Source organism: Lemur catta, chromosome 13, assembly GCF_020740605.2.
Source record: "Lemur catta isolate mLemCat1 chromosome 13, mLemCat1.pri, whole genome shotgun sequence".
In the NCBI taxonomy this organism is placed as follows: Eukaryota; Metazoa; Chordata; class Mammalia; order Primates; family Lemuridae; genus Lemur; species Lemur catta.
In genome coordinates, this window is record NC_059140.1 from 77,137,165 (window position 1) to 77,281,343 (window position 144,179).

The 144,179-nt window shown below is 42.1% G+C and overlaps 1 protein-coding gene across 3 annotated transcripts; it reads left to right on the forward strand.

The window, feature by feature from the left end:
• Positions 1 to 10,960: 10,960 nt before the first annotated feature.
• Positions 10,961 to 95,070, forward strand: USP12 (ubiquitin specific peptidase 12). Of its 3 annotated transcripts, XM_045566752.1 has the most exons (9): positions 10,961 to 11,255; positions 58,025 to 58,105; positions 66,255 to 66,468; positions 75,552 to 75,781; positions 76,420 to 76,496; positions 76,614 to 76,697; positions 86,428 to 86,625; positions 90,681 to 90,759; positions 91,842 to 95,070. In XM_045566752.1, the coding sequence occupies exons 1-9, from the start codon at positions 11,208 to 11,210 to the stop codon at positions 91,941 to 91,943; spliced, it is 1,113 nt and encodes a 370-aa protein (XP_045422708.1). In that variant the 5' UTR covers positions 10,961 to 11,207; the 3' UTR covers positions 91,944 to 95,070. The 3 variants fall into 3 exon arrangements, with proteins under 3 accessions (XP_045422708.1, XP_045422710.1, XP_045422709.1); XM_045566753.1 differs by lacking the exons at positions 10,961 to 11,255; positions 58,025 to 58,105 and adding an exon at positions 70,153 to 70,235 and having other exon boundaries at positions 66,390 to 66,468; XM_045566754.1 differs by lacking the exons at positions 10,961 to 11,255; positions 66,255 to 66,468 and having other exon boundaries at positions 58,037 to 58,105.
• The last annotated feature ends 49,109 nt before the right edge of the window (positions 95,071 to 144,179 follow it).

The following is a 144,179-nucleotide window of genomic DNA, read 5'->3' on the forward strand; positions in this document are numbered from 1 at the left end:
ATGTTCTCCAGGTTCATCTATGTCGTAACGTGTATCGGAATTTTATTTCTCTTTATGGCTGAAGAATATTCCATGGTGGTATATACCATGTGTTGTTTGTCCATTCATCCGTCAATGGACACTTGGGTTGCTTCCACCTTTTGATTATTGTGAATAACGCTGCTGTAAGCATGGGTATACAAATATCTGTTCGATTCCCTGCATTCAAGCATTTTGAATATATACCCAGAAACAGAATTACCGGATCATATGGTAATTTCATGTTCAAGTTTTTGAGGAACTGTCACACTTTTTCCACAGTGCTGCACTGTATTACATTCTCACCAGCCATGCGCAAGGGTTCCAATTTCTCTACATCTTTGCTGGTACTTGCTATTTTCTGTTTTTTTTTTTTTTTTTTTTTTAAATGTAGCCATCTTACTAGGTTCTTGTGAGTTAAGAGTAAGATCGTCTCCCTCACACCAAACATAATCTTTGATGAAGAAAATTGAGTTTCAGGTCTGATGACTGAGGACTGGACTTCGGGCTCCATGACCCACTCTGTGAGGTCTTGTCTGAGCTGACCTCTCTCTAAGGCTATGAGTACACACACCAGCAAAGAAATTTATGTGGGTTTTTTTTTCTTTTTTTTTTTAGCCCCCCCCTCCCCCCCACCCGATGTGGGAGTTTTTATCAATGAGTCTTACAAAACTTTTTACACGTTATATGTTGGAAAATTTTTCAGTAGGGCACTAGTGATATTAAGTGGGAGAACTGAGAATAGACCCCCAAAGAGACACTTTAGGTAGACCATATTTCATCATTTTGCAAGGTGGCTCATAGCAGTGTTATGAATGGACCTAAGACAGGTGGCAGCATGGTTTCCAAAGGCCTGGGTGTGCCTGTCACATGATATATAGCTTAAGGAGCAAAGACAGAGCCTCACAATGCTTCCATGTCATCCAGTCCTAGCCAGATCCACAGCTACTGTACCAATGTGAAAACACAACAAGAAGCCACTAGGCTTGTAACCGTTGAACACTATTTTAATTTTATTTTTATTATAAAAGTAATGTCTCTCTCTTTTTCTCTCTTTCTCTCTTCCTTCCTTTCTTTCTTTCTTTCTTTCTTCTTTCTTTCTTTCTTTCGACAGAGTCTTGCTCTGTTTCCCTGGCTAGAGAGTAGTGGCATTTTCATAGCTCACTGCAACCTCAAATTCCTGGGCTCAAGCAATCCTCCTGTCTCAGCCTCCCAAATAGCTGGCACTACAGGTGTGGGCCACCACACGTGGCTATTTTTTCTATTTTTAGTGGAGACAGGGTCTTGCTCTTGCTCAGGCTGGTCTTGAACCCTTGACCTCAAATGATCCTCCCACCTTGCTCTCCCAGAGTGCTAGGATTACAGGTGCGAGCCACCATTCCCAACCAGTAATATATTTTCAGTGAGAAATGTTAAAAATGAAATACAAAGAAGAAAAGGAAAGCCTCTGTAACTATTCCCCAGAGATACTCATCATTAAGCGTTTAATTTATAACCTTCCTAATTTTAGGTTTAAAATTATACCTATTATCTTACATGTTACCTTGAAATGTGCTTTTCTTTTTTTTTTTTTTTAACTTAACAATAGATTAAGGATACCTTTCTGGGTCAGGACATATACACCTGTCTTAATCTTTTAGGGGCTTGGGTAATACTGGGCTTGGGTTGTGTGGACGCATCACATTTATTTAACCATTCGCTATGACAATCAGTGCTTCCAGGGAACATCCTTGAACATATTATTTTCATGTTCTTATGTGATAAGCTTAGATTTTAAAAGAATAACAAGACTTAGCAGTGTGATTTAGGAAATGATCTGTGAAAAATCTATTAAAGATACCTACCACTTCTACGCTTTGGTGTTTCTGCGACATGGTAATGAGACACTGACCTCTAGTTTAAGAAGTAACTGACACGCTGAAAGCATGAGGGTCTCTCCAGGTCTGGCTCTCCAACCCCTGTACCAAACTGCCTCTCACCTTCCACTGAGGACTCATTTCATAGGTCTTCTTCTTCTTCTTCTTCTTCTTATTTTTGAGACAGAGTCTCACTCTGTTGCCCGGGCTAGAGTGAGTGCCGTGGTGTCAGCCTAGCTCACAGCAACCTCAAACTCCTGGGCTCAAGCGATCCTCCTGCCTCAGCCTCCCAAGTAGTTGGGACTACAGGCATGCGCCACCATGCCCGGCTAATTTTTTTTTTCTATTTATTTTTAGTTGTCCAGCTAATTTCTTTCTATTTTTAGTAGAGATGGGGTCTCACTCTTGCTCAGGCTGGTCTCAAACTCCTGACCTCCAGCCATCCTCCCGCCTCGGCCTCCCAGAGTGCTAGGATTACAGGCATGAGCCACTGCACCCGGCCTATTATTTAACCATTTTTAAGTGACATTGAGTACATTTCACATTTTTGTGCAACTATTACCACTTTCCACCTCCAGAACTGTTTTCATCTTGCAAAATTGAAACTCTGTACTCATTAAACAATAATTCCTCATTCCCCTCTCCCCCCAGCCCTGACAACCACCATTCTAATTTCTGTCTCTATGAATTTGACTATTCTAGGTACCTCATGTAAATGGAATCATATAGTATTTTTCATTTTATGACTGGCTTGTTTCATTTAGCATAATGTCCTCAAGGTTCATTCATGTGTAGGTTGGGTGATAATTTTGTTTCTTTTTAAAGCTGAATAATATACCATTGTATGTTTATACTACATTTTGTTTATCCATTCATCTGTCTATGGACACACGGGTTGTTTTTCCACCTTTTGGTTATTGGTCTGGTGCCCAGACTAGAGTGTAGGGATGTGATCATAGCTCATTGCAACCTCCAACGCCGGGGGTCAAGCGATCCTCCCGCCTCAGCCTCCCCAAGTGCCAAGATTACAGGCCTGAGCCCCCACATCAAGCCCACAAGCTATTTTGACTGAATTGTCTTGCTAAGAAGAGGAGAGGGAAAAGATTACGGGTGAACAGCCATGCATTCTTTTTATCTCCTTCGTCCTGTGGGCCTGGCCTGGTGCTGAGAGCTTACGTGCAATATCCTATTTAATCCTTCAACAGCCTGACGAGGTGGGGGTTTTCACCAGTGCACAATGAGGAAACTGGAGCTGAGAGGGTTAAGCGCTTGTTCAGAATCACAAACTGAACATCTTGAGTTATGGGGAGAGTTGGGGGCACTGGGAGATTCAGTCAAGCCTTCTGACACCCTAAGCCTTACCCTGGAACCCTCTAGTAATTCAGGGTCAACCACTACTACTCTAGAGCTTTATAAACGTTTACTTTCCCATATTCGTTTTTTTGTCGTCTGTTTCCTACTTCCCAGGAATGATTAACCACAGAATCCTTAAAATGAAGAAGTCTTTGCTGTTTACAGGCAGCAGAAGAGAGGAGGAGGTGGCTCTGCGGACATCGTGCACCAGTCTGCCACAGGCTGGACAGAGAAGCAGCCCCGGCTTGAGCTGTGAGAGATAGGTATGCATTTCCCTGTTACCTGAAAGACCTACTTGAAGAAATTCTAGTAAATCTGTCATTTGTGTAAACTCAAGGTTTGTGCCAGGAGGCAGATATATCTCTGCTCCCGTGTGCAATTTTTGTTTAAAAAAAAAAAAAGTAAATTTCAGTGCACAACATTCCTGGCACAATTGACAAGAAGGAATTGGGGAAGGCTAAAGCAAATTCCCCTAAAAAAAATAGCCAAACAAACTGGAGAAGGTTGAGATGGAGAGGAGCTCAGAAGGGCAAGTGTTCTTCCCCTGCCGAGGAAAAGGTGGCCCCTGCTCTGTGGGCAGGTGATGGGCAGGTGATCACCGCATCTCTTTTCTGTTTGAGTCTTGAGGATGGAGCGCCAGAAACGTGAGAATAGAGAGAAATTTCTCAGTTCACTTCCCTTCCTCCCACAAAACTTCTTCCTTTTAATGGCTGCGCTGGAAAGACAACCCAAGGCTAGCCCTCCTAAAGCAGGCAAAGGAATGCTCGCCCTTTTGTTCACGGGGAAAGAGACTGTTGTCTTTCTTTACTAGGAGAGTCAGAGCCAATGAAGGCAGAAAATAAGAGCCCTGAGAGAGTCCTAAGGAAGGAGTGTTGGAGTTGGAGTGTGGATTCTACTTAGGCAGAGAGGAATCATATTTAAACTAGGCTCATGATAAGTTACTTTTAAAAAGTAAAAGTTGGCCGGACACGGTGGCTCATGCCTGTAATCCTAGCACTCTGGGATGCTGAGGTGGAAGGATTGCTTGAGACCAGCATGAGCAAGAGTGAGACCCCCTGCCTCTACTAAAAATGGAAAAACTTAGCTGGGCGTGGTGGTACACACCTGTAGTACCAGCTACTTGGGGGACTGAGGCAGTAGGCTCGCTGGAGCCCGGGAGTTTGAGGTTGCAGTGAGCTAGATTGTGCCATTACATTCTAGCCCAGGCAACAGAGTGAGACTCTATCTCAAAATAAATAAACACATAAAAAAGAAAACAAAAAATTATAAATTATGCCTAGTAATTTTAGAATAATGTCACATAAATTTGTCTTTTAAGTTTTAGAAACACTCAAATTTACTTAGTTTTTGAAATAGTTATACATTCATATGGGTCAAAACTCAAAAAGTATACAGTAAAAATTCCCTCTTGCACCTTGTCCTCCCCGGCTCACCCATTTCTACTTCCTCAATTTCAGGAAACCACCAGTAACAGTTTTGTGTATCTGACAGGAGTTTCTTTATGCTAAATTTATTTTGGAAGTTTTGCTTTTGCTTCACATTGCAATGCTTAGCTATTTCAATAGAGTATTATTTCAAAAAGAAGAAGTGGAAGCCACGTCTACTTCTTTCAACTGAGGCAGCAGCTGGAGCATTACAGGAAACCCCCGGGTGGCACACTACCCCTTGCTGGGTGCCCTAGGTGGGCTGATGAAGCTCAAATGGCAGAGAGGCCCTGTTGGGTGCTAAGATGCAAATTTGAATGTGAAAGTGACAGTAAAATCACAAGTTAAAGCCAAACTTTTACAATGCAAACTTCAAACATAACCTCTGGTAAAGCATATAGAAAAACTACTCTCAGAAATTTGAGAAATAGGAAGTAAAGAGAGCGCAGACACTATATTCATAGAAAAGACTTCAAAGCACAAGTAAAGAAAATCAGAGTTAGGATGGAGGATGTTAGACAAAGGTGCTGGAGGCTTTTTGGAGTCTAGAGGATGTTGCATTTTCTTGTGCTATTTTTTTTTTTCTGATGAACTTTCTCATTAGAGTTGAGCAAATGCTAAGGAGAAAATGGCAAACTGCAGCCTGAAGATGAGAGTCCGAGAAGCAGGTAGAATATTGTGTAGTGCTTGAGGAGCCTTCACATTTATTATATTGGTTACAGAAGATAAGACGCCTCCATGTATCAGAATTATTTTTATTTGCTTTGGAGTTGGACGCACTTAAAGTGTAGGTATTTATCAGGTGCAGTTCACTCAGTAACAAGTATTTATCGAGCACTAACTGTTCTTTCCCAGGCATTGGGAGCAGAGCTACGCAAATGGACATGCTCCTGGTTCTCATGAGTTCACACTGAGAAGAGGGGATCTGGTGTTAGCCCAGGTCTCCTTGAGAAGGTGACATGCGAGTTGAGGTCTGATGCTGAAAGGCTACCGTGCAAAAAAGAAAGGAGAGAGTGTTCCAGGGAGAGGGAACGGCCAATGCAAAGGCTCAGAGGTGCCACGGACTTGTTGGTGTTTTAGGAACAAAATGGAGGAACACAGTGGATGAGGGGAGAGAGGTGTGAGATAAAGCTGGAAAGATAGGGAGAGAAGGAGAAGGAGGAGGAGGAGAGAAGAAAAAAGGAGGAAGAGCAGGAGGGAAGACTCTAGTATTGTGGTAGCATTTTTGATGACCTACAGAAGAAACAATCACTGTCTTCTCTAAACCCTTGTAATAATATAAATTCCACCCTTGGCTCTTGTCTAATTTAAAGTTGTTTGTGTACATATCCTCTTTCTTCAGTTAGACGGCAAACGTCTTGAGGGCAAGACTCTTGTTCCTTAAGTTTCTGCCAGAAAGCCTTCATAAGTCAGAGGTACTCAGCTGATATTTACTGACTAAATAAATGGAATCCAGATATACTGTATCTTGCTGAATAGCTGAGTGACCCGAAGGCATCACGCTTGTGTCCAAGGTTGTCAATGTGTTTTACACTTTATGGTGCGTTCTTTCTCTCTCTTTCTCTCTTTCTCTGCCTCCCTCTTTCCACAGAAGAAAAGAGTGGCTAATGAAAGCATTTGAAAAGGCATCCCTTTCTCAAGTTAAGCTCAGCAGCTTTTGAACTTGTTCTAAACAGCTGAACTGATTGCCTTATCCTCACCAGCATCTTGTCCGTCTCCTCTAGTCAGACACTGCTTAATGAGGACGTAAGTAGACAAAGAAAATACTCTGGTCTGCATCTGTGTCCACCAAAAGAAAAGGTTTCCTTGTTAGCGATGAATCTATTGGTTTGACGTCTCCTTGAAATTCTCTACCATGTTGAGTCTCAACAACAAATTGCAAGACTGGGATTCCAAACTGATATTATGAAGAAAAGGGAACAAGTTTTATTTATTTATTTATTTTTTTAAGAGACAGGGTCTCGCTTTGTTGCCAGGCTGGAGTGCAGTGGTGTCATCATAGCTCACTGCAGCCTCAAACTCCTGGGCTCCAGTGATTCTTCCACCTCAGCCTCCCGAGTAACTGGGACTATAGGCACAGGACATCACGCTTAGCTAATTTTTAAAATCTTGTTTTGTCTTGCTATGCTGCCCAGGCTGGTCTTGAACTCTTGGCCTCAAGTGATCCTCTCACCTCAGCCTCCCAAAGTGGTAGGATTATAGGCATGAGCCACCGTACCTGGCCTAGGAATAGGTTTTAAGGTAGGCAAATTCCACCACTTATTACTGGTGGACAGGACAGTGGAGATGCTAGAGACCATAACATTTGCTGGGTCACTGTAGGTCGATTTGTCTTCTTGATATTCCACACTCAACTCCACAAACTCCCTGCAACACCCCCCAAGCTGCAGCTGTGGGCACATCCCACTCACCTTCCAGTTTGTGCTCCTGCAGACAGCTTTCCCTCTCCTGGGAGACCACATCCCCCTCCCCTCCATCCTACTCGACCAGAGTGTGAAGCTGTCCTCAGCTTGTCCCCCCTGTAGGCAGAGCCGGTTCCACCCTCCTCAGAGCTAACAGCACTTGGTTCTTCATTCTCTCAGCTCATTTTCCATAAAAATCACTTGACTAACCCAGTGGAGTGTGTCCTTCCTGAGGGCACAGATTTCTCTTATTCATCAGTAGATGATCAATAGATACTTGTTTTAATGAATGAACCCACATTTCACTTTTAAATAGAGTATAACAGGGTTGTGCATTCAGCCCTCTTCTTTTAAACTTCTATTTAAATAATGACTAAGTTTTAGATATATTGGCTATGTGCTATCCTGCCCAGCGTCTATCAGGCATGTGTCCATTGTGTAGATAATGCAGATTTACTTGTCTGAATGAGAAGTCAGCCTTGAAAAGTAAGTCACTGATTTGTTGATTCAAACTAATAAAAGAACATTATTGGTTTGATTGACATCTACTGCTGGACCGCTGGGTGATATTAATTAATGCCACCAAGAAGGCTGATTCATTCAACTGTCAACAGGCTGGGTAGAGAAGGGGAGAGCCTCTGGGAGTGGATCCCAGCCCTGCTCTGGTGAGTAGTGCAATGATGAATGTCATACTCCCTCGTGTATAAAATAATCATAAAATGATGGATCTGCAAGGTCAGTGTAAGGGTTACATTGGAAAATGTATCTAAAGTACTAATTAGGTGACTGGCACATAGCAGGGGCTCATTAAATCTGAAGGAGCAAACTGGTAGCCTGAGGGCTGTATTGCCCACCCTGACTTTTAAAATGTTGACTTTGTTCATTCAAAGCTCTCCACTTTATGTTGAGTGCTAGGCACTATTCTAAACACATCTCCATGTTTTATTCTCCATCTTTTATCCTTGCAACATAATTACTACCCTTATTTTACAGGTGAGGAAGAGAAGACAAAATAAGTATTTGAGTATACGTATTTTGCAGCTTAAACTTGTATGCAAGTCCCAAAGGAGTCAGTGCCTCTCAACCTCATCCTGCCAGAATCAAAATGAGGTACTTTTACAAAAGACGGTCAAGGCCAGGTGATGGGGCTCATGCCTGTAATCCCAGTGCTTTGGGAGGCTGACATGGGAGGATCCTTGAGCCCAAGAAGTTTGAGGTTACAGTGAGTTATGATGGTGCCACTGCACTCCAGGCTGGGTGACAGAGCAAAACCTGTCTCTAAAAACAAAAACAAACAAAAAGCCAGTAGAGCAGAAAGGACACAGTTTTGGTGTCTGGAGCCAAGTTCAAGTTCTGGTTCCATATCTTACTAATTACACAACCTTGGAAAAGTTATTTCTGTGCCTGGGTTTCTTCATCTAGAAAGTGAGGATAATCATAACACCTGCTTCTCTGAGTTGTTATGAGCGTTGGATAAAATACTTAGTGCATGGATAAATCCTCGATCCCTGTCATCGTGAATGTCTATGACCCTTCTTTCTCTCCTCCCCACCACTTTCCTTCCTACCCCATCACAGGCAAAGCTTCGCTCATTTACGTGAGCTGCTGCAAAGCCACATGCCTTCAGGGAGAAGAGAGGTGGCCGAAATATATTAAGTGACCTGTGGTAAACTGGAGACACGATGAATGATAGAAAATATGAGGTGGCCTGTAAGGAATTGAAAAGTGCAGGATTATGTGAAAGTATTCAAATGAAAACATTTTAAAATGCTGTGCTAGCCAAATGAATTAAGGTTGGCCCTAGTTCATTTACTTGCTTGGTCCCTGGAGGTATCTGGGTGTATTTTGCAGCTTACACATTCAGAAAGACCCAAAAGGAATCAGTTGTACACAAACTCATCTTTTGCTAGGCACAATGAAGTTCTTTGTAAAGCAGATACAGCTGCAGCTAAAAACTGTCCTCTAAAACCAGATTACCCTTTCCAAGCTCTGGGTGCAAAAGTGTGGAGTCTCAGCCAAATATAATCTCCAACTGCATTACATAGAATAAAGACCACCCTAGTACAACACCTAGTACATAGGAGAACCTTGTTGTTTGTGCCTCTCCAATCGACTAGAGGCATTGTGAGGCTCTGCAGTTAGGTTCTATGACATTACCTGTGAATTTAGATGGCTCTAACATCAACTAGACACAACTCCAGTTAATTCTACCAGAAATCCATTTTTAAGAGGCCTTGGTCTTATATAAACTTATGTGTAAGGCTGTGGTTTCTGTTCCTGTGACGAGCTGGGATATATGAACAAGGAGGCATATTGGTGGGCAGCATGGATGGAGGCAGGGCTCAAATTCTGGCACATTACACCTGTTTGCTGGAGTAGAATAGCAAGTGGGGAGGACAGGATGACAACAGACACTGTTCAAAATGGGCAAGACACATGGGGTTCAGGGGCATGGTGACACTGGGATGAGGCCCAGGAAGGTCCTACAGGTCTGAGAATGTAGAAGCTCACATGTGAACGGGGTAGGACACAGCAAGAAAGAATTCAGGTGGGTGATGCTTGCAAGTACACAGAGGGAAGTGGGCATCGGGGTGGAGAGGAAGGGGCCCTGCTTCCACTGAGGCAGGTGCCTGGAGAACCAGGCCGGCTACCATGGGACTTGGCTATATTCATTCTGCATTTTTTCCCCCCAAGCAAGCTTATAATGGAATCACTATGGAAACAGAATTCATGTACCAGAAATCTATTTTTCACCTAAATTTTGTTTGAATGCTTTGCTTTGTTTTTCGAATGCTTTGAATCGGTGAGGTGAAGCATCCCTGAGTTTAGAGCTTTGTCTGAATTCAGATGCTCAGCCCAGAAAAGCACCCCATCACTGGTTTGCCAACCAAAAAGTCTCACGGGCTTTCTAATAGAATTTATGAAGTTATTCTACTGACTTGAACTACTTTTTCAGATGGGAAAAAATAACGCTGAGCCGCCAGACGTGGAGAACAGGGTGCAATGATGAATTTCATAAAACTGGAAAAGAGGAACTATCCATCAAGCCAGCTAACTGCTCAAGTATTTCTCACGGGACATTGTCTTACTGGTGGGACTTAGTGTCTCCGGTAACATCATCATCACTGCTGGGCTGAGCGTCCTCATTTTGCAGCTCCATGTACAGACATTCAGAAATATATTCTAAATTTACTGCCAACAGGCAGGCAGGATTCGCTCCTCTCCATTACTTGCCTTTCTTCTATAATTCAGAGTCAAACATATGTAATTTGTTCTTTACCTCATTTTTATTTAATTACTTTGTGTGTTTCTAAGTTACGGTGTTTGACCCAGGTGAGTCACCCAACATATGCAAAAGAAACAAACCAAGTGCTTGGGACACATGCCCGGGATATCTTCATCGTACAGAAGCAAGTTTCCTTCCACCCCAACCAGAGTTACCCTCCGTTTCCTGTTTTGGAAGCGGGGACTCGCTGTCCCTCCGCCCGTGGCAGGGCGTCGCGAGTCAGTTCCCGCCAGGAGTCACTCACGTCCCCGCCGTCGCCCCCGCAGCGCCCGGGGCCTCCCCCACCCACGGCTCCCCCTCCGCAGCCGGCGCCTGCGACGCACCCGCTCTAGGACCGCGAGGGACGCGGGCAGGAGCTGCCGCCCGGCCCCGCCCCCGGCCCCGCCCCCGGCCGCGCGCGGGGTGGGGCCGGGCCCGAGCTCCGCACTCGCGCTCCCGGGCCGCGGGGGCGGGCGCCGCGGGGTGGGCGGGGCTGCGCGCGGGGCGGTCCGGGCACGGGCGGGGCCGCTGGGCAGCGCAGCTGCGGGCAGACAGTGCATTAGGGCCTCGGCGCAGCCGCTTCCCAGCCGCTGGGCGGGGTGCGCGGCGGGAGGCTTCGCGGGCAGGCGCGGGGCCCGAGGCAGCGGCTGCGCCCTGCGCCGGGGCGGAGCCGGGGGCGGGCGGGCGGCCGGCAGGCGGGGGCTGGGGCCCGAGGCCGGGAGTGCCTGAGCGCCGGCGGCGACGACGGCAGCGGCAGCCCAGCAGGCCCGGTGCGTGGGTCCGCGGCGGCTCGGGGTCCGCCCGCGGGCTGCGGTGCGAGCGGGCGGCCCGGCTCCCCTCCTCCCCCGCCCGCCGCCGCCGTGATTGGGTGGAAGATGGCGCTGGGCGGATGGAAATCCTAATGACAGTCTCCAAATTCGCCTCCATCTGTACCATGGTAGGTGCTGCGGGCGCCCGGCGGGGGCGGCCCGGGACCCCTGCGGCGGCGCCGCGGTGCTGGTTCCCGCCCCTCACCGCGGGGCCTGGCGCGGGGGCCGGCGGCGGGCGGGGGCGGCTGGACCGCGCGCGGGCCGGGAGCGCGGGGGATTAGCCGCCCCGGCGGCGGGGGAGGGGGAGCCGCCCGGCGGGCCGGGGCGGCGCGAGGTGGCCGTGAGGGGGCGACCGCACTGGACGTGGCGGGTGGCTTCGCTGCTCCAGCCTTCCCGCGGCGCGGGGCCGGGGGCCGAGGCGCGCCCGGCCTGTGGGGGCGCGGGGGTGGGCGCGTGCGGGCCGGAGCGCGGCCCCAGGCTGGGGTCGCGGGGCAGGGGACGCGGAGCAGCGCCGGCTCCGTTTCCGTGTGGCCGTGCGCCGAGCGGGGAGGTGTCCCCGGGCAGGCGGGGGTCTGCGGGCAGGAAGGAAGGGTCTCGGACGGGGTGGGCAGGCGCTCATTCCCGCCCCAGGAGAGGACGGAAGTCAAGTGCAGATTTCCTCCTCGCGCCGCTGGCGCGGCCGAGGGCCCGACCCCGGCCTGGGGGAAAGGGGTGTGTGCAAGGGTGGAAACTTTAAATAAGTGCGGTTGAAATTTTCTCCATTTTCTACTCTCTCAAAGGCACGAGCTCTCGCGTTTCCAGCCATGTGTCCAGGTGGCAGTCTTGTCACTGGGAATCCGCGTTAATCTTGAAAAGCAGCATTAGCTTTCCTGTCATTTGTTTACTTCAATACACCAGGCACATCTGTGTGTGGCTTTTCCGTATGTCTGTGCAGGGACTGACTGCAAGGGCGATTGTATTTGTTTTATTGGGGCTTTTAAATAAGGGAAAAGTGCTAATGCTCGTTGAAAGTCCCGAATTCAGCAAAACGTGGGCGCGTTTAAAACTTGGTGTTTCGTGCTTGGGCAAAAGGACCACAGTTTTCCACATGATGAGACAAATTAGTTTCATTAGTTCCTTATGAGCTTATCTATAGGGATCCTAATTTATGAGTCATCGCCGAAAAAAGTTCTTCTTTGCAACGTGGGCCTAGTGGTTATGTTACTAAAGACTTATGAAATTTTCTGTTTCATGTCTCACTGGCCCCTTTAAAAAAATGCAACCGATTTTATATAGGAGATCCCCAAGCAAGCTTCCATCTAAGCGTGGTACATTTTATGTATTTTTCTTTAACAAGTGGTGAATCAGATCAGAAAGATGCTATGAAAGCACATTCTTTACTGCACGCTGGGGAACAGTATAAAGCATGGCTGCAATCAGGTGGACTTAAAATCTGCGGTCTTAAAGAAATCATACTGAAGGATGAATCATTGAAGAATTTATATCCTCAAATGGATGATTGTTCTTTCTCACAATTTACATTTTAGGAAAGCATTGGTATTAAAGGGACTACATTAAAACGATTTTCCAAGAATTCTTTGCACTAATTGTCTTCAGATATGCCAATTATTATCTTATTCAATCTCAAAAAATGTGATAATTAGGACTTATACTGTGATAATTTTTCCATATTGCTGAGCTCTACCCATCGTGGAGTCATAGTTCATTGTCAAAGTCTAAGGTTTCAGGAGTGGTTTGATGCTCTTTACTGTTGTTCATTCACTCAAGTATTGTATATCAGGTATACATTTGGCACCAACTAAATGCTAGAGACTTGCTGAGTGCTGGGGATACAGTCGTCATCCAGACAGTCCCTGCTTTCATGGTGTTTACATTCCTGTTGATGGAGACAAACAATATTCAAATAAACATTAATAAATGTCTACCGAAATAAGATTAGAACAATGAGACATGGATTTGCCAAGGTCACACATAGAGTAAGTGGGATTCTGATCTCCAGGATGTCAAATGCTGAAGCTCTTTCTAGGACATCCACTCAGGTGCATTCATTACATGTATTGTGTGTGTATTGGCAAATACAGAAAGTGCCTGGCCAAATGAGATTGTTCCAAAGGTACTATTAAAATTGGGTGTGTCTGTATTCATATTTGAATATGTTCTCTCTCATGCATTCCCAAACTAGTGCTAAATACCTCAAGGTAATTTGCAGTCTTTTTAAAATTTTTTTGTAGAGACGGTCTTGATATGTTGCCAAGGCCGGTCTGGAACTTTTGGCCTCAAGTGATCCTCCCACCTTGGTCTTCCAAAGTGCTGGGGTTACAGGCATAAGCCACCGCACCTGGCCTTTACTCCTATTCTTTAAAGAAAGTTGCCATCCATCTTCTGAGAATTGCAAAATTGATGATGAAGAAAAACAAAGATACTTAACCTTTGTGCCTTTGTAGTTGCTGCTTTGCTAGGCTTGAAACACTTTTCCTGTCTTTGTCTGGCGGGTTTGTACCTGTCTCAAGCAGTTAGCCTTACTTGAATAAGCCTACCCCTGTCCAGCCTACCCTCTGTCCTCCTCATGTAATTTCATTTTTGTAATCTCGGTGGTACTTACCATTCTTATTATGTTGTAAAATTCCCCCTCTTCTCTTATTAGATTGTGAGGGCCTTAAGGGGAAGGACGATCGTTTATTTCTGCAGTTTGATCTGGAGCACTCACTTCTGCCTACAATGAACAAGTTTCTCAAAGTCATTCATTCCTCCTACCTGTGTCCTGCAGTGAGTTTGGTGAAACAGAGATGAGAGTGGGGGTGTGTGAGTGTATTGTTGGAGAGAAGATGGGCTGGACTTAAAGAGAATGATACTTCTCAGAGAATCAGCAGCTGTGAAAACATTTAGGATGAGTTGAAATTTTATTCTATAAATACTGAAGTGTATGTAATTTTTTCATTTGTCAAAATAAGGTACCTGGGCAAATCTGTAATACCTTAATTGAGTTAAGTAACTTAAAAACAATTCTTTAGCTATGTCTTATTTTAGATCACTATTGTTTTGCTTACATATGAAAATTAGTAAAATTTGTTTTTCTTAAGTTAGCATTATAGCCTGTTCTAAATGAGTGATTACGTTTAGATTGCAATGAATAAACTTCCGAAGTTCCCTCTAGAAATGCTTTTTTTTGTTTGTCCATAAAATAATACATTTTCAGTATCACATAGTGTTTTGCTTTGCCTTTGAAGTAGTTTCAGACTTAAGGGCCTGGCAAAGAGTAGCTTCCTAATATTTAATATTAATAAGTGTGAAATAATGGGAAAAGTGGCAGAGTATATGTAGAGGGACTCTGTTTTGCTATTGAAGTGGAGGTCACAGAGCAGTATTTGGTGGCTAATCTGGGTGGTCCGGCATGGTTGCTACAAGGAGGCAGATACTACTTAACTGCTAGCTCCATAAATGTTAGCTCTGACTGTTACCAGTATTGTCTCTGAAGGGATTGTTGGGAAGGGATTGTCCCAGAAGGGGATTGGGCAAAGGAGAAATTGCTGCAGGGGGTGGGTGGAGTTAGATCCTGGGATGGCACTGGCCTGGCTGCTTGCCCACCCCTAGTCACAAGGGGGTGAGATAGATCCGTTAGAACATGGTGTTAATGAGGCCAAGGCCACAAGTTAGGTGCTAAGTGAGTCTGGCAGGCTTTATTTCTGAGAAAGCCTGTGCCTAGCACAGCACCTTGAGCATGGTCAACTTTAAACTACTTACTGAAGAAAAGGCATAGGTAAAGTTGGCTATTTGCTTTTTCTCATTGTCTGAGACTCACTGGGGGTCCAGGTAAGAGTATGTGTGGTCAGTGCGATTTATCATCGCTGTGGGGAAAAAAAGGAACATGGGGGGAGGGTATCAAAGTCCATGCTTTGTTGAGGGTGTGTGCATGTGTGATAATTTCTTTAGGTAAAAAAAAAAAAAAAAAAAAAAAGAATTTCTTTAGGTAACCAGAATATTACATTCAATAATAAAATTCCTTGTTCCTTCTCAAGAAATAGGGTGGATGTAATTCTTTTATTAATAAAATTATTTTTATTAATATTTTATTAGTAAAAGTGCTTTTATGATAGCAGCATTCAAATGTGAGTTGCTATTGTTTCATCCAATTTTTGCTGCATATACTATAAATGTTGACTTAAGAAGAAAGAAAGTCTGAAAAATAAGGAGTCTTCTATCATATAAATGATTGGTCAAGGAAATGTTTGAGCTTAGTAGAAACAGACCATTTAGAAAAAGTATTGTAAAAGTTTTATGTAAGCCTACTGATCTTTTGAATTTAGCTAAGATATATTTTGGACATTAAAAATGATACATTCTCATTGTAGAAAATCTGGAAAATATAGATAGCAAGAAGAATATAACTTATTTTACCTTCTAGAGCATATTTTGACATTTATAAAACTTGAGTTATATTTCCTAGATACAATTTTACGTTGTTTTCCCATAAGTGATCATCATGTTACTTTTAAAATTTGCTCAATTTTAGGGTAAACTTGGGGAGTTTAATGTTTTCAAATGATGAGATGCAAGATTAACTCGGTAATAGCATACTAAGTTGTTGACGGGTTATGTGTTTAGTGATTATTAGAGGGTAAAGTTGTAAGAGATGGTGGGTTTATTCTAATATTAGGCACTTAGTTATCATAAAGGTAAGACTATTAGGATCTGAAACTTCTAACATGCTTACAAACTATAGTTTCAAATCCATATTCAGTTATGTATAGTGTGTATAAATATGGTCTTATGTGGCTTTCCTTACCTCCTGGTGGCTTTCTCCTTCCACCTTTGGCTAATTTTATAATAGATCTCGAAGTAGGTTAATTATCTACCCTACCGTGATCCATGTTGGCCAGTTTCAGCCAGACTTTGTCACAACATATCTTGTTGTCTTATTTGATTTTAGGCTTTTGACCAAGTCCCCAAAGATAGAGTCTACCTCCTTTTGTCCCTTACTAAGTTCCTTTTTCCCTACCTTTAAAGTCATATTCTAGCTCTTCTGAAACTTTTACTGTCTCTGGAAAGATTGAGCATTTGTATACTTTGTATAATTCTTTTCCATAAACCTTAATTTTTTTAGATTGAAATGATCTAATTTTATTTTGGTTCCTCTTTTAGTAGCCCTATTCCAGAAACTTAATATAGTATTTCATTATGTATTTGACAGCATGGTATAATAAAAAGAACAGTTGTACTAGAAGGTAAATTTTAGTCCAGATTTTGACATTTAGATGTGTGTGTAAGGGAAAGTCTCTTAAAACTTTCTGAGTTGATTTTTCTCATCTGTGAAATAAAGGGATTGGACTAGATGATCTTTAATAAATATTCCTTATATAATTGTTTCCTTGTGAATCGAAAATTCTGATCCTTTGAGAGTTTATAAATGATTATTGATATCATTGTCATCATTTTGGGAGCTCTAGTCATGTTTTAGATAATATAAAGAGAATGGAATTTGACGTAGTTAAATATGAATTTTGCCTAGTTTCCAAGTTTTTTTAATGTTATAGAATTTATGGAAAATTACAGTCTAAAGTAAATATATTTTTATTTATAACCATTTACTAGAGGTTAGTGATATCACCATTTTAATCACTGACAGGCTAATTCTCAAAGCTGTTTACTCATTTTTGGCACTTTTTTCTTTGCCAATACCATTTTTTTAAAAAAAGGACTTGAACTTTTTTGAGATTCCACATTTATTTCCCTAGCTGTGAGTATGACCTTGGAGGTTACTTCTCTTTGCCATGGTTTCCTTACCTATAAGCTGGTGGTAAAATAACATCTAGTAGACTAGTACCTGGTCATGGTAATCACTATGTCGTGTTGGCTGTTACTGTCATTAACCTCGTATAGTGATTTGCTCCCCTGTGTGTGGTAAGAAGTACTTACTGGCACTACTAATTACTGTTAGCTCAACAAATACTAACCAAAATTGAAATTTGTTTTATGAAATACAATTATGTCAGTTCATTTTCATCGTAAGAAACATTAGGTTGATTTGTAATATATGCCTCTGAGGAAGCACTAATTTATTTTGAAATTAAGTGGATTAAGTTATAACAATAAAGCTAAGGATGTATATTGTCTTTCCCTGCTTTGAATAGTTTGTAGAAAGAGATTTTATTCCTTTTGTCTGGGAACAAAATTAGCTGGTCTAATTTGCAACAGCCTCAAACATGTTTTAGAAGTTTAGATAAGTTGGGAATATTACTTTTAGAAAAAGAATCTTACCTTATACTGAAAAAAAAAAAAGCATGCCAGCTTTTTGTCATTATTAGAACAAGGTTGTGTGTATTAAGGTCAGCTACAGGCCTTAGTCCCTTTCAGGTTCTTCTGTTGTTTTCTGAGGCTGTACTATTATACTTAATTCCCTTATGTCCCTATCCTTTACTGGAATAACATCTCTCATTGGTTTATGCTGCACTTAACCCACCCTGTTCTTACATATCTTGTCTGAAACCTGCTTTCCCTCTCTCATGGGCTGGAAGAGCGTAATATATTCACATATCTCTGCAGTACTTTAAGGTGTTGGGAGAAAATTGTAAGAGCTAGATATTATGAGAGATTATGGATTGCTGAATTGAAAACTCTCAGAGACCCAGGATTGTTGAAAATACCTGTGTATACCATTAGATCATTTACTATTTTATGCATAGAATTTGTATTGGAAGGAGGTGAGAGTGATAGTTTATCTAAATTGTTTTGGAAGAAAAACTCTTAAGTCTTTGCTTTCACAAAAGTAATCAAGAAGACTTGTGATAGTGTAAAGTGTAAGATGTGTAATGTAGAACATGATTGACTGTGAGGTCCTGTAGCCCTGTGTTCACTGGCTTATCCTTTGCGTCTCTGTAAGAAAGATCATTAGCTTCTTCTAAAAAGTGTGTTGTGTCTAAAGAAGAGATGTATGAGCTTGCCTAGATTCTCCATCTGTAGTAATCCACGTGTCTGAAGCTGCCTACCTATAAAAATTTATTTCCAGTTTAAAACAAGAAGTAGATGTTATTTGTCAGTTATAGCTGACAGATGTTCTTATTGAAATGCTTCATAGGTGCAAGAACCATCTATGCATTCCCTACTCATAAATAGTGGTTTAATCATAGCATTTTTCAGTGGAGTTAGAATATTGTTACCTTTGATTTTATTGTAGTACTTTTTATTTTAGTGATCTAATAAACCTCTGCCTGATAGTGATTGAGTTTTTTCATGGTTGGAGGGGAGGCATTTTTTTAAGCTAATAGTGTTTTTTTGTTTGTTTATTTTTGGTTTTTGTAGAGAGTGGTTTTTCCTTCAGGAAGTATTCATGGAGACCTACATTATATCAGGGTGTATGTGGGTTCTGAGAATATAAAGGTGACTATGATAAGCTCTGGTCTTATGGAGCTTCCCTTTTAGTGTGTCCTGAATGGGTTACATTTGTGCTGAGAAAGTAATGGGGGTGGGGGCAGCCAGGAGGTGTAACTGGGTTGGTCAGAGACGCTCAGCCAGTCCCAGTCCTGTGAGAGCAGACTTGTCTGTGTATTCTTGGAGGCTCTGCAGATACTGTTTTCTGTATGTGCCCCAATGAGAAAAAGATTGGGAACCAGCTTTACTTCTGGTGATACAGAGCAGCAGTCCCCAACCTTTTTGGCACCAGGGACCTGTGTCATGGAAGATAATTTTTCCACGGATTGAGTGGGAAGGAGGCAGAGCTCAGGTGGTGATGCCGGGGATGGGGAGCAGAGCAGCTGTAAATACAGATGAAGCTTCCCTAGCTTGCCCGCTGCTCACTTCCTGCTGTGCCGCTGGTTCCAGAGTTTCATGGAAGACAGTTTTTCATGCAAGACAGTTTTTCTGTGGACCAGGAGTCGGGTGGGGTGGGGCGGAGCTCAGGCAGTGATTCACAGCCAGGTTCCTAACAGGCCACCAAGTCTGCTGCTGCCTCGGGTTGGGGACCCCAGTTATAGAGGATAAACATAATACAAATGAGTGCAATGTGCAACTTTTTATTAGTATAAGTAATGGTAAATATGTGTGAAAGAAAAGATTGTTTCTGCGAGAGAGAAGAGGACTTCAGGAAAATGCTTCATGGAAGAGATTTGGACTTGTTTACAAGATGAACGATCATTTATTGTGTGGACATGGAGGGATGGGAAACCATGTGTGAGCAAAGCTATAGAGTCATGGGATAATAGGTTACTTTTATGTTCTGTAGGTGGTTTGGCATGAAAAGGTCTTATGAGAAATGAAGTAGGAAGGGGGCATATTTAGAAACACCAAAGGAGTTTACCAACTATCGATTCTCATTTGGATAATCATTAAAATTTGTATTTAGCCAGAGGAAATAATTCCAGAGGAAAGTTGGGGAGATATAAGAAACAATGGAATTGATAAAAAGGTGTTGGTAAATTCAATTATATTGATTGTTAAAAATTGTATCGTTTTAAAAAAGAAAATGACAGCAATAACAAAGATGGGTGGGGCAGAAGGACTATTCAGTGGGTAGTTAAAACTTGTTAAGGGCCTCATTCTTGTTTAGGAGCCAACAAAATAATCACTATCAGAAAATTTAAAATTATTCATGAGTGTTAAAAAATTAAGGATGAACGTACACCCACACAAGAAGTGCATTTTCTTGCTTCCAAATGAGCAGAAGTTTAAACCTTGTCATTCAAACTCTGAGGGCAGGAAAATAGGAAAAACAAGATGAAAAGTAAAAAAAGAATGATAAACAGAAAACATAGGTGGAAAAAATAAGCTCTAGTTCTTTAATCATAATAAATCTAAATGAATTAAACTTACCTGCGTTATATTAAAGGAACTGTCAGATTGGATAAAAGACAAAATATTGCTTAAGAAGAAACATACCTACAACAAAAGGACAGTCTAATAATAAAATACTGTTACCATACCTAAGAAAACTAACAATATGTAGATTTCTTTTTGAGATATTTCAGAATCATTTAGTTATTTTTTTTTTTTGTTAGTCGCATTCTTTATCATCTCGGTCGTCTTCAAGATGCATTCAGATATAGGAAAAGTTAGGCAGTATAAGCCTCATTTTCACAAACTGGAATAATAAAGTCATTCCCACAGTAACTAGGGATGAAGTTCAGATTTCTTGACTCCTAAATCCCTTACAATATTTTTAGGCCAATATGTTGCAACTTTGATAGTTGAGACAAAAATTGTTCTTTTAAAACAAGAATTTGGGAATTTTTGTCCCTAACTTCTTAGCTATGTGTGTGTGTGTCTCTGTGTGTGTGTGTATGGCTTTGAGTCCTGCGTCCCTTACTAATTATTTGTTCTTGGGTAGACCACTTAAATGGTTTCAACTATGAAATCGAATAATAATAATCCCGTTAGATCAGATGAGATGACATATGAAAATGCTTTATATTATAAATATATATTAAAATCACTGTTATATGATCATTATGGGTAGGATCCCTTGCCCTCTTAAGAAGACGATAGAAGGCCCTTGAAGATACCAATGGACTGCAGGAGTCATGATAGTGCTCACAAGTTACCTTTGACAAGGTGTCATTTCAAAGTTTGAAAATGAGTAATGATCCTAGTCTTAAGATGCTCAATCAATGAAACAAAGTTTCAGATTACCTTTAAAAAAATATTTTTACTGTTAGAATTTATGGTTCATAGAGCTGCTGCCTTCCACCCTCCCTGCCACCCCCCTGCCCCCAGACAGGCAGAGTCTCTCCCTTTTGTCGCCTGGGCTAGAATGCAGTGGCGTCATCATAGCTCACTGCAACCTCAAACTCCTGGGCTCAAGGGCTCTTCCTGCCTCAGCCTCCCAAGTAGTTGGGACTACAGGCGAGTGCCATCACGCCTGGCTAATTTTTTCTATTTTTGATAGAGACAAGGTCCTGCTCTTGCTCAGTCAGAGCTCAAGCAATCCTCCTGCCTTGGCCTCCTAGAGTGCTAGGATTACAGGAATGAGCCACTGTGCCCAGCTTTCTCTCTTTCTTTTTTTTAAGGAAAGTATCACTACTGGGTATCTACCCAGAGGAAGAGAAATCTCTATATCAAAAAGATACCTGCATTTGTATGTTTATCATAGCACAATTCATGATCACAAAGATACAGAATCAATCTAAGTGCCCATCAGCCAATGAGTGTGTAAAGAAAACATGGTATACACACCCCATGGTATATTACTCAGTGATAAGAAAGAGTAAAATTATGTCTTTTGCAGCAAGTTGGGTGGAACTAGAGGCCCTTATCCTAAGTGAAGTAACTCAGGAACAGAAAAATAAATGCCACATGTTCTCAGTAACAAGTGGGAAATAAACTGTGGCTACGCAGGGACACATAGAGTGGTGTAATGCAGTGGTCCCCAACGTTTTTGGCACCAGGGGACTGGTTTCATACAAAACAATTTTTCCACGCACGGGGGTTGGGAGGGGGGATGGTTTCGGGTTGATTCAAGTACATTACATTTATTGTACACTTTATTTCTATTATTATTACATTGTAATGTATAATGAAGGAATTATACAACTCACCATAATGCAGAATCGAATGCCACCACTGATCTGACAGGAGGTGGAGCTCAGGCGGTGATGCGACCGGTGACAGGGACCGCAGGTGTAATGGACGTTGGAGACTCCCAAGCGGGCAGGTTGGGAGGGAGTGAGGGATGAACATTGTACCTGTGGGGTACAATGTACACTATTTGGGTCATGGGTACACCAAAAGCCCAGATTTCGCCACTATACTATATATATATATATATATATATATATATATATGTATATATACATGAAACAATTCAACTTGTACTCCCTAAATCTATTTTAAAAAATGGGGGAAGTAAGGTATCTGTGGGCTTAGTTTTCTCATTGACGTAAATTCTTTGCCAAATTATTTGTGCTGTGAGGGAGTAGTTACATTCTGATGTCAGCTAACTCTGCAATTCCCTCCTAGTAACATTTTTTTTAAAGATCTAAAATTAAAATGAGTAAATTGTCTCCATGTCTACAGTATTTGGTCTACCTGGGTTTTTTAGGAATCCCTGAAAAGAGAACTTTTGTGATTCTTTCAAATTATTAAATAGAAAGAGCCCATCTGGGCAGGGGAAAATAAGCAGTAAAGTGTGTAAGTCATAGGGCAAAGAGAGAATAAAATAAAAGCCTTTTGTTCTTTGGAATGGAAAATATGCTTATAATTTGAGATTATATAGATGAATATTTATTCTGCTTTGTATGTGATTATCTTAGCCTAAAAATCTAGGCATTGTAACTTTTAAGAAATTATTTTGACATTTTTTTTCTAGAATATTGTTTTACAGTTTTTCTTTGTGGATGTTGCAAGAATTCCCTGGTTGTTTAATTTGCTTTATGAAGATACTCATATGCCAGGGTGATTAAGGTGGTACCTTAGTACTTTGAACTTTGCATGCGGAAGGTGTCTTGAAATAGTAGAGGAAGGGCATTCTCTTCTATGAAATAGGATGTAATGTTTAAAAGGTTTCAGACTTCATGGCCTTGAATAATGAAGCTTTGGTTTTTCTAAGAGCAGGTGAAGAATAGTCATCAAGTGGTTTCACCTTTCATTCCTTGATGGATTTAAGGGCATTTAGGCTGATAATTTCCTCAGACTGGTGTAATCATGGCTATTTATGTAAAAGTGGGCAAAATTTGGAACAATCGTGAAATGTCAAAGTCTCAAAACTAAATATAACTGACCAGAAACAAAACCAAAAATATTGTGCTTTGATTCTGGTAGGCAAATTTGTGTGATTATTTTTGTTGTCCTTAGTTGTGTATGTTTCTTTAAAAAGACGGTTCACCTTTTTTTAGTTTACTGGTTAATTTCCTGTGTTTTTATTGCATTTTTAAAATTTGAGGAGGCTTACATCTCTTCCGCCTGGCACCCAGCCGAACGAGGACCTGTGGTGCTCACCCGACTGATTAAAGCAGATGCCTTGACTTAATCAACTTCGCAAAAGAAAAGCTGACCGGAAACAACTTTCTTTTTTAGTTGTTTTTTCCCTGTGAAAGTCAAGCCCTAGCCATACTTGCATACTTGCATCTTCTTAGTTGAAGACATTATAGATTGTCCTTTTTAATTAAAACGATACAAGTGAAATCTGTCACCTTTTTTGTTCTCTATTTAGTGTATTTTTTATTGAAGTTTCCCCCAGCTTTATTGAGGTATAATTGACAAAATTGTATATATTTAAGGTATTGTTTTTATTCTTTAAGGATTGAAGAGTGGATTTTGCTCAGGCTACTGTTCCTTCCAAGTACTTTGTGATCTAATGTTTGAATAGTTTTTACTTCCTTGTGTCCTTAAAGCCTCTCTTCTGTTTGAGACACATTTTCACCCCAGATGTTAGTTGTTTTAGTAGCCTACTATCTTTCCTTTTCGCTTCTGGAAATGGGTTGTAGTTATTCTACTATTTCAGTGCTGACAGCCTGGCTCCATTTTGATGTTCTTGCCATTTTATGTCAATGATGACTTAGGTCATCTTAGCGCACCTTGTAAAGTTGGTTGTGACTTCTGTAATGTTTAGTTTTCCCAAGGCACTTATCTAGCAAGGGGTCTAACATTTCTTGAGTGGCTACTTAGTGGCTCTGTTGCTAGGTACTTCACAAGGCTGAAACCGCACAGTGATCAAAAATACAGGTGTAGAAGGGTTTGGGTTTAGATGAATTTAGATAAATCTAGAAGGATTATTCAACAGAGTTAGAATATTTGGGCTCATTCTTGGTTGACATCAAAGTTAACAAGGCCCTCCACAAATGTTACTGGACCTTGGTAGAGAAGGCTGGACTGCATAGGTGTGGCCTAGTTGAGAACTGAAATTTAATGATAGAACACTAATAAATAAGCCTGGTACACATGGAATGGTGTTTGGTAAATGTTTCCTGTTTTCTTTCTGCCATTTCTGGGAACAGTCTATGTTTAATATTGACTCTGAAATATAATGACATGGTTACTTTTAGAAATGGAGTGGTAGGTATGCCGTTGTCATTTAACAATTAATAAATTGTTTTTGAAGTACCAAAACGAGGAAATAAATAAGTCAGGTTTAACTCTACATATTGTTAACATATTGACTGCCACACTAGAAAAAATTATTTTTTCCTTGGGGCCACAGTGTTTTATTAGGAAAATAGGATAAAACTTCAAAAACAAAATGATCGTTTGTAATTTAATGAAAAATTTGTTATTTTTTATTATTTTTTGTGAGTGAGTTATATGCCACTTGAAAAATAGTTCTTGCGACTCCGAAGATGAAGAGATGTGAGCTACATATGCTTCACGAGGCTCTGGGCTCAAAACTAGCACTAGTTAACTGCAACTCACATGGCAGTTAATGTGTTAAAGAATAATATGACATTTTATTACCTTGGAAGTAATAGTTTCTTTTAATTCTGCATTTATATAAGCTTTTTTTTTTTTAAAAAAAAAACTCATTTAAAAAAGTACAAAATCATGTAAAGTTAAAAAAAATCTCCTACAAGGAGGAGGAGGGTCAGCCCCTTTCCTGAGAGATAATTGCTACTAAGAATTGTGAGGGGGGTGTGTGTATGTTGCCAGACATTACCTGTGCGTATACAAACATACGGTATTATGTGTGTTTGTATCCTTCCTTTCCAAATAAAATCAACTGTGCAGGTTTATGTGCAACATGCCTTTTCACTTAACTTATAATGGACATTTTTTGTTGTCATCATGTTGTTTCATTCTAGGTCAAAACTGTAATGCATTCTATTTAATTCTCTGTTATTTTTAGCGTCAATCATATTAGAAAGGTTTGGTTATATAATACTATTTGCAAGTTTTCATTTTATTAAACACAAATTGTATTAGTTTCCTAGGGCTGCCATAACACAGTATCACAAACAGTGGTTGTCTCACAGTTCTGGAGGCAAGTCCAAAATCAAGGTGTCAGTAGGGTTGATCCCTTCTGAAAGCTGCGAGGCAAATCTGTTCCAAGCCTTTCTCCTAGCTACTGGTGTGCTGGCAGTGCTTGGCATGTGGTTACATCAGTCTCTGCCTTCATTTTCACATGGGGTTCTCCCTGTGTCTCTCTTTACTTTGTCCTCCCTCTTTGCCCAAATTTCCGCTTTTTATAAGGTCACCAGTCATACTGGATTAGGGCCCACCCTAATGACTTCATTGTAATTTGATTACCGCTGTAAATACCCTATTTCCGTACAAGGTCATATTCTGAGGTATTGGGGGTTAGGACTTCAACATATCTTTATTAGGGGACACCTTTCATCTCATAATACCAATGGCACAGTCAGGTCCATTATTACGATCAATGTCAATAAATGTACATTATGTAGGGTTCTGTACTAGACACTGCAGATACAAAGATGTTTAAGTTTCAGTCTTTGCCCTCAAAGGACTTGCAGACTATTTGAGGGAGACCAACCTCGTGCATAATAAACTCCGATACAGATTTGATATGCTAAGTGTTCTGATGTTTAGAGGGAGATAGGCTGGCATTTGGAGTGAAGCCTGGATCAACCGGAGAAGGCTTTTGGGAGTGGTGGAGAGGGAAGTGTGGTGGGATTTGAAAGGTAATTTGAAGGAACATGAAGAAGGGAAAGGGGTTGGAGAGGACGTGAGAAGTGAATGAAAACAAATAACAAGAAAGAAAGAGAGTTCACTAATTAAAATTACTTCAGTAGTTTAATGTTTCAGTATTTTTGTCCTCAGATTTGTTAAATTGATTGGGTTTGTATTGGTTTAGGCAAAAGTCTCCTATAAAGATCTGGTAGTTTAAAAAAAGGCATGTGTTACTTCCTGATCACTAGTTAAAAAGGAAAAAAAAGAAAAAAGGCATGTGTATGTTGTTAAAAATCATATTTATAGTCTGTAGAACTCACTGTTGCTAAAATGAGTTAACGAAAAGTACTTTTGATACAGTAGGTAAAGGAAAGTGGGAGAGATCATACATGCGTAGAACCCCCCTTCTTTTTTTCCCAAAGTACTGACAGGAAAAAAGCCTATATAATCTTAGGTCTATTTCAACTATGGCACTTTTCTGTGTTTTTTTTTTTTTTCCAGCATATTATGGGGGTACAAAAGTTTAGGTTACGTATATTGCCCTTGCCCCCCCTTCTGTTTTTTAGCTTAATATATGTAAAACCTGTCAAGTGAAAAGGGATCAGAGGAAGTGGTTTACTAGAATATTTATTGGAAAAACAAAACAAAACATGGTTACCGTGGGTCAGTCACTAGTAAAATAACTGTTATACAGAATATATTTTTATAGCCTACCTATTGTGAAGAAACCTCACCAATAGCAGTATTTATATTTTGGATAGGTTTATTAATATTAGTTCATTTTCTACAAACAACAGTTGTTAAATCTATGAAATAGGCCTATAAGGAGTAGTCTTTAGTTTTACTGATGAGGAAATGGACAAATGGACAAATAGATTATTTCAGATTACAGTGTCTTGAATTTAGAATTCTGCCTGAGAGCTCCCTATATTCAGCCTGGTGCTTTTGCTACTGCATCATACTGATGCTAATGTAGGTATAAGCACTTCTTTCCCCCTGAATACAACAGAATATCATTCACTCCTTGCTCTATCTTCACACACACACACACACACACACACACACACACACACACACACACACACACACACACACACACTATTTCTTATACTCTCAAATATCAAATGGTTTGATATAGTTGGGGCCATACATTCATTGCATTCATTGTTACAGCTCTTAAAAATGGGTTCTTCCTCCTCTTTTATTACAGTTTATCTCTTGAAGAAATCAGATTGTCGCATAGCTTTTCCCATTTTTGCAGGTTGCTGATCACATCCCCTTCGCGATGTTTAACATGTTCTTTCATCCTGTGTATTTTCTGCAAACTTATAGATCTAGAGGCTTGATCCAGATTCCTTGATTTTTTTTTTTTTTTGGCAGGGTTGGGACAGGTGGTGGTGAAAAAACATTGGTGATGTGTACCTCCTATGACATCACATTCTGAGCATGGAATGTCTTGTCCCTTTTTTTGTGATAATACAGATGACAGCGGGTCCTCGCATTGTCAGGATGGCTCTATTGTGCAGCTCCCTGGCAGCATTTCACCTAAGGGTTTTTAGCAACTTGATAATCATTGTCTAGATCTCGTATTTCATAAGGGGTTCAGAACAGAGTTTTAACTGCTTTTATACTTTTTTAAAAAAAATATTGTAAAAAACAAAGAATATAGATCTAGTCTTTGTTACATTTGAAGCTTTCTTACATTTGCAGAATGTTTTCATAGTTGTACTCCTAAAATAATAAATTCAGACAGGGTAAAACTTAAAAATATTAAGTTGAACCTTTTCCATACCTAAACATAATTTTGTGATATTACAAGTGAATGAGTGAGGCTCTAATGAAAATTCTTGCATTTGAACTATAATAAGACTTGACTGATTGTACACTAAAACTTGACAGAGTAGCTTTTATTTTCTATTTTTCGGTATGCTCCATTTTGAAGTTATATACGTACTACTCCCATGCTTTTAAAAAAGCTACTTTAAATGCTTAAGCATATGATTTAGAAAAGTAGATGAACTAACCAGATTCAGATAGTCACTTGAATTTTCAGATTTTAGGGATAATAAATAACATTTAATTCTATTCGTAATGTTTAAAATGGACCAAACAAAATTGTTTATTAGTTTCTAAATGAGGCAGTAACAGATTACCACAAATTTAGTAGCTTAAAACAACACAAATTTATTGCTCTACAATTCTGGAAGTCAGGAGTTCAAAATGGGTGTGACTGGGCTAAGACCCAGGTGCTGGTAGCGTGTGTTCTTCTCTGGCAGCTGTAGGGGAGATTGTTTCTTTGCTTTTGCTATGTTCTAGAGGCTGTCCTTATTCTTTGGCTCCTGGCCCCTCCTGCATTTTCAAAGCCAGCGGTGACAGGTGGTCTTTCTCACATCATGTCACTCTGACACTGACTCTCCTGCCTCCCTCTTCACTTGCCAGGACCCTTGTGATTACGTTGGGCCCAACTGGACAATCCAGGATAATCTCTCCGAGTCAAGGTCGTTTGCTTTTAGCAACCTTAATTCCTTCTGCAACCTGAATGCCCCCTTGCCACATAATGTGACATATCCACAGGTTTTGGGGATTAGGGTGTGTACGTTTTGGGGGGCTGCTGTTTTTCTGTTACCACAGTGTATATTTTTTTAACTTTAATAAATAAACCAGAATTATATTAGATGTGGAGAATTGATTCCTGATATGCCTGTAATGAATTTTGGGCTGTGGTGAAGTTTTAGAGGAAGTTGAGTGGGTCTGTAAACATGTACCTTTTGTACTAAGCGAATGTTAAGAGGTGATTATTTTCTGTTCTAGTTACGGGCATAGCAAAATGGGAATTTTTCCTTCAGATACTGTTAGCACGCCACCAGTTTCAGGAGGAGAAAAATAAAGATGCGATGGAACATTGAGGAAAATTAGCTACCAATACTTTTACAACTTTTGATAAGTAAGTAAGTACAGGCTTTGTAGCATGAGAGGTTATGAAAATGGACAAAATGGGTAAAACCTATACTGTATGGCCTTGTTCAACAGAGAATATATAGAACATTTTAGGATTTTAAGATCAGATAAAACCTTTTATATTTACAGTATAATAATTCACATGATCATTGGGTTTCATTAAAAGATAATCTTGGAATTTTAGAGAGAAGACTTCAAACAGACTGTGCCTCCTAAGGAAGAAAGGGCATTAATCTACTTCATGTCTTTAAGTATTAATATTTCCCTACTTTGGACTTTTACATATGCAGTTGTATAGTTTGTGGTCTTTTGTGATTGGCTCCTTTCACTTAGCATAATGTTTTAAAGGTTCATCTATGTTGTAATATATATCAGTACTTTATTACTTTTAATGGACAAATATTGTTCCATTGTATGGATATGCCACATTTTATTTATCTTGTTCTTTGATGGATATTTGGGTTTCTATATGAATAATGCTGCTGTGAATATTAGGGGTGCATACTTTTGTATTGACATGTTTTCTTTTCTCTTGGATATATACTTAGGATTGGAATTGCTGGGTCATATGGTGATGTTTAATTGTTTGAGGATCTGCCACATTGTTTTCCAAAAAGGCTGCACCATTTTATGTTCTGTCAATGGTGTACGAGCATTCCAATTTCTCCATACACTCATCAACACTTGTTTTTATCTGACCTTTTGATTGTAGCCATCCTAATGGGTGTGAAGTGGTATCTCATTGTGGTTTTGATTTGCATTTCCCTGATGACTAATGATATTGAGCACCTTTTCATGTACTTACTGGCCGTCTGTATATCTTCTGTGGAAAAATATCTATTCCTTTCCCCATTCTTTCTTTCTTTTTTTTTTTTTTTTTGAGACAGAGTCTCGCTTTGTCGACCAGACTAGAGTGAGTGCCGTGGCATCAGCCTAGCTCACAGCAACCTCAAACTCCTGGGCTTAAGCGATCCTACTGCCTCAGCCTCCCGAGTAGCTGGGATACAGGCATGCGCCACCATGCCCAGCTAATTTTTTCTATATATATTTTTAGCTGTCCAAATCATTTCCTTCTATTTTTGGTAGAGACGGGGTCTCACTCTTCCTCAGGCTGGTCTCGAACTCCTGACCTCGAGCGATCCACCTGCCTCGCCTCCCAGAGTGCTAGGATTACAGGTGTGAGCCACCGCGCCCGGCCCCCATTCTTTAATTGTGTTGTTTTTTAATTGTTTATATATGCTAGATACAAGTCCCTTATTAGTTAAATACTTTGCTAATATTTCCTCCCATTCTGTGGGTTGTCTTCATTTTCTTGATGGTACCATTTGAAGCACAAAAGTTTTAAATTTTGATAAGGTCTAATTTATTTATTTTTTTCTTTTGTTGCTCATGCTTTTGGTGTCATGTTTTACAATCCTTTACCAAATCCTACCTCAATCATTTTCCAAATCCTATGTTTTCTTTTAAGAGTGCTATGATTGGTAATTTTATATATAGGTCTTTGATTTATTTGGAGTTAGTTTTTTATATATGGTGTGAGGTAAAAGTGCAGCTCCATTCTTTTGCATGTGACTATCTATTTGTCCCAGCCCCAGTTGTTGAAAAGACTATTCTTCCCCCATCAAGTGGACTTGGCACGCTTGTCAAACATAAGTTGACCATAGATGTATGGGTTTATTTCTGGATCCTCAGTTTTATTTCATTGATCTGTATGTCTGTTCTTCTGCCTATACCACACTGTCTTAATTACCATTGCTTTGTATTAAGTTTTGAAATCAGAAGTGTGACTTTTCCAACTTCATTCTTTTCAAGATTGTTTTGGCTATTTTTTGAGTCCTTTGCATTTCCATATGAATTTTAGAGTCAGCTTGTCAATTTCTACAATATTAGCTGGGATTCTGAGGGGGATCACATTGAGTCTGTAGACTCAGTTTGTGGAGTATTGACATTTTTTTAAAATTTATTTTTTATTTTTATATATTCATGGGGTACAAGTGCAGTTTTGCTACATTGATATAGTACATTGTAGTGAAGTCAGGCCCTTTAGTTAGTGCATCCACCACTGGAGCAATGCACATTGTACCCTGCAAGCAACCTTCTATCATCCACCCAACTCCTAATCCTCAAGGCTCCATTGTCCATCATTCCACACTCTGCTTTCATGTGTACACATTATTTAGCTCCCACTTAAAATTGAAAACATGTGGTATGTGTCTTTCTTTGTCTGATTTGTTTCACTTAAGATAATGGCCTCCAGTTCCATCCATGTTGCTGCAAAAGACAAAATTTCATTCTCATTCTTTTTTATGCCTGAATAGTATTCCAATGTGTATATATACCATATTTTCTTTCTTTCTTTCTTTCTTTTTTTTTTTTTCCGAGACAGGGTCTTACTCTGTTGCCCTGGGTAGAGTGCAGTGGCATTATCATAGCTTGCTGCAACCTCAAACTTGTGTGCTCAAGCGATCCTCCTGCCTCAGGCTCCTGAGTAGCTGGGACTACAGGCATGTACCACCATGCTCAGCTAATTTTTCTGTTTTTTGTAGAGATGGGGGCTCGCTGTCTTGCTCAGGCTGGTCTTGAACTCCTGGCCTCAAGCAATCCTCCCACCTCAGCATCCCAAAGTGCTAGGATTACAGGTGTGAGCCACCACTCCTGGTCTATACATCACATTTTCTTTATCCAGTCCTCTGTTGATGGACACTTAGGTTGATTCCATATCTTTGCTATTGTGAAAAATGCTGGGATAATATGCAAGTGCAGGTATCCCTTTAATATACTAGTTTCCTTCCCTTTGGTTACAATCCCAGTAGTGGGATTGCTGGATTGTATGGTAGTTCTGTTTTTAGTTCTTTGAGAAATCTTCATGTACTACCTTCTGTAGAGGTGGTGCTAATTTACATTCCCAGCAACATTCAAGTGTATGAGGGTTCTCTTTTCTCTACATCCTGGCCAACATGTTATTTTTTGTCTTTTTAATAGTAGATATCTCATTGTGGTTTTAATTTGCAGTTCTCTGATGTTAGTGATGTTGAACATTTCTTCATCTGCTTGTTGGACATTTGTCTTCTTTTGAAAAACATCTATTCATGTCCTTAGCCCACTTTTTTAATAAGGTTGTTTGTTTTGTTGTTGTTGAGTTGTTTGAATTTCTTGTAAATTCTGAGTATTAGTCCCCTATTGGATGCATAGTTTGGAAATATTTCCTCTCATCCCACAGGTTATCTGTTCACTCTGTTGATTATTTCTTTTGTTGCTCAAAAGCTTTGTAGTTTACTTAAGTCCCATTTGTTTATTTTTGTTTTTGTTGCTTGTGCTTTTGAGGTCTTAGCCATGAATTCTTTGCCTAGATCAATGTCCAGAAGAGTTTTCCCTAGGTTTTCTTATAGTTTTTGTTTTTTATTTATTTTTATATTTTCAGGTCTGACATTCACATCTTTAATCCATCTTAGGTTGATTTTTGTATTTGGTGAGAGGTAGGAATTCAGTTTCATTCTTCTGCATGTGGTAATCCAGTTTTCCCAGCACCATGTCTTGCAAAGTTGTCCTTTCCTCAGTGTATTTTCTTATTGACTTTGGCAAAGATCAGTTGGCTGTAAACATGTGGATTTATTTCTGGGTTCTGTTTTATTCCATTAGTGTGGAATAAGCAGCAGTACCATGCTGCTTTGGTTACTGTAGGCTTGTAGTATAATTTGAAGTCAGGTAACGTGATGCCTCCAGCTTTGTTATTTTTGCTCAAGACTACTTTGACTATTCTGGCCCTTTGTTGGTTCCAGTGAACTTGAGAATTGTTTTTTATGGTTCTGTGAAAAATAATGTTGGTATTTTGATAGGGATTTTGTTGAGCCTGAAGATTGCTTTGGGCACTATGCTCACTTTAACGATATTCTTCTGTTCCATAAGCATGTGATGTTTTTCCATTTGTTTGTGTCATCTACAATTTCTTTCATCAGTGTTTTTTAGTTTCTTTGTAGAGATCTTTCGTCTTGGTTACATATATTCCTAGGTGGTTTTCTTGTTTTGTTTTGTTTTTTGTAGCTATTATAAATGGCATTACAGTCTTGATTTGATTCTTGGCTAGATCATTATTGGTGTATATAGACACTACTGATTTCTATATGTTGATTTTGTATCCTGCAAGTTTACTGAAATTCATTTATCAAATCAAAAGTTTTTTGGTGGATTCTTTAGGATTTTCTAGATATAAGATCATATATCATCAGTGAACAGGGATAATCTGACTTCCTATTTTCCAGTTTGGATGTCTTTTATGAGTTCTTTCTCTTGCCTGATTGCTGTGGTGAGGAATTCCAGAACTGTGTTGGATAAAAGTGGTGAAAATGGGCATCCTTGTCTTGTTCCAGTTCATAGGGGGAATGCTTTCAACTTTTCCCTTGTTAAGTATGATGTTGGCTGTGGGTTGTTGTATGTGGCCTTTATTATTTTGAGGTATGTTCCTTCTTTGCCTAGTTTGTTGAGGATTTTTATCATGAAGGGATACTGAATTTTATCGAATGCTTTTTCTGTGTCTGTTGAGATGATAATATGGTTTTTGTCCTTAGTTCTGATTATGTGATGTATCACATTTATTAATTTGTATATGTTAACCATCCTTACCTCCATGGTATAAAACTAACTTAAACATGGTGTATTATCTTTGATGTGCAGTTGGATTCAATTTGCTGGTATTTTGTGGAGGATTTTTGTGTCTGTTCATCAGGCGTATTGATTTGTAGTTTTCTTTTTTTGTTGTGTCCTTGTCTGGTTTTGGTATCAGGGTGGTATTGGCCTCATAGAGTGAGTTAGGGAGAATTCCCTCCCCTATTTTTTGGAACAGTTTCAGAAGGATTGGAATTAGTTCTTCTTTGTATGTTTAGTAGAGTTCAGCTGTGAATCTGTCTGGTCCTGGGCTTTTTTGTTGGGAGATTTTTTTTATTGCTGATTCAATCTCATTACTCATTATTAGTCTGTTCAGGAGTTTGATTTCTTTCTGGTTCAGTCTCTGGAGGTTCTGTGTTTCCAGGAATTTTTCCTTTTCATTTAGGTTTTCTAGTTTGTTGGGAGTATAGTTGTTCATAATAGTCTCTCATGATCTTTTGTATTTCTGTGATATCAGTTGCAGTGTCTCCTTTTTCATTTCTGATTTTGTTTATTTGGATCTTCATTCTTTCCTTGGTTAGCCTAGCTCTAGTGGTTTATCAATTTTGTTTATCTTTTTGAAGAACCTTTTAGTTTTGTTGATTCTTTGTGTTGTTGTTTTGGTTTCTGTTTCATTTAATTTTGCTCTGATCTTTGTTATTACTTTTGCTAACTTTGGTTTTGCTTTGTTCTTGCTTTCCTCGTTCCTTGAGGTGTGATGTTAGGTTGTTAATTTGTGATCTTTCTGCTTTTTTGATGTAGACATTTAATGCTATAAACTTCCTCTTAACACTGCTTTTGCTGTATCACACAGGTTTTGGTATACTGTGTATTCATTTTCTTTCATCTAAACAGTTTTTTAAATTTCCATCTTGATTTCTTCATTAATCCAGTGATGTTCAGGAGCAGGTTATTTAATTTCCGTGTATTTGTATAGTGTCTGAAGTTCCTCCTATTGATTCTTAGTTTTATTCCACTGTGGTCTGAGAAGATACTTGATATGATTTTGATTTTTTAAAAATTTGTTAAGACTTGTTTTGTGGCCTAAGGTGATCTATCTTGGAGAATATTTCATGTGCTGATGAAAAGAATGCATGTTCTGTAGTTGTTGCGTAGAATGTTCTGTAAATGTCTGAGTCCATTTGGTCTAGAGTCCAATTTAAGTCCAATATTTCTATGTTGATTTTCTGTCTCGATCTATCTAGTGCTGTTAAATGGGGTGTTGAAGTCCCTCACTATTATCATATTGCTGCCTAACTCTTTAGGTGTAGAAATATTTATTTTGTGAATCTGGGAGCTCTGATGTTGGGCACATACATTTTTAGGGTTGTTATATCCTTTTGCTGAATTGCTCTCTTTATCATTATGTAATGACCTTCTTTGTCTTTTTTTGTTTTTTTTTTACTGTTGTTGATTTAAAGTCTTATCTGATGTACATATAGCTACCCCTGCGTGCTTTTGGTTTTCCATTTGTGTGGAATGTCTTTTCCCATCCCTTTGCTTTCAGTCTACAGGTGTCTTTTTGGGTAAGGTGAGCTTCTTGTAAGCAGCATATAGTTGGGTCATGTTTTTAAATCCATTCTGCCAATCTATATCTTTTAAATGAAACATTTACCCAATTTATGTTCAAGGTTAATATTGATATGTGAGGCATTATTCCTGTTAATTGTTTTGTAGTTGTTTTATAAATTCTTTCTTTTTTTCTTTGTTGTTTGATGAAATTCTATCATGTTGCCATTTGATTCCTTTCTCTTCCTTTGTATGCTGTTTTATAAGACCTTTGAGTTTTATATTTTCCTGTGTTTTTTTGATGGCGAATATTGACCTTTTGTTTCCGTATTTAAGACTCCTTTGAGCATTTCCTGTAGGGCTGATCTAGTGGTGACAAATTCCCTCAGCATTTGCCTGTCTGGGAAAGACTTTATTTCTTTTTCATTTATGAAGCTTATTCTGGCAACATATAAAATTCTTGGCTGATGGTTTTTTTTTTTTTTTCTTTCAGCACTTTGAAAATGCCATCCCATTCTGTTCTGGTCTGTAAGGAATATTGCCGTTTTAACAATGTTTTAAATCTTCCAATCTGTGATCATGGTATGATTTTCTGTATATTTAGATTTCCTTTAATTTCTTTCAACAATATTTTGTAGTTTTCAGAATATGTAGTCCCAGCTACCTGGGAGGCTGAGGCAGGAGGAACTCTGGTGTTCAGGAGTTTGAGGCTGCAGTAAGCTTTGATTGTGCCACTACACTCCAGCCTGGGTGACAGGATGAGACCCTGTCTCTTAACAAAAGAAAAAAAAAATCAGACTTTTTTTTTTGCTATTCTTCCATTCTCTAACCTCTTGAGAACCAAAACGTATTTCTTTTCATTGTTTCTCATTTTTTTAATTGACAACAAAAATTTAGTATTAAAGAATTACAGGGTTTTGTTCTTTTAAAAAGGACCTTAGGACAGCTAGCCCTTTATAGTGACAAAAAAGTATTGCAGGGGAACTAAATTTGAGATCATGATATTTCACAGTGATGAGCTTCTTCAGCATAGTAATTTAGATTGAAGTTATGTAGGAGCTGGTTTAAGTTATTATTAATTTGACCTTCCTTCTGAAAAGCTACCAAACTGGAATAACAAGCATTAGAAGAAAATTGTTACGCAGGAAGCCTTCAGCTAGCAGATTGATGTCCAAAGATTCTTTTTTTAAGTCAGTTGTTTGGAGCATATTAATTTTCTATAGAGACGATGTTTAAATTCAGTTTCTTAGCCAAATGGACAAGGTGTGTTTTAGCACTATTGTTACTATAGTTCAACATGGAGAAAATTTGATTCTTAGGGGCTACTGTTGCCATATGGATAAAAATGTGGCTCAGAATTTCACTGTCTTTTGCTACCTGCCATTGTTTAAGAAGAAAACTCACTGGGAAATACCTTACACTTATGTATGCATTTGAAGAGACCCTGCCATTTGGGAGGAAGAGAGGAGGTGCAGTGAAGAGGGGGAGGGCTGCCTTTGACACAGAGCACAAGACTTGTGTTTCAGTCCCCTCTGGTGTTTATTTGCTATGGCTGTGGGACAATAACTTTAACCTCTTTGAGTTTGTCTGCAAAATGGGCCAAAATTAGTATCTGTCAGCAATGGAGCAGTACTCACTGTGTGCTTAACAGTGTTCTAAGCCCTTTACACATATTAACTCATTTAACACATTGACTGCCACACAAGAAAAAAATATTTTTTCCTCGGAGCCATGGTGTTTTACTACGAAAATAGGATAAAAACTTCGAAAACAAAATGATCCTTTTTATTTTAATAAAAAATTTGTTGTTTTCTGTGCATGAGTTATATGCATCTTTAAAAATAGTTCTTGCGCTAAAGAGTCCTGTGAGTTTTTTTTTTTTATATATAGCAAGAGATTTATTACAAGGAATTGGCTCATGCAAGTAAGGAAGCTGATGAGTCCAAAGTCTTCAATGTGGGCCAGCAGGCTGGAGATTCAGCAGAATCCATGGGGCAGTTTCAGTCCAAAAGCCAGCAGGCAGAGACCCAAGAGATGAAGATGGCGCAGATGAAGGCAGAGGGTGCAGATGTCCAAGGGCAGACTGCTGGAGAATTCCTTCCTGCTTGGAAAGACCCACCTTTTTTTCTATTCAGGCCTTCAACTGATTGAATGAGGCCCACCCACATTACGGAGGGAATTTTTTTAAATCTCCAGTTCACTTATTTAAATGATAATCTCATCCTCAGACACTCTCCAAGTTGACACATAGAATTGACCGTCAAAGATGTGAAGCCAGATCTTAAAGGTGTCTTTCCAAGAATTTGGAACAGAGTATCATGGGTGAGAGAAAGCACATTTCCGTTCTTCAGAAGGTTATAGCAGGAAAGAGGAAGTATTCTGGGGAAGAGAGTCTAACGTAGTTGTGTGACATTCAGAAACACAAGCCTTTACATCAACATCTGGGGAGCTGAGGTCCTGTGGCCACTCTAAGAAGAACTTCCCTGCCTTATTGGACACTCTGTGAGGAACAAGGTTCAGATCACTCAGTTTTCCTGTTATAAAGTTAGTTACAGCTCAGAAGTCAGGACATAGTAGATGATTTTGAGGATTTGTAAACAAATAATTACATGGGCATTTTAACAAATTGTTGGAGAGCAAACACCCATGTAATGTACATTACTAAAATCCCGGAAATCTCTTGTTTATCCCTACCTGGTCAAAACTTCCTGCCCTCCATGAGTTTTTATTGGATATTCCATAATCCACAACATTTAGGAAGTGTTTGTTAAACTTGTAAAGATCAGTGGGATACAGAATGTCTATTGATTGTTCTGGCTGTGTTAAGATTTTCCTGCTCAGTTAGATTAATTCTCTTGCATGCAAGGATCTTGTTTTATGCACTTCTGGGGACTTGTAGCTTTAAGCACAGGAATGGTCACCTTGCAGTGGGTACCCTGAAGGCACACACTTGTGGTTGTATGACAAGTGGGCAATGGGAGCAGTCCCGAGGTCAGACAGAAATTTGTCAGGAGGTAAATTGTGTCAGTTACATATGCTTCATGAGGCCCTGGGCTTAAAACTAGCATGAGTTAAATACAACTCACATGGCAGTTAATGTGTTAATTCCTACAGCAACTCTTTGAGGTTGGAACAATTACCATCTTTTATGGATAAGAATAATTTTAGGAATTTTCCCAAGGTTCTGTAGTAATTATACTGGTAGAACTAAGATTGTAATCCCTAAGATCTATTTTTTTTTATTAATTTTCTTTTTTTGACAAATAGCTTTCTCAGGTTGAATGAATTGCTAAGGTCTATATCCAGAGTCTTTGTTTATAACTATTGTACCATCTAACTGCTTGTCCAGAAATACTGCTTTAAGGGTTATTGGGAGGAATAAGTAAAATAATGTATGTCAAATGCCCAGTTCAGTAATGTTAGTTCCCTTCCTCCGCTCCTTAGGTGTCTGTTAGGAACCCTGTATTTTCATGGCTGACGGTGTACTTATAACCAAATTAGGCATTCCCTGTATCAGCAAAGTAAGCTTTAATGACATCTTACTTCTCTTGATTTGTCTGCACATTGCCTTCTTACTGAAGGTGAAAATCTCCAGTTAAAATTTTGGGCGGTTTTCGGGTGAATGGAAAGGGGAAGGGAAAGACGCGGGGAGAGCTCTGAGCAGCACAGTGGCGCTTTCGCTTGGTGTCAGAGACTTCTCCCATCTGGGAATTGAGGGCCTTCTCCTTTTTATTCTTGAGTTTTACTTACCTCATCTCTTCCTTCCTTTAGGTTCTAATGAAACATTTTAACCTTTAGAGTGAAAGACAGACACACTTGATGAGGGGATTGGATAGTAAGGAATGAACAAGTAAGGGGTCCTTAGACGCATCATGTAAAAACAAGGGCATACTTCTACATAACAAGTCTATTTTCTTACCCAAGAAAAGTAATGGTAATGTCAATCTAATATTCAGACCATATTACAATTGCCCTGGTTGTTTAAAAAAAATGTCTCCTGTGTCTTTTTGTTTTGTTTTTTTGAACTATAGTTAAGGTTCATGGTTTTTATTTGGTTGTTGTCTCTTTAGTCTCTTAATCTAGAGCAGTCTGTTAAGTATTTTTTTTTCTTTATGACCCTGACTTTTTGAACAGACAAGACTGGCTGTCTCACGGAAAGACCCCATGTGGATTTATCTGAATGTTTCCTCATGGTGTCTTTTAGTTTGTTCTTCTATCCTTTGTATTTTCTATAAAGTAGTGACTAGGTCTTAAAGGCTTGATTAAGCTGAGGGTAAACATTTTTGGGGAAGAATATTAAGTAATTTCGTGTACTTCATATTACAGATTATCGTGTGGAACATGATGGCAACAGTATCACTGTATGATACTGAATTTGATAACTTGATTAAAGTGGAGACCACCAGAAATCTTCATTATTAGGGAAACTTTTCAGTTTGTAATTACCAAGTAATCTGAGAGATTTGGCAGTTTGCCGGTATCTTACTCCCCAGTGTACCCATTGATTAGGGCAGTTTGAGTTATTTCATTGGGTCTTGCAAAATGGTGTTTTTCTAATTCTGTTTCTTCTATTTGTTTGTAGGCATTATTACTCTGTAAAGAACTTTCTCTCATTAACTGGGGTTGAACTACAGTCCGTTCAAAAAAGGCAGAGTAGATGCTTTAAAGTCTTGAGTTACGAGTGTTTAGAATAAGGAATTGGTGTGATACTTTCCACCAGTGCCTGTGCATGAATTTCCCCCTTATTGTTCTTTCTCTTCTTTTTGGTGTCATAATTGATTTTTATTTATTCAGTGTTACAGTTGGTTGGATAATCAGTTATAATCATTCTTTTTGATGTCCCGATTATTCCATATTTGACCAGTGGAAGTCCTTCCAAACTGGCTACTATAATTTTTTGATCAATTTTGCATTTACAGAAAAGTTAAAGAGTAATACAAGAAATCCCCAAATATCCTTTAGCCAATTCTGCTGATCATTTACATTTTGTAAAATTTGCTTGGCAAATGTGTTTGTGTATGTACACGTACACACATGATTTTATCTGAACCATTTCATGTGTGTGAAACCTCCAAGAAAGAGGTTTCCCTTCCATTTATTTATTCATGTGTTTACTTATAGAGCATGGACTTTTATTTTGTTCATTATGATCCATTTTCCGTTATGATTGCGATCCATTATCATTATATTAATTTTGATGGTTAATTTTGGCCAGTAGCTTCAAGCTGGATCCTTTGTTCCTTTGTCATGTTTTTATCATTCTTTGAGCACTTCCTAACTTCTTGGCATAAGACAGATTGATCTTGTTCTTCTCTCTCCCCAGCCTTGCAGGCTAAAGCGTCTTGGTTGCTTTTAGTGGAGAATAGTGGTGAGAAACCGAGATGGGCCCTAGGTATACTCATTACTAGCAGGATGTCATGGTTTTTAGGCTCTTTTAGTGGACATAGCAAGGAAACTTTTTTTTTTTTTAAAGTGAGTTCACATTGATAGTTTCAAATCAAATTAACATCAGAATTTTTTTTCTTTGAATCTTTTTTTTAATTGGAATAGCTACAAAAGGCTTTAGAGAAATCCTTGTGTGGTGTTTCTGAACTTTTGTCTAGTTTTAATGTTTTGGTTATTCACTGTCAGCCAACTTGGAAATAATTATGAACTCTGATCTTTTGTTAGAACAAAGGAACATTTTACAGTTTGAAAAATTTGAATTTCAAGTTAAAATCTTTTGACTTTATTGTATCTAAAAATTACTTTATTTACATATGAAAAAAGAATAGCATTAAAAAGTTTCTAGTCTGTTGATTCAAAGTGCTTACTTCACAGAGAAGACTTCAGTTTTTTTATCCATAAAATTAGGATAACATCTGAAAAGGTTATTTTGAGGATAAGACAAGACAAAGATAAGATGATGTATGTAAAGTTCCCAGTGTAGTCCTTGGCCTATCCTAGGCATTTAATAAATGGTAGCTAGTCTATTATACTATTGTTTTTGTGTCCTGCAGTGCCTATAGGCATCGTAAGCCTGAAAAATATTTGTTTGATTAATATTTCTTATTGATGTAGGTTTAAGATTTCATATTCTAAAACTTTTGACTTTTGTTTTCATAATTATTTGAAAATGATTTGAAAATGCAGATTTCACGTAAGTGTAACCCTCAGTGAGTTTTCAGACTAAATGCCCCTGTGTGACTAGCTCCAGAATTAAGAAACAGAACTGCCAGCGCTCCTGCAGCCCTGTCCTGCTCCCTGCCCCTGTCATTGCACACCATCTTTGTTCTTGAGGGACAATACATGAATTTTCCTACTTCTGGTCTATTGTGCCCTACCCAAAACGTATGTAATAAAGAAAACCGTTTTTGAGATTAGAATTCCATTAGATGAGAAACTTGAAATAGGCTTTGTAAACAGCTTTTTATGTTTCATACTATGATTTTTAATGTAAGTATAGTAATGTATAATATTTTGCAGGTAGGGCATATACTTTTAATTTGTATTTTAGTCCATTATAGGGGAATCAGTAGAACCTTTCTGAGAGACAAGTTTGTTAGAATATCTTTGTCACTATCACTAGTTCATTAATCGTCTGTGAATAACAAAGGCAGAGGCTCAGTTCCCTTTTCTTTATGGATAAGTCATAACTTTGTATCATTTGTCCTTAGCATGGTACCTAGCTAAGCACACATAAGCCATATAAGACAATGTTTTTAAAATAAATATGTCAACAGTTTATACAAGTACATGTTAACACTTGTATATGACTTCATCTGCATTTATTTATATCCTACTTACATGAAAGAATTTAGGGTGGGACTTGCATGTATGAAATTGCTGTAGGAGAGCTTTGTCTTTCTAAAGAAATTTCAAGTATTATCTCCTTATACAAGAGTGACTATTTTAGAAACAGTTTTACACTTTATCAGCAATATAGAAACTAATCACTTCTTTCAGATGTAAGGTGTGAATCTGTGTATAGAAAGTTGTATTGGCCGGGTGCGGTGGCTCATATCTGTAATCCTAGCACACTGGGAGGCCGAGGCGGGTGGATCGCTCGAGGTCAGAAGTTCGAGACCAGCCTGAGCAAGAGCGAGACCCTGTCTCTATTAAAAAAATTAGCCAGATATGGTGGCACATGCCTGTAGTCCCAGCTACTCGGGAGGCTGAGGCAGGAGGATTGCTTGAGCCCAGGAGTTTGAGGTTGCTGTGAGCTAGGCTGACGCCACTCACTCTAGCCAGGGCAACAAAGTGACACTCTGTCTCAAAAAAAAAAAAAAAGTTGTATTAAGTGTGTCTGTCTGCATCTTAGTTATTGTATCTTCATCTGTATGTTGAATGTCTTTCCCAAAGAAATCGTAAATCTTGGAAAAGTCCAGCAAAATGTTATGAAATTAGAGGCATGAAGTGGATGCAATAGGAACAAACTGAAAAGAATAAGATAATCTTGCCTGGAAAGGTAATATATAAGATGTGATTATAAGGCTAAATGATCATACGGTTTATCATCTAAACTTGGGCACCTTGGGAGTGAAAAGGTGTGCTGTTAATTATGCCATGACAACTAGTGCAGACTGTCTCAGGCAAATCGAGACATTTGGTCGTTCTGTTATAGGGTAAAGATGAATTTCTCTGTCATATCCTCGAGTACTAGAATTAATATTTCTAAAAGTCAAAGGAAGTAATAGTAGCATAACTAAAGAGACAAACACTACACAAAACATGGCAAATGTGGAACTTTCAAACTGAATATATGATTGTATTATTTTTCTATGTTGTATAACTAATTATCACAAATTTAGCAGCTTACGCCAACTCAAATTTATTATATAGTAATTTCTGTTGGGTAAGCTGTGCCTTCTGCAAGGCTGCAATCACTGTGTTGGCCGGGGTTCGGTTCTCATCTGTGGACTCAACTGGCAGTGGATCTGTTTTCAAGCTCACTTAGGGTGTTGGCAGAATGCTACCTTGCAGTTGTAAGACTAGGTGAGGGCTCTCGGTTCGGTTGGCCATCCTTGGAGGCTACCTGCAGTTCCTTGCCAGGTGGCCCTCTCCATAAGCCCTCTCACAGCATGGCAGCTTCTTCAAAGCCATTAGGGAAGTCAGAGAGCAAGTCTGTTAGCAGTATGGTCTTACGTAATGTCACATAGTCACAGAAGTGACAGCACATCACCTTTACCATTTTCTGCTGGTTAGAAGCAATTCACAGGTCCCACCCATATTCCAAGGGAGGGAATTATACGAAAGTCTGGATACTAGGAGGTGGGGGTCAGGGAGACATTGAATTTCTGCCCCTACAGCAATGCCTTCATGGTAGCTTACCAGTGAGAAGTCTCACTCTGACTGAGGGTTAATCCCCCTGTGTGTGGTAAATACCTTACTTGTGATTGTTCTGTTACGTGAAGTGATGTCTCTTTCTGAACTCATGCAGTAATTCTGTCGCTTATTTGGTAGTTAATCATGTATTACAATTTGTTTTAACCAGGTCAATCTTTTTTATTATAGAAAATCTTAAACATACATTGAGGAAGACAAAATGGAAATGGCATTATGTACCACCACGTACCTACCTGTCACGCTTTAGCTAAACCAAGAAGCTTTTCTTGACCAACTTTGTGTCTTCTTTATTCCCTCCTACTTTAACTTTCTCAGATTCTTTGGGGGGCAAATCCCAGGTTCCATTTTATTATTTAAATATTGTGTGATTTAACTTTCTATGTGCTTGGTCTAAGTGCTCCTCTTTTATACTGAATGTTCCCTGAGGGTATGAGCTACATATTAAGTTGTGTCCTCATGGTGTCTGGTGGTGCTCAGTACATATTTGGAAAGCTGCACATCAGTCGACACTTACAAGTCAGAAATTCTGTCTTGTCTAATTTAGTTTGAATTGACTCTAACCCAGGGTAAGTTATTTATCTACTTTATTCTCTGCATCAAAGAAGAATTTTACCTTGTTAAGTTACCCAGAGGGTCTTTATTAAGGTCTGTTTTATTCTAGTTATTCATAAGATTTAAACTTAGGAGCCTTGAAGTTTTTGGTACTTCACTAGCAGTCATGGTTTTTTGTTTAAATGGAGGCAATAGATTGAACAGAATGTAGAATGCAGTTTATTATAATCATCTTAACTCTCCCACCCTCAGCAGTGTGACAGAAAATTAGGGTCTGCTTAAAATAACTCTTTGATCTCAGGGCAGGAGTCATTTCAGAATCCCACAGCAGAACTCATGCCTTCAGTGGGAAGAGTGAGTGGCGAAAGGTACTGTTGCTGCCTGAATTCTAAACAGAATGAGCCCTGTTAAAACAAAGTTCATATTTTTGGGGATGGGATTTTTTTTTTGAAATCAAACTTGGGAAGAGAAGGGCTTGTGGTACTTTGGTATTTTATAGTAGACATAGGGGACGGGGGCAGTCCTACCCTCAGCGTACGGCTGTCCTTATTAACTTTGCCCACCTTCATACATGCCCTACAGGAGGGCTTGCTGGTCACCCAGCTGCCCTCTTAGACAGAGCTTGCAACCAACAATCTTTCAGGGCAACCAGACCTATACAAACACAGAGGAAACCCATGTGAGTTATTTACACTAGCCATCTTTCATTCACAAATCTGAACAGCTAACCAAGGGTTTCCAGACAGTTGAGGGAAACCAAGAGCTTGAAACATGAAAGTTTCTCCTTTGAGTGGCAGTTGTTTAATGAGTAAGGGCTGAATTTCTGTTTCTTTCCTTTTTTTTTTTTTTTTTTTTGCCTTCCTGTACTGCTTTTTGTTGGAATATTATTTCCTTTATTTTTTTCTAGTTACCTACAAAAATTTTAACATGGGTAACCAAAATTCTCTGAAGTTATTCAGTCAATTTCATTAGCACGCACGAGCTACTCCTCAAGTGTCCTCTCTTTCTAGTTAATTGCCTTTTGAATAAATCAAAGATAAAGCATTGAAGATTTCAGTATAATTATAGACGCAAATATAAGTGTCATAATCCCTGAGTATATAAGGCAGTGATTGGGAGATGGAGGAAACAGGAGGCGAAGAAGGGAAGGTGAATGTGCCCATGTCCTTTTGTTTCATTGCAGGGGTTTCCTAAGTGCTGTATGAAATGGGTAAATCTAGCCAAAGATTTAGATACAACACCAGTAGAAGCCCTAAAACAACAGTATACCCAATCATACCCCACCAAAATTAGAAGGTGGCCTGGGAAAGGAGAATGGGAGGCAGTGTGTGTATACCAGTTTCTCATCTTGCAAAGCACAGAATTAAGAGCTGTGACTGAGGCATATAATGTATTATTAAAGTTATGATAATAATCATTAAAGGCTAAAACTATTAATTGGGTTTGTCACAAGGGAGATGAACCTTAAGGGAGTGGTGAATAATACTTCAACTTTTAAAATTTTATAACCTCTTTATAAAGGGGTGAATTTTGAATTAATTTTAGAGTGTGAGCTTGTAGTATTTGTAAAATAAAGTTTTATACAAAAGTGATTTGGTGCTTCTTCTGGTATTTATAACAACTGCCCGTAGGAAGCTAACTCAGACTTTTACATAGGTTAAAGATTAGTATCTTTTCCTTCTACCTACATAGTAGTTTTTAAAACAAAGTACAGTTGAGTAAAGTACTCTCTCGACTACAATTTTCCATCGTGTTGCTCAGTTTGGTAAAATGATCACTTAGAAAAATTTAGATGACTAATGTTTCCAGTAATACCTTTACAAGTGCTTTAGGTTTTAGAGAACTTTCACATTCACTGTTTGATTTCCATGACAACTCTGTGAGGTAGGCAGAGTGGGTATCTTTCTGTTTTATAAGGTGAGGAAACTAAGACTGATGAAGTGAGTCACCTGAAGTCAGATGTCTTGAGAAGTGGTGACAGCGCTAGGACACAGACTCTAGCTCTGTTCGAATGGTTCCATTCCTGCTCAGCGTTCTCTTGCCCTGTGACAGTGAAGTGTCTCTCTTACCAGTTCTTACCTTTCTCCTTTTTGATGTAACCCACACTCAGGTTTTGACATTGATTGCATTCTTCGTTCTGAAATTTGTATTCAAACTGTTTAAAATATATAAATCTGTGTTTATTTTAAAAAATGAATTTTTCTGCAGTTTGAAATGCCACACATAAACATTGGGTATCATTTAGCCTCTTGTTATTTCTGCAGCTGGGCAATGCTTATTCCTTACCCTGATGAACTCTTCTTTTCTCTGAGACACAGATGCCTTCCAGGATTTTTCTGATACCCTTGTTTTGAACTGTATGGCTTGCTGAAGCAAAGCAGTGAAATTTAAATGTTGTTGCCTTCAAGAATTAACTTATCTTTTTAGACTTGTGATACTGTATCAACAGCTGGCCCCATTTGAACCCTGCACATACGGTTCTGATCCAGGAAATTTTGGATTTCAACAAATGACTCATTCTCCAGAAAAACATTAGTAGAGAAGTAAACGTATTCGGGCTCTTGTCTTGGGAGCCCATTGTAAAACCGTACCGTTGCTTATGGGTTTTTAAAAATTGTGATAAAATATATATCACATAAAATTTGCCATTTAACCAACTTTAAGTGTACAATTCAGTGGCATTAATTGCATTCACCGTGTTGTGCAACCATCAGCACTATTTCTAAAACGTTTTCATTACCTCAAACAGAAACTCTATAGCCATTCCGTAATAACTCCTCGTTCCTCCCTCTGGAAGAATTCCTGCTAACCTCTGATCTCTTTATTGATATTCCCTATTTGTTCGTGCAGCATTCTTGAGGTTTCCTGTGGTTCCTTGTCCATGATTCCCTTTAGTTCTTTGAGCATATTGAAGACAGTTGATTTAACACCTTTGACTAGTAATTTCAGCTCAAGGATAGTTTCTCTCAAGTTCTTTTTTCCTGAGAACCCAGCATATGTTCCTGTTTCATTGTATGTTTTGTGATTTTTTTTGGTGAGAACTGGACACTTTGCATATTATATGGTAACTCTGGAAATCAGATTCTCCCCCTCCCAAGTGATTGCTCACGAGAGCTGCAGTCATCTGTTTGTATAATGTTTTTTCCAAAGTAATTTTATGAGATCTGTATTCCTTGTTGTGTGTGGTCACTGGATTTTCTATTTCATTACCTCTTGTCAGCTTGTGACCTGACAGAGATTTACTTAAACATCTGGGTCCAAAAACAACCCACAAAAAATCAAAATCCAAGAAAGGGAAGTTGCTGTAGCCCAAGGGGGCGGAAACAAAGGCAAGCATCTGCCCTGTTCCACCAGGCCACTGCCAAACTGGGCAAAGTGTACAACCCCAAATTTTGGAGGACAAGGCCCCGCTGCCAGCCCTGGCACCAGGCAGCTGCTCTAGGAGGCGGTCCTGTTAGCCACCTTTGGGGCTGAGGAGTAGGGGATAGCTAGTTTGTACACTGCTCTCTTATCTCTGCCTTCATCAGCCACTTCCCTGAGAGTTTAATGTCTGATTAGGCACTAGAGTTCAGAATAGTTGACTCTGATGGATTTTTCAGCTTAGTAGTTTTGGTGGAGGAACTGACTCCTGGAGCTTCCTACTCTTGCCATTTTCCATGATGTCACTCCACCCGAACATTTTGGATGTGACTACACATGGGGCCAGCTACAGCCAGTTCCTTTCTATTTCCCCACAATTTGTCAAAACAGTGTTGCTTTTTTTGTTGTTGTTTTTCAAGGAGACTGAAACTACACTAATGTCATGAAGTCCTTTGTGGGATTTCCCTAGCATCCTTTACAAAATTTATGCACGCCTTTATTTTTTTTTAGAGACAGGGTCTCACTCTGTCGCCCATGCTGGAGTGCAGCGATGTGATGATAGCTCACTGCAGCCTTAAACTCCTGGGCTCAAGCTTCTTTTGCCTTAGCCTCCCAAGTAGCTGGGACTATAGGTGCATGTCATCATACCCAGTTAATTTTTTTTTTATTTTATGTAGAGACAGGGTCTTGCTATGTTGCCAAGGCTGGTCTTAAACTCCTGGCCTCAAGTGATCCTCCCACCTTGGCCTCCAAAAGTGCTGGGTTATAGGCGTGAGCCACCGTGCCCGGCCCAACTCATACATACCTTTAGAGTGATACTGTCATATTCTAGGATGATTGCTAAGAATGGTCTTTATTTTTGCAGGATTTAAACATTGGTTTCCGTTCTTTCATAGTTTTATAGCTGGAAAAATAGTAAGAGATAACCATATTTTATAGGTCAAAGAAATGGAGACCTAGAAAATAGAATCGAAGTGATGATTCTTTGTTCTTTCCACTTTACTCTGGAATATATTATTACTCTGATGAACATTTTGGTTGTCTCTCTCAGTGGGAAAGAGAATGACAGAGGTAACTGTTTTGTGGTAAAAATTAAGAACTGAGACAGTTCTTTATACTGTGAGTACATTATTTTTTTATTTGAAGCTTATAGAGTATTCTGAGTATTTGACAAAACAGTATTTAAGTTTTATAATTTTACTTTTTATTAGAGTGAGCTGGAGTTAGCCTTTGGAATCTGGATTATGAACTCTGTTACTGTAACCTAAGTTAGTCAAAAATGTACGTTGTCAGTTTTGGTTGCACTTCATCATAATATAATTTGTATGGATATAATGATTTTCTTCTCAGTAGTGTGAGATACTTTACAAATACTTCATTATAATGTAATGTAGGAATTGGGAAAAATAGAAGTGTTCACGTGCTTAAGTGGAAAAGCATTGAACACGGGTTAATTGAGTACACACATATCGGTTACCCAAGTCAGGTGTCTGAAGCGTATGCTTGGTAGCAATCCTGGGATCTTTTTGTAATTTTTTGTAGAGCTGAAACATTTGGTGAAATAGGTATAGAAACTCTTAGGAATATGGTAGAAAGAGCTTAACGTGATGAAACATTTGTTGTGATTTGTTCCCGAAGCAGATGAATCCTTGCATTGAAGGCATTGTAGAGATGCTGCACAAAACAGATCTTGCCTCCTTTTTTCCCTATGTGAGGTATCAGTAATGGAGTTTGGATATAATTATATTTTAAATGTTTAGCTAAGAGTGTATTTTGCGAATTTTTTTGGAAAAGCTTTTTGTATTGATGGTGGAAGAGTTGGATCTATAAAGTTTCATCATGCATACTCATTGTTAAGTATGTCATTATGCTAAGCTTAGTCATATTTGAGAATTTCCTTTTTGATGTGATTTTTAAACCAAATGTGAAGGCTTGGTGGAGTAATTCTTGGTATCAATACTATTACTTTCTGACAGAGATGAAGTAATGAGATTTCTTTGAGTACCTCATTGTCTCATTGTGAGCATTTACAGATCAAAAGCATTTTTTTTGCACCAGTGTTCTTATGTTTCCATTCCTTGACTGCGTTAAAACATTTAAGGTGAATCTGAATCTTCTTTTATTCTCTGTATATGTTCTCTATATGTAACACATTTAGCCATGAATTATGTAACAAAACTTTTCATTGAAGAAATGCATCAATTGGAAGATTGTACCTTTTAATATGTCTGATAGGAACATGGAGTGGATATTTTAACTTTTGGAGGTTAACATTATATGTCTATTGTGTTCGGTTTGGTTATTTTATCAATGAATTATAATGATTGAAATATGCGACTTAATTCTCACATGATATGTTTGTGTATATGTTTTATTATTGGATGAAAAGGGTTACATTAGTGGAATCTTCTGAGTAAATTTAAATTTGCAATTATTTGGCCAGTGATTAGTCATAGAATTAGATTTTTCTGCGTTGATTAGATGAGAAATTTACTTGTTTAATACGTGCTCCTGTGGTGGCAGTTGAAAGGGAAAGTAAGCTACTTGTAATTTCTTCTGGGTGGGAGGTTGCTTGGTGGGTGCAGTGTGCTTTGCTTCAGTGCTGTATGCACTGAAAGCCATGGCTTCACCACAGTGTAATATATCAACATAGCAAAATTGCACTTGTACCCCATGAATATATACAAATAAAAAATTAATGAAAAAATAATTTCTTCTGGGATGAATTCTGTTCTTGCAAACTTTGAAAACTTGCCAGAAGTCTTCTCTATTGGGTTGAAGCTTTGTTGGGGTCATATGCAGGGTAGGCGGGAGGGTGAGATGTGCACACAAACACAGGCAGTGTAAACAAATGGCTTTCAGAGGAGTAATAGAGGCAAAGGCCCTCCCATAACGTGACTATTAGAGCTTGATAATTGATTGTACAACATTTCTTTCAGAGTGAGATGTTTTGACTTCTTCATTAGTGTTAGTGACTGTACCCCCCCCCATTCCCTTTTGTGTCTTACCAAGGGTGGCTTTGCTTTGTGCTGATTTCTGATTCTAAGACAGCTTTTGCAACCCTCTGTGATACATGCTGCAATGATGCAATGCCAGTTTTAGGTCTGGACCCATCTAAGAATCCTTTGTACTTTCTATGAAGCACATTTTAGCTTTGAGGGAGTAGTTAAAACCAGAGCAGGCCACTAGACAAGGCCTAGACTAGGAGTTTTAGGTTGACTGCAGATCAGTGTGGACCCCCAGATGCTTTCCCAGTCACTGAAATTGTATTGGAATTTGAATTGTTTGAGAGGTTCGTCTGAAGGAGGAAGGCGTAATAGAGGGCATTATAGCTGGGATGGAGGAGGAAGGGGCAAAGGAAGTATTTGCTTCATGCCTCCTGTGCCAGGCATTGTTCTACACATTTTCTGTACATTGTCATAGAAACAGGCCATAATGAGAGTCCTGTTTGCTCTGTTTTGCAGATTAGTAATTTGGAGCTCAAAGGGGTGAAATATCTTGTCCTAAATTTAAACTTTGTGATTCTACATTGCTGCTAAATATTTTAGAATTGTAGCATTTTGGGTTTGCAGTAGATGCCATAATGCCATAAATCTGGTCTCCCTCATCTTGCTGATGAGAAGCAAACTGAAGCAGAGTGTTCTGTCGCAGGTGATGCTTTTGTTAGGTAGTTCATGTTAGAACTGGGGCAGGGACGCCTCCTCCTGATTGGCAGGCTGTCACTCGGTCTCCTGCCCAGCCTGCGGTTGGAATGTTTAAGTGCCTGCTCTTTGAAGTTCAGGGCTTTCGTTTTACCAACATGAAAAGCTATCATGAAAACACTCCTGAAGAAAAAGTCAAGGCCTGGCTTATTTAGTTTCAACTGTTTGTGAAGCTTTTCCCAGATTCTCCATCGCTCATTGTTATTCCTGTTCTGACATGCTGTAGTACATATTGTGTTGTGACATAGTTTTGACACTTTTTCTCTTATCTGTTTATCTTTAAATTTATTTTTTAATGATTTTCTACCTGTATGCAATTATGAAAAGCTAATTTTTATTCACTATGTATTCCCCATTTGTAGTGTGATTTTGAAATTTTTGTCTTATACTTTTGCATATCAAAACTTTTTTATTTCAACCTACAGTGAGAAATAGTGTGAGACCCAATATATAACATACTTATATATTGAAACAAAAGTTTCATAAGCCATTGTTTACTACTAATAGAGAGATGTATACTGTGATTTATTTTACTGAAAAAGAAAATGGTAGTTGTGATCCACTAGATAGACCACTAATGGGTGCTATGGAAAATCATGTTCTACAGCTCTTAGCACAGGACTGGGAAGAAAATAGATATTCAGATACTTACTGAATTTCACATTTCCTGAGGCCTACTGCTTCGATGATATTTTTATGATTACTCAAAACTCATGGTATGGATATGATTTGTTTTGTCATAAATATTTTCATTGCCCGTGTTGCAGTTCAGGGCACATGGTGTTTTCTAGAACAGGTATGAGGGTTAAGCCTTCTCTTTGATTTTTCACCTTTTCGTTATTAAGAGATACAAACTTGTTTCTCACATCATCTTTTACACTTTGGATTCATCTTTTTAATGCTCACATTCACTTCTTTGTTGTATTTACGCCCTGATATCCTCACATTGGCTGCTTCCTGTGCCTCCAGAACTTTTCCTTCTTTGCCAAGGTCGCTTGCTTTTCTCACCTCCGGGAAGCCTTTCCTGCCTGATTTGGCGGTTCTCCTTTGTATACTAACCTCATCTAACACAGAACCATAAATGCTGGATTCTAAAATAAGATTTGAAACATTGAACTGGAAAAATGTATTGAACTTTCTCTTGTATTAAACAAAAAGAAAGTTGTGTTGGAACTAATAGTTTGCCATAACTATCTAGTATAAAATAGGATGTATACTAATAAATACTAATTTGCTAGTATACTAATAATATATAGTATACTAGTATATATACTAGTATACTAATTAATACTAATCAACTAATTTGCCAGTTGATAGGTGTTCATCCTTTTGTGTTTTCATCATTTTTTATTTCTTGCTTAAGTATATTAAGTTCTCTACTTTCTGGAACAACATCTACAGAGTATAATTAATTTTTCAAAGTGACATGTCTTCGTAGACACCAGTTTGTTTTTTTTTTAAATCATATTCTAGCTTTAGATGTTGATGTGGGCTGGGAGATTTCTAAATTAAGAAAATAATCTAATTCCAAAATAAGTGAATTATTTTCTTGAAAACATTTCTGGTTACCAGTTTACTTTTGTATAATTTGTATTTTTCTTTCTCATAATGGCAGAATGAAGGGTAGTCAGTTGTGTTTTCCATGGTTGATGATGTAAAACTTACTTAATTGCAGGGCAGCCATCTCCCAGATTTTCTTTTTTTCTTATTTACAGATGGCATCTGGTTTTTCAGCAACATTTAATATATAGGTAATTTTATTTTATGAAAGTAATAGACTAAAGTTATCTTTGCAGTATCAACTTATTCTTTCACTTAAATGGTGATTTCTTGGCATGAAAAGAACAAGTCTTTGTCTTCTCAAGAATTCATGCCAGGTAGGTTTAAGGAGGTACTTGCTCTTTGGCTTATAAATTCTTAGTATTGGATGATTATTTTTGAGGCTGTGACACTACATCTTAACTTTTATTCAAGACTTGTTAATGTTTGATTAACCAACATTTTAATAGATTTACCAACATTTTAATAGAATAACCAACATTTTATTCTTAATGTTAGAAGAGCTGATAGATTCACACGTTAGAAATGTGGGGATGGAAGGTTCTGTAGACATAGAGGTTTTATATGTGAGGAAGCCGAGGTCCAGAGAACCATTTTGTCTCAAGTCATTCACTGCTTAGTGTTATGACTGGGACCAGACTCAAGCCTGCAGCTTTGCAACTTCAGTGCTACTTCAGTAGCATGATCTCTACAGCAGTTCCATAATGGATCCATTCTCCCATGAAATCTTCGCTGTCAAAGTAAAACCTTTCACATTTTTATTGAAACTTTAGTTTCAATTAGTAACATTATATTGACAGGAATATTGATTAAAAAATACTACCCAATTTTAACCTTGTTTAATTCTTAAGCACACCATTGAGTTTTTACTTTAACTGTTGCACTGCAACATTTATATTTAGAAGTTTTATTTGATTCTTTTTAAAATCTGCTTAGATTTTAGAGTCTCTTGTTTGATTTTAGAATCAAGCCGATGTCATTTCTTGGCACATATTAAGCGTTTGTTTTATATCCTGTATCTGATAGTTCTGATGTTTAATATCTTTATGAGTCTTACTTTGCTGTCTGTATTTCTTCTGGCTTTTTTATTCATGATGCTTTCTTTTTCTGTGTGTTTTTGTACTTTTTAGTTGTGAACTCAAATCTCTTGGAATTTTATTTGCAGGGATTCTTTGTGAGTGGATTGAGTTTATCTCCTTTGAGAACAAATTTGTAATTCTGCCATTTGTAGAATGGAAGAGGGCATTCTTAGGATCTCTTTGAATTAAATCCTCTGAGTTTTTTTTTTTTTTAAAAAGATCACATAGCTTGTGCAGATTTAGGTCACAAACTTTTATGAGGGCAAACTTGTGGTTATGAATTTTGAAAGATAATTATCTTCCCCCCTCCCTACCCCCCATGCCAAGGGCCAGCCAGGCAAGTGTCCTGTGGTGTGAGATTATTTCTTGTTCCCTCTTGCACTGAAGACAGAGCCCTTTGGGAATCCCAGCTTCGCGCTGGGACCTCCTGTTGTGCTCCCTGTCATGGGTGGGCCCAAAGTTTTAGTACCTGTTTCCTGCACTCCATTCCATTCAGCTGTTAGAAGGGAATCCGAAGGTCCCTAGGGCTGGGAAATACCCTCATTGTGAAGTCTGTCTTTGGTGTTTGCTTATCTCTCGTGGTTCCCCCATCTCTTTGTTTTTAGTTTCTGTAACTTCTCCAGAGCAAAAATTCTTTACTCACCACCATTCCTTTCCTTTATCTCAGTAAGGAATCACCGATTTCATAAGTCATTATTAGTTTTGGTAGGATTATATTTCTCAAGTGCTGGGATGGGGCCATTACTATTGAATGTTTACTTGTTTTAGGCTCACTTTAAATCTTGGGGTGCTTGATTGACCATTATTTGCCATAATAGAATTTGTCAGCCTTCAACAAAGTCCTCCAGGAATGTCTTAAAGATGTTAAAAATTATGCAGGAAAATTTTGACTTGACAGTTAGTTTTCACCAGTGACATCTAACTTCAGTGTTGCAAACAATTTTAAATTTAAAAACAACTCATCAGAAACCATGTTGCTTAGTATAATCTTTTGCCTTTTTAGTTAACATTAGGCTAGAGATAGGGGTGTACACTGATCATTTCTACTGAGAAAGTCATTAATCCATGCAAGTAAGAGTGCTCCTGCTGCATTTGCAGGATCTGCTCTATACTGTCATTACCACAGTAAGGCATAGTTTACTATGCTTTGTTTTAGTTTAGAATTATAGGAAAGTGAATGCTATTCTTTTTTTGTACTTTCCTTTCTTTTTTGAGACAGGGTCTTGCTCTGTCTCCCAGGCTAGAGTGCAGCGTCGTCATCATAGCTCACAGCGACCTCAAACTCCTGGGCTCAAGCAATCTTCCTGCCTTAGCCTCCCAAGCAGCCGGGACTACAGGCGCCCACCACCATTCCCAGATAATTTTTCCAATTTTTTGTAGAGACGGGGTCTCGCTCTTGCTTAGACTTGTGTCAAACTCCTGACCTCAAGTGATCCTCCCACCTAGGCCTCCCAAGGTGCTAGGTTTATAGGCTTGAGCCACCGTACCCAGCCTATACTTTGTATTTTGATCTGCTACCCTCTCTCCATCCATAGCCATAATTCCTCAGGCTGTTGAATTGTGTGGCTTAGCATATATTGGTTGGCTTGAACTTCCCTGGAGTTTTGTTTTAATACAGTAATGTCTCCAGAAGCATTGATAAAAGCTATTCAACAGAATGTTGAGTTAGAAGGGATTTTTAGAAATCACCTAATCTTTTCATTTCCTGAATAGGTTTAGCTGTGAAAATTTTAATTCATGTAAAGGCTTACCTGAAAACCCATCAGATAAATTTAGAGCTGATGGTTTTGAAAATCACTGAAAATTCTGACCCTTTTATTTTGCAAATGAAGTTTCTAAAATCCAGAAAGGTTAAAATGTCAATGATCTATCTATGGCTCTTTCGGCTTTATTGCATCACTGTTGGCCAACTCTTCCCAGACTTCTGAATTGGATTATGGTTCTGCTTTGTTGTTAGGCTTTTGAGGGTGGGGGGAGCACAGTGATGATACCTCTGAGGGCAACTGTGGGGAATTGGCTCTTGCCTGCCAAACTGAGGAGAGGGTTTGTTTTTGTTTTTCTTTTGTATTACAGCTGTCTCTTTTTTCCTCCTGACTCTTGTTTCCTTCTTTTGTCATTTCTTAGCTTTTGCATAGAGCAGGTCAGATTCATTACCCTGACTGGTTAATGAGAGTAGTTTATTTTCTTTGTGATTGAAGGGAAAAGGAGAACACCACCAGCATTTATGGGACACCTGCCTATGTGCCAGGCACTGCCAGCTGCCTTAAAATTTAAAACTGTTAATTTGTAGTCACTCCATAACGTAGTTGCTGATATTTTCCTTTTACAGTTAGGAAACTGAGGCACAGCGGGGCTAATATGTGACCCCTAGTTGAAACTACTGTGAGGACAAGGAGTTGGGGAAGGGCTTTCTAAGAAGGCGTGAAAGTACATGGTCTATATGGGGCCAGGTGGGGCATCTGGGGTGGTTAGAATACGGGGTGAGTGGCATGTGATTGCTCTAACTGTGGGGAGAGAATGTTCACATGCTGTTCTTTTCCTAGTTCTTCTCAAGGGCCAGAAATGCTTTCCTAAAGTGTGTGTTAGAATTTTATTGTTCTAGATAGGTAGGTGTTTGAGGTTGTATTTTGGATGATAGTACCTTTTCTCCTGTTTTTGTGGGGAAGGAGTTATACTCATTTGAATAAACCAATATCAGTTTGAATTTTTACAAGTGGTAAAAATCTGGGCTTATTGATTATTTTTAACATATATGGGAAGTTTTGTGACAAGGTACTTGAGCTGGCAGGGGCAGGGGAGAGGGCTTGCAGTATTCCCACTAGTTTTCTGTGGGTCTTGAAGTTGCTATAATAATTGAATTTGCTGTTGTCACAACATGTCAATTGATGTCTAAATTTAGAAATAAATTATATCAAGATTTTATATAAAACCTAAAATAATTTTTACATCAAAACAATAAAGACAGTATCATGTATATAGAAGTGCTGGCTGGCTGGAGGACATAAGAGGAAATGTTTTGGTGGAAGTTGACTACCAGCTTGCCAAGTGCCTTTCATCAGTCTTCATTTTCAGTCTTGGCCTGTCGGGAAGTTGAGGATGCAGTGTCTAACGAAGGTTCTGCGCTTCCCAGGTTTGGGAATGGAGCTCAGTAAAGAAACAGCAGGTGTGGGACCCTGAGCACTGATGTGTTGTTGACCCTGTGCCCAGTGTAGCTGGGGAGGCGCATTGTCTCTGTGCAGCTCTTCAAGTGACAGTTGGGTATTTTTTTGAGTAATATCCTATTAATTATATTTATCTGATAGTATTTTTTTTTTTTTTTTGAGACAGAGTCTCACTCTGTTGCCCTGAGTAGAGTGCCGTGACATCAGCCTAGCTCACAGCAACCTCAAACTCCTGGGCTCAAGCGATCCTCCTGCCTCAGCCTCCCGAATGGCTGGGACTACAGGTGCATGCCACAACACCCAGCTAATTTTTCTATTTTCAGTAGAGACGAGGTCTCACTCTTTCTCAGGCTGATCTCGAACTCCTGACCTCAAGCAATCCTCCTGCCTTAGCTTCCCATCAAGTATATAGTATATTTGATGTATATTCTTCCAACCTACTTTTTGTGTGCCATTTTACACATACACACACACACTCTCTCACTCATATGTATATATATATATGGTGGTTTGTGTTAATCTAATTTCTCCTTTTTTCATTTAACATTATGCTTTTGAGATCTATCCATGTTTCTGTATGTAAATCTAAGTTCATTTACTCTGACCCTACTATATAGTGTGTTGTCACATTTTATGTATCTATTTCCCCAATGCTGGACCATCTAGACTGGTATCAGCTGCAGTCATAAATGATACTGTAGTAAATGTTCTTGTCACCTTCAGTTCTATGTGAAAATTTCAGGTATGTACCCCAGAATTGCTAGGCCACTGCGTATGTGCATATTTATATTTAGTGTCACACAATTTCAGCTCTCAGAGATGGCTGCTATACGTTCATGCTCCTGTTAGAATTCATGATGCAGCAGGTGCTTGCATTCATTACTTAGAAAGAAGGTACATGTTATGGATGTAATTCCTTGATCCAGGCTTTGGTTCCATGAAAAAGTTCCTATTAACTAATTTTTAGTCATATTATTAAAAGCTTTTACTCTTCCATATCATCCTTTATTTTCTTTCAATAATGTTAGGTAGCAGTAGGTTCATAGATACTTTTTAAAAGGATGTCTCTGTAATGCCTATACTGTGATGACATTATAAAAATATAGTCATGTGTCACTTAGCTGGGATATGTTATGAGAAGTGTGTTGTTAGGTGATTTTGTCATTGTGTAAACATCATAGAGTGTGCTTACCCAAACCTAGATGGTATAGCTTACCCGTCTAGTCTATATGGTTTGTTGCTTCTTGGTTACAAACCTGTACAACATGTTACTATACAGAATACTATAGGCAATTGTAACAAAATGGTATTTGTGTATCTAACCTAGAAAAGGTTCACTAAAAATACAGTATAAAAGATAAATGGTACAGCTGTATAGGGCAGCCCTATTATAATCTTATGGGACCACTGTTGTAATATGAGGTCTGTTATTAACCAAATGTCATTATGTGTTGCATGACTGACTGTACTATACATACTAAGATTTTTGTTTCTCATTTGATAGGGCGCCAATGCTTCGGCATTAGAGAAAGAGATTGGTCCAGAACAGTTTCCAGTCAATGAGCACTATTTTGGATTAGTCAATGTAAGTATCCGTTGTGACTTAGCTTTCAGAATCATGTTTGGAAGCAGTTTGAAAAATGATGAATGCATTTCATAATTTATTAGGGAAACATTGTTCATTTGTATCAGTAGAATTAAGTGCCAACGGACTTAATTTGGAATTATAAAATGATCTTTAATGGAAGAGAAAAACAGTTGTCTGAAGTCTTAAGAGTCTTAGAGATAGAACCATTTCTAATTTGTCAGCCTGATTTTTCTCATTTTGCGTCAAAAATTTCTCATAGCCAAAATTTCATGTATAGCCTAGACCAGGTGATGTCTCGATTCGTTGAGAATTGTTTGTCTAAAATAAGTGGTAGAAATCTGCGGGTATAAATATAACTATGTAAATGCCTCCATGTGTCAATAGAGTCTTTGTCAATTTACTTCTGACATTGTATTGGTACCATAGATACATTAAATAAAAGTGGGAAATACAGGCAAAAATAAATACCAGTCCTTGTAGAGGTAATTCTAGTAATTATACATTTTTAAATCTTTGGAAAAACTTCAGAAGTTTTAACTGAATGTTATCTGTTCTGATTCATTGGAGAATACCACAGATCTGTGTTAAATAATGGTTGTGGTAGTTTATGGTATTGTATTGTACTGTTAGGTGGATCTATAGTAGGTGTTTTAAAAAACATATATTAATGATAAAACAGGTAACACAGTAAGTTATATTGAACAAATTGGTGCATCACTAAATACTAATATGTAATTGGATGTATGAGATGGATTTCTCATGGGATTTGAGAAAAGTAGTTGAAGTGATTTGTGTGTCTCCCTCGCTTTGGGAATAGTCTGTGTGTGCACCACGCTTGAAGCGTATAACGAAGAATCAGCAATTCCCTACCCTCTCAGCCCCTCCCCACAACAAGCTACCCATTACTCTCTAGCTATTATTTTGGCATTTACCCTTACACTCTAATTAAAATCCTTATGCTGCTGGTTCTTTAAAAAAATCCATTGACTTCCTGTTGTGGTAGAAAAGAGATTGTGTTAAAAAAGAGACTCTTCTTCTACCACCATCCCTGCCTAACCTCACTTTCTCCCCTTCTCCCAATATGCTTATATCACAATTTTTAGTTTAGTTAATGTCCCCTCTCCAGACATTGACGTCACCGCTCTCCTTTGCTGGATCCCATCTTCTCTCTGCCTTGCTCTGTGGAACACTTTCTGTGGTAGCTTCTTTAGGCAATGTGCATTGGAGATAAACTTGGAGACATTGTATATCTAAAAATGTTTTGGTGGTGGTTACAGCTAAATACAGATCCTAGGTTACATTACCTTCCTTCAGATTTTTTAAGGCATTGCTCTGTTGCCTCCTGGCTTCTGTTGCCTCTTTTGAAAGAGACGTCTGATGCCTTTCTTATTTTTGATCTCTTCTCTGTGTGATGTTTTTCCTTTTTTGTTTTAAAATTTCTGGGGGCCTTTAGCATTTTCTCTGATCATAATGTTTAGAGATTTCGTGATGTGTCTTAATCTCCCTTCCCCATTATGGTGTTGGGTGTTTATGGGCCCATTCTCTCTGAAGACTCATTTTCCTCAGTTCAGGACATTTCTGATACTGTTTTTTGGATAATTTCCTTCCCATCAGTGTAATTGCTCTCTTCCATCTTTTTTGATATCCTACTAGTTGCATATTGAAACACTTTGACTGATTTCTCTAATTTTCTGGGTTTTTCTCCCATTTTTGATCATCTGCCTTTTTATTCTACATTTTAGACTATTTCTTTGACTTTTTTTGTCCAACTCTTCGCACTTTTTATTTCTTCAGATGTTACTTTTATTTTTTAATCTTTCATGTAGGCAGCATCTTTTATTATTTTTCTCAGGATAGTATTTATATTTTTTGTTGTTACTGAGATTTTCTTATGGTTGCTGGAATGTTTCTGAGACCTCTGAGTTAGTTTTTTCCCATTTTAAAACTTTGTCTTTCTTGTTGGAAGCTTTCATGAAATGTCACTCATTTATAAAAGTGACATTCTCAGAGCTGATGGTGGCTTTGTGTGCAGTGGGTGGAGTTTGCCCACCGTGGGATTCACTCTAGGGTGTCTCTGGCAAACCAGCTTAAAAATAGCTCCTGAGGGTCCCTCCCCCTTGGCATTTCGGTAGCTAGAGGCCACTGAAGCTGTGCCTCCCCCAACCCCCACCCAGGACTCCCTCCAGTCTCTGACTAGGGGTGGCTTAATCCAGGGTTTTATTTAATCCTGTTTCCTGTTGCTGTCTCACTGCTATCCTCTGCTTGACCCAAGGGTCCTGGAACCCCCAGTTTCTCTTGCTCGACCTCTGTGGAGACTGAGCCTGCAGTCATCTGCAGGATCGGAGAAAACTTAAGCACCTGGGTGTCTACGTGCCCTTTAGACTTACCACCAGAGCTGTGTTTTTAGATTCCCCCCACCCCAATTCTTGAGCCTTCAGGAGTCAATCAGCTTTTTTCCTGACTTGTCTCTCCCTTCCAGGCACTTGGGCTTCTACTTTTTCTCCATCCACCTTCTTTGCTGACTTCTCTAGTCTATAGTTGAGTTCTTTAACACACTCTTTGATCTTTTGAGTTTTTACCTAATCTCTTCCTTTACTGTCATTTTACTGGGTGGGGTTTCACAGGGAGTAGAGTTAGATGAAGATATTTAATTTCCCTTATTTAACAAGAGGTCTGGCCTCTACTTCTAATATCTAAAATGTTTATGCTTACAAACAGTTGTTTAGTGATCAAAAGCCTCATTTAAATTCTGGGATGGCAAAAACCTAGTTTCTCCAATCTTATTACTATTTCCCTGTGACTTTCACCCTTATTAGGTTCAGACTCCAGAGCTAATGTGTCTTGAATTATAGTAAAATTGTTCCCATTGATAGTGTCCCAGAAGAACCCATTTTCTTCAGAACAATAGTGTACTTTATATATTGATACTGTTTACCTTTAACCTTTCTCCATATAAATATTTCAGTTTCTCCATTTTATATTGAACTTTTTTGTAGATACCCTCAGAACAAGTAAAATAATATCCTATATAAATGTGATATGAAATGAGTTCTAAAGCTCTATAATATTGTCTTCTGCTGTTATGTTGTTTTTAATTTAATATGATCTCAGTATCACTGCCACTCAGTAAGCCTAGTGTCAGTTGTATTAAAAAGCAGTTTCTAAGAAAGCTTCATTTCTGTTAATCCCCATGGATCAGTTTAAATTCAAAAGACAGTATTTGAATTTCTCCTTGAAGCTGAACAACAGTAAAATCAAGAGAAGTTGGAGGGAATAAAGTTAGTAAGAGACCATAAGAGGAAGTCTTGTCTTTATCCCCTGGGGAGATTCATTTGATGAGTAGAAAATAGTTTCTGGTCTCTATGCCTTCTTATTATACAAAAAAATTGAGATCTCTGCAGGGGCTAGAGCTCTAACTATTAAAGGCCGATGAATGCCTTAAATTATATGCAGAAATAAATCCTGTTTCCTGTTGGTGTCTCCCTGCTCTCCTCTGCTTGACACAAGGGTCCTGGAACCCTCAGTTTCTCCTGCTCAGTCTCTGTGGTGGTCAGACTAGATGCAGCAAAACTAGTAGAGCGATTAGAGTAACTTTTTCTGTGATTTATACTTTCAGGCTACTTTGCAACTGTGTTTTATGCCTTCAGCCTTTTTTCTATGTCTTATTTTTCAGCTCCTATGTTGGCATCATTCTTGTTTCTCTCTTGTTCTTTTTCCTCTTTTTAATTTGTAGAGTTATCACACTATTTACTTGTATGTATATGTCCCTTAAAAGTTAAAGTTGGACCTTTTTGGGGGGACAAGTGGCTTAGTTAATTCAAGGTCAACATTTTAAAGTCTTTTTCCCTGTCCCTGTCCGCATCTGTCAACTAATTAGTGGAATGTAGCTGCTTTAGAAAAGCTTTGTGGTTAATTTTTTCTAACAGTTGGATTTTGTTAAAATGAGGCACCACGTACATTTTCATCAGTCTGTTATTAGCTAAATGTGCATTTTCAGGTTTATTTTAATTGCTTTTATAGAAAAGTATATACTAAAAAGATTCCTATTAGATCTGCCTGATTGTATAACTTTTTTTGACCAGTGAATGTGGTAGGATCACTTAGAAGCACTTTCCTTTGGGAAATAGTACATGTATGTGGGCAGTTTTGTTTTGTTTTTTTATGGAAAGAAAAATAACCATAGTTTAACCTAGCAGAAAATTAAACAGAGTGGTTACTCTCAATATTGTTAATGGTAACCTAGTTTTTGTTACTTTTAAATTGCAGATATTTTTGTCTTGGAAGTATATTTTCACAAATAATAGCTTTTATAACAGTTTATTCTTAATGATAATTCCTGTGTCTATCACTATAATTTGTGTAATACATAGAGTGGGGATTTCCTCTTGGCTTGTCTCCTGTAGATACATTAATATTCCTAGTATTATTGGAAGTCAGAGAGGAGAATTAATAGTGTGGCTTAGGAACTTTGGATAGGCAAAGGAGGCTTTGGAAACTTTTTTTTTTTTTGCTATAAAATATTCCTCTTACGTGCCAGCTATACACATGGTCAGCTAAATTCTTTGAAAACTGTTTTAATCTGATAAATCGAGTTGCCTTTTTTCCTTTTGTCTTGTAGATGGTTAGTACTTATTTTAGTAGAGCTGATAGTAGAGAGTGATTGAAACTCCTAGTAGTATGTCATTTTTTTTATGCAGTCTGCATTTTTTTGAATAGCTTTCTTTCCTGGTTTTATTTTATGGTTCTTTATTAGTTTTCTAACACAGGTAGGCCCCAGTGCACAAGTAGGTTGAGCTCAGTAAATCCATTTGTGAGGACTGTGGAATCTTCATTATAAACTCATGGTCGCATTCCTAGACCATCTTACAAAAAGCTCTTCAGCCTGAATTGCTAGTTGGAGCTGGGTGCATTTTGAAGGAGAAAAAGAAATAAAAATGAAACCTTTTCTCCATTTGTGGGTTATAAAGTTGATTAGGCAGATGTCTCTTGGTTCTGTTTTCTTTTCTATTGATTTCATTTTCATCCATTTATTCTCCCTGACGACCATAGCGTACTTGAGGTTTGCACTCTTGGAGAGCCCAGAGAGTATCCATATCAAACCTGGCAAAAGAGCTCTCGCCCAGGTACTCTGGCTGGACCAGATCAAGTTTCCTGCCCTGTTATAGAGTCCATGCAAGGGCTTGTGATTGACAGCCTAACAGAATGTGCATAGAGAAGAGAAGTCAGTTCCTACAAGGAAGCATGGGCAGTGGAGAAGGGTGTGGGGTGAGGAACGGACGTCCCCTAGACTATGGAAAGACTACTTCTGGATTGGGTACTCCACTCTGGTGCAGTTGGCCGGAGTGAGGGTGATGGGTAGGGGAACGTGGAGGTAAAATGTTCTGGAACATGGCCACCTAAATAAAGACTGTTTGGCGGAAGAGAGCCTTCACTTAGAAGGGAATGTTCGTAGGATGGGGGCCATCACCCAGGTCCAGCATGGGGGACAACATAAGAAGTTGTGCTTCTTTAAAAGTAGTTCATTTTCAACATTTTTAAAAGGTAATACTGCGGACATTATGGTGGTTAAAGCCAGTAGTCTCCAAATGAAGTATGCAAGGTATCTATTAGGCATAGGAAGAAAATATTAGAATTTCTTTTTTTTTTTTTTTTTTGAGACAGAGTCTCACTCTGTTGCCCGGGCTAGAGTGAGTGCCGTGGCATCAGCCTAGCTCACAGCAACCTCAGACTCCTGGGCTTAAGCGATCCTACTGCCTCAGCCTCCCGAGTAGCTGGGACTACAGGCATGAGCCACCATGCCCGGCTAATTTTTTGTATATATATTTTTAGTTGGCCAGATAATTTCTTTCTATCTTTAGTAGAGACGGGGTCTCACTCTTGCTCAGGCTGGTCTCGAACTCCTGACCTTGAGCAATCCACCCGCCTCGGCCTCCCAGAGCTAGGATTACAGGCGTGAGCCACCGCGCCCGGCCTAGAATTTCTAATGTTTATTTTAATCTAAAAATAATAGATTAAGTTTTACTAATTCTTTTTCTTTTTTTTTTTTGAGACAGAGTCTCGCTCTGTTGCCCGGGCTAGAGTGAGTGCCGTGGTGTCAGCCTAGCTCACAGCAACCTCCAACTCCTGGGCTTAAGCAATCCTTCTGCCTCAGCCTTCCGAGTAGCTGGGACTACAGGCATGTGCCACCATGCCCGGCTAATTTTTTTTCTATATATATTTTTAGCTGTCCAGATCATTTCTTTCTATTTTTTTTAGTAGAGACGGGATCTTGCTCTTGCTCAGGCTGGTCTCGAACTCCTGAGCTCAAATGCTCCACCCGCCTTGGCCTCCCAGAGTGCTAGGATTACAAGCGTGAGCCACCGCGCCCGGCCACTAATTCTTAATATATGGATAATACTGATGCCCATCTTTATCCACCTATGATATGGTTGTGTATCACTTTAAGTTTCATGGTGCCAGAGGGTTGATAGTATCTTACTCAGTTCTGCTATTGCAAATCTATAATGATTTAAATGTAGATTTAGAGATTTATATTATCTAATATTAGTTGATTTAAAAGGTTGTTTTAAAAGTGACTACAAAGTGATGAAATGCCAGGAACTGTTGTAAGTGCTTTATGTTGGGTGATTCATTTAATCCTTTAAAAATTCTAAGAGGTAGGTGCTATTATCGCCCTTTTACAGATGAAGAAATTGATAAACAGAGTGGTTTAGTAATTTCCAAGGTCAAATAGTGGAAACAGACTTGAACCCAGACAGCTTGGTTTAAATGCTATGTACTTAATTACTGTGCTGTGCTGCCCTCAAGGCAGACATTCATTCACTAAATGAATTCAAACACATTTGGTAGATAGGGCTGAAAACTGAATAACTGTGATCTAGAGAGTAAAGGTAATCCATGAGACTCTTCTTCACTTGAACCTATGTATCTTCATGAATATAACTTTTTCAGTTTTGATAGCCATTAAAACCATATATCCAAATAACTGAACGTAAACCCAGACTTAAATCACTGTTTTAAAGTCTAAAACCCATGGTTTACAAAAAGGCATACTCAGTCTCATTGCTCTCACTTAAATGTTAATAATTTTTAGTGAAAAAAAAAATTTTGTGTAATAAGACAAAATTTAAAATGCACATTTCTTAATTATATTCTTTTATATTTTAATGTGTGTAATATAGTAGTATGTGTAGTTTATAAATGTGTGAACTCAAAATGATCTTATTGGTGGGGATATAAAGAATATTTGTGATGGGGGATTTTTTTAAGACTTTGAGAAAAAGGTGTTAGAGAAAGTTTAAAAGCAAGAATGGGCCATTTTGTTTACTAAGCAATTGAAAAGTCAATGATCAGACCTTGAGAAAGGTGGCAACTTTTAAAATTTGTTTCCTCTGATTTTAAACCTGGTCAGAAACTTGGATCTTCAGAACCAGGTGAGGTAACACAGGGCAGGTTTCAACCCTAAAGTGCTGTCTTTTTATTTGTTTTTAAGAAATTGAACATTGAGAAACAAGAGCATGGAGGAAATCATCCTAAACAGCCTTTTTCATGCATGTTTCATTAGCCAACTTTTAGAGGCAATGTTTATCACTGGGAAGGGAAAAGGAAGCCAATAAATAATTATCAAACTATGTGTCATTTACTTACTCTGTTAGGTAGGATTATTTTTCCCTTCCCCCTTAGTAGAGAGGAGGAAATTGAAGTTTAGTGAGATGCAGTGACATACTCCCAATCACATGGCCAATAAGAGAGAGAACCGTAGTTCAGGATTTGACTCTGACTCTGGTCTATGTCTTCCTGATATATCAGGGATAATGTGACCAGGCAATTCAGCATTTCAGTGGTTGTTAGACTGTCATACCCATGACTTTTTAATCTCACATTTTAGGGGATCTTGTTTTTTGTTTATTTTGGTGCACCTAAGAACTTGATAGAAAACCTCATCTTTGTGGTTTTTAAAGAATTTTTGAGAGTTGTATTAATATTTTAAAATGTATAATATATAAAATACGGTCAGTATTATAATAACGATGAGAATTGATTGTCATCTCTTTCAGTTCTCTCCATTGTATACAGGGAAATTCTTTCTCTTGAAAATGTGTTGCCTTAAATTTAACAAAACTGTTTTTTTTTTTTTATCTTGTAGTTTGGGAATACCTGCTACTGCAATTCAGTTCTTCAAGCACTTTATTTTTGTCGTCCATTTCGGGAAAAAGTTCTAGCCTACAAGAGTCAACCTAGGAAGAAGGAGAACCTTCTTACATGCTTAGCAGATCTCTTCCATAGCATAGCCACTCAGAAGAAAAAGGTTGGAGTAATACCTCCTAAGAAGTTCATAACAAGGTTACGGAAAGAAAATGGTAATTCTTCTACTTCCCAGTGTATGGATTACATAACAGGAAGGTTAAATACAGCGTACTGTAAGTCAAGCATTTGTTGAGCATCATCTTTACACCTAATAGCATGTTAGCTGTTGAAAAAACAAAGATGAATGTCTTCAAGGAGGTACTAGTTTAGTGGAGGAGACAGTCTCACAGTAATTAACGTGAGGTATGGTTAATGTTTAAAGTGTGTTATACAGACATAAAATTCTATGTTCCAGAAGATGAAAACTTACAATTTTTCTCTTTGCTTGCTTGGCTTTTTGCATGATCATGCATTTGTTATTTTCATAATGCTTTCATGTGTGTTAACTCATTTGATCCTTACAGTAGCCTTAGATAGAGCATGTTTCTTCCTCCATTTTGGCCATGAAAAAACCAGAAGCTAAAAACTTGCCAGGAGTCACCCCCCAGGGAAAGGAAAGAGCCAGAATAAGAACTTGGACCTTCTGGTTTAGGGTAGATAAGTTTTAATCCCCTGTCCGTTTTAAAAGTAGCTACTGAGTAAGCTCCACCTCTCTTTTCTCTTTTGAAATATTTTTCATTTAATTTTCACCACAGGCCAGTAAGTTAGATGTTATCACCTCAGTTTACATGAAATAACCGAGGCTCAGAGAAGTTAATTTGTCTGAGGTCACACAGAGTGATGGCAGAGCTTGGCATACAGACTTGCTTCTCCCTGATCCCAAAGCCCAGGGTTCGTTCTAACGTGGTATACTGCCTCAAAAATTCAAATGGAATTTAAATAATGTGGAATTCTGGGTTTTGTTTGATGTAGGCATTTCAGTCATAGTAGAAATAAAATTGAATGGCACTTTTAGTTTGATTTGTTACCTATTAAATAGAAGGATGCCCACAAACACGATTCAAGAAGACTTTAAGGTTGTTATTAAATACACTAATGTATAATCCTGGCCTTCAGTTAGTTGACAGTGTTCATTATCACATTGATTGAGATAAGCCTGGATCATATCTAGTTCCTTGAAATATAAGAAGACCCTGAAATAGCACAGCATGGCTATAGGCTATTATTCTTGAATCTGATATGCAGGTTAAAGATTTGTTCATTTCCCCCTCATACACGTGTAGAATAGTTCATTAATTGCCCACAAAAACACATCTTTTTTTTTTGTTTCCCCTAATGAAAACCAAACATGTTTACTTTCTTAGATTACAGATCTGTTTAATAATATTTTCTGTTTTTTAGAAAACCAAATATAGCCTATTAGAATGTGGATTGAGCGATCAAGTCTTTTCAATCTTTTTGTCTGTGTCAGTATGAAACTTTAAAAGTTTTGTCTTGGTGGAAAATTGATGTGCGTGGTAATTGAACATGCCATGCTTTCTCAGTGACTTTGTTAGGATTTTAGAAATGTTCAGTGTCAGAAGCATGCAACACACAGAGCACACGTTATTTTCCTTTTCATTTAATAATACATTTTTCTTGGCCTTATTAATCTAGTGCATGTGCTCTTTATGTATACAATTTTTTTAAGTTAGATTGATTCATGCTGAACAGAATTCAAGTTATTGTGTTTTGAAAGTGCAGTGTGGTTATACACCTATGGCATTATGTGTTTGCTTGTCAAATCTGGGATTTTTTTACAGTGTTCAATAATTTTTAATTGTTCAATATTTTCTGAAATTTTATTTAGGCAGAGGAAGTTGATAACACAATAGACTTCTTAAATATTTCTTTGAATGAGAATGATTTCAGAATAGATATTTATTCTAAGCCTGTCTTCTCATAAGTTTTGTTTCATTTTCCTAAACTTCAGAAATAATATTTAATAGAAAAGTTTTTTTTTTAACAGACAGAAAGGTATTTTTATTATTTGATGTTGCTGACATTTATAAATATGTTTTGAAATATATTTTTCGCTTTTGAATTTTTCCCTGGTAATTATGGCAAGAAGAGTATACAAATCAAAGGGGATTTAACATACTAATATATTATTTATATATGTTTCCTTCTGAAATTTTGTTTGTTTTAAATCTCTGAAAATATGTTGTCCATTTCAGTATTTCTACTAACTTTCACTGTTGGACAGTTCTTCCTAAATCAGTTTCCTTCCATACTATGTTAAAAACTTCATGTTTTATTCTCAATAGATATTAGCCTCATACTGTTTTAACCAGTGTTGCTTTACATTACTGATGTTTTTGATATCCCTTGGAAAGAACTGATTTTAATTTCTATTCACTGAGTTTTTGTTTTTAAAATTTAAATCATGTTACCTAATCAAAGCATAAGAGGACTGTTGCACAGTGCTCCCACATACTGTGCAACAGCACTAACTCCATAAATGTTATCTTAGATGATGGGGTGGATGCCAGCTGAATGTCTGAATTGATCAATTGTGTATATATAATATATATATGTTTCCTGTTGTGTGCCAGGCACTCTCTGGGAATTGGGCATACACATAAGCCTTCATGGATCTGACAGTCTAGTTGGGAAGACAGGTCAACAGTAATCATGTTGTATGGTATGTCACCGCCCTGAAGAAAAAGAAGGCAGGGAAAGGGAACAGCAAATGAGGGAGTTAATGGCTTAGATCTCAGTGGTTGGAGGAGGTGTTTCATAAGGTGATGTTAGTCAGAAATTTGAAGTGAGAAATAAACCATTTCTCACTAGCACAGCAAGATTGGAGTAAAATAAAGTTAGAGAAAAAGGCAAGGGCCTGGAGCTCAGGTGTTACTTGAAAGCCATGGGAAGTCATTGGAGGGTTCTGGGCAGGTGGGTGGTATGTTCTGATTTGCATCAGAAGATCCTCTGGCTACTGGGTGGGAATGGGTGGGTACTGGCGGCATGAGAGTAGAGGCAGGAGACCAGCCCGGAGGCCATTGCAGCACCTAGGTTAAGAAATGAAGGCATCTCTTCACAGTTACTGCCTGCGCATAGGCTCTCTGCTGTCATTTTGGAAGAAATAAAACACAGGTTGGTAATCTAATTGTGTTAGCGAGGGCTAACTCTCACCTGGGCTGTTTGGGATCTTTTAAGGTGGCTCGAGGGACCCATCAGCTGGCATCTGTAGCTGTGTGCTCCCGCTCACGGAATGTTAGCAATATACACCATTCAAGTTGTTGTTTTGGGACAAATCTGCTTTTCTGATATCATCTTAGCTGTTTCAACCCCTGTTGTTCATTCTTTCTATTCATTCATTCATTCATTCATTCATTCAAAAAATGGGAAGCACATCTAATATGTGGCAGGTGCTGTTGTAAGTGCTAGGGACATAGCAGGGAATGAGATAGAAAGGTCCTCGTTCCCAAGAAACCTGCATGGACATAGCAACGTTTCAGGTGCCATGGAGAGATACAAAAACATATGTGTGTGTGTATATATATATATATTTAAGTCTTATTCTTCCTCAAGTGAGGAGATGTTAGTTGTTCATAAGTAACACCTATTAAATAGATTTGAACAATTTCTTATATTTATTTCAAATACTTCTCTTTCTCCAAGACAGCATACAAGGTATTTTGTGTGATGAAAGCTGTAGCTATTTTTGATTATGAAGAAAACATAACCTATTTTTAAGCAGTGATTTAGTTATTCTTTTTTTTTGTTTTTACATTAATGTTGCAGCTATATCAGGACTATAATAGTTTATAATCATACATTTATTTAATAATGAAATTGTCTGTCTCTCCCACTAGACTGTCAGTTCCATGATGGAGGGAAACCATTTGTTTTTGCTCACCATTGTATTCCCAGCACATAATCCAGTTCCTGGCACATAGTAGGTGCTTACTAAATATTTGTTGAATGAATGAATGAATGAATGAATGAATTTGTTTAATTTACGAAAGTTTGAAGTTCACCTTTCCCATTATGCTAGTTAGCAAAGAAGAAGGCAAACCGTAAGAAAACCTGGGTTTTAAGAATTAAATCTAATGTGGTTCACAGGGATTGTCATTCTGAGGTCATTCCGTTGATGATGTTTTGATATTTATGCAGTCCTGGTTGATGTTTTTAAAACTATAGTGACCTCTTTCAGGCACTGCAAGATTCTGGCATATTCAGTATATTATGTGTGTGTGTATGTATGTGTATATCTATCTATCTATCTATAAATAAAATATATAAAAATTATTTTAGAAATATCTCAACAAAAGTTTAAGAGTATTTTTTGGTTTACTTTGCTTCTCATTTCCAGAACATTCCAGTCAGTTGAGGTATTTTTGTAAATATGAAGTCATTGTTCTGTGTTAAAAGATCATCCAAAAAAAGTGTTGTAAATTTTTAAAAAGCAAAAACATTTGCATATTTTTGCTAAAATAATTGTTTTGAAAAGCATACATGCTAAAATAATTTTTTTTAACAGGGAAAAATTAGACTACTTTAGATTGTGGCATTGAGCCAGCATGGAGTTACCCAGTGTGGTGAATTAATCACCTCCAGCCTTCACTGGGCCCTCAGCAGTGCTCATAAGATCTTTTCACTAGTCTTCCCCTGTTATCCTTCTTGTCAGATGCCTCCAGGACTTTTCCAGTTTGTTTTCACTATTATTCTTAAGCACCCCTGCCCCCAGCAACTGTAGCGTAATTAACTTCCAGTCCTTGTCTTTGTGAACCGTTTTGAAGTGGATGCTTGGTTCTAGACTTGTGACCTGGGCGTAGGTGAGTGGGTGAGAGATGAAGGTTCTTGTGTTTAAGGGGTTCAAGTGCACTTAAGGAAGCTGCCTGGACAGTAGACACTGAAGTGTTGAGGTTAGTGCAGGAGGAGGGTGGAGAAAGAAGCCGTGAACCAGGGCATCAGTGGGTGAGAGGGGCTGGCAGATGGCCTCAGAGAGAGGAGGGTCAGGGGTCATGGTATGGCTAGATCTTATGTACTTTTTTGATTGAGGGAAAGTTTTGATATTTAAGTGAAAATGTAATAGTTTAGAGGTGGCAGCAGGGAGCTAGAAAATGCCAGAGATTAAGGAGATGGGGAATTTGTTAAGAACAGAATGTGGTTCCTAGAAGGAGCGGAAGAAAGAATTGGGAATGAAAAAAAAAAAATCCCAAGGACAAGGAAAGAAATAAGATACAATAAGCAAATAAGGGTAGTAGAGGATAGGGACTGAGCGGTGAAGTATCTATTATTTTCAGAGATGAAGGACTGTTACCTTGAGAGGCAAAGTTAAATTGACTTCAGTTGGCTCAGCTTTGGTCTCTAGACCTTTCAGTGGCAGAACCATCTGAGGGTTCTCAGTATGACTTGGCCTTGGAGGGGTAGAGTGGACTACTGAGAGGGCTTGAGAGCTGCAGGCTGCCTCACAGTGTTGGGGGATGCTGCAGTGACTAATGTGTGAGCAGGGAGTGGGGAGTGGTGTCATAGTGCTTTGGGTCTACTGTCCCTCATGGGCAAAACCCCACACAGAATACCACATCAAAGATCAATTAGATGTTAAGTCCACATAAGCTAATACTGTAATTTTTAGAACTCATGGCTTTCATCGTTCTTAAACATAACATGGGGAGTTTGTTTAAGGTGAATAGAATCCCTCAGCCTAAACTTACAGCAGAGAAATGAAATGTGGCTCCAGGTACGTTCTTTTTTTTTTCCCCTTTGGAGATGGGGTCTTGCCCTGTCACCCAGGCTGGTCTCAAACTCCTGGGCTCAAGCGATCCTTCCACCTTAGCCTTGGGAGTGGCTGGGATTATAGGTGCGAGCCACTGCACCCAGTTCCATGTTCTTAATATTATTCTGTTTGATTTGAGATCCAAATTTGTAGAATGCATTTAGGTATGTGAAAACAACTAAATAATGAACATGGAAGATTTAATGTGAATTTTACCATGTAATGCTGGAGATACCAGGGAAAATTCTTAGGTAGAAAGATTCAGTGTCTGTGAATCGAGCTTGTGTGAAACTGAAGGAAAGGAGACTGTTAGTGGGCTGAGTGAGGGGAGCCAACATGTACAGAGATCACAATAGCAATGGAACAGACTAGACAGGCAGGAAATGGGTTTTAAAAACGTAAAGGGCTTGGGAAGAAATCGGATATGAGGGATGTGCAACAGGCAGTGATGGGGAGCAGGGAAGTGGACTTTTTGTATGGAAACCTCTGTTTTATTTTTAAATAGATAATACAGTCTTACAGTAAAATTTCAGTTAAGAAAAAATAGAAATTTCCATGGACACTTTGCCCACTCTCCAGCCCCTCAATCTTACCTTCCTTAAAAATAACTTGATTTAACAAACCCTTTTCTATGCATTTAAATAGATATGTCCAAATAGAAAGCTATAGTCACGTTCTGTGGGGTCTTCTGGGTGTTGTTTGCTTTTCATAACTGGGATCCACTACACATGTTCAGCATCCTTGTTGGACTTAATATCCTGGCGGTTTTGCCATGTAAGTCCCTATGGAACGACTTCCTTTTTAACTGTTGCTCAGTGCTCCATGAGAAAATGATACCATAATTTAAATAAACCATTCTGTTGATAAACATTTAGGATATTTTCAGACTTTTGCTGTTATAAATAAGCAGGCACATTTATGCTTGTTTCAGTGCACGCACAGGTATTTACCTGATATTGATACTGGGAACTAGGTTACATTCTTTTAAAGACATTACCAAAATTGTCCTTTACAACGTGCCATGTCAGTTTCCACGCTCAAGCCAACACTGGACACAAAGTCATTCTCTGTGTTGCCAAAGTGATGAGCAAAAATGAATTTCTGTCATTGTTTTAATTTTTATTCCCAGCCACTTGTCATGTATTGTTTAGGCATTTGTATTTTTACTGTGAATTGCCCATTATTTCCCTTTGCCATTTTTTTGGTTGGTTTTCCTTTTCTTGTTTTGTAAAGGAGTTTTTTGAATACCCAGGATATTGAGCTTTTACATACTTTGAACATTAAGATGCAAATACATTCTCCTGTTTGTCAGTTGTCTTCATTTATGTTGACTTTGCCATATAGTTCTTAATTTTTATGCAATCAGTCTTGGATGGGTTTGTATTCTGTTCGGTAGCAAGAACAATAATACAGGTTGAGAATCCCTAATCTGAAAATTCAAAATCTGAAATCTGAAACTTTTTGAGTGCCACAAAGCCACATGGATGGCTGAGACAGTGATATCTTTGCTTTCTTTTGGTTCAGTGTACACAAACTTTGTTGCCTGCACAAAATTATTAAAAATACTATATAAAATTACCTTTAGGCTGTGTGTAAAGGTATAGGTGAAACAAATAAATTTCATATTTAGACTTGGGTCCCACCCCCAAGATATCTCATTATGTTTATGTAAATATTGTAAAATCTGAAACAACCCAAAACCCAAAAACATTTCTGGTCTCAAGCATTTTGGATAATAGATATTCAACCTATAATAATATTGCTATTATTACCATTGTTATTTCTATTGAATGGAATACAAAACCAGTAAAACCCATTGCTGTGTTCTAAGCAGTTTTAATTTTCATAACAACCTTGTGAGGCAGGTACTATTATGAACCCTGGTTTTCAGATGAGGAACTGTGGTGCAGGGAGGCTAAGTAAATTGCCTGTGACACAGGTAGAGTTAGAGGTAGAACCATAACACCAACCCAAACAGTCTCACTCTGACAGCTGCATCTGAAATTGAGACTTTTAAGGGATCTTTTGACACCAAGATTAAAATAATTATTTACTTTGAATATATCTGCACAATAAATATCTTCACTTAATTCCCATTTTATTATATTTTTATAATAACTTTGCAAAGGAAGGTGGTATCCCATTTTATGGACTGGACAATCAAGACCTTTGTTTATTACCATAGGGTTGAACATTTTCTTGTGTTTCTTAGCCTTTTGAAATTTTTTTCTATAAATTGTTAATTTCAAGTCCTTTGCCCATTTTGGTTTTCTTTTGTATGATGTCTTTATATGTTAAAAATGTTAATTTTCAGGTTTTGCTGTTTTTTTAACTTTCTAAAAGATTTCTAATACGTAGACCTTAATTTTATGTAGTCACATCTGTATCTCTTCTAAAATGTAATTTTTCATTCCATTTATCTTAAAAAAAACTTTCCCTAAATTTTTTTCTCAATTTGTATGCATTCATTTTTAAACTGCAAAACCTTTCTGGACTGTATTAAATGTATATTGAAGATCTAAACATATGATTTCCTAAATAGGTAATTCTTCTCAGTATATTTTATTGAATAATCTGTATGTATGTGTGTAGGCTCACACTGGGCATTTCTTTGTATGTAGCACGGGGAGTCTGGCTGCCTGGTTTGAATCCTGGCTCTGCTATTTCCTGGCAGTGTGACTTCACCCTCTCTCATCCTGTTTTCTCATTTAAAAATAAAGTTAATAACAGTATCACACAGTTGAGAGGATTGAATGAGATAACTGCTTCTGAAGTCCTCACTGTCCTGTGGTAGAGCTGGGCAATGCCAAGCACAGGCAAAGTGCTTGGTGTTAGCACTGTCAGTATTGCCATTATACTCATTCGTTTGTGTAACTGCAGGGAACATTTTCTGGAATGATAAAATCTCACATTTGCAAGAGACTTTAGAGATTACTTAAATTACATAGATAATTCCTGATACCATTATTCCTAAATCTGACTACACATCAGAGTCACCTGGGTGAGTTTCAAAAGACCCCAGGTTTTGGGCTTCACCTAAACCAGAATCTCAGGATGTATGGTCCAGTAATTTATTTTTAATAAACTTTGTGGTTCTTAAGCAGTTGGCTTGGCTTTGGCGAGTGGTTGTCCAGCTTCTGCTTTAAAGCTTGCCATGTTATAATATTTATGGAATAATGGATGAGAGGAGCTAATAAAAGCATAATTGCTTCTTATCTTCCTAGTATCTATGATGGAAATGTATGAGGAGAGGTTTGGCCCTCTTCTCATGGATCAATTAGTATTTTTTTAAGATTTTTATTCATCTTAACTTTATTTTCCCCAAATTCAGTCAATATTTTTAGATGTGAAAGTTACCTATTTCTTATGTGTTACAAATAATATGAAGCATTTATACTTTTAGTTCTGATAGAATATTTTTCTTTTTAAAATTTGTTTTTATGAAGTTATTAATTCTGAAATAATTCTCTAATATTATGTTTTTGTTTTTAGAGCTTTTTGACAACTACATGCAACAAGATGCCCATGAATTCTTAAATTATCTACTAAATACAATTGCTGATATTTTACAAGAAGAGAGAAAGCAGGAAAAACAAAATGGCCGCTTACCGAATGGTAATATTGATAGTGAAAATAACAACAGCACACCAGACCCAACGTGGGTTCACGAGATTTTTCAGGGAACATTAACTAATGAAACCAGATGTCTTACTTGTGAAACTGTAAGTATATCATAAAATCGTATATAGAAAAATTTAATTCATTACATTAAAAGTTCTTTGAGGATAAGAAGATAGGAAGTGAACTTGAAAGTTGTAATTCTTAGACATAGTATAAAAGTTAAAGATGTATTTTTCAGTTGAAAGGAGTTTATCTGTACTTTAATGTTAATGCTGCTTATTGACAGTGAATACTGGAGGTAGTCACCAAGCAGAGCAGTGTGTCACTTTCAAGGTGGTTGTGAACACATCTGGTTGCTGTTGGGCTAATATGTCCTAATGTCATGTCACGCCTGGTATGACATGATAGGAGATACTGGACTAAAACTTAGGGAAGAAGTCTAGGCTGGAGAGCTATATTTGGGACACATGAGCACACGTGAAAATAAAAAGGGAACACACTCCTCCCAGTACAGAGAAGCAACCCACAGTGAAACCCTAGTGAACAATCGTATCTAAAGAATAAACAGGGAAAGAAAAGCCAGGCAATGAGACTGAGAAGGAGCACTCACAGAGAATGCCACATTGGTAGTGCCTAGTTACTACTAATAAGAGTAATAGAATGCATTTAATTCTGTTAATTGGGAACCATGGTTTACCAACATTTGAAAAAAATTAAAGAAAATTTATTATCTTTACAGATAAGCAGTAAAGATGAAGATTTTTTAGACCTTTCTGTTGACGTGGAACAAAACACATCAATTACTCACTGCTTAAGGTATATATAGAATTATTTATTTTGAAATTTCATAATTGTTATTGGTTTAGAATATTTTTAAATAGATACATAGTTTTCTGGTATATATGAAATAAATTTATTTTGACTTTTACACAGGGGTTTTAGCAACACAGAAACTCTCTGCAGTGAATACAAATATTACTGTGAAGAGTGTCGCAGCAAACAGGAAGCACACAAACGGTAACTTGGTGCTTTGTGAATTTCCAAGTCATGTTTTGGGGGAGGGTAATGGATGTTGTAGATGGGCTTAGAAAAGTAATCTGTGAAAATTTACATTGAGTGAAAAGTCTTGATTTTATCACTAACATTTAAGGCTCACTAAGTATTACTAGATAAATGATACTCTGCTTGATACTTTCATTATAAAAACTCTGTAAATCAAGTGATTTTGTATGTTTAGTAATTATTTAATAATTATAAACCAGTACAGTTAAAATATTGGGCTTCAAAGCTTTGCTGATTTGGTAGACCTTTTTCTTCATGAGAAAAAGTGCTCCTCTCACCACTCTCAGTTTCTGTTCTTCCTACATAGGATGTTGTATGTCCCTTAGTGTGGTACTTAAGACTGGTTTGGTGCCAAGGAATGGAATCACCATCATCATTACTTTTTATTTTGAAACAATCTCAAACTCTGGAGAAAAGTTGCATGAATAGTACCAAGAATGCTTTTTTGCCTTAAGCCATTTGAAAGTCAGTTACTCATATGATATCCCATGGCCCCTGGCACTTTACCAGGTATTTCCTATTAGCAAGGCAGTTTTTCTATATGCCTATATCTGTCCAAATCAGGAAAGTGACACTGACATCCTACTGTTATCTCAGACCTTGTTTTGGTATCACCAGATGTGCCAATAGTGTCCTTTAGAGAAGAAGAATCCAGTCCAGAACCACACGTTACATTTAGCATTCAGTCTGTGTAGTCTGTTTCAGTTTGAAACAGTTCCTCTGTCTTTTCTTGACTTTAATGATCTTGAATCTTTTGAACATCACAAGTTAGTTATTAATAGTTGTTCAGTAGAACGTCCCTCAGTTGGGTTTGTTTCATGTTTTCTCACGATTAGATTCAGGTTATGCTTGGACAGAAACCTTGCAGAAGTGATGCTGCATTTTTCTCATTGTATCCTATTGCGTAGGCTGAGATTTGATTTGTCCCATGTGTTGGGGCATCCCTAAAACTACCCCCAGGTTTGGTGATTTCCTAGAAGAAGTCACAGTACTTGGCATATACTCGTGCTCACAGCTAAGACTTATTACAGGGAAAGGATGCAAAACACAGTCAGCAAAGGGGAAGGCCAGGCAAGCTTCCAAGAGTCACTGTCCCACTGGAGTCACATAAGACTTAATTCTCTTAGCATCCAATTGTAACAACACAAGGAGCTCATTACAAACTCAGTAATGAAAGAAAGCAGGTGTTCAGCATAAACCGTATTGTTCAAACCATTTAGGCACAGTGAGACACCCTTACCAGTTAGGGAATGTTTAGAACATCCCCCAGTCCAAGTTGCCAGATACTAAGAACAATCCTTGCAAGCAAACCTTTCTGAGGATAGTTTGAAGCCATGTTAACACTTTTCTGTATATCCCATTACTGGTGATGTTATTGTTGAACACTTAGTGTTCCCCACTTAATCAGAGTGTCTCCCACTTGTTTTCCAGAGTTCTCCACTGTTTAGCTGTACTTTTTCCCATTGTAATTTATAAGTATTTTGTATGGAGGTATTTCGAGATTGTAAATATCCCATTCTTCATTAAATTTTCAATTTGTCCATTTTTTTAAATCTCAGAGTAGACTCAAAGGTTCTAGTTTTATTGAGTGAGTTAAAATCCATTACCATTTTTATTTATTTTCATGCTCAAATTATCCCCAGTTTGACCAGTGGGAGCCCCTTCAAGCTGGCTCCTATGTTTTTTTTTGATATGTCCCATCATTCTTGAGTACTTCTTTACTTTCTGGCACAAAATGTTCCAGGCTCATTTTGTACTTTCCTTGCGCCTTCCCTGGAACCAGCTATTTCTCCAACAAGCTCTGGTTCCTTTTAGGGGAGAATGATGTTTAAGAACCAGGACCTTGTATAGTGCTCGTTGCTATTCCTGAGCCCCCTTAATGAAAAGAGCTATCCTCTGTAAATAGACATTTACATCTGTATTTATTTTCTTATCTACGTGTTCATTGAAAACCGTGAATTCACAGTGATATCTCTGAATTACAGCCACCACCATAGTATTTGTAATTCATTTCTCTGAAAGTAAAATTGGCTCCTGTTATCCTTACTATATCTACTTACTTGGTCAGTGCACCTGTAGAAAACCAATCTCACTCTCCCTGCCTGCCCCTTCCCATGCTCATGTACACACCATGCGCACACACGCACACACACACACAGAGTCCATGCAGACCCTCCGACTCTACTCGAGCTTCCCCCTCCCCTGCCTACATAGATGTCTATCTTATTTGACCTCTTCTAATGGTTACTCTGAATTGTTCATTAAGGGGATGAGGAAGAGCTTAGATTTTTAAATGATTCTATTCCTGTTTTTGTTTTGGACATCTACTAGGGAGGGAAGTGTTTTTGATAATGGACCAAGTAATGAAAACTGATTATTCACTGTTCCCGTCCATTAGTGCAGACAATGAAGAGTACCTTGGATAAGTTTGATCAGAGGCATGGGGGCTGATGTATTAGATTCATCCTGAAAATGTCATAGAAAGTGCCTAAGACTTGATTAAGGAAGATAGAGTCAAGGACTAAATGTAGCTAAGAGGAATACAACTTGCAAACTCTGCTGACTACAGGGAGGAACGCCCATCTGTGAGCATAAGCTGCCCTTCACATAGAGTGATGGTTATACCAGTGATCATACACGAGAGATCAAGAATTGTCTGTGAAGTCATTCTGTTTGTTTTGAAGACATCCACGAGAATTTAACATATTAGAAAATTACATTAGGAGTATATTTTGTAAAGAAATCAGAAAATACAGAGGAGTAGAAATCAATTAAGAATCACTATAAAAGCATTGCTAACATTTTATATATATCCTAGGTTTTTTATTTTTTTATTTTTATTTTTTTGAGACAGAGTCTTACTCTGTTGCCCGGGCTAGAGTGCCCTGGTGTCAGCCTAGCTCACAGCAACCTCAAACTCCTGGGCTCAAGCAATCCTACTGCCTCAACCTCCCGAGTAGCTGGGACTACAGGCATGTGCCACCATGCCCAACTAACTTTTTTCTGCATATTTTTAGTTGTCCGGTTAATTTCTTTCCATTTTCTACTAGAGATGGGGTCTTACTCTTGCTCAGGCTGGTCTCGAACTCCTGACCTTGAGCAATTCTCCCGCCTCGGCCTCCCAGAGTGCTAGGATTACAGGCATGAGCCACCGCACCCAGCCTGTTATTTTAAGTTTGTGTATATGTACACACATAATCCCTGAAGTGGGTCAAATTTTGTGTACAGTTTTGCAGTTTTTTCGCTTAATAAATCATGGCCGTGTCAATGAAAATATATTTTTACATCATTCTCAGGAGGTGCTGCATAGTAATTTTTTGTATAGACATACCGTGTATATACCAATTCTCTAAACCAAACAGTTTAGGTTTCTTCTTTCACTTTTATAAACAGTGCTTTGATGAACACTTTTGTGTATATATACACCCCCCCATATCCATGTATTTTTGGACATTTTTTAGCGTGTTTTTGTAGGCTACATTGTGCATGAGTTCCTGAAAAGACAATTGTGCAGAAATTATTTCTCACTAGGATCTAGTGTGAACCCTCTGATAATTTACTGTGTGATATTGGGTAAGTCATTTACTCTCTTTCAGCCTCATTTGGATTAATCCACTTCTAAGGTTCCTACCATCTTTAAAAGTCTTTAGTTTCTAATCTCAGAATAACAGAATAAGCTTATATTGAATATACAGACCATAGTACTTCCTAAGAAAACAAAAAACAATTTGATTTTAAAAGGTTTCAATCTGGATGAAGGGCAAAACCCAATGATCATCTCAGTGAATGCAAAAAAGCATTTGATAAAATTCAACACACTTTTGTGATAAAAACACTCAGCAAACTAGGAATGGAAGGAAATTACCTCAACATAATAAAGGTCATTTATGAAAAGCCCACAGCAAATGTCATACTCAGCAGTGAAAAACTGAAAGCTGCTTCTCCTAAGATCAGGAACAAATCAAGGATGCTCACTCTCACCACTTCTATTCAACATACTACTGAAAGTCTTGGAGTAATTAGGCAAGAAAATGAAATAAAAGGCATCTATCCAAATTGAAAAGAAAGAAGTAAAATTATCTCCTTTCACAGATGGCATGATCTTATATTTAGAAAACCCTATAGATTCCACACACAAACTGTTAGAACTAATAAACATATTCAGCAAAGTTTCAGGATACAAAATCACACAAAAATCAGTTGCATTTCTATACGCCAAGAATTAACTGATCCTAAAAGAAAATTAAGAAAACATCCTGTTTATTATAATAGCATCAAAAGCAATAAAATACTTAAGAATAAATTCAACCAACGAGGTGAAAGACGTGTACACTGAAAACTAATAAACACTACTGAAAGACATTAAAGAAGATACAAATAAATGGAAAGACATCCTGTGTTCATACATTGGAAGACTTAATGTTAAAATGTCGGCCAGGCGCGGTGGCTCACGCCTGTAATCCTAGCACTCTGGGAGGCCGAGGCGGGTGGATTGCTTGAGGTCAGGAGTTCGAGACCAGCCTGAGCAAGAGTGAGACCCTGTCTCTACTAAAAATAGAAATAAATTAGCTGGCCAACTAAAATATATATAGAAAAATATTAGCCGGGCATGGTGGCGCATGCCTGTAGTCCCAGCTACTCGGGAGGCTGAGGCAGTAGTATCGCTTAAGCCCAGGAGTTTGAGGTTGCTGTGCACTAGGCTGACACCACGGCACTCACTCTAGCCAGGGCAACAAAGTGACACTCTGGTCTCACAAAAAAATAAAATAAAATAAAATAAAATAAAATGTCCATACTTCCCAAAGCAATCTACAAATTTAGTGCAATCCCTGTCAAAATCTCAGTGGCATTTTTTGCAGAAATTAAAAAAAAAAATCCTAAAATTCATATGGAACCATGAAAGACTCCAAGGGACAATGCAACCTCCAGAAAGAAGAACAAAGCTGGAGGTTCTTGATTTCAAAATATATTACAAAACTACAGCAATTAAAATGGTATAGTACTAGCCTAAACACATATAGACCAGTGGGACAAAATAGAGAGCCCAGAAATAAACCCACACAGACATAGTCAACTGATCTTCAGTGGTGCCAAGAGTACACAATGGGGAAAGTGTAATCTCTTCAACAAACGATGTTGGGAAAACTGAATATTCACATGCAAAAGAATAACGTTGGACCCTTACCTAACATCATGTACAAAAATTAGCTGAAAATGGATTAAAGACCTAAAAGTAAAACCTGAAACTATGAAACCCATAGAAGAAAAGCCTCATGACACTGAATTAGGCAGTGATTTCTTGGAGATTCAAAAGCATGGGCAACAAAAACAAAAACAGACAGGACTGCATCAGACTTAAAAACTTCTGCAAAGCAAAGGAAACAGCAGAGTGAAAAGGCAGCCTATGGAACAGTAGAAAGTATTGGCACACTATTATCTTATAAAAGGTTAATATCCAGAAATATAAAGAACTGTTACAACTCAACAAAAACAAAATAATTATTCAGTTTAAAAATGGGCAGAAGACTCTAATAGACATTCTCCATAGAAGATATACAGATGGCCAACATGCATATGAAAAAATGCTCAACAGCACTAATCATTAGAGAAATGCAAATCAAAACCACATGAGATATCACCTCATATCTATTAGGGTGACCATTATCAGAAAAGCAAAATAAGAAGTGTTGGCAAGCATATGGAAAAATTTGAAGCCTTGTATACCATTGGCAGGAATGTAAAATGGTGCAGCTGCTGTGGAAAACAGTATGAAGGTTCCTTAAAATATTAAAAAGAGAATTATCATATGATTCAGTATTCCTGCTTTTGGGTATGTATCCAAAAGAATTGAAAGCAAGGATCTTGAAGAGATGTTTGCACACCTATGTTCATTGCAGCATTATTCACGATGCCAAGAGGTGGAAGCACCTCAAGTGTCTGTTGACAGGTGAATGGATAAAGAAAATGTAGTATATGCATTCAGTGGAATATTATTCATCCTTTAAACAGAAGGAAATCCTGTCATATGCACAGCATGCATGAATTTTGAAGAAATTATGTTAAGTGAAATAAGCCAGTCAAAAAACACAAATAGTGCATGATTCCACTTACATGTGCTATCTACAATAGTCAAACTTTTAGAAACACAAAGTAGAGTGATGGTCGCAGGGGCTGGAGGGAGGGTTAGGTTAATGGGGATAGTTGTTCAATGGGTACAGAGTTTCAGTTTGGGAAGATGAAAAAATTCTAGAGATATGTTGTACAATAATGTTCATATAGTTAACTACCTTATTGTACACTTAGATGATTACAATTATAAATTTTATTTTTTTAACCACAGTAAAAATATGTACTTGATGTTTGTGACTCATATATCCATGTTTGCATTAATATAAAAACACTTCATAAAAGAGTGAATCTAGGAACAGTGAAGAATGATTTCTGGAAATGGTAATAATGTGCCACAAAATAAATATTCCATGAGCAAATAAATTTGCTGTATAATAAAATTTTCTCTTAGATATTTATGCTTTATATTGTAGACTCTAAGAAGACTCATAGAAGAAATTAACTTTTTTTTAACCTTTTCCAGAATTTGTTTGTACATAGACTCCTTTTATATAGCATGCCTATTGAGCTGTATATATTAGATTATTAAATATGAAATGTCTGATTTCTAATCAAAACTGTAGTTCATTATATCTCAAACAAGAAGCAGTATAATTAATCAAAGTGTGCACCTAAACTATCAACACAGTTTTGCCATCTTAATAGTAGCTTTTTTATGCCAGCAGCGAAGAAGCCTAGAGAGTGAGTGGCAGTGAAATTGCAAAAGGCGTTTTTCACAGCTTGTTGAGAATTGAGTATTTTTCCTTGTAAGAAGTGATCCAAAGCCTGGAAGAAGTGGTAGTCAAGTTGGTGGGAGGTCTGATGAATACAGTGGATGACAGAGAGTTTCCAAGTCCAGCCTCTGTAGTTTGAGCAGCATTGTTTGTGTGACAACCTATAGTTTGAGCAGGTTGAGTGTTGTCTTGCAAGAGGATTGGCCTGTCTCTGTTGACCAATCTCGGCTGCTTAATCTCAAGCATTCTCATCATTTCATCCGATTGGTTGTAGTAGACATCCACTGTAATTGATTGACCAGGTTTCCTGAGGCTGGACTGGATAATACCAGCACTGGGCCACCAGACAGGTATCATCAGCTTTTTTTGATGAATTTTCAGTTTAGACTGTTTTGACACTTCACCTTTATCCAACCATTGTGCTGAATGCTTCTGATTGTCAAAAAGTATCTGGTTTTCATCACAGGTAACAATACAGTGTAGAAATTGTTCACCTTTATTTCGTGACAGCAAAGAAAGGCAAGCTCCCAGACCTTCTGATGCCTGTTTAATTTATCCGGGACCCATGTATCCAGCCTCTTTACCTTGCCCATTTGTTTCCACTGGTCCAATATTGTTGGAATAGTAGAACAGCAATGATCAAGAGCTCCCTAATGTAATCTTTCTATACAAGTGTGAATGGAAGGAAAACCAGAATCCTGTAACTTCTTTGGTGTATTGTTGGAATCAGTATTTTGATCAGGAAATCAACTACTTTTTTCTTCCTTCTGCTGCCAAATATACATAATGAATTTCATTTTCCTTACATGTATGTGCAAGCAGTTTTCTCTTTTTCTTCTGGAAACACTTCACTATGTGGGAAATTTTATAAACTAGTCTTTTATCGTCATTAAAATATGGCTCCGCACATATTTTTGTTTGACAGTCTTATGTTTATTTCCATGGGCATTTATTTCTCTATGGTAGCCAAGAGTTCTCCTCTTGGAGGAACTCTGCCTGCTAGGATCCCTATTCTTCATGTGTTATATTTGATCAAACATATTTTATCCTCTGTTATGTAGATTTGTTTTCTCTTTTCTCCATTTAGACTCTGCACTCCCACCCCTTGTTAATTTCTAAAAGCACATTTTTGCCATGTCCATTCTCTTTCCTCTTCTTAACCTGACTGACTGCCATCTAGTACTGATACTTGTTTTATACTGAGAAAATTATTCTTTTACATTTATGCTCCACTGGAAATTTTCAAAGGATACCTTGTTTTATAAAGATTTTTGTTTTAGCAGTGCTACATGGGTTTAATTAAAGATCTGATGTTTAATAGTTGAATTGTATGTATAATGATGTATAAGATGTATAACATCTTGACTTTTTTACTTATAAGTATTTTCTCATGCCACTTAGAAACTTTCATCAGCATTGTTTTAAGTTGTATAATACTGATATGTTTGTATTGTAATTTATTTCAACATTTACTGTTGAGTTGTTAGGATTTTCTGAACTATAGAAATGATCCCTGAAGGCATAGTCAATGTAAAATAACTCTACAAGTAGAGTTTTCTCATAGGTGATGTATTTGAGATAGTACATTTAATTTATATTTCTAGAAATAGGATTACTGGTCATAAAGGCTTTTAATTTGTATTGCTGGATTGCTTTCCAGGAATGACTAGGTGTTTACCTTTTCTTCAGTTAATGTTTTTCAAAGCCCAAGTTAATTGAATAGTAAATATTTTGGGAATGATAAACTACCTGCCACATTTAAGATCTGTGGAATGCAATGCAGATTTAGTATAATGCTATAAAATGACATTTTTTTTACCTTTTTAGAGGCAGTGGCTTAGTATATTTTATTTTTTTTAATTATGAAACATATTTTGTTTCATTGTACCCATGTAAACTTTAGTTCTGCAACACTTGGCAAGTGTCTGTCATATGCCAGGCATGTTGCTATACTAGTGGAGAAATAAAAATGAAGGAAATGGTTTCTACTTGCTAAGAGTTCAGAGCTTAGAAGAAAAGACCCATAATCACCTAATTTTTTTTTTTTTTACCAAGTAATAAGCTTGACATATATAAAATGAACCTGTAAGGTGCTGATGGGGGATTGAAGAGAGCAGTTATTTGTGCCAGAGGGTGTGACATTTGAGCTGATCCTTCAAAAGAAGAATAGACTATTTTAGGTGAAGTAGGAGTGCAAAGGCAATCTCAGGGAGAAATATTTAAGGACCTAATAAAGATTATTTAGAACATGAACTGCCTGTGTTTTACAATTAAAAACTTCACTCCTAAGTTTCCAGGTTATTTTGGTCCCTTCCCAGGATATATGTAGTCACCATTCTTAATAGAGAGTTATTTCTTACCTCTGGCAAACACCCTTAGTTAAGTGGTCTTTAGTGCTTTTCTTATGTTGGTCTCCTATTATCAGTCTGTTCTTGCATTACATAGATTGATAGAACAAACAGATTTCAGTCTACACTCAGGTCCAAAGGAAGTGGCAGCTTCAAGAAACCCATTTTTCCTCCACCACTCGTGGGCATCACATGCATTTAGCCTTATTGTAAGGGATCTGTGTTTGAAAACACAGTTCCTTCTGTTTTGGAGCCATATCGAATGCTGCGTCTTGTTATGTGCTGTGAGGTAATTGGGGGAGGGTGGTCCTCAGATGTTCAGAATGTTGCTTTGCCATATAAAAATAATTGGTAGAAATATGCAAAACTGGGCAGTAACGGGGGTATTAAAGCTGACTATTAACTATCTGTTAATTGGATATCATAAGGTTTGATAATTCAGGGACGTGGTAGATGTCTTTTGTAAAATTTTGTTTTCATCTTTATTTTTAATAGGATGAAAGTTAAAAAACTGCCCATGATTCTAGCTCTACACCTGAAGAGATTTAAATATATGGATCAGCTTCATCGATATACAAAACTTTCTTACCGGGTAGTTTTTCCTTTAGAACTTCGTCTATTTAACACTTCAGGCGATGCAACCAATCCAGACAGAATGTATGACCTTGTTGCTGTTGTGGTTCACTGTGGAAGGTAATTGCAAGTCTGGGGACATAGTAGTGAAATTTCTAGGTTAGCAGAGCAGTGCACTTTCAGGGTGTTCACGAGTGATTCACTTGTAGAGCTCTTAGAAATTCTTTATCCTCAAGTTTATTTCAAAGTGGATTTTTTAAATATGTATTTTATCATTTTTTTCCTCAAAATTTTTATATATTAAAATATTGTTGCCTCAATTTTTACTGTTATCATTTAAATATTAACTCTAAGAGTACTATCTGATTTCCTAAAACTTTAAGGTCTGTTAGTTTTTCTTTTCCTTTGTGTGTGTGTGTTGGGGGGCAGGGTTGGTTAAAATGCTGCCTAAATAAATTTTGCAAAATAAATCATTTCTTAGGTTAATTGGATATGTTCATTATATTATTGGCGGTGAAAAGCTTTGCAATGGCTTTGAAAATAATCTGTAAAGATTAGTTTTCTGATTTTACTGGTATGTGTATTTATCATTTCTAATTAGCCAGTTTAGTGGCTGTCTCATTCTCATCCTCTTTTCCAACACGGTATACATGTCTCCTCTGTATGAACATATATATGTATGTTAATTTATAAAGTGACAAAAAATTCTCAAACTAAAAGAACATCATATAATCAAAAGTTATATTTGTAACTTACAATCTTCATTGACTGCTTAGAATTCCTTTAAAGATTTTAAAACAGGGCGATCATCTTCTTTCCCTTGGTTTTAGAAAGCTTGTACTAACAGCATGTTGTATCCAAATAAAAGAATCTCAGCTTTCTCATCTTTAGCTCTGCTCCCAGCTCTCAGAAAATGCAGGGACAGCTGGGAGGGAGTAGGTGCTCTGTAATGTCATCCTGTCCTCTCCGCCACTGCCTGGGCCAGTCTGGACTCCCCGTCGTCTGTCCTCAGCAGGAATCTTTCTTTTCCACTTTTGGAGCATTCTGCCTCTAAAGTAAGGGCAATGACATCTGAAGGGAGTCAAACAGTATTAGATCGCTTAGAGAACCCTGACGTGGTGATTCAGACCAGAGGTTTTAAGAGTCAGAGAGACCCAGGTCGCAGTAGCATTTCTGCCATTTGTGGACAGTGTGACTTAATACATAGCTTTCTGAAAAATCTTCAGTTTTCTCTTCCAGAAAATGTAAATAATAATAACCACCTCCTTGCATTGTTAGTATTCAAAGGGAAATGTAAATCACTTAACTACTGCTACTGTTTTAGTAACAAAAATATAATAACAACATTGCCCTCTAACACCCTAATTGTACCATTCTTTAGCCTCTTCAAATTTAGTGACAGTCTTACTCTACTAAAATTATGGTATATCTTTTGGGATTCTTCTGCTCAAAGATCTTAAGCTCTGAGATTCCTGATTCAGATCACAGCCTGGCCCCCTCCCTTCTCCTGTCTCCTTTTAAATAGCCCCTACCTTTTCCCCCATAGCAGCCAGTCTCTACCTCTTTAACCCTTTCCTTGGCTTCACTTGCTTCTCCTCCCAACGTGAGCACCAGTTATTTAAATTTAAAGCATGTTCTCACTTCTCTTGTCAACTCTTCGAGTCCTCTCTGTCGAGTCCCCTCTGTCGGAATTGCTGCAGGAAATTGCATGGAGATGCTTATTGACTTTCCTCAGAACTCTGGCTGTCTATTTTCAGTGGGAATTCATTCCTGGTTGGGACCCTGCCCCCACCCCGGTTCCTTACTTTTCTTTGCATCTTACTGTCATTGCCTCATGCCTTCCTGTCCCTCCTCTCTGGAAGTCTTTCTCATGCTCTTCTGTCCAGCCTCAGTCTCCCTGCGGTGCTGTTCCGTATTCACATAAATGCTAGCTGCTCATTGCTAGCCCTAACTTACTGCCTTACTATTATATTTATCAGATTGTATGTCTGTTTTCCTTATGAAAACAGGAAATAATATGCTCATTGATAAAAGGCAAATAATATTTTTAAATAGTCTTCCATCAGACGTATTTGTAGATATGTTTCATATCAGAGTATGGAGGGCTTACATTTACCTGCATCCTTCAACTGTTGAGAACTCTCATTTTTAGCACGTCAGTGCCATGAGCAAGTAGGTGTCAACTTACTCATTCTCTACCCCAGTGACTGGCACATACGGATTTCCAGCACGTGTTTGCTGACTGATCACCTGTTAGCCTTTAAACCCAATGGGGCCCTGACTCCACCTTTCCTGATTCCTCAGCCCTCTCCCTTCCACCTCCTCTCTTCACTGGGTGAAGTCTTTCCTTGTGGCTGCACTTTTATATCGTATTCTGCCTTGGATTGTGCTTTTGGAGTAGTTATCTACTGTACTGAAGTGTCTTCAGGGCAGGACGTTGTTGGTGTCTCTCTCATCTCCACAGCAACCAGCACAGTGTTTTGCTCACATTGGAGTTCAGAATGCAAATCCCTAACAACTTCCTTGGGTGTGCACTTATTAGCCTTGGCCCCTCATCTCTCAGATCAGTATGAGTTTGTGAAATTAACTTCTGTCTACCGTTCTTCATACTAGCTCTTTGCCAAAAGAAAAAGTTACCTTTTTCCAGTCCTCAAACCACCCACCTCCTTCCCTTCCACCCTGTTTTCCTCAACCTTTTTGTGATTTTTATTTCACCCCTTAATATTTTTTTCTCATTTCCTAACCTCTCTCCATCAAACATAAGACCCTTTAGGTGAATCCTAAAGAAATGTAGAACATAGACTTTGTTCTATCATTTTATTTTCTTATGCTTTCATTAAAAAAAAGTTTTGCAGTGTCATCCTCTGTAGTAAAAAAAGTACACTTGTTTTTGTCATACTGTCAGCTAAGATATTTGTCTCACCTACAGGATCAAAGGATCTGAGAAACATGAGGCATTGTAGGAGGTAGCTTATTCTAATCCTTGGTTGCTACTTTTAAAATAGTGTTCACCATAGAGAATAATTTGTGTTGAAAATAATTTCAAATTCTATATCAATTACAGAATTACAATTTAACTAAAAAATTATATATAAGCCTTTATATTGAATCGTACTTAAACTGGGAGAGGTTAAAATCTTTGCTGTGTTCTTTTATAAATGAAAGAATTTCTTTTAAAAGAAATAAGGCCTTCTTTATTTTTATGCATATTTAGATTTTTGTCTTTGAGATTTGCTTAAAATGACATGCAGAGGCAGTCATAATAATAGTTATAATGGTGTTAAGAATTAGGCACTTAACAATAGCACTAATAACTTACCACTGAGCAAAGGTCATTTACTTTTAAAGATGTTTATGAAGTTCAGGATTGATTTCAGAACCATGGATTTGATATCTTTGCCTATTACAAGCATCATGTTGGATCTTTCTTCAAGGAGAAAAACAATTGTCAAGGGAATGAGATTTAGAAATAATTCTATATGGTGCTGGGTGTGGTGGTTCATGCCTATAATCCTAGCACTTTGGGAGTCGAGGCAGCAGGATTGCTTGAGGCCAGGAGTTTGAGAGATCAGCCTCAGCAAGAGCGAGACCCCATCTCTACAAAAAATAGAAAAATTGGCCGGGCGTGTTGGTGTGCACCTGTAGTCCCAGCTACTCGGGAGGCTGAGGCAGGAGAGTTCCCTGAGCCCGTGAGTTTGAGGTTGCAGTGAGCTATGATGATGCCACTGCACTTTAGCCCAGGCAGCAGAATTATACTCTGTCTTGAAAGAAAGAAAGAGAGAGGAAAGAAAGAAATAATTCTATGTGCATCATTTTGTAGTTTAACTCAACTACCCTTCCAAAAAAGCTAGAAAAATTTATTCCTTCTATAGAAGCAAGTTTGAAAATTATTATAAAAACAATAAAAAATTTCAGTAGCATAGCTTTATATAAATGGAATACTGGTTATATCTCTCACAGTTAAAGTACTAATTATTTCACTTTAAAATTGAATGCCTAATCAAATAAAAAAAGATAAAGTGTAGCTTTATCTTTTTTTGGAAAGAATAGGCAAGGAGTATTTTTATCTGTTTCAGTTTCTTTACTCTATAAAACATGAAATTTAGGACATGAAAGAGTAATATTAAGAAACATTATATAAAATTAACATTTCTCTTTTTGTTTCTTTGTTTTAGTGGTCCCAATCGAGGCCATTATATTGCAATAGTTAAGAGTCATGATTTTTGGTTGTTGTTCGATGACGACATTGTAGAAGTAAGTAGTTTTCTTAATTTCTTATTTTTCTTTAAGGCTATGTGTGTATGTTGCTCTTCATTTTTTTTCTCATGGTTTCTCATTCATATATGATTAGTGATGAACATTAGACAGATGTCTGGGTCTTTAATAGCTAGTAGTCTGATTCCTACTTCTCACTCCCTCACGTGCAAGCCCAGCACCTGAGTGGCCAACTAACACTTACACAACTAGAATAAAACAAGGGAAAGCTTTCAACAGAGTTTGTTATTTAGAAAAAGACTTAATTGAGCTATATAGTAAAAACATACATATAGTCAAGTACATAAATCTTAAACAGCCTGAATTTTTACACATGTATACACCTCCCCACCCCAACGCACACACATACTCACCCTGGTAACTACCGTCCAGATGAAGGTGTAGTGCATTTGCACCACCCGACAGGCTGCTTGTTCCCCCTGCTGGTACCCTCAGTTCTCCTCACCTCTACCCTCCATCCTGCATTTGGACTTTTATCACTTTGATTAATTTTGCCTATGCTTGAATATAAGTGGACTCATATAATTTATTTTGTGTCTCGCTTTTTTTACTTACCAGTATGTTTGTGAGATTCATTCTTGTTACCTGTAGTAATAATAATAGTTCTTTTTCATTGCTTTGTAATTTTCTATTGTATGAATATACCAAGTTAAAGATTTGACTTTTTGTCAAGTATTGACTACTGTGAATAAAAATGCCTTGATCATCCTGTGTTTCTGTTGCTAGACATGTATGTAGGCTCATTTTTCTTGGGTGTATATCAAGTTGGACCATTGGAAATTGCATTTTGTAGGTCCCAAATGGTTGTCAACTAGTGGTTTCATATAGTTCAACCTATACAGAGAAGTAGAATTGCTGGATCTGTAGTTTTGTTCAGCTTCAGAAAATCCTGCCAAACATTTCTAAATTGTCTGTTTCATTTTACATTCCTACCAGCCATCCATGAGAGTTCATTTTGCCTCACATTCTCGCCAATTCTTGGTATTGTTGTCGTTTTGATTTAAGCCGTTCTGGTTGTGCAGAGCTCATTTATGTACTGATGCTTACATTTTGCCCCACAGAAAATAGATGCACAAGCTATTGAAGAATTCTACGGGTTGACATCAGACATCTCCAAGAACTCTGAGTCTGGTTACATCCTTTTCTACCAGTCTCGGGACTGAGGGGGAATCACGATGAAGAGATACTTTCTGCCTCATTTCTTCTCTGGTTATTTTAGAAAGGATCAAGCACTGTTTTTTCAAGAAAAGAGAAATGCAGGAAGCTCAGGGGGCAGTAGCACACTTTGCACACAATGAAGCAAAGACGATGGATGAACAAGCCCTTCCGATCATGGTAGTCGATTTATTTGCTCAGGTATCATGCTGTCTGTGCGGTTCCATATGACAAGGAGGTGAAAGCAGAGATACCAGCTCCTCTTGTAAAACAGCCTTCCAGTTATTGACACGCATTTTCTCTTTATTAATTGCACCAATAATGATTTGAATGCCTTGGGGGTGCAGTAGAAGGAATTGGAATGTGTGCTAGCTTATGTTGATAATTTAAGGAGGTGATATTGAACACACTGCATAAATTCGTCTGTGTTCAGTCATGTATAAAAGCATATTCAGTGGTCTTTTCAAGAGTAAACCAGAAATACTTTTGGGCCCAACACTTGCAGTTGCCTTCCTGATGTAAAAAACTAACAGATGCTAGATAATCCAGTGTCAGGAAGACAAATATGTTTTGCTTCTCTGAAGAAGCTTATAATAATATACAGTATATGTATATGTAGGGAACAATTGGTCAAAAGTGGCTTTTTGTTTCCCCAAGGGGAAAGACTGGCTTTGTAATTATAACTTTTTCCTTATTTATTTTACTTAAAACTGGTAGAGTCTAAGTATTGTATGAAGTGCCCATGATTCTGTCAGTAAATTTGAGCATATTTTTATTAGTTTATGTCAGTTTAACTAGTCCTTTTGTTTGTTCTATTTTTAAGGTGAATTTTAAATTCTATCTAAAATTGGTAAGATACCTTGAAAAATTGCAATGAGAGGAGGTAAATATTCTTTTTCAGGAGGAACTGATATCTCTGGCTAAATATTTGTCCTTTTACTGTAGTTTATAAGTCAGTTATGTATTGAGCTTTAATTTCAGTAAAATAAAAAACTATCAAAAAGTTCCCTGTAGTAGTTGGAATAATAAAAGAAATTCTGATGCAGTGGTGATATACCAATCTTTAGAATTCTTAAGTATTCAAAATTTTAAGTGGAGGCCATGCTTGGAAAATATATGTCATAGCAGTTATGTTATTTTCAAATGTCATTTTTTACTCTGGAAAAAAGCAATATGGTCGTCATAATCCTAGCAACCTGGATAGCAAGCTAAAAACCCCTTTGAAGATTAAATTTTAATGAAGTAGACCAGTAATACAAAAAACAAGTCTTTTTGCCCCCCTAGCCTTTAGAAATCTTACTGGAAGAGTATTCAGAAATTAAAATTTGTATTTAAGACTTCATTCTGTTTGGGGTTTTAAGAAGTAATATATTTAATGTAAAATGTATGTAAACCATTGCAATTGACATTTTTCCACGCGCCAGTAAGTTATCTGACAGTGGCCAAATGTAACTTGCAGAAATAATTGAAAATTATATTCAAAATAGTAGCAATCAGGCCTTTGATGTTCTCTATCAAACTCTTTTTGAGGCAGTAATTTTTTAAAATATTCTGTTATTTTGCTAAAACTGTTAACTATGGAAAACAAACAACAAAAAGGAATATTTTTTGTCTGCTGCTATTATTAACATTTTTATCTGTATCTTTTAGCTCAGGAAATGACTTCACCTATTCATTTCATAAACAGATCTTTAACAGGGTCATTTAGCTACCTGGGCTGCTTAAACAGATGTGCTGGGAGAAAATTATGGTATTTAGTATTTGTACTAAATATCAAAAATATTTTGACAAATTGCTTTTTAAGATTCAGTTTCTGAAGCCTTACCGTGGCTGGAGTTGTTTTGTACAAATTATACATAGCCTGCCTGGTCTACCAACACTGCACAGAGAATCCCAACCAAGAATGTGGGCAAAGTCAGAGCAGTAGAGGTGGATGTACACTTTTTTATTTTGAAGGCTTAAACCAAATTGTTTTGGAATTTAAAGCTGCATTTTTTCAGCTTTCAGTACAGAGAAAAAGAGTAAAGTGAAGCTGAGTCAGTTTTAATTAACATCAGCTAGACCACGGCATGTTTAAGAAAGATAGATGAAGTCATTTGCATAAAGGTACAGGATTGAAATACTATGTTGTGTTTTTTGTATTTTTGCATTTAAAAAAACCATGCAGTAAAAGCCAAGTTCAATTTCATATTAAAGCAAGTTCTAGCATTTGTATTGAGTTCCATGGTAGTTGCACACTCTGTTCACATATACACTGTACTTATAGTATGATTTGTCAGGGGAGGGACTGTGGGGTGATGGTTTTAAATTTACTTTTTACTCTTAGTGCAGCTGGATCTAAGTAAAATGTTTTGAAGCTTATCAGAAACTCAGTATACTTTTAAAACATATAGGGTCAGGGTTTGGGATAAAAAAATACAGGTATAGTAAGTAAGCAAAGTGACCCATACAGCAAGCATTGTGAGGTTGTGTGCTGGTTGACTGTGACTAAGTGAGGGGCAGGTGTAAGTTGTAGATGGCGGCTGATTGCTATGTAACTATGTATATGTTTGTTGGGATGACTGTCCCATATTTTGTATATTGGAATAAAAATTTCTATAAATTATCGTGACTAAAAGTAAATATTCTAAATTAAGTCCCACTTCTAAGCCACGTGGCTTCTGTCTTGGAAACTTTACCTTTGGAAGATTATTTAAGACGGGAACCAGGAGGCTTTGGGGAAAAGGGGAAAGAAGGAAGTGTACTATATGGGTCTTGTGGCCTCTAACCATCAGTATGGGGTTTTTTTCTTTCCTCGATGGCAGTAGAAGGACCTCATTTTCATAACATACTACTCTTGATACTTTCTTTAAAGATACTTTTTATTAAAGGTTCTCTCATGAGGTATTTGGCTGGGAGCCGGGAGGCTAAAGCGCTCAGGTCCTGGCTCTTCAGTGAACTTAACTGTGTGACCTTGGGCAAGTCACTTAACCTCTCTGTGCTTCAGTCTCCCTGTCTTGTAAAATGGGAGTAATACCTACCTCACAGGGTTGTTGTGGGGATTAATTAGAGATAATGTCTGTAAAGCATTTAAGGTTCTTGAAGAAGGCGCTATATAAATACAAAATAATATCTATTAAAGTTGGTTTATTTGTGCTTGTGGGTTTTTAAGTGTGTTTCTTTTCCCTTTTTGCCTAAAATGTTTTGCAAATTAGAAGTAGACACTTTGGAAATTGTGTTACTACTTTTGCTCAAGTGATTATTTTTGTTATCCAAGGAGATAACAAAAGAGATTTCCCCCAGAGCGGCATTGCGTGCGTGTAGAACAGCACTTTCCATGTGCCTGTGTTTAGTCCATAGCTTGCATTTATCTTTATGTGGTAGCATGTCTTTTGAAAAATCCAAAGTTTAAATTTTTAAATTTAGAAACATAGGATCTTAGATGGTAAGTACCTTTTTTTTAAAATGTCAAAAACTAGTTTATTAATTTTATCATTGCCTCCATCAGTATTAACGTTATAAACTCATGGATTCAAACGTATTTAATGTCTTCAGTCCATTGTGGTTGTCACCGTTATCGAATGGCAAGTTTCCCTTCTTTGCTCATGATCCTAGTTGACTGTGGTATCTTTCCTGCCCTCTGTGATAAAATATTCTAAGATCACCTTATACACCTGCTGTGAACCTAGAATCGGCCACTTATCCCAGGGCTTCTGGTTCATTTTAATGGGAAATGACATTTAGCAGCCACAACTTGGGTTCTTGGAGTGCTCACTCCTACAGACCTGATCTCCCGCCACTCCGTATGTTTGGAATAAATCTCAGTATTGTAATTGTAAAACTCGTAATTACTTTTTCCCAAGGACACACTGTAATCTTTCAATATTTAGGTTCAAGTCATTTTTTTCTTAATTCAGAGCTTTTGTGAATTATGGTTATTGGTATTTGTTCTGTTCCATTGCTTTGAATTTCTCCTTTAGTGACTCTTATAATATGTACGTTAGTTTTTCTTTACCTGTATTCTTTTTCTATTATGCAAATCCTTTTAACCTATTTTTCTAATTTTTCTTTTTTAATGTTTTCTTTTCCATCTAATTTTATTAAGAAATTATCTTTTATATTTACTCATTTTTTTTCTAGTTTATTTCCAGTTTTTTTGCTTTTATTTTGTATTATTTTCCGAGTTCTACAATCTCTTGATCCAATCTTTCTTTTCTCTGGTCACCTCATTTCAAAGTTTAGATAATTCTGATTTATGGGGTTTTTTCCATAGCTTGTATAACTTTCTTAATGTCTTCTACCTCTATTTTGAATGTTAACTTTCAATTTTGACGATTAGGTAGAAGTTAAATACCTTAAAGGTTGCTATTTCTACTGCTCCCTCCCTTCCAGTGTAGTCATTGCTCCTGTAAACTCTGTCTCACAGGTGGTTAGCCAACCTGCACTTGGGTACTTGAAGGCTCTTCCACTGCTGAGTAACTTGAATTATTTATGTTGCCATTATTTTTAGTCCATCCATCATTCTCCCAGTGAGCCTTCTGTTCTGAAGACTGATCTTTGTATCTTACGGCTTTTGAAGACTTCATCATTCTTGGGAGCCGTATCCTAGAAGCACACTTATTTATTCACATCTCTGAAAGAGTGTTCTTAGAATAAACACAGTAACAGGTGGACCAGCCTGCCAATGGAGCTCTAAGGTTGCATTCTCTTTTCTAAGAATCTGTATCACACTCTTCATGTTGAACTTGTAGTAAATGAAATCCTCTATATCCAAGAGTTTTTCATGAACTACTGAAAAGCCAAGGCTGCCCCACACCCCTTTTTCAAGTTCCCTTGTTACTTGGTGCCACATGTTAACATTTTAAAGCTTTTTCCATCTCTCTTCGTTCGTGTTTTCTGCGATTACATATTACCTTTCTGTTCTGTCTCCAGAGCTGCCAAAAACACAGCCCATCGTTTCTGAGTGACAGCCCTGCTGTAAGATGGGCCCTGTACTTGGCATTTAGCTGCTCTTAATGTTAGGCTTAACATCTGTGAGGTAGTGAGAGCCTCATTTTATCAAAAAAGAACCTAAGGCTCTTTAGAGGTTAAGTAATTTTCTCAGAACTACTCAAGCTGGAAAGTAGCAGATCCAGGTTTTAAACAGATACAACTTTGGTGTCCAAGCTCTTAACATAGCTGTCTGTATCAAAAGGTTTTTTTTTTTTAAATTGTGAAATAACTTAAAAATTACCACTTTAGCCATTTTAAGTGTCCAGTTAAGTGACATTCACAATGTTTCTATCTCTGAACTTGATGGCTCTAGGTATCTCATAAGGTGGGAATTATGCAGTATTTGTCCGTTTGCATCTGACTTCACTTATTTTCAGGGTTCATCCATGTTGTAGCAGGTGCCAGGATTTCCTTTCTTCTTAAGGCTGAGTAATATGTATATACCACACTTTGTTTACTCATTCACCCATTAATGGACATTTGGGTTGTTTCCGCCGTTTGACAATTGTGACTGACACTGCTGCGAACATTGGTGTGCAAGTGTCAGTTTGAGCCTGTGACTTCAGGTCTTCTGAGTATAGACCTGGGCACTGCTGGATCACATGGAATTCTATGTTTAACTTGTTGAGAAACAGCTGAACAGTTTTCCACGGTGGCTGCACCCTTTTACATCGCCATCAACAATGCACCGTTGTTCCAATTTCTCTACATTCTTGCCAACACTTGTTATTTTCTGTTTTTTTTATAGTAACCATCATAATAGAAGTGAAGTGTTATCTCATTGTGATTTGATTTCATTTCCCTAATGACTAGTGGGTAAGCATCTTTTCATGTTCTTATTGGCCATTTGTATATCTCCAAAGAAATGGCTGTTTAAGTTCTTAGTCCGTGTTTTAATTGAATCGTTTGGGGCTTTTTGTTGTTGAGTTGTAGGAGTTCTTTATAAATTCTGGATATCAATCCCTTAGCATACAGATGATTTGGCAATACTGTTCCCATTTTGTGGGTTGTCTTTTCACGCTGTTATAGGTAGTATCTCTTAATACACACAAGTTTGTAATTTTGATGCAGTCCAATTTAATTTTTCTTTTGATGTCATACCCAGAAATTACTGCCAAAGCCAATGTCATGAAGCTTTTGCCCTGTGTTTTCTTTTAAGAGTTTCATAGTTTCAGATCTTACTTTTAGGTCTTTGATCCATTTTGAATTAATTTTAGTGTGTGGTGTAAGGTAAAGGTCAACTTTATTCTTTTAAATATGGATATCCAGTTTTCCCTGGATCACTTGTTGAAAAGACTTTCTTTTTCTCACTAAATGCTCTTGGCACAGACCTTACGTGGGGAGGAGAGTTGAGTAAAGGTTGGAGCCACCATTCTAGACAGACAAGAGGTCCGATGAAAATGGGTGAGGCATGAGGTTTGACAAAACTGTGAAAATTGGCCCCATCGTGTACTAGCTATGTGTACTCTGGGGTGCAGTTTCCTCATTTGGGAATTGTGAGATTTATGTTACGGAAGATGAATGCAGCGCATGTATAAAAAGTCCCTACCAAAGTACTGGGGCTACACTGCCTCCTTCCCCCACCTCCCTCATTTACTCAGCAAATATGTATGAACCTCCATATGACGCCTGAGGCACAGTGCTAAACACTGCACTTATCAGTAGTTTCTATGGAATGGCATTTCGGGGTTCAGGCCGGGGGCACCCCAAGAGCACCAGGATGAAGAGATCATCACAGACGTGTAAAGCTGAGCAAAACGCCCATCTGTGTGGTTGTGGGGACTCTTCCTGCACGTGTGCTATGGATTACACCGTCCCCCAACGCCCGTTCATCCTTGACCTTGACTGCCGAAGGCTAATTCTTCAGCTTACAACAGGACGTTAACTTCTTAAGCAATGTGTGATTTTATCAGGGTTCCAGGTGACGGGGTGTTTGGATAACTCAGCCAAGTTCTTTGGTCTCCAGCAGTTGTTATGGAACCAGGAGCTCTGGGCCAGTCCTTAGGTGACTAAGTCACAGGGTCATCAGTCTTGGGGTGCGAGGAGAGAGGTGGCTTCTCTGCATAAGCACTGTTAGGGTGATGCCATGGCTTCTTCACGTCTCTGGAGCTGCTTCTGCAATTAGAGGGACTCTCTCCATTTTGATGCTTTATGCATCTAATTCCACTATTCTGTGCATGAGTCTTGCTGGATTCAGGCTCCAAAATCAGGGTCAGAGTGGGTTTAATGAGGGAAATTATTGTTTTCGCAAGGATGCAAATAAGCAGAGAGAATGGATTATTACATAATCAATAACGCTGGCCTCTGGATTAAAACACAAATTCAATTTAGCTCAAAATTATCTTCTAGTTTGCTGTTCTACAAAATTAGATTATGATAATAAAATAAGTTGGACCTCTTGAATGAGGCAGATATCCTGGCATCCGTGGGCTCTAGAGGAACAGTCTCCTCAACCCAGATTTCACGGATGAAATTTTAGAAAAATGTGTTGCTAATCCCAACATTTGAATCATAGTTCCTACGGTCACGAAAGGCCAAGAGAAAACATAGCGTCATGGAAAAAGCTTGGATTTTTGGAATCAGATATTGGATTTAGATACTGGCTTCTCTACTTAACCAGCTGTGCAAATTTTGTTTAAGTCACTTAACATTTCTGAGACTGTTTTCTTGCCTAAAAAGTGGAAAACATTTAAAAATGAGGATAACAATAGCTACCATTACAGGGTTGTTTTGGGGTTTTCAGATACTGTATGTGAAAGTATGTAACAGTACTGACCACACGTTAGGCCCTCAGTATGTGGTAACTAATAATGTTCCAAGTGCTTAGTATGATGCAGATCAGAAGACTGTTCACGTTGGCTCCAGAATCTGAGGGCTCAGTCTTCATCGTGGAAAGAGAGATGCACGAAGCCAGTGGTTCTCAACTTCCACTGCTCATTAGAATCTGAGAAGCTTTTAAAGAAAAGCCGTGGACGTCTGTGCACGGTCAGAAGCCCGGCTCTGGGTGCCCCCCAGCCGGGGCCGGCCGGCAGCCCGCATGACGACTCCCAGAGACATTACCACGGTCGGGGAACGGGGCAGGGAGAGGGGGACCTTCAGACTTCTTAGAAACCTCGTCAGAGCCCGCAAGGTGATTGGTCTCTGAGAGACTGACACACGCTGAAAGAGAATGTCATCTTGTTAATTTATAATGAAAAGTATAGCTGTCGAACAGACCACGTATTGGTGCTGGCCTAGACGCATATTCTCCCGTCAAGCGAACTCCAGAGGATTCAGAATGACTCAGAACAGAGGCAGGGGTTTTGTGTGTGCATGTTGCTCGGCATCTGTGTGACAGCCCATAAAGGGGACATGCCCTTCAGGCAGGCCGGATGACCCCGTGCTCCCTTTGCACCCGTGAACGGAGTCTGCATGGGCACGTCCAGGGTTTGCTGCTAGGTCGGCCCTTTCTGTGTGCTTTGGGGTCTCGGTGTCTGGCCCTCTTCCTGACCAGCCTGGTCATGTCATGTCAGAAACTTCATTCAAGTCACAGCCACGTCTCCCAGGCCTGGAAACCCTTTGACCCCTTAGAGTGATTGGGTCTCAGCAGATGCCACCCACGTCTGCATCCTGTAGTTCGTGTAGATGCCCCAACGGCCTGGGTCTTCATCCCTCCCATTCCAGGGGGACTCATGGCCTTGAAAGCTGTAGCTACAATGCCTGCAGGATCATAAACACCTGGCCCGTCTGGGCTGAGGCGCAGCACGGTGGACCAGGGCACAGCGGAGAGGAGGTGCTGGCTTCCCGAGCCCATGCATCTGAGAGGGAGGGGTGATGATGGTGACAGTGGGAATGTCCTGGGACCAATGTGTGCATGAGGCTCAGGGCCCCAGCAGTGGGGGTCTTAGGAAGATGGTCTCGATGTGAGACGAGGAGGAGGAGTGTTGCTGGGACGAGATCACGGATGGGGCCAGCATCCTCCGTCAGGGCCCGAGTAACACATGGACGGAAGAACACAGTGATGTGCAAACAAGTTCGGTTTACTATCCAATAACATAGGCCAATTCTAGGTCAAACCCTGCATTCATCGTGGCTGTTATATCGACGTCAGCTCCTTCACAGGCAGGGACTGTTCTTGGCCGGGAGGGGCTGGGGAGATCTCTTGCCTAGGTGCTGCTGGGAGCCTCGTCTCATCTAGCTGACCTCATTCTGCTTTTCCCATTCTCTTCTGTGGGTTCCATGCCAGGTCCCATCAGAATGGCCTCGTGCTGGTGTCAGGGATTTTTATTCTACAGGAGCAGCTCTGTGTTCCAGCCTCTTCCATGCTGACTCACTGGGGCGCATTCCCTGGCAGGTGCCCACGGCCCGGCGACCGCGGGCGGCTCTCAGCTCACTCACGCCTTCGAGTTGAGCGGTGTTTGTCCCTAAACCGGTCTGTGCCTGTGATACACGTTATTATAGTTAAGTCATATAATTACATACCATATTATGTAAACCCATATAATAAGTGCAAAAAGAAAGTTGTTTTTCAAAAACTTAAGTCGAATGATTTGGAAAAACTCAGCAAAGGCAAGTTGATTTAAAAATTTGCTTTAAATTAAGTGTAGGGGAGATTGGGGTAAAATAATAAAAATATGGAAAGATTATGCCGAAATTGCTTTTCATGAGTCTTTAAGATCTGATCCTGCTTTAAAGACATTAAGATTTAAAATCGTAGCTAATGCTTTCTGTGTATGCAAGGAAGGAGACCATGTCCCCAAACAGGGCACCACACTCAGAGAAAAGGCTTTGGCCCTGCATCAACATGTTGGCAAATGAATTACCATGTATGGGTTTTAAGTTAGAATAAAATGTTTAAAGTATTCATCTAATATTTTTTATCTTTGATTCATTCATCTGACACGTATCGTGTGCCCACTATGTGCTGGTATTCTAGGCTCTGGGAAAGAATTCAAATAAAAGTGGGAATTATAAGGAAAGACAGGGGAATCTCACAGGAACCAGTTTAAAAGGTAGAGGTACTATGTACCCTGGAAATACGTACATCGACTATGCATCCATTTAAAAATAAATAAATAGATAAACAACAAAAACAAAAAGAAATTGTTTGGCATTTAACAGCCTTAGGCCTGATTCTTAGTCTTGAATTTATAGACAAAGTACCTAAACTCCCCTAGGCTGACATGCAACAACAAACCCGTTTCAGCTTTTTGGGTGCACAGACCCGTCTGCAGGGGACTCCACAAACAGGGCAGGGCAAATGCTGGAAGGCATGTCCAGGCCTGAGGGCTGCTGCTGGTCACGGCAGGAGACAGTTTTGACAGATGCTTATAAAACAGAGAAGAGCAGAAAAACAGGTTGTGAGAGTTCATAGGCCAATTAGGCAGAACATTTTATCTCATTCCTTGTGTGGTTTTCCCAGGGATATGGAACCAGTTTTTCCTCCACAGGTCACGTGCATCTCCGGGGACACAGGGTGGGGTGTGGGGGACCGAGAGGAGGTGCCAGCGCTTGCCTTCAGGATGGGCACACCCTGGCACAAGCCTGGATTGGGCAGCAGCAGTTCCTGCTTTTTAAAAAACGTCGGGGCAGCGGCCCCAGCAGTCGCCTGTTTCTGAAGTGCCGTGCGTGGAGGACCCGCACCTTCCCCGACACGTTCGCTAAGCGGCAGTAAGTGCAAGACGCTGCCCGCAGCTCAATTTTCATGTCGAAAGTGGCTGGTGAATATTGGTGTTCCTCAAAGTGACATAACTCCAGGAGGCTAATTTAAGGCTGAAATTCTTTTTTAATTTTGAGAGCAGCCCTGGGGATAGAAGTGGAAATGCCCCCAGCCCAAAACCTCCGCTGTCTGCTGGGATTTCTCCTGAATTCTTCGCTCCGTGGCTGAGCACGTTCGGCACAGCTTTGTTGGAGGGAACTCTGAGGTGGGGTTGAAATCAGTTACTTCTAAGCTCGAAGTCAATGAATTCTTGGGGCATTCATCACCCACCGCGGCCTAGGCAGACACGGAACCTGGGGATCTCTGCGTCTCTCGTGACAAGTCCCCTCCATGTGTGTCTCTTTGGGGTCAGGCCCTTTGCACATGCGGCTCCCTCCTAGGCAAGCAGGTGCTTTTTACGGCTGAGGAAATCTGAGCCTGAAGGATCCTGCCAGGCCCCCCTGGCTGGAGAGTTAAACCTGGTGTTTCGGACCCCAAGGCAGGTGATGGCTCCATGACCCCACCTGACACCTTTCCCGTGACTCTGTTGCTCTCAGAGAAACCGTCAAGAAGAGACTGTTGTTTGCTTAGCGGGTTACTGTCCTGGAAGTCCTGGAACACCTGTCAAATGCCCCTGCAGTTTAAGGTCCCTTTAGGTGCCTTCGGCAACCACACCTCCCCGCCTTTCCCGTCTGTGCACCACGTCGGGGCCTGGGCTGTGCGCTGCTGGTTGGCAGAGTCTGCGAGTCACTGGTCTTTGCGTTCTGGAGCTGAGCCCCAGCCGCGATACCACAAGTGCTCAGTACGGACAGAGCCTCCCCACTCCTCCCCTCCCACCATTCCCGCCGGCCCTTCCTCCTGCCTCCCAGCTCTTGACCGGCCCTGGCCGCCGACCTGGCCTTCTCCAATACCCCACGCTCTTCCCAGCCGCCAGGTCTTTGCAGGCACTGCCCCCGTGAGGGAAGCTCCCCTGCCCACCCTCCCACACATCTGGGTCGTGGACACATCTGGGTCGTGGGCCCTCTGTGCTCCAGCACTCTGGGCAGACTGTGCTCAGATGACACCATATTGCTCCTCTGCATTTACCACTGCTAGACCTTGACCCTGGGGACATTGAACATTTGGCGAGTACCACATACCCAGCTGGGAATGCAAAAGTGAACGAGAAACTGTTCTTGTCCTTGGGAGCTCCTGGGCTATTGGACTAGAGTTGGTTAAAACTTTGATGTTTTGTTGCCAAGACAGACAGATAAGGCGGGAAAGTGTCCACTGGCCTCAGCAGTCGCCGGTTCCAAGATGGGGGCCGTGCAGTGAGTGAGGCACTGACTGCAGGGGACCAGGAGCGAGTGGCATGTGGGGTGTAGGGACGGGGAAGGTGGGCACAGCTGCGACAAGCTTGGCACCGAGGCAGGGAAAGTAAGGGTGCCGGGCGCGTCTCTCTGACTCAGGTGGACTATTGCTCCCGTCTCTTCTCTGCACCTTTCCTCCTTCCCGCCCCTGTGCTTGTCGACTCTGTGCTAGGAAAAGCACAAAGCGAGGACAGCCGCACTCAGTCAATGGCAGCCTCCCTGTTTCCTGCTTGGTGAGTTGAATCATGTCCTCACACCTCTTTCGCCTTTCAGGTGTGCACAGGTGTGTTATGGCTGTTCAGCTGGGAAGGTTTTTTTTGGTGGGATAACGTTTGTGGGTGTCTGTGAGATCCTGGGTGTGCGTGTAACAGTGGTGCATAGAGAATTTGGGAGGTGGGACAGAGGGAAGGCAGTGTGATTCGAGGGGTGCTTGGAAAACTTCGTCATGAAGAGAATCTGGAGCCAGAGTGTGTCAGAGAGGAGGGCCCTGGTGCACCCCAGGCAGCTGTAAGAGCCACCGAGGAGTTCCAGTAGGGGAGGGGATTGTCTTGGTTGTAGGGACACAGGTCCTTTTTGGATTGGTCAGCGAGTGCTAGCCTCCCAGGAGGGCTCAGGGGAAGCCTGCTCTGCCCGCTATTTGCAGGGTCAGCAGATGTTTTCAGTAACGGGCAGGTGGTAAATATTTTAGGTTTTGTGGGCCATACAGTCTCTGTCACAATTACTCAACTGCTGTTTGGGGGAAAAGCAGCCACAGACGGAACATAAATGGGCCTGGCTGTGTTCTGGGAAAACATTATTTACAAACCAAGCTGCAGCCGGGTTTGACTCAGGAGTTTGCTCTGTGCAATGGTGGCCCCGACTGTCCCAGTAAATGCCACACACTCCCAGACCCTGCCACTGCAGTTGAAGTCACAGCGATGATGATGGCAGTGGTAACTCCTAACAGCTGCCATTTCCTGGGTGTTCACTTTGAAACAAGCACTGGGAGAAGAGATTTATCTTACTGCATCTTCTCAGTAACCTGATGTGGATGTTATTATTGTCACTGTGATTTTTACAGATTACGAAGTAGGTTTCAGGGGGCTTAGGTGACGGGCCAGGCCCCTCGTCTGGTTGTAGTGGATGAAGCAGCCTGCTGGGCACAGACTTGACCTTCACAGCTAATCACCACGACCAGCCCCTCACACCCACGTCTTATTTGAGAGATACTTTTCTTAACCGTAAGAACACACTCAGCCGCTTACTAGTCTGTGATGTTGGGCAACTCACTTCATTTTTCTGTGCCTTTGTTTCCCCAGCTGTGAATGACAGGAGGGGTCCAGCCAGTTCACGGTGGGACCCTCAGTGCTCAGCGTGGGCCTGGCTTGCAGCGGACACTCAGTGCACGTCTGTCCCCTCCCTGGGCCTCTCCCGATGGCCCTGACTCTCTCCTTATGTCAGTCACCGCTACTCTTTCTCCCTCGTGCTCTGTCCCTCTCTCTGTCGCCCTCCTTGCCACCATGACCATCATGGGATTCATCCACGCTGACTATTTTCTCCACTGTCAAATGGCCAGAGTATCTGAACGACTGCTCGGAAGCAGCTTTCTTAGGAGAGGGGCTGGTTATGGAAAGTGAGTCAGCAGGGGAAGGCTCGTCATGGAAGGTGAGGGCTGCAGCTATGTGCTCTGGCACCGAGCGCTCTGACGCCAGCAGGTGCTGTCCCTGGAGCCAGGAAGCAGCCCACATCTGTGCACAGCTGGCCTCCCTCCAGTGAGGGTGTGTGGGCGGAGCTCTCAGCCTCTGCACAAACCAGCCTGCATTTCCCAAACGCTGTATCTGTCCTGGGTGCGTGGATTTTATCTGGAGCCACTGTGATTTTGTCCTGACTTCCCAGCATTGTTGGGATGGTAACTCGAGGGCTGAAATTGAATATGATTTTAGAAGAATTCTTAACCTGATATAAAAGAATGTAATCCAGATACCACTAATGCAGTCTTTCATATTTTTGTGCATTCTATTGATATTAAGGAACACGTTTTAAGGTCCTATGGCCCCCCTGGTATTAGGCTCAGATATGTTAAGACGCGCACAAGCGCGCACACCTCAAACATTTACCAGCTACCAGGAGAGACACAGCTCCTCCTTCTCCTCACGCTTCCTCTTTTCTCCTTTTTAAAGGTTTTTTTTTTAATGTCTATTTTTTTCGTAGTTGATGAAACCTATTCGGAAATGTTGTAAATTTTTATGAAATCAAGTATATCAAGATAAATAAATACTACATTGCAGAGAAAGAGAACGTTCAGCAGAGAGGACCTGTCTGAGAAAACAGCAGTTTTGCTTGTGGTCGGTTCTGCCACAACACTTGTTTTTAAAATGTGAATTTGTTTTAAAGCAATTGATGTGTTAGGGAAAAATGTGAGCATGACATAAATTTTGCATTTGCCTGTGCTCACCAAACTTCAGCCATCTGAGTTGAGCGGGGTAGGAACACACGAAACACACATACACACACGTCACACACCCGCCAGCCACCTCAGTTCACCACGTATGTTATCCTGCAAAGTTGTGTTTTGCTATACTTTTGCACATAAGAGATTTTCTATATTGAAAACCCACTTATTCAACATCCCAAACACATCTAATCCTCCTGGTTCAAAATACCAAAGAGTGGGTGCAACAAGGAAGGCAGTAACTATACCCGAAGCCCTTAAGTGGGCGTTGCCAAGTCCTGCAGAACTGACTCCTCTCAGCAGCAATAATGGCAGGTTAGTGGTCTCAAGCATTTCCACAGTTTCCAAAGCAGTAAGCGTAGATGAGAAAGCTGCAAATGCATTTCCAGTGACATGGAAATTAATTGAAAAAGTCTATATATTGGATCAGATTTTCAACTTTTTCATAAACACATGCCTTTGGGATCTACATCTCAAAGTCAGAAAAACATGCCCTAGGATTTAAGGGTTTGAATTTGAATTTCAGATATACAATGAAGAATTTTTATAATAAGTCTGCCCTGTGCAATATTTGGGACCTATCTATACTAATAAGACATTACTCATTGTGTGTCTGAATTTAAGTTCTACTGGGCGCTCTGCCTTTGGTCTCACAGCCTCTGCTCAATCCTGCGTGGGCTTCTTAAAGGTGCCTTTGACAGCCCTCCCATGAAGAGGGGAGGGCTCTCCCTCACTTGAATCCAGTGGGGGCGGGCTTGAAACTGCTTTGGCTGATAGTGTACAGGGCAAGTGATGCCATGTGACTTCCAAGGCAGGTGCTGAGAGGCAACATGGCTTCTGCCTGGTGGGCTGGAATTTGTATGCTTGGAGCCGTGCCGCCCCGTGAGTCTGACTCTGCGGTGAGCCGCCGGGCTCTGCGATGTCATGCCACATGAAGGTGCCATGTGTAAGCCCTGCAGGAGGCCAAAGTAGATTTTGTGTTCAGCAAGAACCCAGAACTGTGGAGCAGTGACACCTGTACACTTGCCTTGTCTACATTTCTCACCCCTGGAGTCCATACGAATGAGAAAATGGTTGTTTTAAGCCCCTAAGTGTTGGGTAATTTTTTTTCTTTTTTGCCTGATGGGAGTAGACTCACAACATGTGTGTATTGAGTGAACACGTTTTTGGTGTGTGCATTAAAAAAGTGCAGTCAAAACATCTTCTCATTACACATCAACAGCAGTAGGAAAGCCAGCAGCCAGTCCCTTCTCAGCCCAGAGAAGACAGAAAGCAGTTTCCTTTCTCTTGTTTCCACCTCTGCTCACTCTCCTTCAGCCTTAAAGTCTGAGCGAGGCTGACACCTCCATTTCCCTAGGTGTGTGGTCAGCAGGGTGGCCATTACGCCTGTCCTCGCTCCCCCAGGGAAGCTGGCTCAGCTGTGCCTTGTCAGTTGTCGGCCACCTTCCTCCAAGGCACAAGTGCGTGTGGTTGTTCTGGGATCCTGGGTTGCTTGGTTACAGGGAGCCCAACATGGGTTTTCACCTTGTTGTGTCATTTCTTCTTGGTGCTTGCCACACTGGTGGGCCTGGGCGCCCTGCGATCGCCAGAATGAAACAGAAGCTCTGTCCTGGCATGGTGGCTCACACCTGTAATCCCAGCACTTTGGGAGGCTGAGTTGGGAGGATTGCTTGAAGCCAGGAGTTTGAGACCAGACTGGGCAACATAGTGAGACCCCATAATTAGCCAGGTGGGCTGGCACATGCCTGTAGTCCTAGCTATTTAGGAAGCTGAGGCAGGAGGCTCGCTTGAGCCCAGGAGTTCAAGGATACAGTGAGCTATGCTTGAGCCACTGCACTTCAGCCTCTCATAGAGTGAGACCCTGTTTCAAAAAAAAAAAGAAAGAAAGAAAGAAAGAAAAAGAAAACAGAAGCTCTGAGTGGTAACAGCCCAGTCCCTGATTGTGCTTGGTCTAGCTGACAGGCCACATCTGAAAGCCAAGTTCACCTGTTTAGCGAGGATGTAGATTGCCTCATTTGGTGTAAAATATGTGTTCTTTGGGTTTGGAATCAGCCAGATAAGAGTCTGAATTAGGATGAAGACCTTTAATCTCTCCCAGTTTCTCCTTCTGTAAACTGGAGATAAATATACCCACCTTCTCAAATTGTTAGGAGATTAAGTGTGATGACAGTAAAGTTACCCCTCTGTTGCTTCCCTTCAAACATTCACGTAAGAGAAAATGATAATTGATGATCTCCTTTCTACCCTTTGAAACAAACAAGCCAACTTGTCTGGCTATCACATCTGTCTTTATTACAGGCCCTTGACAATGACTTGATAATGAAACTGAATGTTTCCTGTCTTATATTTCACACCGGGTATTTTTATACAGTAATAGTCACTGGAAAAAGCTAATATTATTACTATATCCTCTGTCTCTTATCCCTCTCTCTCCTCCAAATTAAACTTAGCCACTTGTAGACCTGTATTCTTCCATATGAATTTTAGAATGAGTATGTATAATCGCATCCCCACCTCCAAATCCAGCTACAAACATAACTTCTCAGGTAAAAGATTATTTCAAGTGATTGTTGAAAACTGTTGACTGTGGGATATATTTTAAGGTTAAAAAGAACAGCAAAGAAATTTTAACTTTCTTTCAGTTTTATATCTGTAGTAATGTTCAGTGTAGTAATTTTGAAACTAACATAATTGTAGAATAAAATAAATAGATAAATGTGTTGATATGATATGAACCAAGATTTTCAAGGTGAGAGAAAAGTGATACAAATATAAAATCAAGGAAGTCAAGGAAAAAACCTTTAGCATTAATTTTGAGTTGATAATATTGGTGTGAATTCATAATTTTTTTAAAAAAGCTATTTCCTAGCTCTGTCCACCGGAATGCCTAGGAACAGTGACACACTGTGCCAAGGAGCACACTTAGGATCCAGAGCTCGGTTTCTGACATTAGGTTGAAACATGAAATTGCTGTTTTTATATGGCAAAGATGGCTAAATGTCAGCAATTTTGTATAGTTAAGTCTAATATTGCTCCTCACTAAAGGAACCAGGGCTTTTGGAGAAATGACTGATTCCAGATCTGGACAAAGTATAAGCTGAGTCTGGTGCATTATATGCCAAAAAACGAGGAAGCTGCCACAGATGGATGGGTTGTATCAAGAAGACCTAGCGCCAACTAGAAGGGCCTCCTACTGGACATATTTGGGACAGTTCAAACATTAAAGAAATGACTACAATTGATTACAAATAAATAATAATTAGATAAATAAAAATCCATGGATCCATAGTTTTACTGAGAAAGAGAGGGAATCATTTACCATCATGAGATATGACAGTTATGCTAATTTCTCTCCAAAAATTTGTAATTAAAGACAAATTAAGCATTTACCCTATCTTTTAAAGAGAAAGTGCAGTTTTTTCCTAATTGATGAGAAGCAGCTCTTTACAGAAGAATATCAGCTAACATATGTGGAAAGAATGATAGAATTGGAAAATTACCATTTTTGCAAACCTCAATAAAATAATTAATTCAGGCAAGTATCACAAATGGATTCTATAAACCAGGAGTCCGCAAAGTACAGCCCACTAGCCAAATCTAGCCCACTGTCTGATTTTGTACATCCCATGTGCTAAATTTTTTTTTATATTTTTAAATAGCTGAAAAAATCAGAAGGAGCACAACATTTCATGATATGCGATATTTATATAAGATTGAGATTTCAGTGTCATAAACAAGCTTTTATTGGAACACAGCCCTCGTCGTTCATTTACATATTATCTATGACTGTGTTTGCGCTACAATGGCAGCTTTGAGTGATTGCTGTAGACACAATAATAATGGCCCACAAAGCCTGAATTGTTAATATTTAGCATTTGGAACTTTACAAAAATACTTTGCTGACCCTGCTATAAACCATTTGGTGAAAAGAAGAGGATATTTGCATGATGCCAGTGTGTCACCCTCTGAATTACTCACTACTTGCAAAAAAATTGAATTTAATTGTATTTTTATAATGGAAAGATCAGGCAGTCACCACTTTACCAAGTTATCGAAATTTAGCATCACTAAAACAGGGACAACCTGATGCTGTGTACCTGCGGGTGTGAGACAATGCATCACCCTGAAGTGTTCTTGCCAAACGTGTTTCACCTGCAATTATAGATAGTTTCACTGAGGCACAGTTGACATGCAATAAGCTGCACGTTTAAAGTGCACAATTTGGTCCATTTTGACATGTGTATACAGCTGTGAAATCATTACCGTAGGCAAGATAATGAACTCGTCATGTCTATCACCCCCCAAATTTCACTGTGCCCCTTTTTAGTTCCTCCCTCCCTCCCTCTCTTTCTACCCCCAACCCCATTTCATTGATCTGCTTTCTTCCACTATCAGTTAGTTTGTGTTTTGTACCATTTTAAATAAATGTGTTACAGGCTGAATAGTGTGTCCTTCCAAAATTCATAATTTGAAATCCTAACCCTCAAGGTGGTGGTAGTAGGAGGTGGGGCCTCGGGAGCTGATTAGGTCACGAGAGCACAGCCCCTGCGAATGGAGATTAGAGTCTGTAAAAGAAGGGATGTGACAGCTTGCTCCCTCCTCTCTCACATTTATTTCCGGCGTCTCAAAGGAACGTCTTTTATTTCCTCATACTCGGCCCAGGGAGCCACCCCTGCCCCTCCCCTCCGTGGTGCCCAGCTCCGCTATGCAGCCTCCTCTGCTCCGAGCTGTAGATCTCTGCTGATGGACCCCAGACTTCATGGTGGACCCTGAGAAGTGAGAATGAGAACAGCTCCCATGGCAGGTGTGCCTGGCTGGGAGGTGCTGGGTTTAGGGACTTGTCCTATGGGTTAGCATGCAGGGCCTTTTCTCTTCTTAGCACACACGTCATCCCCAGGCCTGGGGCAGAGCAGGCTTACAGACAGCTCCTACAGACACCACTCCCCTCTGGACTCCGTTCCCCCTTCCCCTGCGGCGCCCTTGGTGAATCTTCCCAAACGCCTCGCAGCCCTTCTCGCGCGGCTCTCCTCCGTCTGCCCGTGCTCCACCCTGGTCCCAGCCTCCCTAACATGCGTGGAGACCAATTTTGGATATAATTTGAATGTTTCCCACAGGGAGCTTCTCAGCCTTCCTTTAAATTGATAACCATAAATAGATACTTGGGGGAAGGGGAAGAAGAGATACCATGTACCCCGTGGGCCAGATACACCTAATCTCAGCTGCCTCACAATGACATGTTCAGTTATATGTGCGTATATAGTATTTTGTTAGAGTGGGTAAAGGTAGGGGCTCTCTGCTCTTCACCATGTGCGCACAGTGAGGAGGTGGGCTCGGGGGAGAGGTGGGAGCTGAGAACCACAGTTGTCTGGGTCTTAACTGTGCGGCACTGTGGCTGCCTACCCAACAGTCACTCTTCCCCTTCTTCCCTGCTGAAGAACCCTGTTTATTTAACCCAACGCTGGTGGCGGTAAGCACGCGGAAGTCAGCTCCAACTCCAGAGGATTGGTCAGGACCCTTTGAGGGGGTCCAACCCCACTTCTCTTGATCAGCAGTTGGCTTGGGAGAGGGCACATGACTCAGTCTGGCTGATGACTGTCGGGGGTGTGGAGGTTAATTTTATGTGTCAACGTGCTTGAGCCATAGGACGCCCAGGTATTTGGTCAAATATTATTCTGGGTATTATTCCATGAGGCTGTTTTTGGATGAGATTAACATTTAAATCATGTGAAGTAAAGACAATCACCCGCCCTAATGTGGGTGGGTCTCATCCTATCAGTTGAAGGCCTGAATAAAGCAAAAAAGCTGACCCTCCCCCGAGTCAGAGAGAATGCCCGATGCTTTTGAACTGGGACATTGGCTTTTCCTGCCTTCGGACTTGAACCAAAACATTGGCTCTTCCTGGGTCTCGAGCCTGCTGGCCTTTGGGGCGGGAACATGCCGTTGGCGCTCCTGGGCCTGTAGCTTGCCGACTCACCCTGCAGATCTCGGGACTTGTCAGCCTCCATAATCACATAAGCCAAATCCTTATAATAAATCTCCTTATATGTATTGGTTCTGCTTCTCGGGACAACCCTGGCTAATACAGAGCTTCTGAGAAAGACTTTTCTTCCCAATGAAAAGAAAGACCCCACAAATACAAGCTCCTGGGGCTGGAAGCCCTTCTCCTGCACCCTGTGGGGAGAACATTGTTTGCTCCTGTCCGTGATTCCGCTGTGGGAGGGGGGATGGCTACAGCCGTAGCAGCTGTCTTTTGAGTGTAAGAACTTGAGACGAGGATGGCAGAATAGAAAGATGAAAGAGCATGAACACTTGGTGACATCGCTGAGCCACCGAATCCACCGTGGAACAGCCTGGCCCGGGCATCTTGCTATGTGAGAGAAGACTTCCCCTTGATGTTTCCTCCTTGCTACCCACAGTGTGACCCACGGCTCACATCGATTGTACTATCAATTATATCGGCCAATTATGTCACCAGTTAGTTTCTGCATTTCTAACAAGCTTGTACAGAATCTCATGCCCCCACTTGTCTTTCCAGTCAGGGTGTTTATTTTAACAAGATCGCCGGGGGATTTGTATCACACTGAAGTTTGAAAAGTACCAGCTTGAGTGACTTTTTAGCTGAGTGTTCTGGCTTTATTGGAGAACATCCTAATATAATTGGTGTGACCTCGTTAGGACCTATAGGCTGAGGTTTGAGGATATTTAGCTTATGTAATTTCCTGGCTGTACAGTGCCCCTCTGGTCCCTTCTCTCGCTTCTTCCTGCTTTTTCATGTGGCTGACACGTATCCCCTTCAAGACTCAGCTAAGAAGCCACTTCCACCGGGAAGCCCTCCTGACTCCCTCCAGGTTGAATCAGGTGCACTGTGTCACATATTATTTGCCTCGTTACTTAGTGACTCTTCGGCGAGAACCCAAGTGCCATAAGGAAACTATTTTTACTCCACGTCTATCCACTGTCTGGCACATGCTAACAGCTGAGTGTTTTGGAAGACAGAATGAATATCGCTTTGCCGACCTGCTCCTTGCTGCCGTGGCTTCTGCCGTGGCTTCCCCCGCAAGGGCTCCAGGCATCTGAGGCGCTGAAGTGGCAGAAAGCCAGGGGAGGGACCAGGGACTAAGGAAGCCTGCTGGCCGGGCAGCTGTCTCTCCCTCCCCCCCCCACCCCTCGCCCTCCGAGAGCACTCATTTCTGAGGCAGCTGCAGGGTCCCCTCCCCTTCCCTCCTCCCCTCTCCTCTGTCTCTCTCCCAGGAACAAATGTCACAAACCCCCAACAGCCGATGAAGAAATAAATGTGTGACAAAGAGAAGACCCCACAAAGACAAGCTCCTGGAGCTGGAAGCCCTTCTCCAGCTCCCCCTGAACCAGAGCCATCTGCGAATCCGCCCAACAGCTTGGTGCTGGCCGTCCTTCCAGAAGCAATGTGCCGTGGTGACAACACTAACCGAGGGCCGGGCCATGCCGGCACTTGACCGTACTTGACTGTTAGCACCACCAGAGCCTGTGCAGTTAATGGCACCTTCTCCTTAAGAAGCAATTACAAATGGGACAGTTCTCCCTTACCAGATGCTATGCCCCGAGATTTTCAGGGACACTGGGCCAGCTTCAGTCTGGGACACGTGTGGGCTGTTGCTGGGAGCAGCTGTCCAAGCCTGCTCGAGGGCCTCCGTGGGAAGGCAGGGGTGGGCGAGCGTGTTCCTGGTTTTCCCTCATTGGCAGGAGTGCTCCAGCCGAGGCACTCGCACGTGCTGGGGTGTGCTCAGACGCTCCGCTCCGCTGGTGCCTGCGCGCGAGGTGCTCAGGTGCTAATGGCTTGGCCTGGCTTCACGCAAAGGGAAGCAGAGAGGACTCGGATGTGGTGGCAGGAGGTCTGTCTCCAGAGGGGCCGCATGGGACACTCCTTCGGGAGGCAGTGGAAATGGCCAAGCCTTGGCCCATTCATGTACTGCGCGGATGTCTGCTGAGCAAGTCCCTGGAACCAGGGTCTGTGGTGGCCCTCGGGACTCAGATCTGGGGGATCTGCTCCTGCCCTCAAATAGCTGCCTGTCCAGCGGGAGAGATGGACGGACAGACACAAGTCTGTCTGTCTGGTGTGGCCTGGGGGGAGCAGAGCACCCAGACCAAGGGCAGACGGGCGTCCCAGGGAAGGAGCAGCTGAGCTGTTTCTTGGAAGGACACAGGTGGAGGGGAGGACACTGACATTCGCTTCATCCCAACTACGTGCCACACACTGTGCTGGGCCTGTCCCTCACGGCTTGTCCCATGACCCGTCCTACAGATGGGAGCTGAGAGAGGTTAACTGGCCACGCAGGGGCTGCTGGCACCGCACGCAGGCCGTGCCCCGCCGGCCACTCCTGCCAGGGATGGAGGAAGCGCACTTGCCCCGGCCGGGAGCCGCGTGTTCTGGTCTCTGTGCTGGGTGTCCTGGCGTCTGGGGCTGTGGTGACACGGGGCCCTGCTGCCGCCCGCGTGCGCTGACGCCTAGAGAAGGCGAATCACCGGGCCGGGAGCTCGCTGGAGCCTTCTGCCAGGCGCTGTCCCCTGCCTCGTCAGCCCAGTGCCGGCGCCCAGGGCTGCGGCCGGGAGAGCGGAGGGGGCGGCAGCATCCCGGGCATCCCGCATCCCGCATCCCGCGCATCCCGCGCATCCCGCATCCCGCTCATCCCTCATCCCGCATCCCGTGCATCCCGCGCATCCCACACTCCGCATCCCGCATCCCGCGCATCTCTCATCCCGCATCCCGCATCCTGCATCCCGCGCATCCCGCATCCCGCATCCCGCATCCCACATCCCGCGCATCCCGCGCATCCCACACTCCGCATCCCGCATCCCGCGCATCTCTCATCCCGCATCCCGCATCCTGCATCCCGCGCATCCCGCGCATCCCGCATCCCGCATCCCGCATCCCGCATCCCGCGCATCCCGCGCATCCCGCATCCCGCAGGCGCTGAGGTCTGGGTCGCCGCACTGTCTGTCTCACGGCGCGGGGAGAACAGGCAGATGGGAGAGGGACAGGGGCCCTTTGTAGTAATCCCGGGCCACCCGAGGAGACCAAACCGAGGCAGCGTCTGTGGGGGTGGAGCGGAGGGGACTGAGATGACGAAGTTTGGCGACGGGTCTCACGAGGAGGTGGAGTGAGAGGGAGGACGGCGGCTTCGGCGGGCCGATGTGCTGGCGGCGGCCGCTCCCTGAGGCGTGACCTGCCGTGGACCGGCTGTGGGGGACGAGCCGTTAGACTGTGGGGTTCCGGGTGGAGCCAGCGGAGCAGACTGCAGGGGGCATGGGCGTTGCCGCCCTTTCCAATAACCGTGTTAGACTCAGTCGCCTTTTCTAACTGGTTATTATCAAACACGTCTCACGGAAGGTCAAGGCAGGCCCTAACTGCAAACAACCGTGCGCTAGAGAACCGGCACCCTTTATGTGGAAGGGCTTCTACTCGGGGCACTCGAAGATGCTCTTTGTCTGTGTCCCTTACAAATGGCCACCTCCCGTCAAAGGACCTGGGAGGGATCTGCAACGAGGAGTTTGAAATGAGTTTTGATCTGAAATCTGAGGTGGGTTGGGCAGGCGTCCAACATTCTGGCTTGGAGATGGCCATCGTCCTGTCCATGTGGCATTGTCCCCGTGTCTGTGTCTCTGTGTCCCCTCTTCTTGTAAGGACACCAGTCCTATTGGATCAGGGCTCACCTGGTGACTCATCTTAACTAATTCCATCTGCAATGATCCTATTTACAAAATCTAATTCTACCTTGGGGTACTGGGCATTAGGACTTTATAGGAATTTTGTAAGAGGATACAGTTCAACTCATAACAGTTATAACCTCTCTTCAAAGTGTACTTTCTTGTCAAAACAGTCAGTTCAGTGTGTGATGGTCAGGCCATTGGTTGGCTGACGTCTGTTCCTGACAGCTAGACCAGGAGCTCCGCCAGTTGGGGGGACTGTGTCTCCTCTATTGAACCGTTGCGCGGTGCTGAGCTCCGTGCCTGGGGAAGAGCAAGTGCTCACAAAGTATTCGTGGAATTTGTGAATGAATGAGTTGAAGGGTAAATAAAGATTATTTGTAATAGCTAAGGAAAGACCTAAAAGGCCAATGATAGGCGAGTGGTCAAAGCAACCAAGACACAGTGGTTTACTACGCAGCTGTTATAATCTGTCTCTGAAGAGTCTTTAACAATGTGGGGAAATGCTTACAATTTGGCACTGAATGACACAGTAGAATATAACTGTTTATGCAATATCATCTGAAAAAAGAACAGAAACACGAGATGAGTCCAGCATTCAACTCGCAATAACTAAAATCTGATGTAAACTAAGATCCAGTTTGGAATTTTCCACGTTGAATTTATTTAGTTCTTCTGATTCATTAGCTCAAGGCCCTCGTGTCAAGGCTAAAGAAGAACTAGCACCTTTAGGAATCAGCATCCTATTAACTATCCTACATTCTTTTTGGAATTAAAGATGAGGATGTGAGGAAATAAATAAGGCCGAGTTTATACTTGTTTGGGGCTAAGATTATCTTATTTTTATTAACTCACTCTGCCATTAATAAAACCATGTCTGATCATATGTTAAAATGATGTGTTCGAACTTCTTATTTTGCATATTTGTTCTTTTTTAAAAAAACACCTTTTTTTTCTGATTTCAGAACTGGTGCATGCTCATTATCAAAAAATTAAATATCAAAGTAAAACAAAAACTGAAAGCATCCTAACATTGTGCCGCGAGGCAATAACCATTAATTACATTTTGGTGATATTCCTCCAGAATTTAGTATACACATACAGATATGTGTACATTCCGACATGCAAGTATCATACAGAAATGAATCTGCAACACATGACAGTCTATAAACTGCTTCTTCATTTTAAGAATTTCTGGCCTGTGTCTGCGGCAGTCCCCATTCACCTCCCCTGTTCTTTTTACCCCACACTCACAATCAGCCATTTAGGGTCTGAGAGGAGCAGCGAGACACAGGAGGGGCCTGGCCGTCTTCCCGGGGGCAGAGTGAGCAGGGTCCAGACCCCCAGCTGCATCCCACTCTTGCTGTTGCTGTATGGTGGCTGCTTGTGTTTGCCACGGAGACCAAGTGCACGATCCACATGTGCTGGTGTGGCCGGATGTGCCATATGTGGCGTCCTATTTGTGTGGAAACTGCCATGTGAATAGCAAAGGGAAGAAGCAGGGGTGTCCTGTGCTTACTGGAGTTAAAGTCCCACCACTTTTGCAGATTCTCTAAAGCTTTCAAAAGTGAGTGCAGTTATTTCTCCATCATTCAGACCTGTGACCGAGTATGTGAGACTGTGGCGTATGGCTAAGAATACAGATTAAATACCTTTTAAGTGGCAGTGGCGAAGATACGGGGTGTGGGCTCTGTGAGTGTGCGTGCGTGTGTGTGTGTGTGTGTGTGTGTGTGTGTGTGTGTGTGTGTGTGTGTGATGTGTGCTTTACTAGCAATCTAGTAAATCTGGGTTTTCGCAGTTTGTTGTAAACCCATAGTCTTCGTGTGTCCTCAGAATTTCTGAATGATTTGTAGACATTGTTTTCTGTTTGGTGAGTAAAAAATTTCAACTTTGAGAATTTTGATATATCAATATATCTGAAATATCAGGATTATATTTTGAGTTATTTGATGAAAAGTAGAGGTTACTGTAGAGTTTGTAAATGTCTTCCCCCCACCCCCGATTTGGAACAACACAGAGCCTGGGTTTTAATAAACGTTTCAAGACTGTTTTTTCCAAGTGAATCCTTCCCTGCCCCTTCTGTTTCTCAGCCTCCTGTCTGGGTAACGGCTTGTTCTGGAAGGACGTAATGTCACAGTCCTAGGGAATGATGAATCCCACCACACTGAAGGTGAACAAGGACGCTAGGCTCCCAGAAGCAGGAAAATAAATCTCTACGGCAAGGAAATTTGAAGTTATTTTTACAATTTTGAAGTTATTTTAAAAAATGATTTCAGTCTCTTGTATTATAGAAGATAAACTATTAATTATCTCATACTTAGGGCAGTTTTTTCATTAATTTAACAGAGCAACTCTGTGCACATTCTTTCAAACGTAGCAGCCAGTAATTAGCAGGGCTCCAGGGACCATTATTCCCATCCACACTGTACGTATCCTCGGTGTTTATTGATTTCACCTTTGAGACTGAGCAAGGCACAAATGCGTCCTTGTATGTCAGAATCAGGAGATTTGTTTCCACGAACAGAGATCACACATTATTTCACAGAGAAGAAGACTTAGGTGGAGCAAGTGAAGGGGAAACGTGAAGAACCTTGAGCTTGAAACTTTGACCTTGAACTGTCACTGGTGCTTTAGGATGTTATTCTTCCTGCGGAACGTCGGGCAGCAGAGAAGGGACCTGCTGGCAGTTAGCCCCCTGCCCCTCCCCGGGGCCTTCCCCAACAATCCACAATCGCGTGCGGTCCTCCACCCGGTAGGAGCGTGCCTGGCAAACTTGTGGGTTGCTCTATCATTTGGGCCTAAGTCACTTGGAAATTTTTGTCTGTTTCTAATATTCTTTCTGAAAGAAGCTCAGGAAGCAGAAGCCGATCGAGGCTGGCGTTAGATCTAGCTCCATCTCCACTGTGTTCATCGGTATGTATTATATTTTTGTTCTTATCTGTCTTCCCATGTGACAGGGAGTTCTGGTGGGCACCAACCTGGGTGGCAGACCCTCAGTAACTACTTCCTGATGAACACATAAAAGAAGAAGTCCATACATGAATCCTGGGGTGGATCTGTGCCAGCTTGCAGAGCACCACGGTCTTCAGATGCCTGGCTGAGCCACTGCGTGGTGACCATCGGACGTGATGGTCAACTCCCCAAGCCCTGTGGACTTGGTGCTTCCTCCAGATGGGATGTGGTGTTGTTTTGCCCCTGTTTGGGGGAGATTATTCTTGTTTCTTTAAAGAGAGAGTGAATTATCTGTATCAGAAATGAAAGGGGACAAGGAAAAAATGGGTGAGAAAGAAGGAAACATTTATTTTGTGCTTACTACGTGCAAGATGTGGAGCTAGGGCTTTCCATACACATTAAATAATTTTATCTTCACCTGTCCCCATCTCAAAAGACTCTGAGGACAGTATCATCATGCACATTTCAAATATAAAAAAAAAAAGCACAGAGAGACTGAGCGTCTCACCCTGGGGCACAGTTATCATGTGGCAGAGCTGTGGTTTGAACACTGGCATGACTACCCGGTCTAGAGTTGTTCATGCTGAGACAGGACCCGTACATACCAGGAGACAGATGACATCCTAGATGAGTCTTCCTGAAGATGTAGTGTCATGAAAGATACAACACAGTTGCTACTTTGGAAGAGGCAATAATTCATTAAAGGATATTTGTATCATTTTATATTAATGGCAATTTTAAATGTCGTATTCCAGGCAAAGTGCTAAGTGTTTTATATATCTTACCTCATTTAATACACACACACACACACACACACACACACACACACACACACACATGTGATCCAATGAAGCAGGTGCAAGTATCATCCCCATTTTGTAGGGGGTGAAAGTTAGGATTAAGTTAGAATTAATACACAGCCAAGAAAATCTTAAAAAAGAACAAAGTTGGAAGACTCACACTTCTTGATTTAAAAACTTACTGCAAAACTATAGTAATCAAAACAGTGTGGTACTGGTATAAAGACAGATAAGACCAATGGAAAACAATAGAGGGTGCAGAAATAAACCATATGTGGTCTATTTGGCATATATGGTCAAAAGATTTAAACAAGAGTGCCAAGAAAATTCAATGGGGAAAGGACAGTCTTCTCAACAAATGGTGCTGGGGAAACTGAATATCCACATGCAAAAGAATGAAATTGGACCCTTATCTTACACCATGAACAAAAGTTAACTCAAAATGAATGAAACACCTAAATGTGAGTTAATAGTATAAACCTCTTAGAAGAAAACACAAGGTAAAAGCTTCACAATATTGGATTTGGCAATTGTAATATTTCCTGGATATGACACCGAAGGCATAGGCAACAAAAGAAAAAATAAACAATTGGGCTTCACGAAAATTAAAAACTTTTGTGCATTGAAAGACACTATCTATAGTGTAAAAAGATAACCCACAGAATGGGAGAAAATATTTGCAAATTTTATACCTGATAAGGGTTCACTATCCAGAATATATAGAGAACTCCTAAAACTCAACAACAACAACAACAAAAACCCAACAACCCAATTCAAATATGGGCAAGGGACTTGTGTAGACATTTCTCCAAAGAAGAAGTACAACTGGCCAATAAGCCCATGAAAAGATGGTCAACATCACTAATCATTAGAGAAATGCAAGTCAAAACTTCAGTGAGATCAAAATCATACACCCATTGGGATGGCTACTATCAAAAAAAAGAAACAGAAAATAACAAGTGTTGGCAAGGATGTGGAGAAATCAAAACCCTTGTACACTGTTGGTGGGATTATAAAATGGTACAGCTGCTATGGGAAACAGTATGGTGGTTCCTGAAAAAATTAAGCATAGAATTACCATTTGATCCAGCAATCCCACTTCTGGGTGTATACCCAAAGGATGTGAAAGCAGGGTCTTGCAGAGATACTTACACACCCATGTTTATAGCAACAGTAAGCACAGTAGCCAAAGGGGGGAAGCAACTCAAGTTTCCACCAATAGACAGATGGATAAGCAAAGTGTGGTACACACACACAATTCAGCTTTGAAAAGGAAGGAAATTCTGACACATGCTACAACATAGATGAACCTTGAGGGTGTGACGCTAACTGAAATAAGCCAGTCGCAAAATGACAAATATTGTATGATTCCACTTCTATGAGGCATTTAACATAGTCGCATTCATAGAGGCAGAAACGGAGGTAGAATGGTGGTGGTCAGGGGTGAGAGGGAGAAGGGAATGGAGAGTTATTGTTTAATGGGCGTAGAGTTTAGTCTTGCAAGGTGGAAAGAGCTCTGGAGGTGGATCGTGGTGACGGTTGCACAATAATGTGAATGTACTTAACGCCATTGAATTGTACACTTAAAAATGGGTGAGATGGTAACTTTTACGTAATATGCATTTTTTCAAAAATGACAAAGTTGGGGGAGGGAAATACAGATAGTACACAATTTGCTCTAATCAACTAATTAATGATGGAGTTAGGATTTAACTAGCTCCACAGGAAACACTGCAAAGTGTGTCTATCTGTGTGCCTGAGCTGGATCACACATAGCTTTATTGAATATTTTGCTTTTCAGGTGGCTCTGTGTGTGGTATATGGCCCTGAGGCCCCTAGAAAGCAATCACCCACAGCTGCAGGCAATGCTACATGCAGAGGGAGAGCAGCGGACCTCTAGGAAGAGCCCAGAGAAGCCCCAGACAGGAAGCCACGGGGCTGACAAACATGATGGAACGTGGGCTCGTCATTATCTCTGTGCTCACGTCACATCTGTGGGCTCCACGGCCACAGTGGGTGAGGGCAAGGGCTCCTCTCCACAGCCCAGCCTGGGCGCCTCCTCTCCTGCTGCGGAGCAAGTCAGAGGCTCTGGTTGGAAAAATCAAACAAATGAGATAGAATAAATCCCTCAGCATGCCTGGAAAATTCCACTGGTTAATAAATACTAAGGATGCTAAGAAAGCAGACGCAAAGTTCACAGATGTGGTGAAATTCTTTCTGTCTATATTTTAAAACCCGCTTTCCCCCCCAGATACAGACGCTGGGGTAGATGCAAGTATTAATAGCTTATAAGTGATAGCAGCTGACATGTAAGGAACACTAACCGTGTGCCAGGCACTGGGATAAGCTTGCTATTTGTCCTTTCTTTAATCTTCCCTCGTTCTCATGAGGTAGCGCTGTAGACTACTGAGTCTTCCTTGGCTCAACTCTTCCTTGGGTTCCATGACATACCACAAAATCCCCTCAATAAATTACCTTCCTTTCTTTCTTGGCTTAAGCCAATGCCAGTTCAGATGGGTTTCTGTTAGTTTCAACCAAGAGCCCATGACTGAAGTGGTTATACCCATTTTACAGATGGTGCAACTGAGGCTCAGAGAAGTTCAATGGTATGTGCAAAACTAGGAAATGGTGGCATCAGGATTTGATCCCAGGTCTGTTTGGCACAAAACCCAGTCCTCTCTGCCACTGCTGCCTCCCTAGGTGTTGTCCCAAGTGGGTGAAGCCACAGGTTATAGTCAAGTGGACAAACATTGCCACTGGTCTAAGTGGAAGAAAGAGAGAGGAACCGTGCAGGGACCTGAAGTTGGTGGCTAGACAGGCCTGCAGGGGGAGCATTAGCCAGGGAGTGCCGGTGCACAAGGGCCACCCAGGGGAACACTCACCTGAGCCTCTTGGACAGAGACCTTTGGCCCCTGGCATGCTGAGAACATTCACAATCAGCCCAGCCCCTAGAGGAAGCTCCCATTCCAGGTTATTAACATCACAGGTGCTGACACAGGTCTTGGTGATGTAGACTTTTGAAAGAAGTAGGATTGCCTGTCAATATTTCATTTTGAAAACCATTAGCTTAAAGGCAGATTTGGCTGGAAAGCCCTGGGGTGGATTTTGGTCTGTTCCCTGCCTGTTCCCTGCCCTGCCCCAGTCACACACCCACACTTCCCGGTGCACACCTGGTCGGCAGAGGCCTGGCGTGCTGAGGAGGTCAGGGGTGAGGTTGGGGAGCCGGGAGCTGGGGGCAGGCCCCAAGGAGACGGGAGACACGCAGGGTTGCAGCTCGGCAACCAGAGCAGGGGAGCAGGCTCGAGCGAGACCAGGAGCCCCCCTAGACCGTGTGGCGGGCCTGGTGACCCTCAGGTTCCCACACAGACACTTGTGGGGTCCGGGGCCTCCACAGATGGGGCTGGACTGGAGACACGGATTTTCGGGTTATTGGGAATTGAAGCCATGTGGGGACGGATGAGGTCAGGTGGGGCGAGTAAAAGGCCAGAGAAGACGACCTCAGCGAGGTGACCCTGGGGGCTGGTGAGCCGCCAGAGGGGCTCCAGGAAGTGGCAGCAGCTTGTGGCCGGGGTTGAGGGGTGCCACGTCTGCTGGGTCCCGCTGTGCCCCTTCCTCCCCCGTTCATTTTTCCAGCAATACTGGTGGGGTTTAGGGAGTTGCACAGAAGCATCTCAGACGGCTTATTGCTCGATCCATGTTTTCCTCGTTACAGTGGTTGATAATGAAATGTAAATCCGGTGCCTTGGAAGTCCCAGCAGCCCCTAAGAGCTAGTCTTTTCGTTGCAAGCTCATTTCAAAGACAAGGTGGGACGCACAGGGCGACGGAGAGGGGACAGCCTGCCCCAGGGCGTGGGTCTTCCTGGATGTGCAGCCCCGCAGCGTGGGCAGGGATGAGCCGCATGTCAAGGTAGGAGACGTCCCTGGGAGTGGGTCGTTCCTGACGGGGTGCTCCAGGGCAGGGTGCTCAACCTTGCACTACTGGTTCTTGCGGTTGGATTCTTTGTTTGGGGGCTGCCCTGGCCGTTGTGGGATGTTCAGCAGCAACCCTGGCCTCTGCCCACTGATGCCAGTAGCACTTTCCAACCCCAGCTGTGACTGTCTGCAGACATTGCCAAATGTCTTGGGGGAGGGGAAGCTAAATCACGCCAGGCTGAGGCCCCCTGCACGGAGTGGGGAGAGGTGGTGGCCTGTCTGCCCACCTCCTGCTCCCACTCTGTGCTCTGGCTGTGCTAGCATAGTCTTCTGTTGCTGCCACTCCATCTTCTGGAAACAGTTTGCATCCAGTTACCCCCTGCTCAAAATCTTCCATGGTTCCTCAAGGTCCGCAGACTCAAGCACAAGCTCCTTGGTAGGGCATAAGAGGCCTTCCGTCTTCCACTGGACCTGCCAAGCCCTGCTCCTGGCACGCCAGGGCCACTCTCCTGTGGGGCCTCTCGAGGTGGCCAGGTGGCCCACCTGTTGCACCCCTCAGAGACTTGATCCATTCACTCCATTGGCTCATCCGTGCTCTGAGTGAATGGACGACGGCATAAGCACAGCCCTCCACCTCGGCCTCGCCTTACTGAATGTGCACCCTTGAAGGTTTCGTTCAGTGGCCACCTCCCCTGCGGGGCCACTTCCCCTATGGGGCCACCTCCCGTTCTGCCCCCGCATGTGGCTCTGCCCGCAGCACCTCGAGTTTCCCCCAGAGCTCTTGTTCCGTTTTATGTGATCATTCACTGGGCCGTGCACACGTCTCACCTGAGAGTAAGGTGGGACTATCTTTGCATCTCTTTTGGTGCTTTGGGCCAGTAGGTGCTTGATATATGTTTATTGACTTGAACTAAATTGAAGTTGTAACAGGAGCCATGATACTGACTGGGAGAAATGAAGAGAAGCTAGAACCCGAAGACCATCAGAAATGAGGTTGAAGAGGCAGTATGCATTTGTCGTGTGCCCAGCATAGTCCCGGATGCAGGAGGCCCCATAGTGAATAAGCTTTGGTCTTTAGCTCAAGGAAATTATAGGCAAGTGAGGGATTCAGAGCTAGAGCAGAGCCCCTGCGTTAGAGGGACCCATGCTCCCAGCACCGAGCACAGTCCTGAGTGTACAGAAGAACCTCAGGGAATGCTTGGTTTCTGAAGATACAGTGAAGGCAATGCCCCAGCTAGTTTGGGGATCTCTCATTGCAGAAACAAGTTTCCCACAATTTAATTTCTTATTTTTTTTTAAGCCTCAAAAGCATCACATCTCAAACTATACTGCTTTTCTAACTTAGCACAAAGCCTGGGGTGAAGAGAAGAAAAGGCTGGGCACGGTGGCTCATGCCTGTAATCCCAGCTTTGGGGAGGCTGAGGTGGGAGAATCGTTTGAGGCCAGCCTGGGCAACATAGCGAGACCCCTGTATCTACAAAAAATAATAATAAAAAAAATTAGCTGGATGTGGTGGCTTGCAGCTGTAGTCCTAGCTACTCAGGAGGCTGAAGCAGGAGGATCATGTGAACCCAGAAGTTGGAGGCTGCAGTGAGCTGTGATCGTGCCACTGTACTCCAGTCTGGGCCACAGAGCAAGACACTGTCTCTTAAGGGGGGGGGAAATATATATATATATAAAGGATCTATAATTCCTCCAGGAGTTTATGCTCATTAGACTGTCAGGGTAACAAAGAGATTTGCCTTATTTGAGAATGGTGCCAACCTTCTCCAGGTCCCACGTTTCTTCCTGAATTTTGGCTCAGAGAGGGTGTTACCAGCGGGGTGGTGCCTCACAGAGAATAGATTGTCTTAGGCTGCCATCTGCTGGCCAAGCTGGCACATACATGTCTGTTACGTGTCTGCATCCTAATTTGCACACAGAGTGCCGCGATTGTTTTTAATGTACAAAATTGAGTTTCTCCTGTACCATCCTTCTGTCTAGTCATTCCCTTCTCTAGACCCTGAAGATAGAAAGACTCACTTTCTCCTTTCGTCTTCTTGTCACTGGCCTTTCTTTGCAGCCTACAGAACATCTTTTCACTTTTTCTCCCTCCCTCCCTTCCTTCTTCACATCTTTACCTCTTGAACTCATTTTACGGCCAACATCCAACCACAGCACTTCTCTCTGCCGCCCACGGACCCCAGAGCAGGACACAGTCTGACGATTTGAGACCTAAATACAGTACCTCCTCTAGATCCTACAGCAGCCTGGTTTCTCCTTAACGATGGAGCTCCTTCAGGGAAGGCATTTCCAAAAGGGCTTCCAGGAACCTACTGCGATGTCTCACACTCCCAGAGCAATGGCTAAGCCCTCATTTAAGAAGGGTCTTAACCGGAGCCTTTGGGGACAGTGGAGGGTGCCCATCAGTGTGCAGGGAGGGTGGGCACTACGTTCCCTAAAGCAACCAAATCGTAGAACCACATCAGTGGGGACAAGGCCACACATTGATTTGAACAGGGAAGAAGAGGGGATAACAGGACAAGAAGTGAGAGCCACACAAGGACCAACCTCATCCATTAAAAAAAAAAATCAGTCACTGATGAAAAGAAGTCCCAGCTACACCAGCATGGGTGACTGTCACAGACACAAGGTGCAGTGGGAAAGACAGACATGTAATAGTACCTGGTGAGCCATTCTGTCTGTTTGAAGTTAAAAAACTGGGTGACACAAAGCCAAGGTGCTATAAGTCAGATCGGGGCTACATCTTCTGGTCGGGGGTGGGGTGGGGTTGACTGGGCATACGGACGGGGCCTGGGGGGCATGAGGGGCCCTAGGGGACTGGACATTCCTGTATTGTCATCTGGCTTCTAGTTACATGGATGTGGGTATTAGTGTTCTCTTAAGATTTGTGCACTCTACTGTCTGTAAATTACACCAAGAATTAAAAAAAGAAAAAAACCAAACGAGTAATCATCATCATCACCAAAACCCTCACTGATGGACCATTTGCTGTGAGCATGGGACAGTGACCAGCAGGGTCAGATGCCTGAACCCTCCTGGGAAGGCCAGCTGCGCGGGTCCCATGGACACAGTGTTGGGGCTTGAGTTTGGGGGAGTAGGAGGAGGGGAGGAGGAAGGAGTTATCAAGACATCGCATTCTTTATTTTTCAAATCGATTACAATTTTTTCCACAGTCATCACTTTTTAAAATGGCCATGATCTTAGCATCAGGCTGCAAGCGGCTGCCTTCCGGTTCCGGGGTTCTCTGCCTCAGTGGCAGTAGGATGCTCTGGGGGGCCCTCACTTGGAGGGGCAGCTTTTACCCTCATTACCAACGGCAGCAGGAGAAAGCGCCAGTCAGAACCTGAGCGCTCCCAGACACCAGTAATTTAGCTCCTGACTTATGTGGGCTGAGCTCAGCTCTGAGGACCACGGCTCCAGGAATTTGGGGCTGGCCCAGTCCCGATTCCCAGGAATCGGAAGGCCTGGCAGCGGCTGTGGAATGCTGTCCACTGCCCAGGGGCCAGGCAGGCCACGTTAGGTAAGGAGGACGCTGATTAAATCGTCATTTGTAACCCGCAGACGGGTAATGTAAACGTCCCTTCACCAGCATGCTGGCCACATAACAGGAGTGACGAGCTTTTTATTGGTGCTTCAGCGTGACATGCTGAGCGGCGCCGGGCTTACTCATTTCTGGTTATCAGCGAGCTGTAATGTTTCAAACTGCCAGTGGATGGTCAGAGATAAACTCGGGCCAGCTTCAGACTGAGTGGCGCCTGGGACATAGTGCATGTGTTGTGGGGTTTTTTCCTTTTTTTAAATTATAGGATGATATAGTATTTTTTGACCTGAATATAGTTATGGAAGGTACAGAAAGGGAAAAAAAAATTCCCCTCTATCTAAAGGCATGAGAATCCAACTGACATGCTGTTCTTTTCTTTGAGTTTTTCTTCTCTGATTTCAGAAGTGGCTAAAAACACAAGATGGACAGTCCAGGTTTGGGGACACGTGTCCTGGGAGAACAGAGCAAGGGGGGCCCACAGGCACACGTCGGTTTCCCAGATGTGCCTTGGGAAGGCCGTGTACATGCAGGTTAGGTTCTGATGTCAGAAAAAATTGTGTCCAAACAAAATTACCTTTGGAATTCCCTTAAATCCCCTGTAAAGCACGATCAGTTTTGATTAAACAATGCTGCAGAATAATTCTTCCATGCACGTAAGTTTGAGAACCACTGAACTCTACTGGAAGGATATTTTGTACGGAGATACTGGGGCTTTATATAAGAAAACTCAATCCCTAGTTGTGTACAGAATGAAGGTGAAAAATTCTAAAGAATCCCTCTTTGCCTATAGAAATCCCCCATTTTATAAGGTCGACTTCTATAACTTTAACACCTGCTACTAGATTTGTTGTTGTGAGGAGTGAGAGAACTTCAGTCCTCCCTAGGTTAACTGTAGCATGGGGTGGCCACAAAATGGAAGACTTTGAACACAGGCTACTGACAAGATCTTGGGAAACTTTAGTTTTTTGATGCCATTAACAGGACTGATTAGAACTCTGACGAAAGTCACTACCCTTTTCTCATCTGAAAACTTCTGTCCCCACCAAACACCAGGCCCCCATCACAGGCCACCTAATCCAGCAAGCGTGTGTTGGAGAGGGGGCACACTTCCTTTATACCACCAGTACTAGGCCATTTCCTGGTGGCATTTCTGCTGCTTCGGGGACCTCCTTGAAAACGAGATTCTACAGCAGTCTTTCAAGCCTCATGGAAGGTCTGTGTCGTTGGATACTTTTAGGTTCCTCCATTTTATTCAAGATGGCGGAGGAAGCTACCCTTGAGTCCAAGGTGTAGCTTAACATTGCCTAATGCTGCTTCAGATTTTATCAGAACCATTTAAGTCCTTCAAACACGGCTGGGGAACACACAGACTAACATGAAGTGCCCATCGTTAGGTCGGAAGACTGCATGAAATATGTTTTGTGAAAACTAACAGACATGCAATGGAAACGGTGCACTCTAAGTTGCCGGAAGAAGGCTTAATAGCATTCTGTCAGCCAGGGACAAGAGCTGCTGTGACATGTCCCCTCGTACCCCTGAAGGGTTAGGACTCCCAGAAGCACAGGTAACGCAGCCATGCGATCCCCGGGTTGATGCGGAGACAGATGGCCAAGTTGCTTTCTACCTCTGCAGCTCTAGCTAAATTATGGAGGCTGAGATATGCAGAGAAACATCTTCAGGAAATACACACAGGAGGTACAATAAAACACTTCTGGGGCTGTGTGTGTTCTGTTTATTTAGCAGTTTGTGAGGTGAAAAACACATCAGAGTAAACCACTTTTCCTCCAGACTTTTATCTTGCTTAGTTTTATGACTATCTCTGGGCTTTACAACATTTTCCTTGAACACAATTTAAATTATACATTGGGCGAGGAGGAGAGCTTTGCAGAAAACAATTATCCTTATAAATTGCGTGCTGACCACTGCTGCTGCGGGACTTGTGGTTCCTGTCACAGAGGTGGCTGTGTGGCCTCCCTTCTGGGAAGGGCTCTGCCAAGGTAGCTTGGCTGCCGCCCCCCGGACACCGCATGCAGCCAACCAGGGAGAGGCAGCACTGACCGTGTGGCAGGTGGCTGACCTGGTCCGGGACCCAGGACTCAGGTCACCTGACTTCTGACCTCTCCTCTTTCTCGGCCCACCGGGTCACCTCTTCCCAGTTCATCGATTGCTCCCAGTTCTGATTTCTCACCAAGAAACCGTAGCGCATGAGAACTTCAAGGGAGGAGATAAGGAGGCTCATAGGGGACTGGGACCCCCTGCTTTTGCCTTTGTTTTCTCCCTTTTCCCAAGTGCCTGGGGTGAGGCGTGGGGGAGGGGAATAGGAATGGAAGGGAAAGAGAATGGGGACTGACCAGGAAAGTTCTAGAAAGTTGACTTCCTAACTGGAATGTGGCTGCAGATAGGAAAAACTGACAAGCTAAGGAAGTTTGGGAGATGGGGTAATGGGAGGTGGCTCCCCCCACCCAGAATGTTCAGGAAGCTGCTCCCTGGTGTGAGCAGAGCTGTTTGTTCATCCCGCGGTGAGCCGATGCCCACTGCCTGTGGGCGGGAGGAGTTTGGCCCGGTCTTGCAGGGAGCTCTGTTTCCTGTGTCTGCCACCCACGTGCAACAAGGATTTGATCACGGTTACTGGACCCCGAAAGGGAGACTTGGGGCTCATGCGGCCCGGTGAGTGGCGTGGGTGCTCCCAGGGCCAGCCCAGCAGGTGGTGTGGTGGCCGAGACTCGCCCTCTGTGGAGGGGCCTGAGTCACGCGAGGTCTCAGTCAACTGCGCTTTATGACAGCCTCGACTGCCCACGTGGACGTTGACCCGGCCCCGACCCAACAGCCTTGGAGGAGCTTCCGCTGGCGGCAGGGCGGATGGGTGGCCAGGTGCCACGTCACGTCCCCACTGGGTGGTAGCACTGGTGACAGGTGAGAGCTGCTGGCTTCTTGTTCCGGGGCTCGGCAACTGTTTGGGCAAAGCTGCTCTGAACACGGAGGAAAGGCCTGGAGTTGCCATTTCACACCATGGCGGGTAAACATCTATGAGTTTCTCAAAGCTTGCAGGAGAAGGAGCAGGGACACCCTGTCAGGAAGCTCCGGCCCTCCTCTTCCCTGCGGTCCTTAGGATTAAAACCCAGCCCTTCGGAGGCAACACAGACCCACCAGCACTCCTTTGTTTTTAAAACTGTATTGTTAGAAACTTCAAGCATGCCTGAATGTGTTTAAACCTGGCTCCACACCTGCAAAATAGTTTTTCACAAGTCCTGCATAAATGGGGCTAGAGTTCCTCCCCTGGCCCGTCTGTGGGGCCCTCTGAACCCCGAAACAGTCCAGATGATGGTGAGTGTCCCTGATGATTGTCACACCCTGTTTAACAAATGGCCTTCTGAGATCTTCCTGTGGCCTCCTTCACCTGTTGCGGGCCAAAGATCATGAAGACTCAGGCTCTCTGAGTTGTTCACGTGTCAAGCAGCATTTTAGATGAAACAGATAATAACATGAAAATAAAAGTCGCCTGTCACCTCAACCTCCAGAGATAGCCACTGCCTATATTTTGGGTGTCTCTCCTCCTCCACCTTTTTCCTGTGCACACACACTTTTATGTCTTGATGGTGAGCAAAGAATTGGGGAGAGGTGGCCTCCCGGGCCATTCAGAAAGGCAATTTAAACAACTACGGCATGGTTCACAAACTTTAGTGCTCATAAGAATCACCTGCAGAGCTTGTAAAACACGCATTCCCAGACCCGACCCTCAGGAATTCTGCATTCCACGGGTGCCGAGAGAGACATGCCTGCCCAGCCTGAACCCCTCGGAGCAGCAACCGCACCTTCCACCTTCCGGGCCTGGCCTAGCACCCGCTCAGGCTCCTGCACCTCGACTTCCCGGGGAGGCCTGGACCCTAATGGGGCTCCACCTGGGCCTCCAGCAGTGAGCACAGCAGGAGGAGGAGGAGGAGGGAAAGGGCGCTCCAGGCAATTGTGCAAAGGTGGCGGCGAGCCCTCCGAGGTCATAGTCTCTACAGGAAGCTGCGGTGAAGAGATGGGTGTGATTTCTGGCACTGCCCCTTCCTAGCCGTACGGCCTTGGGTGAGCCACTTCCCAGAGCACCAGCTTCCTCACATGTCACATATGTCACGTGGGCACAGTCACAGTGCCTTGCCCACAGTCATGGGCAGGGTATGATATAATGGGCGCCAAAGGTGACCTGTCTTGGCTGGGCCCACAGCAGGCCTCAGGGAGCCACCGCAAAGCAGTGCAGAGTAGTGTGTCCTGTGGACGCTGAGATCAGGTGGCGATGACCACCCTGTTTGCTTGCGAGTGCCCCATCTGCAAAGTGTGGAATGGCACCTCTCTCATGGGCCCATGGTGACAATTAAATGAAATCAGGCATATAAAATGCCTAGTGTGAACTTAGCCCATAGTATGCGGCCAAGAACTGTGAATCATTATTTTAACTGTTTAATAGCTTTGCTCTGTGCTCCATCAGCTTGGGGACCTGCCAGCAGCCTTTTTGTTTTTTTGAATTTATTTTCTGTGGTTACAAATTCAAGCACGTACAAACGTAGAGAGACTAGTACAAGGGATGCCCGTACACCCACCGCCCAGATCCAACCCTTGGTGAGGCCGTGCCACCCTACCACCCTTTTCTGGCTGGCACTGGACTGGGGTCTGGTTTGGGGGCTCAGAAGCAGGGAGCAGAGGGGGAGCCTCCAGGTAGATGCCAGTGGAGAGGGGGTGTATCTGGGGACAGCAGGAAGTGGGCGGCTAGCGGGGCTTCCTGGGCATCAAAGGATGAACCTGAGTTCAAAACAAGCAAACTCAGAAATGCTTCTCAATATGCATCCGATCCAACCACGATCCCAAACTGCTTCATGCTGCAGTTTCTAAATACTCCCATCAGTGTCAAGTCCAGCTCTCGACAAAGCCAGAAAAGCCCTCGGTGATCTTCAGCCCTGCAGTCTCCCCTAGGCCCGGCGGGCCGTCCCCGGGCTCAGGCAGAAGGTGTGTGATTTGGCATCTCCAGGTACAGGATCTGAAGGATCCAGTCCCCAGACCTTGGGGCAGGCCCGTCAGCAGGGAGTGTCCTCACGACCCAGTTTCACCAGTTCTTGGCCCCAGTGATCACACGGTCTCTCAACTAATGAAATATACAGTCAGATCTCTTATCGGGACCATGAAGGGGGTGAATGGAGAAGTGAGTTAATCTGATTTATCAAAACCAAGAGGGGAGGATGCTACACATGGTAGGCACATTCCTGGTTTCACCATGGCCTGACAAATTCGGGAAAGTGAGGCAGTAGGCACAGTTCCGCCAGGGTCTCAGCCGGGTTGTCTGGGTGTGGCTGTGGCCAAATGACCTCCCTCTCCATCCACGCAAAGGACATGCTCATCCCACCTCCCCGGTCAGATAAGCTGAATCCACACTTTCATCAAAAGAACCGTGGAGCAGACGCCCACCCACCTGCCCACCCACCTGCCCACCCACCTAAGGAGCCATTTCCCCCACCCTGCCCCACCCCCACTGGCAAAAGGGGAATTTCCAGATGATCACTGGACTTTCACATTTTCTACTGAGTGTGTTATGCCAAGACATTTAGTGAAAATAAAATGAGCATTAAATGATGTTTAGGATTTTATTGAAGAAACATATATGCTATAAACTTGAACTACTGTTAGGAAAAAAGAGACAGAACGGCTCGGAAGTGTGTCGTGTGGCAGAGACATTGTTCCTGGCAAGGCAGCAGGACTGTCCAGAGGCTGTGCTGGCCACACCACGTCACCCCGGGCAGCAGGACTTGCTTTGATGCCACCTCCTTCCCAGACCCTCCAAGTCAAGGAAAGAGTTTGAGTTTTTGTGTTACGGATCATACGTCATCAGTAATTGAATCTTCCTCCCGCCCAGGTGCCTTTGGCAGGAGGAAGAGCTTGAGAATTAATTATCTTTAAATAAGCATGAGAGTCCTATGTCACCTGCAGTGTCTTGGGGCTTTATTTAAACTCATTCAACCTGCAGGACAACCCTGTGAAACAGGAACTACTGTTGTCCCCATTTTACAGATGAGGAAATTGAGGCCCAGGGAGACTCATGACCTGCCTGGGATCACGCATGTAGTGACCGCGTGGCTACCGTGTCTGCATCTGCTTTCTCCCTGTCTCCACGGCTGCTGCCTGGGCTTGGCAGCCTGGAAATGGTGCTGTGACGTTTCTCACTCTCCCCGCCACCAGCCACCAGAGGTGACAGTGATTCTGGTGGACTTTCCAGCACTCTCCCTCCTCCTCCCGTCCACCTGGGCCTTTCTGCCCTAGGCCCTCCCAGCCCTGGTGACATCCGATGCTGCCTGGCGACAGGCTCTGGGACCTTCTAGAGGAAGCAGGCCCTACACCCACCCTCCAGGCCAGCGAGGGGGGCTCTGAGGCCCTAAACTCAGTAAAAACCCAAGGAGTGGGACTCCAGGCTTACAAGCAAGGGCCAAGGGAGGCAGCCTTGCCACATGAACTTCAAAAAAGGGGTTCTTGAGGGACACTAAGACCAGAGACATCGGGAGCCATCAGGCACGGTGCTCTGAGGGGCGGGGCTGTGCTAGGCTTGAACAGCTGCTCCCTGGAAGTCACAACCAAAGCAAACGGCCGGCGCCTGCTGCACCCAGGTGAAAACAATCCTTGCACCGGGCATGGGGCCGGGTGGCCTCTCTGGCCTGGCTCTGCGGAGCACGTGTGGGTGACACGTGCGGATGTGGCCTGGGTCGACTCACTTCGCCTGCTTCTGTGATTCCAGCCCAGTTAACCCCGAGTTTCTGGGGGCTCAGAGCCTGTGGGCCTCGGGAACCAGTGAGGTCAGGCCCAGAAGTAAACAGGTGCATTGATGTTTTAGGGCTAATATATTTAACAAATACTCAACAGTCGCCATTGCAAAGCACAGCTCTGGGCACATGCAAGGGACCAAGACACAGTCTCTGTCTTCCAGGAACTTCCATAGAGAGGAGGAGGCCGACCCGCAGACGCCCAGCGTCAGGGCCAGGGGAGGCTGGATGGGGAGGTCCTGAGGGCGCTGGAGTGTGCTGTCCACTGAGGGGCCTCAGCCCCCTGCCTGCCGTCGGGGCTGCTGGGCATCTGTCCTCTCCAGCTCTCGTTGCCCAGGGGACCCTGGGATGTAAGCACAGAGGCTCTGACCAGCCAGCGATGCTGTTCCCAGTCGCTCCGCCTGTCGTGTGTGTCCACGTCCCTGCGGTGGCTCTGCTGGCCCATCGGGTCGGGAGTGCCCTTTGCTACTGGGTCGTAGAGGAGAAGGGCAGAGGAGGGCCCAGACCCGCTCGCTCCTGCATTCTCCACTACGGGCTAGCAACTGGGATCGTACTATTTGGATGAATTAGTTACTCTATAGAGAGAGTACTTTCTTTTGGTTTTATTCTTAGCAATGCAGCAAAACCCCCTGTGCCAGATGAATCTGGGTTTTGGTGACCTGTGAGGACCCGCTTACTATTCCTTGGTTGCTTATGTTGTAAGGATCATTTCGCAGAGGCAAACACTGAGGGCTGCCGTGGGCCAGACCAGAGCCCACCGCCTCAGGCCAAGGCTTGCCGGGTTCTGGGGCCCCAGGGCCGAGCGGGGCTGTGGGGTGCACCCCCACGGAAGATGCACCCGCATCCGGCTGCTATTGCACTGTCAGCCCTGTCTGTCTTATCAGAAATGGTTCCTAGAGCGGATGAGTGACCTTGTGCTCTTCACACAGTGTGATAGGGTCAAGCCTTTCTCCCCTAAGCGTCCTCTTTACAGTAATCTTACACAACAGTCCTGGTCAGGACACTCCTCTCCTCCAAAGCCTCCCAGTGGCGTCCCACGGCTTCCACACGAAGTCCCAGCTCCCGGGTGTGTTCGCGGCATCCACAGCGGGCCGCGCTTCCTGAGCCCGCAGGGCCCTGGGCTCCAGGAGAGCCCGGAGCCTGCCCTGGGCACAGCAGCCCTCCATGGTGTGCCCTCCTCCCCTACGTGTCCTGCTGAGACCCTGTCCGTCAGGGTCCGGCTCCAGGGCGTCTCCTGGCGTGCAGAGCAGGGACCCTCTGCAGCTCGGACTCCGGTGGCGTGTGACAGTGTCCCTGTGCACAGCCCTTGCTCCCTGAGGGCAAGCCTTGTTGTCTACCCCAATTCCACATCCTCCACAGGTGTTTGAGGAATGAATGACTCTCCTTTTTTGATAGAGGAAAACATTGGCCCTCAGAGAGGTTAAGAGATTTGCCCAAGTCACGCAGCTGGCGAGTGGCAGAGTCAGATCTGGAACCTGGGTCTGAGGACTCAGGCCGGCGTCACCCTCCACACCCACAGTCAGTGCCCCCTGGAACTGTGCCGCTGCCCTTCCATTCGAAGTCTGGGGACCGTCACGGACTGCGTGAGCTGCCGCGTGCTCCTCATGTCCCGCGCCAGGCCCCGTGCCAGTCCACCATCCTCAGGAAAGGGGGCTTGCAGGTGGCACCTGACCCAGGTCATCTGCTTCAGGTCAGCAGCGAGGTGGGGCGCGATGGAGCCGGACGGAGATTTTGGTCCCTTCTTCAGATTTTTGTTATCACTGTCTCCCATCACGGTGGGTTAAGGAGAGGTGTCTGGTGCTATTTTGGATTTGTGTATTAAGTATATGTGCAAAACACTCATGAGTATTTAAAAACCTTTATTATAAAAACTTTTCACATAACAGAGCAAATAATACAACGAACCCCCACGTACCTGTTGCCCAGCTGATGCGCAGGTTCCCGTAGTCTGGATTCTGCCGATGGCCTCCCTGGGTGTCGCTTAACATTTTGCTCCCAGCCCTGTATTCCCTGTCAATTCATAGTAAGATCTAGACGCTTGATTTGGTTTGATTTTTTTCTTGTCAGGAATGCTGACTTTACAGTGGTGGTGTTGTTTCCATCAGGAACACGTGATGTTGTGGACATTCCTCAGTGTGACATATTGGAAAGCAGGTCGGGGTTGTCATGCTCATCCGAATAATGCGAAAACTGACTTACCCAGTAGACACTACTGGAAGTGGACACGGCTTCCTCTGGGTGGTGTCTTAATAGAAGTTAGTTGATGAATTAGATAACCAAAGAATACAAGAACATTGCTCAGTGATTGGGCTCCTGGGGTAAGAAGATTCCAGAATTAGGTACTTGTCTTATCTCAGCACTGTACCTGCACACCCACCACGGCGGCTCATGCCTAGCACTATAGGCATGCCACTGTGCCCGGCCCATAGGAGAAGAACTTGAAAGGTGTTGGGAGAGCCTCCACGTTCAGTAGTAGGTAGAAATGATGCATCTAAACATTGCCTTTGGTTGAGAGGGGGGCTGTAAGGTCAAGAACAACAGAGTGGCTGGGCACAGTGGCTCACACCTGTAATCCTGGCACTCTGGGAGGCTGAGGTGGGAGGATCGCTTGAGCTCAGGAGTTCAAGACCAGCCTGAGCAAGGGCAAGACCCTGTCTCTACTAAAAATAGGAGAATTAGCTGGGCATGGTGGCACATGCCTGTAGTCCCAGCTACTTGGGAGGCTGAGGCAGAAGGATCGCTTGGACCCAGGAGTTGGAGGTTGCAGTGAGCTATGATGATGCCACTGCACTCTGGCTGGGGCAACAGAACAAGACCCTGTCTCAAAAAAAAAATGAGAGTGGCAGACAGTGTGAACATGCCTGTGCATGGAGACTCCGTTGGTGACGAGAAGACGTATGCAGGGGACAGGGTTAAGACAGCAGCTCACAGCGCCAGGTGGTCATCGAGGACCAACATCCTCAAGTGAGCTACTCCTTTGTGCCTACACTTCTGTCTGCAAGCTGAGGACACCCCCTTAGTCCCCAGCTGACATGGTGATTTCCTAGGACACAGGGAGGCTTTATAGTCTTTTTCATTGTTACTTTCATTATTGCTTTTCCCTCTATGCTGGCCTTGCCTCCCCAGTGACAGAATGCTTTGTCACTCTGTGCTGAGCACCACAATAGGCACGTATTAGGGCCTCTGCAATCCTACTTAGTTTAAACCGAGCCATGAGTTCTGCATTGGAAGTTGTTTGGGAATTTCAAAGGAAAATCGCTGCAGAATTCCGTTGCAAGATACGAAAGTACTAACAAATATCGGAGAGCAGAAAGTCCCGCTGAAAATCCTTTCCTAGTTTCGCTCAAGCAGAGAGGCCCCAACGTCTTAGGCCAGGCCAGGCAACAAGGACGCGTGCTAAGCTGCTGTCTTCTAGGAAGGGCTTATCAGTCTCAGGTTTGGGGAAATGCCACCTCCCGGGAAGACACCCCCATTGGCTCTTCCTGGTGGATTTTACAAGGGCCTGAGTCCCGGGGGTTGTGATGTCAGTTTCCCTGTTCCCATGAGGAAGGTGAGAGGGCCAGGGCTGTGTGGTCATTGAAGAGCACACCCCAGAGGGGCAGGAAGTGTCTGCCCAGGAGTTGGCGCCAGCCGGGCCCCTCCCCAGCCCTCTGCACTTGAGAGAGTTCAGGGAAACTTTCTCATTATCACTCTGACCTCCAGGGCCCCTCGCGGCTGGTTAATCATTACACGGGCAGGGCTGTATTCCTGGGCGTTCGGGCCTGTTTTTGCAGCCGACGGGTTTATTACTGGCCCAGGGGCCTTGGCTGGTGTTTGGATTGCGGCCGATAGGCTCCACTTGGCTCCAATTCAGCCCGCGCTGGACGCAGGACACAGGGCCCCTCTTGGGAAGCTGGGGCATCAGGGTTGTTGGCACTCCGTTCCCCACACTGCTGAGAGGCCCTGGCACTGAGCACCCCAAGTCTCCACCAGGAGAAAGCCCTGAAGTGAAACTGGGGCACAGGAGGCCCAGACCCAGAGCAGTAAATCTCTGAGCTGGAGGAGGCCGGGTGGGCGCCAGCTGCGCTCCCTGGGGACTCTGCCCGGCCCAGCAGCGGGGCCTGATGGAGCGTTCTGTTCCGAAATCCCCTTCTTCATGGGTGCTCCCCCCACCAGCCCTGTGTGCTCGCAGGAGCTGAGATAAGCCAGAGATGTTCAGTGCGTATGCTGGAGGGGCAAGATGACTTTCCCTAGAAGCATCACCTAGCTTTTTTGATAACCATAGGAAAGTCCTTAGTCATTAAATAACCTTGGGAAAAGTGCCAGGTCATCTGCCCAAATGACTACCCGGCTTCCACAGAAAAGGCCTGGCCCTGAGAAAGTCACTGTGTCCCGACTGTGCAGTGTCCACTTGTCCACTACCCGCATCTCACCTCACGCTCGCTCCCGTGGGGACCCTGCCCACCCGCCCAACCATCTGCCTTCCCTCGTCCTCCTCACTACCCAGCCGCATCCTAGACCCAGCTCTTCCGGCCAGCCGTTCTCCTGATCTAGACCGTCCTTCCCTGTCCTCAAAGCTGCGCTACAGAGGAGTGACATGTGTCACAGGCCCTGCTGCGGGTGTCCGTGCTCTCTGGCACCCTTCACATGCTTGCCCTCGGGGCTCGGGGCTGGGCTGGGCTGCAGCATCCGCATTCATCTGGATCTGAGCTGATTCTCTGTTTTTTGAGATTAGTCCCCCTAGGCTGGGGCTGGTTCTGCCCTGTCCTTTGTGTCACTCCAAGTGCCACAGGCCTCTTTTCAAGACATGGTGACAGCACTGTGCTCGAAGCAGCCCCTCACTGCATCTGCGTGGCTGGGAAGCCAGGTTGGCGTCGGGTTAGTTTGCGGAGTAGGAGAACAGTGTGATCCTGATTATCTCCTCCTCCGCCTGCCTGTGTGGCCCGAGCCACTCCACCCGTGTGCGGGGCGCACAGAGGCTCCATCTCGTGCTGGGACTCACACCCCCCACTGCACCCCCGGCTCCCCCTCCAGCCTCCCGCTCCTTCGGTGGAGACAGTGCCCTCCTCGGACGCAGACCTCAGCTCTGGAGCCCACCGCGTGAGGCAGGAGACGGGAGCGGGCCCGTCCCTCCTGTTGTCCTTCTGCCCATCCAGCCCCACTTCGCCCACCGCCAGCTTGGCTGCCTTCTCGCCCCACACATGCGTAGATCTGGTAAGGAGAGGAGCAGAAAGAAGCCATTTGGAAAGACTTGGGGACAGCCCACCCAGGGGGCTTCAGGCCATTTGAGGAGGGACTCGAGCCCCTGGAGACAGGACACGATGTGGGGCATTGGAGGTGACTCGTGGAGCCCTAGCTTCCAGCAGCACCGCAGCCGTGGGTTGGCGGTGGGTGGGCACTGCCCGGGCCTTGGCTGCGACCACCGCAAACCAGGAGAGGGTGGCAGTAGTGGCAGTAGTGAGGGTGGCGTCCTCCTCCAGCGTGGGTGAGCCGGTTCCGACACAGACCTGACCCGAAGACCTCTTCCTCCTCCTCCCCGCGAGCTGGTTTGCAAGGGAGCTGTCTCGGGGTGCGGCAGAGAGCTCCACTGAGGCTGGTCGCCTGGAACCGGCGTGCGGTTTACGCTCTAGAGCCGCCTACTGCATCCTTCCTCCCGGGCTTGATTCCTGAGCTTTGTGAGACGAGGAGAACTTGTCATTACAAACGAAGCCTGCTTCCTCCCTTTTATTACGCAGTTGATAACATCAGTTTCCTCTGTGATTTCTTTTATTACCTTCCATTTTTATTAATCCTGTGGCTGCTGGTGATAACAATCTCATTAAAACAATAACTGGGAGAACTATTGCTGGGAGGCCCGTTTGGATGAGTTAGACGACGTCTCTTCTCTCCGGAGAGCAAGGGGGTGCTGAGCACAAGCGCAGGGGCTGGTTAATATGCCAGCATTGCAGGGACATCGATGCGAGTGGCCCAGGTCCTGTGACAGACGCACACAGGGCTTTTCTGCAGTGCTGGTCCAGATAAGGCCTCACCATGTCCCATGGCCCGACAGTCCCAGGGCTCAGGGGCAGATGGCGCTGACGGGGAAGGAGGAGGAGATGGCTCCGTGGAGGTGCCGAGTCCTGCGTTCCAGAGAGCATCTGGGCACATTCGGCTGAGGCATCGATCAGGCCAATTTGACTAATCAGTCACACCCAGGACAGCCCAGAGAAGGGGAACAGCAGCTCACTGTTAGGGGTGTTTTACTGAGAAGTCCCAAATTCCCCTTACAGCCCCTCCTAACAGTTCCCCCTCCTCTGGTGGACCAGAACGGCACCCCCTCGAGCTCCCTGTCTCCCCCAAGCAGCTGCCCTGCGTGGGCCTTCGAGGAACCTGGCCGTCCTTCCCACCAGCTGCAGCACGAGTCAGACCTTTCCAGGTCTAGTGGCAGCTGCTGAGAACAGGGGGAGCCACACTTGGCTTTGGCTTTCTAGGCGTTTACATCCACTGCCCACCAACGCAGGTTTGAATTGGATGCGGGGCTTGTGGATACAGAGCATATTAACGTGGCCTTCACTGTGTTGACTGTCCCTGAGACAGCTGTCGCTGGGCTGCAGAATGAAACTTCCGTGGAAGGCCTGGCCCTCTGACTGCTGTTCATCATACTGAATTTTAAAGTGACCAGACAGGGGTTCCACCTGCGAAGGGATTCCATCTGTCAATGTTTCTTTTTCACTTTCTTCCACTGCCCATTTCTTCTGACCCTCAGCGAAGTTTAGGTATTCATGGTGATATTTTAATTTATTTATTTAGTGACAGGGTCTCGCTCTGTCACCCAGGCTGGAGTGTAGTGGCTAGTCATAGGCACTGTCATAGCTCACTTCAGCCTCAAACTCCGTCCTGCACAGTTGTGCCACCATGCCCAGCTAATTCCCCCCCCTTTTTTTTTTTTAGAGATGGGGTCTTGCTATATTGTCCAGGCTGGTCTAAAACTCCTGGGCTCAAGTGATCCTCCCACCTCAGCCTGTCCAGTTAGCTGGGACTAGAGTGGCGTGCCTCTAAGCCTGGATACCATGGTGATATTTTAAAAACGAGTCACCCTTTCTCCTGGACACTTTCTTATTTTTCATTTAACACCATGAGGAAGGCCTTTATGGAACTTTCCATGAAGTGGGGAAGTCTTTAACTGTAACATGAGACTGAATTCGTGGGATAGGTGCAGGTTGCACCGGGAATCAGCTGGTGTCATGCTCCCCAGTCTGGTCCTCAGGGCGTGGGCTGGACAGCAGCAGCCAGCTGCACATGAGTGGAGTGGAGAGATCGCTCTGCCTGCTGCCCGGGAAGGTGAGGGGGCCCAGAGACAGGGAGACGTTGGCTCAGATGAACCCCCCACAGCCTCCAGCAAGAGTGCTGGCAGCGTCCTCATCCATTTGCTGAAACTTGTCCCCACCAGGCACTTCCTGCTCCTGGGCTTGGGGGAGGGAGTGACACAGCCCGGGGCCCAGTGACACCAGTGCTTCTCCTTCTGCAGCCAGTCCTGCCTGGCATTGAACAGTCCCCTCACACCACTGCAGCCCACATGCTGCACACATGTCACCTCTGCCAGCCACATTTATGATCCACCTGCTGGGCTCTGTGATATTTTAAAGACCCATTGCCCCTCAATTTAGCACCCTGTTATTCTCCTTCTCTGCCTGTGCTATACCCACATGTGCACTGGGTTAAAGTCAATACTACGCAAACATTCCCTTTTCACACTCAGGGCTTGCCTGACTCAGCAAAAGAGCCTCGCAGACCCCACCTGTGTGCAGCCCATCCCCCATCCCAATGGGCACCCAACAGAAATGCCCACATGGCACTGCACTCTGCCCATGCCCCTGTGTCGCCTGGCTCTTCCTGTCCAGCCCAGCCCGAGAATCAGGGAACAGGACACCAGCCGATTCCCAACGTGACATGCGTGTAACAAGCCGTGTTGTGAATCCAGACTTCCCCACCCCATGGGAAGTTCCTTAAAGGCCCTTTTCATTCTGTGTTAAGTGCAAACCGAGCGTGTACTGAGAGTACACACACATGTATTTCACTCCCTGTGAGCAACCCACGTCATTCGCAGTAGAGTGGGCAAACAGACTGTGACACACTGTGTCACACAGTGTAAGAGTGCTCAGCAATGGCAAGGAATGAGCCACTGCCACATGCAACCACACGGATGACCCGCTCCTGCATCATTTGAAGGAGAACGGCCGGACACAAAAGAGAACTCGCCATGTGACTCTCTCTACGTGAAATTCAAAGCCAGGCAGACTCACCTGTGATCTTTGGCATCAGGATGTGGCTGCCCTGGGTTGGGCAGGAGGGGCTTCGGGGGTCCTGGCCGTGCTCTGCTGCAAATGTGGGCTCGCTTGGTGGGACTTTGTATCCATCTTTGTATGTACGTTATACTTCAAGACAAGGTTTTCTGGAAAAATTCTGCCCCCCAACCACCAAGTTCACTCGGGATTTGGTGCCATTTAGAAACTTTTTATTTTATTACCTGTTGTCTGAATGACCTATTTCTTCAACTGTTCCCGAGGCCTGCTTATGGCATGCACACAGCCTCCGAGGACTTCCAGGCTTGCGTCTTTATGTTTAACAGCCTCTTCCCACCTAAGTCTACTGCGAAGCTCTTTGCAGCACTTACTGGCACGATTGCAGGAATGGCAGGAATTTCCCTACTTCCCTTATTGTTTGGAGCCCAGGGATAGGGAATAGACGGCAGGACGCGCATCCTGACGGGGTGTCGGGCTCTTTCACGCCAAGGGCACCATCTCCGCCATCCCATGTCTGATTGGTTGCTTTAAAGGTGGGGAAACTGAGGCTTAGGAAGGTCACGGCCTTGCCCCAGGCTCTCAGAAATCGTAATTCCATATCACTGCCCATCAAACCACATTTGTAAAGTGGGTACTTTTCCAGGGAAACAGGAGTTTTCCAAAATGTGACCGCTGACCACTATCCACATGATTTTCAGAGGTCTGGCTTTGACCTTGACAGCACCACCTCTAAGGAAGACCAGAAAGAGAAGGAACACAAGGCCCACCCAAAGAAGCTAAGAGCACCCTCCCCTCAGCTTCCCATGTCCCCAGGGCTCCCTCCCGTCCTGTCGGTTTTGCTCTCTGAGCTGGTGGGTGGTGGGTGCTCCGGGAGGAGCCTCAGTGCCCGATAGCCCTGGGCTGCACAGCCGAGCCCGTCCCTCTCCGGTGGCTGTCCCTGCGTCACCCCGGCGGAGCAGCACACTCAGCACCCCGACTTCTGCCCTGCTGTTCTTCCTCAGGCCCTTCACTCTACATATTCCTTACTTTTAAGAAAACAGACTAAAAGGCTGCTTTCCTATAAAAATGTGAGACTTTCATAAACCCAGCTTGTGTCTGGTGTGCACTGGTGAATGGCTTCTCCCCCCGGGCAGTGGATTTGGGATTGCTTTGGCTCCCAGATGCCACCCCGTAACCTCCAAGCTGCACTTTCTTTTCTGCACCATGGAGCCATCATGCCCAGCCCTGATGCCCTGTCCTCCTCCAGGGCCAGAGGTCATGTGTGGAGCCACGCCCATCCCTGTGACTGCCAACGCCCACGGTTGGAGGACGGGGCCAAGGGCAGGGCGCCCGGGCCCCCTGCATGCAGCTCCTGCCTCCCACTTTGCAACGGATCTGTGCCCAAGCAAAGGATGAAGTGGCCCTGTCGGGAGTGGGAGGTAAAGACCTGGGGTACAAATAAGTGTCTGCACCTGCCCTGAGAGTGGCGCTCACCTGGTTATGCATTAACAGGGGACTGGCCACGTGGCAGGCCCAGGGCTGCAATCAAAAACCAAATGGGCATGTTTATAGCCAGCAGCCTTCCAATAAATTACCTCTCCTGCCAAAAATGTGCCCTCTCCCCTTTTTCATGTCAGCCTTGTCACAAAGCTGAAATGACAGGTGAGCAAACAGCAGGGGCCATGGGCTTGGAAAACTCCTGCTTCTTGGCAGGTCTACACAGTCGCCTCAGCCTGACCCGAGCTGCATTATCGCCTGGGAACAGTCTGTGCAGATAACGGGAACCACCAAGGGTGGGCCGGTCTGCCCAGGAGCCCAGAGAGGCCCAGGGAGGGGGAGAGGAGGAGGTGCAGGGGGTGCAGGGGAGGCAGGGTGCCCCCGGGCTCGGGGAGAAACCTGCAC

Excerpts from the sequence above, each read along its gene's own strand:
- USP12 (XM_045566752.1), top strand. The coding sequence starts at position 11,208 with ATGGAAATCCTAATGACAGTCTCCAAATTCGCCTCCATCTGTACCATG. Across the intron at positions 11,256-58,024 it reads TCGCCTCCATCTGTACCATG|GGCGCCAATGCTTCGGCATT; the intron begins GTAGGTGCTGCG and ends CTCATTTGATAG. Across the intron at positions 66,469-75,551 it reads AAGGTTACGGAAAGAAAATG|AGCTTTTTGACAACTACATG; the intron begins GTAATTCTTCTA and ends TTTTGTTTTTAG.